General features: G+C 43.7%; 1 protein-coding gene across 1 annotated transcript; it reads left to right on the top strand.

Moving 5' to 3' along the window:
* Positions 1-24470: 24470 nt before the first annotated feature.
* On the top strand, positions 24471-92803 carry Eif2ak3 (eukaryotic translation initiation factor 2 alpha kinase 3). Its single transcript, XM_059257928.1, has 17 exons — positions 24471-24787; positions 38215-38344; positions 58997-59191; positions 61326-61459; positions 63794-64028; positions 64780-64945; positions 66241-66381; positions 67361-67483; positions 69991-70211; positions 73203-73315; positions 74983-75105; positions 76698-76847; positions 78219-78999; positions 83531-83698; positions 88545-88646; positions 89649-89711; positions 91647-92803. The coding sequence occupies exons 1-17, from the start codon at positions 24471-24473 to the stop codon at positions 91845-91847; spliced, it is 3363 nt and encodes a 1120-aa protein (XP_059113911.1). The 3' UTR covers positions 91848-92803.
* The last annotated feature ends 23114 nt before the right edge of the window (positions 92804-115917 follow it).

Genomic DNA, 115917 nt, shown 5'->3' on the forward strand with positions numbered 1-115917 from the left:
CTTCTCCCTCCATGTCTGAAGTTTTAACTGGGTTGATCTTGTGCAGGTCTAGTGCAGATAGATCCGGCAGCTGTAAGTAAGCTCATACGTGTAATGGTCATGCCATGGAACATTCGAGGTACTTCCTAGCGCTGCTCACACATGCTGGTTAGATTCACCTGCTCTTAAACAAATTGGCCGACACACTGCCACAGAAAACCGAGCTACCTACAAGTTTATCTCAAAGCTGTCAGTATTGTTGAAGAAGAGGAGTTATTTCATTGTGAGGTTGGCTAGAAGTCTAGAATTAAATTCTCTCTCTGTCTCTCTCTGTGTCTGTCTGTGTGTGTGTCTGTCTGTCTGTCTGTCTCTCTCTCTCTCTCTCTCTCTCTCTCTCTCTCTCTCTCTCTCTGGAAAACTAACATTTTTTTTTCTTGTGACTTCTCAGAGACTTGAAAACAAATGTGTTTTGTGGATCACCAGGAGACTCCAAGACTGAAATAGACAGGGTTTCTCAAGCCTGTTTGTCCTTGGGAGGTGTGTAAGGAAGTGGTTTTGTGGACTCACACTTTATGTAACACATGAACTAATGGGCAAAATAACCTTTTTTCAAATATGATTTTCCTGGGCTGGCAAGATGGCTCCGTTGGTGAAGGTGCTAGCCACTGAGCTTTATGGCCTGAGTTTATGGCCTGGGCCATGGTCCCTGAGACTCACCTGGTAGGAGGACTGACCCCTGAAAGATGTCCTCTGACTTCCACACGCATGCTGTGGCATGCACTCCAACATGAAGTGTGCATGCAAACAAGCATATAAATGTGTTTTTAAAAAGAGATTCTTTTTCTGTTATTCTCCTGCTCCACTTCTTCCTGCTCCTTTTGCTTCAAGAACAAGTCCCTTAGTCTGAGAGTCCCTTTTGTGACCTGTCCTCTCTCTCCAGCTGGATCTCCCACAATGTCTGTTCAGCTGCTCTGCTTCTGCGGCAGATTTGCCGTGTCTGGAACTCAGGTCTGCCTTTCACTAACAGGAAGCTTTAGTGGCTTGGCTGTGGCACTGAACACCTTCTGTTCAGGTATCCTGTTTTGGTGTGTATGACAAAGGGCTGTCTGGGTATCTGAAAGAAATAAGTGGAGCTATTTGGTTCTGTGAGAGCCTTACAGTGCTACAAGCTTATTCTACACTAAAATGCAGCCATAAGGCTGGGGTTTTGCATCTAAAGGGCTTTTCCTCTTCTGGTTTCAGTTAATTGTATGCTTGGTTATACAGAAGACCAGTTGCAGATTCCTCCTTTAGCCACTGAAGAGGTATAAAACAAATGGCAACAACCAAAATCTGGGGCTAAGGATGTAGCTCAGTTGGCAGTGCCTAGCAGGCCTGAAACCTTGCGGTCAAGCCCCAGCACGGCTTGAGCAGACACGGTGGCACACACCTGTAATTCTGTAATTCTAGCACTACAGATGTGGAGGTAGGAGAGAACCAAAGCAGAAAAACAGACGCCCCACCCCCCACCCCCAACCCCCACTGAGAAACACCCAAGTGTTGGTGCAGAGAGGTGTGAAGTGGCCCGGGGCTGATGAGGAGTTTCAGTTGGCTGTGAATCCCATCAGACATTCATCCCTTTGCCACAAGTTACTGTGCTTCACAGTTTCCTCCCAGAGAGGTTTTTCTCTCCCACCAAAGAACACTTAGCAGTCTTTGACATCTACCTTCCTGGCCCAGCACCTCCTGTGTACCAGAAGAGCTTCCACAGTTCTCAGGAATGTGGGAGGCCGGCATTGTGTATGAAAATTCCCTTCCTTTGCCTTCTTTTCAGTTCTAAAGGGAGCGTGGTCCTATTAAACAGCAGTTTCCAACCTCCAAACTGGCAAAGAGAGGTGACCATCAGGGAAGTGGCCAAGGGATATACCACCTTCAACCTCCCTCTGGTTTCACTTTCCTGGCTCTGCCCATCCTCCCAGGATAAACTTGAAAATAATGCAGCGTTCTCTAACCCCACCCAGGAGCAGCGGCCACAGCCCCACCCTCAGACATTCCAGAAAAACACATTCTAGGCTCTGTCATAGGAAAGGAGCAGAAGCGGCCCTGCAGAGTCAGGTGACTGTCACCATACTGAAAACACAACTCCTAAGCCAATCAGCGGGGTGGATGGGCAGCGCACATTTCCTGCTTCTGAGCTGAAGGAAAGCTGCCTTCCAGACCCAAGGGGAATCCAGGAGCTGCAGACTGCTAAGGACAGCAGAGTGTGAGGCTATGTGTGCAAGATCAGTGCAAAGTACAGTCTGTGTTTCTCTCCACAAACCAGAGGTCACTTGTGTCCGCTCAGCCTTCCATTGGCCACTTCCCTCTGAATGTGGCTGGTACTGAGGTGCTGAGCTTGGGGACACGACCGGTCTTTACTGAACTCTTTCTTTTCCTGGAGACTCTCTATACTCAGTGTTAGAAAAGGGTGGAGGCCCTGGATTCTCATTCCAGAACAAGTCCAGCCAATGCCCTTCATACTAGTCATGCCATTTATATCATCAAATATTTAATCAGTGTCTACTAAGTGACAGATGGCGGATGAGAACCTGGAACCCCCATGTCATCTACTCCTTCATCTTGCTGCAACAGGATGTGGGCCATACCACAAGAGGACTCTGACGCAAAGGGAAGTTTGATCCCCAGTAACACATCAACCAGGTGGTGCAGGGTGCAATCCTAGTAGAAAGATCAGAAGTTCAAGGTAACCAACAGCTGTATAGTGAATTCAAGGTCAGCCTGAGTATATGAATAAGGCTCTAATAACGTGTGTGTGTGTGTGTGTGTGTGTGTGTGTGTGTGTGTGTGTGTGTGTGTGATGCACATACATACACACACACACTATTCAGGGAGTTGGAAATTTCCTTTGGGCAGGAAAGAGAGGACAATCATATGTCACAAATTTCTCTAGCATAGCCCTTGTTTCTCAAGCTATACCAACCAGGAGAAAAATCAGTGGTACAGGTTATCCTGACCAGTCTTCCTGGAAGCTCTCTGTGATGGAAATCTATCACTGTTATTTTATTTTATACACAGGGGCGTGGAAATCTATCATTTGCCTTAAAAAATTATTTTATTTTATATACATGGGAGTTTTGCCTGCTTGTATGTCTGCGCACCACATGCCTGCCTGGTACCCCCCAGAGGCCAGAAGAGTGCATCTGCTCCCCTGGAACTGGAGTTGTGAGCTGAAAATTGAGTCCCAGACCTCTAGAAGAGCAGTCCAGTGCTCTTAACAGCTGAGCCTTCTCTCCAGCCTTGATATCTGCCATAGTCATCACCCCACGATTTCCCTATAGGAACATGCCCCTCCTCTACCCTCTGTATGTGGACACGAGAGGACTGTGATCAAGGAGCCCTCCCTTTTCCTCATTCAGACTACACCCATAACCCAAGCTAGATCCATTCCCCACTCTGGGGAATCTCTGAAGAGATTGTCCACTAGTTCCTGCTTCCTACAGTTCCTCTAACCTGACCTGGTTCCCAGACTTACTGTTTAGCATTGATATCTTTTTTCTGTTACTATAATAATTGCCTGCAACTAAATAATTTACAAAGAAAAACGATATGCTAAGCTCACAGTTCTGTAGATTCAAGGGTATGGTACCCATGTCTGCTCAGTTCCCTTGAGACCATTGTGCTGGTAGGAGAGCATGCAAGAGGGTGATATCATGATGCCAGACAAAAAGCTAGACAGTACCTCAGGGGTCAGGCTGAGACTTTTATAACAATTCACTCTTGTGGGAAATAACTCCCTTACTCTTGTCTCAGAATGCAGTGCCAATGACAACATAAAATTCTCTTGCTACTTGGGGCTGGAGAGATGGCTCAGCAGTTAAGAGCCCTGGCTGCTCTTCCAGAGTAGAGGACCTGGGTTCCATTCCCACCACCCACATGCAAGCCCACAACCATCTGTAACTCCATTTCTAGGGGATCTGATGTCTTCTACTGGCCTCCTTGGGCACTTCATGCAGATAGCACGTAGACCTACACGCAGGCACACACATGTATACATAAAACAAAAGTAAATAAATAAAAATTTTTTAGAGGACCTTTAAAAGTCCCACCATTTTGATAGCACTATGCTGGGAGTTGGGCTTCCAACCCAGGAATCCTTGAGAAAGCATGTTACATCCAAACCATGGTGTTTTCCCTTTAATTCCATGAGGTTTCCATATCCTTGCAAGAGCCTTTTAAAATTCTTTCTCTAAAAATGGTAGGAGTTGGTTTATGTGGCTCACCACAGTAGCATCTTAGCTAACATTCCCTGAAGCCTTACAGAAAGTCATCCCAGAATACCATAACTATCACCAGCCACAAAACTAGGACCCCTCTGAAAGAAAGCCCTACTGTCCCCTGCAATCACCTTCTCCAGCTTGCCAAAAGACATGGGGGATGCTGACAGGATAGTGCATTGTCAGCTTGAAAGGATTAGGAAACATCTAGATTAGTAAGTGCACTCCCTGGTGTGTCTGGGAAGATATTTCCAGAAAAAAAAATCACAAGAGGAGAAATCTCTCTGTGAATGTGCATGGGACTATCCTATAAACTGGGGTCCTAAACTGAAAAACAAGGAGGAAAATGGAAAAGCCAGTGTGTAGGCATCATCTGGATGCTTTCTGGCACCGGGAATGGATCAGCTCTGCTCGCCCTGCCATGATGCACGACATCTTTCCTCTCTTAGACTTCTCTTGGGCATTTGGAGAGATGGCTCAGTGGGTAAGAACACTCACTGGGCAAGTGCAAAAACAGAGTTTGGGTCCCAGAACCCACATAAGAAAGCTCACATAGTTGCATGCACACCTGTAGTCCCAGCACTGTGGAGGTCAGAAACAGGAGAACCACTGGGGCTTCCTGATTGCCATCCTAGCTTCAGGTTCAGTAAAAGATTGTGTCTCAAGGGAATAAGATGGAGTGTGACAGCAGGACACCAGATGTTCTCTGGCCTCTGCACACCCACATACATATATACAAAGTTTAAAAAAAAAAAGATAAAGGTGTGACTTGGTTACTGTTCTGTGCTGTGATTAAAAAGAAAACACCAAGGCAACTTATAGAAGAAAGTTTATTTGGGGCTTATAGCTTCTGGGAGTAGAGTATCTTACCATCATGGTGGGGAGCAAGGCATCAGGCAAGCAGGGATGGCACTGGAGCAGTAGCTGAGAGCTTACATCTTGACCTATAAGCTAGGGGCAGAGAAAGACACTAGGAAATGACATGGGCTTTTGAAAACTCAATGCCTGCCTCCAGTAACATACATCTTCCAACAAGGCCACACCTCCCAGTCCTTTCCAAACAGTTCCACTGAGCATTCAACTATATGAGCCTGTGGGTTCAATCTCATGCAAAACACCACAAGGTGGAAAAAAAAAAAAAAAAAAAAAAAGAAAAGTCAGCAAAAAGAGATAAGTACATGGGAGTCATGGCCAGAGTAAGCCAAGCACAAGCTTCAAGAGCCCTCTCCCAATAAAGCCACACAGGACGCACTAATTACTCTAGCATCAGACTATGACAAAGTATGGAATGTTGTCATGCAGGGAAGCGCATCAAAAACTCAGTGTCCGGAGTATTTAAGGGAGGTTGGTCCTATAGGTAGGTACCCATTGTCTGCACATACTGTAATTTAAGGTTTCCAGAATGAAAGCAGGTGTCACCATAAACCACACTGCACGGCAGCTTCAGTACCAAGGCCATTCTCATCAGTTAGGAGTTTTGGAGGGAACTGTCCTGAAATCAACCAAGGACCAACTTTGAAAAAAGCCTTTGCAAGGGAACAGCATCAGGCCTGGTATGTCAACACTCTTTTCACAGATGAATGCACTGTCTCCCCGTTACCCTTACAATTATTTGTTTCCTATAGGCTGGATTTCGCTTAAGCATCCCTTAAGAATGGTATATTGGTTAGTTTTTGTTAATTTAAAACAAACTAGAGTAACTAGGTATTGGTGGTGAATACCTTTAATCCCAGCACTTGGGAGGTAGAGGCAGACAGATCTCTATGAGTCTGAGGCTAGCCTGGTCTATAAGGGTAAGTTCCAGGCCAACCAAGGCTTCAAAGAGAAACCCTGTCTCAAAAAAAAGAAAAAAAAAAAAACCGAAACAAACAATCTAGAGTCACCTGGGAAAATCCCCGATTGAAGACTTGCCTACATTAGATTTACCTGTGGGCATGTCTATGGGGAATTGTCTTGGTTAATGATTGATGTAGGAGCGCTATGTCCACAATGGGCAGTGCCACCTCTGGAAGATGGTCCTGGGTTTGTTTGTTTTTGTTTTTGTTTTGGGGTTTGTTTTTTTTTGTTTGGTTTTTTTGTTTTTGTTTTTTTTTTTTTTTTGGTTTTTCGAGACAGGGTTTCTCTGTGTAGCTTTGAGCTTTTCCTGGAACTCACTTGGTAGCCCAGGCTGGCCTCGAACTCACAGAGATCCGCCTGGCTCTGCCTCCCGGGTGGTGGGATTAAAGGCGTGCGCCACCACCTCCCAGCCATCCTGGGTTTTATAAGAAGACACGCTGAGCAAATCACAGAAAGCAAGCTAGTAAGTAGTGTTCCTCCTTCCTCTGTGGCCCCTGCTTCACTTCCTGTCTCCAGGTTTCTGCCCTGAGTTCCTGCCTTGGCTTCCCTCAATGATGGACTGTAAAGCATAAAAATGAAACAAATCCTTTCCTCCCTGTGGTGGTTTGAATGGGAATGACCCCCATAGCATCATGTGTTTGATTGCTTGATCCATAGGAAATGACACTATTAGGAGGCGTGGTCTTATTAGAGTAGGTGTGGCCTTGTTGGAGGAAGTGTGTCACTGTGGAGGTGGGCTTTGAGGTATCATGTACACTCAAGCTATACCCAGTACACAGTCTCTCCTTCTGCCTGTGGATCATGATGTAGAACTCTCAGCTCCTTCTCTAGCACCATGTCTGCCTGCATGCCGCAATGTACTGCCATGATAATAATGGACTGAACCTCTGAAACTGTAAGCAAGCCCCAATGAAATGTTTTCCTTTATTAAAGTTGCTGTGGTCATGGTATCTCTTTACAGCAATAGAAATCTAAACTAAGACATTCCCCAAGTTCTTTTTTGTCAGTATTTGATCTCAGCAACAGACAGCAAACTAGAATAGATGATACAATGTACTTCTGTTCCCTGTATTTCCCGTAAGCTGGTAGTTCCATCTATAGGCAGCTTGAGTGGTGGCTATTTTTGCCGTCATTGTTTTTCCTGGTAAAAAGATGACTTCATAAGTAATGCTGTGTACCTTGAGATTTGTCACACTGGGCCCTTTCTCTACTATGATTCCACTGCCTCCAAGCTAACCTCCCATTCTCTCATGCATGAGGGGTACTGAGTGACAATATCCTTTCATTCCTTATCTATTTGACAGTATAGTCTATAAAGAGACACTTCTATCATTACACTTGATTGCTCAGTGATAGTTTGTGCTTGATTAGCACTACCCCCTCCCAGTTTTAAAACTAATGAGGTCCTCTAGATGCCTCTAAATGTTCATATTTTTGGAATATCATTATACAATTACAGGTTTCACTAACCTATTCCCATTGTTGCCCACAGTAAGTCTCCACAGTTTAGACCCAAATATTTTTTTAAATTATTATTATTTTATTTTTAGGAGTGTGTGTGTGTCTGTGTGTTAGTGCAGTGCCCATGGATGCCAGAAGAGGGCATCAGATATCAGATCCCCTGGAACTGGAGTTACAAAGCAGCTGTAAGCTGCCCGAAGTGGGTGTTGGGAGTCAAACATGGGCCTTTGCGAGAGTAGAAAACACTTTTACCTGCTGTCTTAGTTAGGGTTTCCATTGCTGTGAGGAGACACCATGACCACAGCAACTCTTATAAAGGAAAACATTTCATTGGGTGGCTTACAGTTCAGAGGTCCAGTGCAGGCAGACATGGTGCTGATGAGGTAGCTGAGAGTTCTACATCTTACATGGGCAACAGGAACTGAACTGTCTCGCTGGGTGTGACAAGCATATATGAGACCTCAAAGCCTGCCTCCACAGTGACACACTTTCTCCAACAAGACCACACCTACTCCAAGGCCACGCCTCCTAATAATGTCATTCCCTTTAGGGGCCATTTTCTTTCAAACCACCACAAATGCTGAACCTTCTGTACGGTTCCAAAACCTGAGTTCTTTATGCATGATTCTTCTAGTCTTTGCAAAACAACTCACTTTCTTTCTTTTTTAAAAAAAAATATTTGTTTTTATTTTATGTGCATTGGTGTTTTGCCTACATGTATGTCTGTGTGAGGTGCCAGATCCCTTGAAAATGGAGTTATAGACAATTGTGAGCTGCCATATGGGTGCTGGGAATTGAACCCTGGTCCTCTGGAAGAGCAGCTAGTGCTCTTAACCTCTGAGGCATCTCTCCAGCTCTGATCAACTCACTTTGTTTTTCTGTCTTTTTCTTTTAAGGCAAGTTTTCCCAAGACCCCCTTGTGTATTTCTTGTTCAAATCTAGAACACATAGTTTCTCCAAGAAATCTTTCTTACTTTAAGAGAAAATTGATATTCATCATTTATAACATAGGTTTTAAAGCACTTAATCTTAGCCAGACGATGGTGGCACATGCCTTTCATCCCAGCACTTGAAAGGCAGAGGCAGGCAGATCTCAGTGAGTTTGAGGCCAGCCTCCTCTACAGAGCGAGTTCTGGGACAACTAGGGCTACACAAAGAAACTCTGTCTTGAAAAAACAAAAATAAATTAATTAATTAATTAATTTAAAAAAAAGCACTCAATCTTAATTTTTGAAAGGGGACGACACTAACAAAAGTGATATTTGAACATTGTACAAATTTGTGGAAAAATTATAAATATTTGCTTTAGCTGAATTTTTGTAAGGAGGCTCAGGAAGGATTCACAAGAAATTAACTTCATCAGACTCCCTAGAAGTGGGGTCCAGGCACTGGCATTTTTGTTTTGTTTTGTTTTGTTTTGTTTTGTTTTGTTTTTTCAAGTCAAGGTTTCTCTGTGTAGCTTTGTGCCTTTCCTGGATCTCGCTCGTTAGACCAGGCTGGCCTTGAACTCACAAAGATTGGCCTGGCTCTGCCTCCTGAGTGCTGGGATTAAAGGTATGTGCCACCACCGCCCGGCAAGCACTGGCATTTTATAAAGCCCCCTTGAAAATCCAAGTATAGCCAAGACTGAATTTCACCCCATTAAAGATTAAAGAGGATTCATTTCTGCCTCCTCAAGTTCATTAGGGCTGACACGGAGTGGGACATTGGGTAGACTCACCAGTACATTAATAAAATTCTAAAAGTTTGAATTATTTTCTGAAATATACTCTCTTCATTCCAATTTCATATCCTCCCTTTCCTTCCTTTCTGCACATACATCCAGTTGCATTTTAAGTTCTCCACTGTGTAATGCTCTGTCTCCACTCCACTGTCACCCACAGCTTAGATTCCTGCCTTCCTTGACTCCCAGCTTATGCTCTGCTCTCAAGCCCTCCGTCCAGTTCTCATCCCTCCCCGCTTTCCTTGCTATTCCAGAAGACCCCAGCTCTCACCTGAATAAAACACTTCAACCACCACCTTGACCATCAGCCTTCCTGAGTCGGATGTGCCAGTCATGTCTTGTGGGAGCCCTTATTTTCTCATATTGTTACACAGTGTTGTACCTGGCTTAGTAAGTCATGCCAGGTGATGGCAGGGAAGAAACCTTCTTTGGTTCTCTGAGAATAGACATGATGTTATGGGGTTAGCTGCTGACTGAGTGGAAGAGTATTAATGGCAGGAAACTCAGAGGGGAGAGGAACAGATCAAAGCTCTTTGGCTTCCTGCAAGGCAGGCCCTGGGGACCCAGTTAGGAAGGCACAGCACCGGCCTTAAGGAAATCACAGCCTTAGAGGAAGCAGGTAATTAAACAGGTGAGTAAATGCCTTATGAAAAGTGCTTGCTAAAGAGGAGCAGGGCTATATGGCAGCCTTCTAGAAAGATGCCAGGAGGGTTCTGCTTTACTCTTAACTTAAAAATATATGGGTAGTGTGGGTTCAGTGTAGAAAGTCAGAATGAGATAAGAAAGGATGCTGAAGGTAAATGAAAACACCCACAGAAAATATTCTGCTTTTTGCCAAGTTGGAGGGAGTTAAGAAAGAGATCAAACATGTAATGACTCACTTGTATCCGGTGCTGCCCTGGCCTTGCCTGGAGATACTGAAAGAGTGTTATGCTGAAGTCAGCACTCTGCAAGGAACGCAGAAACAGGTGGATCCAAGGCCTGGTCTTTACCGGAGCTGGCTTCCACCCCCACCCCCAGGTTACTGACAAGTTACTTGAACATTGGAAACCTTGAAAGATCCTCCTGTTGGGATGTGCCTTTACATCCTATTTTTTCTTCATCATATCTTTTTACAGACATATGAGGAGTACAGAATACTAAAGGAAATACAGGTGAGGTGTTCTTTCAAGTACCAATGTCTCTATTATATGTCCCCAAGCGTGAGAATATTTTCTGAGTTGAAATCCCAGTTCTTAAACAGTCTGCTGCACTGTGAGCATATAAATATTGTTAAAGAATGAATGTATGAAACAAGGGCTAGCATTGCAGTTCAGTGCCAGAGAACCTATCTGCCCAACAAGCTCAAAGTTCTGACTTGGATCTCCAGCAACACACACACACACACACACACACACACACACACACACACACACACTGGCGTGCACATGCAGGAAAGGGAGACCTGAGATTGGCAGATGACACCCAAGCACTGCCTGCTAGAATCTCTGAGGAGCAAACTGGGAGAAGCTGAGCTATGAGCTCGGGGACTGTGGGAGCACAGTAGTGTTTGTAGCAAAGAAAGAAAGGGAACTTTAAAAAGTAGACAAAAATAGCCCAGAGTCCTTCGGAGAGGCCTCAGCTCCTCGTGCAAAGTGAGCACAAGCTTAAGATAGAAAGCCTGAGCGTTTGCACTCTACTTTCAGTACCAGATTTACAGAGCAGAGCAAAGGGGGGTGGGGCAGGGAAAAGGGGGAGGGAGAGAAGAAGACAAGGAGGGAAGGAGGGAGGGAGAGAGAGAGAGAGACCCAGAGAGCCCAAGGCAGCTGCATATGCTGGCAGAGACCAAAAGTAAAACAAAAAACAAAATAGAGATTCAAAATATACCCCTGCACTGGACATGTCACTGACTAGATTTGCAGTTCATCCAGACAGTGGTCTTTGGGTCCACACAGAGCACACCTATCAGGAAGTCATCTCCTCCCAGTCTCTGACCAGAGCAACCTCCAGAAGCTGATTTTAAAAGACCATTGCTGAGTAATCGGCTAGGTGGCTGTAGAGGCAAAGGTGCCTCCTTTGACTACGTTGTGACCGACGGGGCACGTGTCAAGGGACTATTCACTGAGTGCTGGCACACAGACTATCTGGCTGAACTGAGACCCATCTAGACCTAACTAGTTTCCTGGAAGAGGACAGGGCAGTACCAAGTGTTTAAAGATGCTGGTGTCCAGGGTAGGTCAGTGAAGAGCTTCCTGGCAGTCCCTCCTAGCACCCAGAGACTTGAAGACATCTCCAGTTACAGTTCCTAAGGCCCAGCACACAAACAATACCCTATGGTTGCTGAGCAAACAAGCAAAGGTCAACACAGGAAATGAAATACCACAAAGGTTTTGTTCTGGTCAGAGGCCACCAACACAAATAGAAAGAGAAGAAAAAGAAGAAGACACAGAAACAGGATCTGCATCTGTGCTCAGGTGAGTGCCAGCACAGAGGCAGACACTATTCAATAGTTAATTTAATGTTGGGGACCATTTTGTCCTAAGCCTGCCCCCCCCCCTTCTCTTTATGATGCCTCTCCCAAGGGCTGGAGCTGGGCCTGGGAAGCTCTCTGGTGGCCTCTTGAGTGTTGTCTTAGTTTGTGCGATTACAGTTCTTTACTTCTTTCTCTCTGGCTGGAGCTGCCTTGTCTTCTCTTGCTTTTACTGTTCCTTCTTTTCTACTTACATTTCCCTTTTCTATTTTTTTTCCTCCGATGATATGGCTAGCCTTCTCAGATTTTTTTCTGATTTCTACACTTAGCAACAAATATATATTTTTGTTTTGTTTTGAGACGGGTTCTTTCTACAGAGTCTTGGAACTCACTATGTAGACCAGGCTGACTTTGAACCCACAGAGATCTGCCTTCCTCTGCCTCTTGAGTGCTGCGATTAAAGGCATGCGCCACCATGCCAGGCATTTTTTTTTTTTTTAACTGTATTTTCATAGTAGGCCTATCCATTCGCTATGGTTGCTTTTGAAGTTAGTTTTTCTGTTCTTGGAGTGGTGCAGGAGAGTGTGCCTGATGCCTGAGCACATGGTCTGTGGGCTTAGCTACTGAGCTACATCTTCAGTCCAATAAGGAAGATTTATACCTCAATCCTACCTCAACCTGATCGCACTTGAACAGTGCAAATACTTCAACCGAGAGAATGCAGATGATCAAAGAATTCCAACCCAAACCACCCAGGCAGATGTGCATGTCTCACTGCAAAAATGCAAGAAAACTGAGACTTAAGGCAACACGATTCCTCCGAAAATCAGCAGCTCCATAGCAGTGAGACTGAATCAGATAAAATCCCAAACACTGAAAAAGAATGATTATAAGGATTTTCCACACAATAAGGAAACAAATTAGACAGGCCATGGTGGCACATGTCTTTAATTCCTTCCAGCACTTGGGAGGCAGAGGCAGGTGGAACCCTACGAGTTCAAGGCCAGCCTGGTCTACAAAGCAAGTTCCAGGACAGCCAGAGCTACACAGAGAAACCCTTTCTTAAAAAATCAACCCCCTGCCCCGCCCCCAAAGAAGAAAAGAACAAAAGGGAAATGAATTAACTCCTGAATGAATTCAAAGGGATTATAAATAAAAATCTAAATGAAAAAAGGAAACCAGCATAGGATATGAAAGAGAATTTCAATAAAGAGATGAGAAATAATGAAAAAAATCAAACAGACTTTAAAACAAAAACCTCAGTAAATCACAAAAAAAGTTGAAATAAACATAAACTAAACTCAATGGAAAACATTACCAACAGAACGGCTCAAGAGAAGTACAGGCGGACAGCAACAAATATAAAGTAATAAGAATGTATGAACAGTGACTGGAAAGTGGGTGACTGGTTAAGAGAGCTTGCGGCCGGGCGGTGGTGGCGTACGCCTTTAATCCCAGCACTCGGGAGGCAGAGCCAGGCAGATCTCTGTGAGTTTGAGGCCAGCCTGGGCTACCAAGTGAGTTCCAGGAAAGGCGCAAAGCTACACAAAGAAACCCTGTCTTGAAAAACCAAAAAAGAAAAAGAGAGAGCTTGCTGTTTTTCCAGAGGACACTGCTATGGTGCCCAACACCCATGATAGGCAGCTCACAACCAATTGTAACTCCTATTCCGGGAGTTTTATGTGCGTTCTTTGGATTTTGTTTTGCTTTTGTTTTTCTAGACAGGGTTTCTCATTTTAACAATCCTGGCTGTCCTGGAACTCCCAGAGATCCACCTCCCTCTGCCTCCCAAGCGCTGGGATTAAAGGCGTGTGCCACCACTGCTCAGCTCTATGGGACTCGTTTTATGAACCATTGTCATAGAAGAATGAGAAATATAAGCTAAAGGCACAGAAAATAATTTCAATAAAATTTTCTGAGTCTAGGGGAAGATGGCTCTCCAAATATAGGAGGAATGTAGAACACCAAAATAGATAAAACCAAACAAGAATATGCCCATGTCATACTATAATTAAAATAGTAAACATATAAAATAAAGAATGTTGAAAATTTCAAGAGAGAGCATCAAGTCACATATAAAGGCAAACCCAGAAGAAAAGTAGCAGATTTCTAACCAAAAAACAAAACACTGTAAAATCCAGGAGAGCAAGGAATGGTAGGAATAGTATATTTCAGTCTTTAAAAGACAAGCACCAACCCACATTACTATATCCAGAAGAATTACCCTTTATAATTGAAGGAGAAATAAAAACTTCCTGTGATAAATGAAACTAATGGACTTTGTGACCCCTAAGCCAGCACTACAGAAGGTACTTGAAGGAATCCTACACACTAAGGAAAAAGATAAGCACATCCACAAGGCCAAAAGAAGGAATGGACTCACCAGAACAGTAAACGAGCAAATGGGAACAGGAGAGAGACAAACACTACAGAAACAGCAGACTGCTGGAGCTAACAGACACCTTCCCGTAACAACTCTGAACATTAATAGTCTCAGTTCTCCAATAAAAATTCATAGCGGGTTGGATTTTAAAATGAGCCTTTTGTTTTGTTTTTCTTCAAGACAGGATTTCTCTGTGTAATCCTTGGCTATCCTAGAACTAGCTCTGTAGACCTGGCTGGCCTCGAACTCACTGAGACCTGCCTGCCTCTGCCTCTCAAGCGCTGGAATTAAAGGCATGCGCCATCACTGTCTAGCTATAAAGGACCTTTCTTTCTTTCTTTCTTTCTTTCTTTCTTTCTTTCTCTCTCTCTCTTTCTTTCTTTTTCTTTTTTTATTGCCTGTAAGAAACATATCAATAGCAGAGATGAGCGTAGTCTTCTAGGCGAAAGGACAGAAGCAGACAATCCAAGCAGATGGAAATGAGGGGTGAGCGGATGCAGCTGCACTCACGGCTGTCAAGATGGGCATCAAGCCAAAATTGTCAACCCAGAGGAGGAACGCTGATAAACATTGATTAAGGGGCCAATCCATCAAGAATGTATTATACCAGTAAACACGTGAGCCAAGCATCTACACTACCAGTTTCACAGAGTAAATACACTGGAAATAAATACACATACTGACCTCAACACAATAATAGTAAGTAACTTCAATATCCCATTGCATCAATAGATGGGTCATTTAGACAAAAATCCACAAAGAAATATCAAGGTTACATGACATTATGGCTCAACAGAACATACATTCTTCTCAGTAGCCCATAGGTTTCTCTAAAACAGATGACATTTTAGGACACAAAACAACTCCTAATGAATATAAGAAAATTTAAATAACTTAATGTCTTTCCTTTATTATGGAATGAAAACTATAAATCAACAAGAAGAGATACCAGAGAAAATCAAAATAATATTGTTGTATTTGTATAGATAAATATTTTTATCTCTAGAGTATGTACATAGTAAAAGAATTACTGGATTATATGATAACTCAATATTTAACATTTTTGAGAAATAACCGAAGTGTTTTCCAAAGTATCCACACAATTTCACATCTTTAGCTGTGTATAAGGAAGCTGAGTTTAGTCTATTTCTGTCATTTCTTGTTGTTGTTTTCTTTTGATTTTTCTGTTACTGGTTCTGTTATCACTATGATCAATATGACAGTTTTGGTTCACATTTTAGCAACAGTTTATGAAAATTGTGAACATTCTGTGTGATGCTTCTTTTCCTAGGAGATGTTCGTTTGTTTGTTTCCCTGATCCAGTTAGGGAATTTGGTTCTCTGAGGCCAACCTATTACTCCCTTGCCCTTACTGCTGTCTGAAGTCCACCAGGGGTCTCGGCAAAGCCTGGTGGTAGGCGTCAGAGCTGTGATCCTGGACCTGACCTGCACTTTCAACTCCTCGGTACATGAGATTTAGTGCCCATTAGTGTTTTTCTTGCCTCCATCTGCTTAGAGTTTTGATCTCTTACTTGCTGGCTTAGGAATCAGCAGACACTTTGATAGACTAAGAAGGCACACCCTCAGCCTCGATTCTCAGTGTTTATCATTTTGCTGCTCTCTTAGCCCTCCAATCCCGGCTCCCAGGCTAGCCCTCAGCTGCATTCTGTTTCTGTTGCCACTTGAGACTCTAAATACTTCTCTGAACTACAAGTTTCCAGTGGCCCTGAGATTCTCCCTTATAATTCAGCAGGTGTCCGGAGGAGGAACACAGTGGAGATGGTTACCTTGTTGTAATAACAGCTTTCTCTTTCTTCATATTTAGTCCGTCAAGTCCTGGATGCCTTGGTTCTTGCCTGATGCCTTCAAAGAGTTGTTGCTGCTGCTGTTTCAATATAATCGATGGAGAAAGTCAGTAAGAGATTTGCTCTAGAGCCCGCTACTGTGTCGGAGCTGGGAGCAGATGCCCAATGGGTGATCATTTAATGAAACTCCAGAGCTTTGCTGAGAGCACACACAATGCTGGCAGCGGAGATGTGGGCTGTTTTCTGCCTGGCTCGCTTACAGAGCCACATGCTGTGTGAGGATTTGATTCTCTAAGCATTTTTGCCTTGTTTTGAACCACTGTGGAGTGCTTGCTCTTGGAGGTTGCCAGCATTTTGGTACTTATTTAGAAGGAATAAATCTGTTTAGTGCAAGAACATAGCTCTCTTTTTCCTAAATTGTCTCTGACAATTCAAATACCATTACTTCATTGTCAGTCCTGTAGACATAAAACGCAAGTTTGGACCCTCGGATGCAAAAAAAAAAGTCAACTAGATGATCCTATGATATATTAAAAGGTTATCATATAAATGAAAACAGCAAAGCCCCAATCATCTTATTCCATTCTTATAGAACATTAACACTGGCTGTACTGATGATCCTTGTATGAGATCCCTGTATAGATCCTTGTATCTATATAGTATTTGGTATATAAAGTGACACTTGGCATTTATGTTACTTAACTTTTTTTAGAATTAAAAAAAATGTGTGTGTCTGTGTCTGTGTGCCCCATATGTCCTGGTGCTCATGAGACAGAAGAGGGCATTGGATTTCCTGCAGCTGGAGTTATAAGTTACCTGTATGCTGCCCAATATAGGTGCTAAGAACTAAACCCAGGTTCTCTGCAAGAGCAGCAAGCACTCTTAACGACCGAGCTCCTGTGTTGTTTATTACTACCTAGTTGCTTTGATTTTTCTGATAATAAAACTGTGTAAACCTTCCCTATAAAGAAAAGAGGAGTAACATTGTAGAAATATGGAAGAGAAGAACATCACTGATACAAGTGACCCCTGGGACAGCTTGGAAGAAGTGACCTCAGCATATACCTGATGAAAGTGGACTCTCAGAATCCTAGTATAAGAGATGAGAAAGGATGTCTAGGAAGACACCAGCAATACACTGTGAGGGCCAAAGGGGAGAGGCAGATGGTCCCTGAGCACACAGCAAGTCACTCGGCAACTCCTGGAATGTTACTCTCCTCCACATTACCTCCATTTCTTCCTGAAGGAATGAATTAACCCTTCCCCTCTTCACATGAAAAATGGAAGCTATGAAGATGTGGGCAGTTTTCTAGGAACATCCTCAGAGCTGTGCACATTTCAGTATTTGTGATGTTTCAAGGTCCAGAGACCAGCACATGATGGTATTTTCATTGTTGCTGTGTGTGTTTTTATTATTATTATTATTATTATTTCAGAATCTTAAGAATCTGAACTTTGATTCTTGCAGCAGGGCATGTACACATGAGTACATGTGGGTACATATGCAGGCATTTGCTGCTGGGTTTATATATATATACAGACCTACATACACATATACAATGTATTTTGATTATATTAACCTCCCTGTCTCCTCTCTCACTTCATAGCCTCCATTTTTTTTTTTAAACCACTAAGTCTAATTAGTGTTGTCTAGGCTGCAGTTTTAGTCATCTTAGAATCACTCAGGTTTGATTACAAGGGAAGTTGAACAAAAGAAACTCTATCGGCACAATGTGAAGCTCTGGCAGCACGAGATAGGATGCTATGCCATAAATCAGGTAGGGAAATCATCCTCTTTCTGTGGAAGAATTTAGACTATGAAAACCTCAGAGACTAGGGTCTAGAGAGATGGCTCTGTGATTAAGAGCACTCCTTGCTCTTATAGAGGACCTGGGTTCGGTTCCCGGCACCCACATGGCTTTTCATAACTGTCTCTAACTCCTGTTCCAGGGAATCTGACACCCTCTACTAACTTCTATGGACACCATATACACATGCATACCTGTAGGCAAAACACTCATACATATAAACAAAAACAAATGAATCATTAAAAAAAATCTTAAGAGTCTGAACTTTGATTCTTGCAGCAGAGCCTGTACAAGTAGGCATGTACACATGAGTACATGTGGGTACATATGTTGGCATTTGCTATATGTACAGACCTACAAATCTCCCATCTAAAGAGCATTTTAAGAGGAATATAGTGGATAGTCCTTTTGGGCCCGGCACTTAACTGGACTGTGTAAATTCAGGAGTGGACAGTTGAGTTATTCTTCTACTGTCAGTGGTGAGAGACAGAGGCAGAGTTATACACTGTCACCCTCAGTGAGTGGCTCCCTTATCTGTTCCAGACCTCCACTCAGGCAAACACAGGATTCATGACTTTAACACAGGAAGGAACTTTGGAAGTAGCCAGCGTGAAGCAGAGTTGGGGTTTTATGAGAAAAAGCAAAAGAGGTGCTCCAGAAAATAATTAGAGCATCCCAAAGAACGTGAGTGGGGCTTCTGATGAAGAGTTGTGCTTTAAGTGTCCTCTTGGTGACTGCACATAGGATTCTTCGAGTTCTCTGGGATGTCATAGCTCGATCGGTCTCTGAGGGACATGTCCCTCTACCATTGTTCCCCTCTTCCATAAGTGAGATTATAGGGTGGTACCAGAGGTGCCTGGATGAGATAACAGTCTGATAACATGGAACCACTAGTGTTGGACAAAAGGTTTATGACATGCCTTTCTCTAGTTAATGGGTTTTCTGGTGAGATGCCTAGAAAATTGTAGATTTATAGCTGAGAAGAGAGAGAGGTCTCAAATGATTGCTAACTGTGTTGGAATTCTTGCGTTCTTGACTGACTAGAGGTTACAGCCTGCACTCTGGAGCAAGGAGCATAACTACTCATGGATTGGATTTAAAAATATTCGTTGTGAAAGTGTGCATCATGCACCAGGGAGGCATCATGGTGTGTGGAAGGTGCTCTCTTCCTTACAGCTAGGACTTGTGTGAGATGCTTAATTGGCTGCTATAGTGTAATCAAAAAGAGCCATGCATGTGGAGGTCAGAAGAAAACTTGCAGGTGTCTGCTCTGTTTCTGCCATGTGGGTCCCATGGATCAAATTCAGGTAGACAGGGTAGGCAACAACGGCCCTTACCTGCTGAGCCATCTTATCAGCCCCAAATTCTCTGTATTTTGACTGTAGTGTATGCTACTGAAATTCACCCAAGTGTTTGCTTCCAACAGTTATGATATAATGTACTGCATTACCTTTATTAACACCAACTACAGTTCTCCCCTCCACTCTCAGTAGAAGAACCCTGTGTTTATTTGAAGTGGCAGTATGCTTCCCTTGCAGCTTGGGGTGATTGTTGGAAATGGTCTGATCTGTGATGTGCAAATATGAATTCCCTCATTGGGCTTCTATTCTTGGAAAAGGGTAAATTCAGGTAGCCATGTGCTCCTGGTCTTTCTCCTTTCCTTACCAGAAGTATAGAATTGGCCCTGGAGTTGCCATCCCAAGATTGTGAGGTGACAAGCAGTAGGGAATTCAGGAAGGAGGGAAGAGAAAGATCACAAGTCCACATCATTGTGGGACTGTTGTGCTGTGGAGAACAATAAACTCCTTACTTAGTCACTGCTTGAAAGGCTTTTGTTATTTGTATCCAGACATGATGTCAAAGACGCAGACTCTTCTCTCTTTTAAAGGATTGAGTTTGCAGTTTCTAAATCTCAGATCCATCTCACAGACATAGATCAAGCTTGTTTCAGATCTTAATTACTCAGAGCAGCCCTGGCTCAGGACACTTCAGTGCCAGGCATCTTTTCCTGGCCTGGACTCCCTGACCAGCTGTTCTGCCTAGTCCCCACTTCCTCTCACTTGCCCAAGAGGCTCAGACCCAGGTTCTGAGCCTCTATCTTTCACTATGATGTGCTGTGCTGACCAAAAGCTGACGTGCTTCCTTCTCTGCCCTTCAAGTCATTATCCCAGTCAGCTGCTTCTGAGTCATGACTGTTTTCTTCTTCCAAAATGGAAAGATTTGCTTGTCATTTTCCTGAGTAAAGGAAATGATCCTTATTAGCCTTTCCATCGCTGTTCTTTTATGGGTACTTTATCCATCAGAGCACTTATCTTTGTTTTGATAAATAAATCAAGCATATGCATCGTCATGAATGTCTGTCTCCCTACCTGGATAGTTGATACGTTTCAGAAGAATAAGCACTACAACTGTTTTGGTCACATTCTTATGAATTACTGCATGCAGGTGCCATGAGATACTCCCTAACTTCTAAAGAGACAAATTTATGAACAAAACGCACAATTCACAGATAGCAAGCAGACTCCCATCTCATTAGCTTACATTAATAGCCTTCTTCATGCCATGAACACTTTGTGAAAAATTTACAAAATCATCAAGACAGTCTCTGATAATACATGCACCAGCTAATTTAAAATGGGTTATTACAAGCTGTTAAGAATCATTTTTTTTTTCTGCCAAGGCTACACAGAGAAACCCTATCTTGAAAAAAAAATCATTTTTATTCTGATGTCAACTTGTTTGAGCTTTTTTATCTACTTTCTCTATGTTTCAAAGTAATTTATTCTCCAGGGATGCCTCCTCATCTCTGCATTCAAAGTGGAAAGTGGAACTGTTCCTGTGTCCTCAGACAGTCTAGGATACTGACTGCTTCCACAGTTCCCTCTATCCATAGCAACAGAACTGTCTTTCTGTCCACTTGTTTCTTTCCTTTCCAACCTTGAGGATTTATTTATCCATCTAGTAAATATTTATTAAATGCTTACTAAACATCTAAACTTTGTTAGGCACTTCAAAATGCACCGATGAGCAAATGATCAAAGACCTTACATATAAGCAGAGGTACACAGGCAATAAAGATAAAAATAGTATGTGTAGCATTTAAAGTCTGAGAGAAATAAAGAATGTGGTGATATATTGTGCACCCCAATAAAACTTATCTGGGGATCAGAGGATAGAGTCAGCCACTAGATTAGACATAGAGACCAGACAGTGATGGCACATCCCTGTAATCCTAGCAGTCAGGATGCAGAGATCCATCCAATCTCTGTGAGTTCAAGGCCACACTGGGAACAGAGCCAGGCATGGTGGCACAAGCCTTTAATCTCAGCACTAGGAAGGAAGGAAGATGTCAGGGCACAGAAAGATATACAAGGCGTGAGTAAACAGGAAGTATCTCTCTTGAGGCCGAGAATTTCGTAGAGGTAAGAACGTGGCTGGCTTGTTCTGTTTCTCTGATCTTTCAGCTTTCACCCCAATGTCTGGCTCCTGTTTTTTTTTTTATTATTAATAAGACTGTTTAGAAATTTATGTTACAAAAGAAGGAAAAAAATAGGAAGTAAGGTCATAAGGGTTTCCATTTTAAATAATGTGGATAAAAGACTTTCATTGGGAAGGTAATAAAACTTTGAATAGAGTGAAAGACCACATCTATGGGTGTCCAGATGTTATATACTGAACTATGTCCCACCCCCAAATCTGTATGTTGAAATCCTAATCCCTAGTATCCCAGAATATAATTTGGAGATAAAAATCTTTCAAGAGGTGATTAGTTAAAATGAAGCCCTAGTGTGGAGCTCTAATCCAGTATGGCTGATGTCTTTCCAAAAACAAAAAGAAGGTCTGGAGAAATCACTAAGTATTTAAAAGCATGTATTGCTTTTGCATAGGACAAAAATTTGGTACACAGCACTCACACCATGCAGCTCAAAACCCCCTGTAACTCCAGCTCCAAGGGATCCTCTGCCTTTTTCTGGCCTCCACAAATACTGCACTCAAATACACAAACCTATACTCAGAGATCCACATATACACATGATTAAAAATAACGTAAAAAAACCTTTACATTAAAAATCATTAATGTTTTCATACAATATCTAATCAATATGTATTTCATACATATATACAATATATGTGGTATTCTTCCCCCTCCCTCTACTTCTCCTCACCTCTCTACCCACCCAACTTCATGTTCTTTCTCTCTAACACAAAACAAAAATGGGTGGGGGAGGCAACCAAAAATCAAAGCAGACAAGGAAACAGGAAAAAAAGTAATAAGAGGAAAACACCAAAACAAAACAAAAGTAGACAAAACAGCACATGTTTTGCCTAACCAACTAACTACTCTTAGGCATAGGGCCTGCCCTCGAGCGTGGTTGATATACCCAGTGAGACTCCATTGGAGAAAACTGACTTTCCTTTCCCAGCAGGTATCAATTGCAAATAGCTCTTGTCAGGGGTGGGACTGTGTCCACTTCCCCTTGTTAGTGCTGGGGTTTTTTCTGGGTTGAGCCTGTGTAGGTCTTCTGTACGCCGTCACCGTCTCTGTGAGTCCCCATATGTAATAGTGGCACAAATGTCATGGGAGTAGCCAACAACTTTTTGATTGGATTTAAGACCCGCTCTCTGAGATAACACCCAAAGCTGACACTGCAGAAGTGACCAAGAACCTGAGACTAGATAGGTCATAGGCTTAGGGGTAAACAGTACTATTACTCTGCTATAGAAACAGCAATACAATGATTCCGATGACATATTGCTATACCCATAGACCAGAGCATCGCTCAACCCTCATCAGGAAAGCTTCTTTTGCAGTAGATAGTAATTAACAAAGACCCACAACTGGACAACGTGCACAGAGTTAGAGACTTTGGAACACTCAGCCCTACATAGGATGTCTGTATCAAATCCCTCCCCTCAAGTCTCAGACTTCCTTGCAGAAGAAGCAGAAAGACTCTAAGGGCCAGAAGTGGCAGATGACTCCAAGGAAATAGTTTCCTTCATACACAACAAGACTGGTACACATACAAACTTAAGATGTTTAAAAATAAATAAAAAGAGAAAAGGAATTCTTGAGTAGTGGAAAGTTCCCATGAAGAGGCAATAGAGTGGCCACCTACAAGTCAAAGAGGGGGCCTCAGAAGAACCCCATCCTGATGGCTTCCGATGATGGAATTCTAACCTCTAGAACAGAGAGAAAATATATGCTTTGTGGGATTTGCTATGACAACCCTAGAGAGCTAATATACAGGGTAAGAACTTCAAGCCTTTGGTTTCCATCCGAAGCAACACAGGAGGTCATTTGAAGGTCCTATTCTGCCCTATGGGGAATCAGGGAAACGAGTGACAAAGTATTTCACAGAGGTAAGACTGAGTTCCAAAGTCGAAGCCAGCTGGGATGAAAGAAAACAAGACTCTCCTTCAAATTCATCAGAAACAACTCGAGTCTGAGCAATTTGGGTGGAGTTGAGGATTACTAACACGCAGTGCAGTGTGTGTGAAATGGGAGAAGAAAGACAAGGCGTTTAGAGATTTGTTGTACAGAAGAGCAAAGGAATGTGGTAAGAACTAAAGGGAGAAATGCGTTTATATGGACTGGACTGGGAGGAAAGTGAGTGTGCTGTGTGCAGATGGAAGCAACTTCTTACTGTTCCACACACCGGCTCAGAAATCATCAGGCTGTTCTCAACTGCCTTAAGAGAATTTTAGATGCTTTAGTTAAACATTCAGACCGTTTCCACTTTGGCTGTTGGTAGTTTTATTTCTCCTGAGGGCAGTGTAAAGCATGCCAGACCAATCAGTAGACTTGAAATAAAGTCACGTTTCTGTGACTATGTGACCTTGGGCAGATGACTTAAGCGCGCCAGGCCTGGGTTCCTGGGTTATAACGAGGTAGGAGGCGTTTACGGTGCACTGGGTTATCTGTTCTACAGGTCACTGTCATCTCTATTAAAGCTGTAATTGTAATTCTTAGTACCGTGCTGGCCACTAACTGGACAACTTCTGAACTCGTCTTTTCTCTTCTATCCACCTAAGGGCACATGACCTGTGCAGTCACTTCCCCCCCACCCCTCTTCTTTCAAAATAGATCCGGCTTGGGAGGAGCCAAAGCATCTGTCCCTTTAAGGTCGGCCGCCTCCCGGCCACCTGGGACTCACTCCCACTCTCCCTTTCACTGGGGACCGTCCTCTTCACAGTCAGAATCGGCCACGTACTAAGTGCCGCTTCCAACCAATCAGGAAGCAGTTAGCTCAGGCCTTTGAGGGGCATGCCCTTGCACCAATGATCTCCAAGCCTTCTCCAGCGCCACACTTTGAGAGGCGAGGCCAACAGCAGCGCAGGCCAATCTGTTCCAGAGAAGGCATTCGGGAACTGAAAGGGTTCGCCAATCGGTTAAGAGGACTCTGGGGAGGGCCATTTCTCATTGGTCATCGCTTCCGGAAAAGGGCCGGGCTTCCACATGCAAAACTATAATTTAATTGGTAGGCATGATGTTGACAACCGGGAGCGCGTCCGCCTGGTTCGGAGTGGCAGGGCGCGCAGCCAATCGCAGAGCAGGAGCGCGGACCGCTCACTCAATGGGCGATGTCCGCACAAGGCTGTCACTCAGGTGGCGGTGGCTGAGACGTGGCCCGGCAGCCCTGCTGCTGCGGCGCGAAGTTGGGAGGTGGCGGTGGGGTCCGTGGCGCGCGCTCGCGGTGCTCCGAGGCTCCGAGCGGCGGGACGGGCGGGCGCCGACGGCCGGGTCTCCATGCCCGCGCGTGGGGCGGGCCGCTGATGGAGCGCGCCACCCGGCCTGGGCCGCGCGCGTTGCTGCTGCTGCTGCTGCTGCTGCTGCTGCTGCTGCTGCTGCTGCTGGGCTGCGCGGCGGGGATCGCGGCGGCCGCGCGCTCCCGCAGCCTGCCCGCGCCCACGGCGGACGCGGCGTTCGGCTTAGGGGCAGCGGCCGCCCCGACTTCGGCCGCGCGGGTGCCTGCGGTGACTACGGCCGAAGTGACCGTGGAGGACGCCGAGGCGCTGCCGGCCGCCGCTGGCGAACATGAGTCACGCGCGACGGAGCCGGACGACGACGTGGAGCTGCGGCCGCGCGGCAGGTGAGAGGATGCGGACCGGGATCCGGGTGCCTCTCGCAGGGATACGAGTGGCTGTGGACAAGCAGAAAGCCGTGACACCTTCTTCCCTCGATCAGAGTGCCTCCCCTGGTCCTGGCTGTGGGAGGACAACAGCATCCTCAAAGGAGGATGAGGGCTGCTTGGAGAACCCTGCACCTGGCTAAGAGAGGAAAGTCCACTTCCCCGCTTTCATTGTTTTCGGGCTTAGCCATCCTCCTGGTCCCTTTTACACTCTCCTTCCCAAGTGTGTGACTCGTTTTATACTGGCACCGTTGCGACAGCTGTTTTGAGAAAGGACTTTCGAAAGAGATGTCTACTTGTATCCTTCATATACCAGTACGTTGTGGCTCCTAGTCGAGGGCTTTTGATTTTCTGTTTCTCTAATTGAGATCTGCTGGAACACCTGCATCAGAATTGCCTGGGGGATGCTGGTTTAATGGACAGTTTTCTAGGCTCCGCCCCGGTTCCACTGAACCAGACCTTTTCTGGGTAAGAACCTGGAATCTGTTGTGTAGAACAAGCACTCCCGACAACTCTTGAACACCCTGAAGTTTTAGCGCTCTGGTTAGGTTCTTGTATAGGTTCTGGCAGTTCTTTGATATTTAAAGGGTGTTACCATAGTTTATTTCAGTTGTGTTTCTTAGCCTTATAAGCATACACATTCAAGAGACAAGTTTTGAAGCAATTTTCAAAGTCTGCAAGAAATGTAAAACACTTTAATGATAAAGTATTTTTCAGACCGCACGTGTGGAGAAAGTGGTACTGTTTAACAAAAGGAATGATAAAGGAGCATTAGGTAAAGTAAGACAGGGAGAGCCAGATCTAAATTAGAAAGTATTTTAAGTTTGTAACATAGTAGCTACTATGTTATAATAAGTATCAGAACCTTACAGCGACTACTAGAAATAAGCCAAGTCCTAGAATTCACCATACACCGTTTGAATGCTTATATTTAAAAGGTTTTTAAGTAGTAAATAACACAATTTTCATACATTTGCAATGTATGGACTCTCCTGGATGAGTGGAGCAGCTGTGCAGAGTAAATTACACGAAGTAGAGTGAAATACTTTGTTTTCCTTAGAACACACACCTACCGCAGCAGGTACTTACTAAAGCTGATCAGAGCCCACGACTCACTGGTGATCCCAAGGTTGAGCAGGTAGCCCCTGCCCTTGGGAGGAGTATGTAGTCCAGAGGTCAAGATGAAGCCGTGCAAATGAAGTGTCATGGGTGATGCAAGGCTTTTGTGGTTTTCATAAGAAATTCCTGTGACAGAATGATTTGGTTCTTAAAAATGGGTAGAATTCTGATAGATAGTGGACATAAAACAGCAAGAGGCAGGGGGGTTGGAAATTATGCTGAGACCATTTTGTCGTGTGTGTGTGGTGTGTTTGCGCCCCTACCCTAACAACATCATCACTTGGAAACATGTTAGACCTCCAGAGTCAGGTGCCACGCAACTTTCTGACCAAGCATCTGCATTGTAATAGATCACCATATGATTTATATGCTCATTAGTTTGAGAAATGTTATCTTGAATGGCAGTCCTGAGCAAAAGTTATGCTAAAATATTTCTCTAGCAACAGGGTTTACTGAAGCTCGAGGTGAGGATACTAAAAGAACATTATAGCAGTTCAGTATCATATGCCATTACATGGGACTAACATGAGAGATAGTTGAGACAAAATCTTAGTTGCGGCAAGTAAATTGGTCCTTCTTCTCTTGATGGAGAGCTGGTGGCCAGAAGATGACAGCAAACATAGGAATATCAAGAGGTTTAGGGAATCTGGGAAGAAAAGGTAAGGGGTGTTGGTATTGGTCCTGATGCCTCGGAGATGCAGGACATCCAGACTGATGCTTGGCAAGAAGGTGGAAATGAATGACTTGAGCTAGAGGGAAGGCCGGACAGATAGCTACAGTTATAAGAAGAAGGAAGTGCTCACGGAAAAAGCCCCAGGAGATGCCTTTATCTTCTAGAGAGGACAAGCATAGCTCACTAGGGTAGAGTGTAGGCCTGAGTCTGGAAAGACTTGGTGATGAGCACAGTAACAGTTTAAGTGCAGTAGGAAATAAATTGCAAACGGTGAGGACTACTCTCTTCCTGCCCCACTCCCTCCTTTCCTTACTGTAGTCTCTGAGGAAGGAGCCTGTGTAGACAGGTTGAAAAGGAAAAGAATAAGGCGGCTCTGATTTGAAGTGGCTCTTGCTTATCATCCCAGCACCTGGGAGGCCAAGGTAGGAGGATTGCTGTGAGTTCTGGGTTATGGAATTCAGGAAGGGGTCTGCGTGTCGGTCCGGAGCGGTCGGGAGGACCACTTTCTTCCTACTCAGAAACAAGAGTGAAAATAGAGGAAATGGGCTGGGAGAAGAGTATGTGATCCCCGGCCAACAGGGCTGCACGGTGGTGTGAAGTCAACATGGTGTGAATGAGTGAGAAGCCATGGGTGAGTTGGGTCAGCAGGAGATAAATATTCAAAGTTTAATAAAAGTTTATTCTAAGTGCTCTTTACAAGTGAAAACAAAATCTGTAAATATCAGTTCCATAATTATAGAACGATATCCTGTTTGTTTCAAGGGAGGGCTGTAGTGACAGAGCTGAGTTAACCAAGCGTTGATCGCAAACAGCTGTGAAGAACTATGGCACTTGCCGGACAGGGGGAGGTGGGGAATGAAGGTCTGTCTGTCTTTTGCCTTTTGATGCATAGCCGGATGGGACCTACTGAGATTCACTCTCCCCTTTGATAGCCTCTCTTTACCCATGGCATTCCACGTGATCATTCTGCATCTCAGGCATGTGACTGACTGGATAAACATTCTTTTTTTTTTTTTTTTTTTTTTTTTTCCCCAAAAATGTAAGCTTGTTTTTCTGGTAGCAGTTTTCTTCTAAGCTTTAGACTAATAAATGGTATGCCCTCCCCCACCCCACCCCACACACACAGAAAATTGGGAAGAACACCTCAATCACACACTTAACTGTTGGATTTTATGGATACTGGCAGAGTTTATATTACCTGCTCTAATTTTAACATGTAACGAATTGCCAAGTGTTACTTGGTTCCTGCAGAGGATTGGTTCCTGCAGAGAGTTACTTGGTTCCTGCAGAGGATTGGTTCCGGCAGGGTGTTACTTGGTTCCTGCAGAGGGTTACTTGGTTCCTGTAGGGGGTTGGGCCTGCAGAGTGTTACTTGGTTCCTGCAGAGGGTTACTTGGTTCCTGTAGGGGGTTGGGCCTGCAGAGTGTTACTTGGTTCCTAAAAAGGATTGGGTCTGCAGAGTGTTACTTGGTTCCTGCAGAGGATTGGGCCTACAGAGTGTTACTTGGTTCCTGCAGGGGGTTGGGCCTGCAGAATGTTAGTGTTCCTGCAGAGTATTACTTGGTTCCTGCAGGGGTTTGGGCCTGCAGAGTGTTACTTGGTTCCTGTAAGGGGTTGGTCATTTCACACCAAAGACGTTCTGAAGTTATAAAGAACTAATTTGATCTTGCTTGTCACACTCATTGCAAAATGTATTTCCTTTTGCCTTGCTTGTTCTCTCTACTTCCTAACACAAATATTACTGAACTTGACGTTTCTTCCTGGTGTCTCTATACACCGTTCACCCGCTAACAGAAGTTTTTGGGTTAAATGAGATAACGTCAAATACTTTGCAAATGTAAGATGACTTAATTCCTCTTTATTTCTCTTTCCACTCTGCCTTTTCCCTGACTGAGCGGATAGGAAGTAAAGGTGTAGAAATCTGGTCTTCCTCGGATTTTCAAATTCATACGCATAATATTTTGTTTGTTGTTTTAAACACCCTTTAGGCCATTAATAAATAGCATGTCTGAATACTGTGTTGAAAGAGAGCACTGTCAATCATGTAGGCCTGTCAGTGTTCACTTTTCCCACTCCAGACTGGAGGGTAACCAAAAGTTAAAGAAGAATTTACACGTAACTTCCCAAACAGGTTGTAAGCCAAACTACACATACTTTGGGCCAGTAAATGGACTGTCTTTCCTCTCTACAATTGCCTTCAACTTAATTGATGCCTAGACCCTGAATATCTGTGACAGGGACCAGACCGTTCCTTATTTGAACTCAGCTCTGTGTGTTCATTTTACAAAGGGGCCTGTCTGTCAGTTGCCGTGAACAGTAGTTAGAACTTGGTTCTTCAGTACCAAGCACCTGGGATCTCCACCTGCTTTTTTCTTTTCCTTTTTAATGAAAGCAGCAGTTTATACATGTTATTTATACACGTTGTTTTAAAACACTTTGAGGGACCCTGGGTGTAGATCTGTGACAGACAAATGCTTAGCATGAGTGAGGCCTAGGGCTTAATGGGGAACATCAAAAGCAGGCAAGCAGACACACACATAAAACCTACCAAATAGGACAACAGTACCTAGTGGTAGAGGAGAATTTGTAAGGTACGGGATAAATGTAAAGGGAGGAAATTAAATATGTAGTTTTTTAAAACTCTGTTCTATTTGTGAGTAACCATTTTGAGTAAAACTGTTTCATTGTATAAATTAGAAATGCTTTTTTATTTTCCTCATGTAGCCCAGGCTGGCCTTGAACTCATAATCGTCTGGCCTCCACCACTTAAATGCTGGGGCTTTTTGTTTTGTTTTGTTTTGGGTTGTTTTTTAGAGTGTTACAATGAAGCCCAGAAACCTCAAGGACCCTCCAGATTCCCTAGTGCTAGGATTATAGGCATGCCCCACCATATCTTATCTAGAAAAAATGTTTTCTGTCTTAAAAAGGACTCTCTGTTACTCTTGTGTTACCTGTAAATTTGCTTAAGCTTCCTCAAGGTCTAGCTGATATATCAGAACAAAGCTCAGCTGACAGCTTTAGGTATTATTTGTTCTCATTTGAAGCCTGGCTGTTCTTAGGATCTGTTTAAACATAGGAGGCTTGTTGGAGGATTTACCTAGATGAGGACTAGGGCATCAAGTCCAATCAGTATTAGTGGTTTTTTTTGGGTTTTTTTTGTGTTTTGTTTTGTTTTGTTTTGCTTTGTTTTGTTTTTTTTTTTGTATGAAAACACATGCTTTGTATATGTTTTGGTGGAAGATCCTTAGGCCTATCAGAGATATATATATATATATATATATATATATATATATATATATATATATGTGTGTGTGTGTGTGTGTGTGTGTGTGTGTGTGTGTGTGTGTATGTATAGTTTGTAAAGTATATTCACTAGAAGAAAATATTAAAGTAAGCAGGGTTTTTGTTTGTTTTGTGTCAGAGTTTCTCTGGGTAGCCCTGGCTGTCCCAGAACTCACTCTGTAGACCATGCTGATCATGAACTCACAGAGATATGCCTGCCTCTGCCTTCCAAGTGCTGAGATTAAAGGCATGTGCTACACCACTGGGCAGAAAGTAAACAGTTGCTAATCTGTAAACTATTCAATCCAGATAATGCTTTCTGTCACCTGCTGGGAAGTCCACAGGAAGTCCAGGATTCCTTTGAAATGACTTTATGAAGGAGTTTAGCATCTACCAGAATCCAGCAAACTTAACTGTCAGTAGATAGATTAAGTCAGAGCCCAGGGTTCTTTAAAATCAAGGCAGAGCCAGTGAAGCCTGTGTGTTCATTTGGCCTAAAGTCATTTCTGCTAAATTGAGGACGTAATCAGAGTGGTTACAAGATAAATGACACCTTGATGACATTTCTGGAAGCAAAAAAGAAAGAAAAAATTGCATATTACAGTAGTATACTAATCATTTGGGCGGATTTGGAGTTGATAGACTAACAGAGCTAGGAAGACTGTATTCTATTTCCCAGGCCTGTCCTAGACTTATTTGTGAGTGATTCTAGGCAAGTTCCATTTCTTGGCATCTTTCTTAGCCTCTCTGTTTGATGTGGATAATGCCTTTACATCATGTAATCAATTTGTGTAATAATCATTTCCTTATTTTACTAGGTTAGGCACTGCCAGGCACTGAGTAGAGAGAAGCTCAGAGTCTGGCAGAAATAACTTTGTTTACAGAATTAACTAGATTGTAGTAGATAGTCAGGCATCCTTATAATGGCATGAAGCTGGAGAAAATGGGAGCATCACTGTCATATTATCGAATCCTTGAATATAGGAAGAGTCAGGTGGAGCTGGAGAGGTGTCTCAGTGGTTGAGAACACTTGCTGCTCTTGCAGAGGACCCAGGTTTGGTTCTCAGCACCTATATGGTGGCTCACAGTCATCCACAACTCCAGGTGATCTGATAACCTCTTCTGACCTCCACTGGCACCTGACATACATATGGTATACATACATACATGCAGGTAAAACACTCGTGCACATAAAATAAAATATGTCTTTCAAAGAAATGTCAAGGGCCAAAGAAATGGTTCAGGGGATGAAATGGCTTCCATGAAGCCCGATGGCTACGTTTGATCTCTGGAGTCCAGATGAGGTGGCACATCTGTAATCCCAGCACTCCTGCATCAAGATGGAGGCAGAGACAGGAGAGGCACCGGGTGCTTACTTGTAGGTCAGCTAGCTCCAAAAGAAAGAGAGGAAGGAAAGACGACTCCCAAAGTTGTCTTGTGATATCCATGTGCACAGGCATGCGCGCACACACACACACACACACACACACACACACACACACACGTGCGTGTGTGCACATGCAAATTATAATAAATTAAAAATTTTTAATTTGAAAAAGAAACTCTCTTGGTCAGAATAGGCCACAGAATCACACAAGCAAGGGCACAGTGGGAGTTTTACAGTGAACTTAGCAGGGTTTCCAAGCCTGAGTTCCCAGGTCACCGTGGATCTATATAAGGGATCTTTGAGATCCAGTGGGAATCCATGGACTATAGGTTATTTAAATAATGTAATGGAATGAGACATTTAATAAGGAAAACCCTAATTAAAAAGCCAGATGTGGCCGGGCGGTGGTGGCTCACGCCTTTAATCCCAGCACTCGGGAGGCAGAGCCAGGCGGATCTCTGTGAGTTCGAGGCCAGCCTGGGCTACCAAGTGAGTTCCAGGAAAGGCGCAAAGCTACACAGAGAAACCCTGTCTCGAAAAACGAAAAAAAAAAAAAAAAAAAAAAAAAAAAAAAAAAAAAAAAAAAAAAGCCAGATGTGGTGAACACATACCTGTAATCCCCGCAGCACTCAGAGGCAGAAGGACTAGATATCCAGGGCCATCCTCTGCTATATACACAGTGTATCTGAGGCTATAAAATATCCTGTCTCAACAGACAAACACAAAAGAGTGAACTTCTTTGCTTTGAGCTCCAATTATGTCAAACCTTCAATAATAATAATTATATTTCTTTCTTCCCAGAAACGCTGAATATTTAGGCTAGTTTTAAATATTTTCTTTAAAGCTGGGGCAATGTAGGTGACCAAAATGGGTCAGCAGGTGAAGGAGCTTGCCGCCAACCCTGATGCATGATCTCCATCCCTAGAACCCACTTGGTGAAAGGAGAGAACCAACTCCTGTACATTGTCCTTTGACATCCGCAATTCAGATTATGGCACATGAATCCCCCCCCCCCCCGCAACAAACAAAATAAATATAAAGAAAATTAATGGAGTATTAAGCACTTGGCAAATGAAATATTTGAAGACAGGGTGAAAATTGAATGAACAAAGGAAGCTTGTTGAAAGGGCTGGAAACCCCTGGGGGTGTGTGTGTTGTCATGGGTTGAGAGAGGTGTGAGGAGAGGGGATTAGCTTGGCAGCAGAGACAGAATGAGGTTAGGAAAGTACACAGGAGCTAAATTGTGAAAGCATTCTGTCCCTTGCAAAGCAGTGGGCACAGCAGAAGTTAATCAGAGCTCGTCTATGGACTCAAACTCATCAGAAATGGGAAGAAATGGTCCTGAGGCCAGAAAATATGTCAGACAGGCTTTTACGATGTTTTGATGAAAATGAAAGTCTAGGGCCAGGGCAGGGGTAATGAAGAGACAAACTTAAGGGCAACTTTGGAAACAGAATCAGGAATACGTGGCTATGATCGTAATGTCTCGAGAGGGTGAGAGAGCAGGTGGGGGTGAGGTCCATGATACCCGTTAGGTGGCAAAGTGAATGGGTGTAATGTGAAGAGAGGAAGAAGTAGGAGGAAGAAGTTGGGTGAGAGGTTTAATTCTGAATGTGCCATCCTGATAAGGGGTGGCACCTACCTGCCGAGCTGTCCTGAAAGGGATGGCGAACAGCAAATGCCATGTAGGTTTGTCATTTTCACAAGAGAGAAAAGTGGGTCCTGGCTTTCCAGGAAGAGCATGCAGTACAAACAGAAAGTGCCTGCTAGGAAGAGATGGAGAGCTATGGGAATGACGGGTGAGAGTCTGTCGGAGGCAGAGACCTCTGTGGGAGGAAAGGTTTGGAATGTGCTTGCTGGCAATCCCAGACAGATGCGCTGCTGCGCTAAGGAGCTAGGGCTACCAGAAGCAGTTAGAGATCATGTTCTAGCGAGTCGTGAATTCTTTGCCTCCTCAGTTACAAATCGGTTGGCACAGCTGATCTTAGCTTGAAATTCATCCTGGATGTCACGATACATTGTCTTGTGAGCCTTTAATAGTTTGTGATTGTTTTTATGACCGGGCAGTTTGTGTTATATTGAGCTAAGAGAAACAGCTCTATTTTACCTATTAAAAAACAAGGCGAGGGGCTGGGAGATGGCCCAGTGGATAAGACACCAGCTGCTCGGCAGGTGTGAAGACTAGAACCATGCTCCTCCCCTTTCCCACCCTCTGCAAGCTGGCAAACAGACTAGAGGGAATTGGCAAGCTCTGGGTTCCAAAAGAGATTCTGTCTCTATCAGCGAAGTAAAGGGGCAGAAAAAATGGCTCAGCATTCAAGAGTATTTGCTGCTCTTCCAGAGAACCCAAATTGGGTTCCCAGCACCTACATCAGGCAGCTCACAATTGCCTATAACTCCAGCTCCAGGGGCTTCAACGCCTTCTGGCTCCACAAGCACCCACAAACATGACCTACACATGCAAAACATATGGATGCACATACTACCCACACAAAAAAAAATATTTTTGTTTTGGGCAGGGGAGGTATGGGTTTCTCTATGTAGCCTTGGCTGGCCTGGAACTCACTATGTAGACCAGTCTGGCCTGGAACTCAACAGAAATCTCCCTGCCTCCCGAGTGCTGGGATTAAAGGCATGCACCACCAAGCCCAGCTAAAAATAAATCTTGTTCAAAAAAAAAAAAAAAACCAGAACTTTAAATAAAATGGAGCACAACTGAGGAAGACACCAGCTTTAGGCATGAAACAGATATACTTTGCAAAATAAATGTATAAATAAAAATTATAAAAAAAAGTCCAACTGAGTGAAACTTTGAGAAGAATAAAGGCAGAGCCGTGGAGGTGTGTCCAGTGACTTCCAGGCCCTACCTGTGAATTCTTCAGTTCTTGAATAAGTTAGAGGGTTTTCATCTTGTTTGAAATAGTGCGTTCATGGGGAGATAAATGCCTTTCTGTTCCCCCTCTTTTCATCTCTCTGTTCTGATGCCTGTGTCACCTCTGTGCTTTATTGTCCCTGCATTCAGCTGGAGCTCTTTCGCAAGAGTCTGGCTACTTGCTGCTTTCCCGGTCGATGGCAGTGAGCATCCCTCTTGACTGTAAATTAGGTGATCTCCGGAACCTCAGGTCTGCATTGTCCCGGTGCTGCTGCTCCATTCCAGCTGTGGCATAAGGGATCCCTCCCTTTAGAACACATGCTATAGGAAGGAGTCAAAGTGCACCCCCCTAGTATGTTACTGCCAACTTGTCACACACCCTAGCCTGTAACACGAGAGATAGAGGATTTTATAGGGTTTGTTTTGTTTTATTTTTTTTTAACACTCGGCAGAGCGCTCAGGAGCTGGGGGATGAGAATCTTTTGACCTCCAGAGTTCCAGACCAGCTCCAGGAACAGGTAGAAAGCTTAAAAGGAATTGGGCTGGTCTTTTCCTTTGATTTGTAAACTAAAATTATGTGGTGAAGTTTTTATTTTCACAAATAAGATAAAGGGTTACCACTTTAAAATCCAAAATAAGAAAATTAATGTATAATCTGGTAATTACATTTATGTGTTGTTTGCTTTTTTAGACAGGGTTTTACTGGGTAGTCCGGGCTGGCATTAAACTTGGTATGTTGCCCAGACTGGCTGGCTGGAGATTCTTCTGTCTCCTGAGTGCTGAGATCACAGGGTATACCACAACACCTCACAAATGGTGCTTGGAGAGATTTCAAATGAGTTTATATTAGCTTATTTCCCTGATTAACTTATGGTTTTACTTTGTGCATATTGTACATCAAATGCAATGCAAGGAGTGAAATTGTACCTTATATTCCTAGCCAGGAATGTACTGATTTATGCATAGTTGGAATTTGTGTGGTCTTCTAAGAAGATGTAAAATTTTATTGTTTGTTTGTTTTGTGTGTGTGTGCTCCTGCAGTGTGTGCTTGAGCACACACATTTGAAGATTAGTGGACAACCTTCAGGAGTTAACTCTCCCTGGCTACCATACAGGCCCAAGGACTCAAACTCAGGATGCTGGGCTCGGCATCAAGCACCTTTACCAGCTGAGCCCTCACCCTCACCCTCACGCCTGACTCTTGCACGGTCTTTAAAGCAGGCAAATAACCCCTGTGAATTCCTAGAGTTTACCTAGGAATTGAAGCCAGCTCAGCTGAAACCAGTGTTCAGCTCTTTCATCCAGTGTGAACTTTACAGTCTGCTGTGTACCAGGGGTGTATATCCAATGCAAAAAAATAATAACAGTAAGAAAAATCATTTGAGGGGGTCTCAGGATAGTCTTGACTTTGGATATGTCAACTTTGATATACCAAGGAGCCTGTTAGGGAACTTCATTATAGTATTCAGACATGTGTGTCCAGACCTCAGGGGAGAGGCCTAGAGCCAGAGATAAAAATTTTGGAGTTGCCAGCACAGAGGAGTGTTTAAAATTTTGAGACTGGCCGAGATCACCAAACTAGTTAAACATAGGGAAGACTATTTTAAGAGGCAAGAAAGATGAAGAAAAACCAGAAAATGGAACTGAGAAAGATCAGAGAATTGAGTGAAAAAATAATTTTTTATATTTTTTATTTTTCAAAATTATAATATAATTACATAATCTCCCATAGTCCCTTTCCTCTCTCCAGGCATTCCCACTTAACCTTCTCCCCTTCTTCTCTCAAATTCATGGCCTGTTTTTTTTTCTTTAATTGTATCCTCTTTCTCCTAAATACATAAATACAACCTGTCCACTCCATATATAGTCACTTCTGTGTTTCAGGGCTGACCACTTGGTATTAGATAATCAAGTGTGAGGGGTTGGTGGAGCTCATTTCCCTGGGAAGACTTTCTCCCACTCCCAGCATTCCCCAGTTGCTGGTCGTTTTTTTATTTAGGGTTGAGGCCCTCCGAGCTTCTGCCTTCCAAGTTACCATGTCTGTTGGTGTTGTTATTGTCCAGGTCTTGTTTAGACAGCCATGTTGATGGGAATTCAGGGATGTGGCTTCTCTGACATTTCTAGGAGACACAATCTCACAGCAAACTTCCTGTTCCTCTGATTCTTACAATCTTTCCACTTCCTCTTCTGAAATGATCCCTGAGCCTTAGGAGTTATATTGAGATGTAGTGATTGGGGCTGGTTACCACATGATCTCTTGGTCTCTTGTCCTCTGCATTTTAATTGGCTGTGGTTTTCTGCAATAGTTGCTGTCTGCTGTGGGGGGGGGGGGGGCGGGATTAGGAAAATATCCAAGAATGGTGGCACATGCTTTTAGTGCCAGTACTCAGGAAGCAGAAGTAGTAGACCTCTGTGTTCGAGACCAATCTAGTCTACATTAATGACTTCCATGACAGCTAGGGATATAAGGGTTTCCAGGGCTTAGAGAGACCCTGCCTCTGGAAAAATAAATGAATGAATACATAAATCAGGAAAATGTGGTGTCTCAGAAGCCACATAAAGAGTATGTTTCACAAAGTGCAGGAGTGATAGTTGACCCTGACTATTTGTCATTGTGAAGGTCAACAGTGACTCCAGCGAGAACTGCTTTGATACTGTGGGAGTTTTGTTGTAGAAAGACGCAAGAAAGAGATTAGAGGCTAGAAATAAGAGTGGTTTGTTTGGCTTGATTTAGTAGTTGGACTTTTGGGATTTTTTTTTTAAGAGTGGGCTATGATACAGGGTCTTTCATTGTAGCCCAAGTTGGCCTTAAGCTCTGAATTTTCCTACCTCAGCCTCCCAGATGCTGGGAACATAGGCATATCCACTAGGCCTAGCTGGTTCTGATTTTAAGTTGGGAATTACAGGAGATTTGAATCCTCATCTTGTGTAGTCAGGCTGCCATAATAAATAAAGTACTGTAGACTGGGAGGCTAGAAACAACAGAATTGTTTTTCTCACAGTTGTAGATAAGAGAGAAGGAGGGTTGTAGGATCAGAGACTTATACCTTCTCATGGAGTCAGAGGTTTGTTGGAGTCAAAGAAGAGGAAGCAAGCAGGAAAGAAAGCCTTGGTGGCTGAAGTGTGATGCTTGAAATGTGGTTGTGACAGAGTCAAGGGCCTGATAGGAGAGGCCAATACAAGGTAGACACAGTAAAAACCCAGAGAACTGAGGAAAAGTCATGTGAGTTAGTGACAGTCACCAGCAGCTAGACTCTTGCAGGAATAAGCTGGTGACCTTTGAAAGTGTCAGCACAGGACCATTAGGAGGGTTGATCAAGAAATTTGAGGGAGAAGAGGAAGGAAATGGGCCAGAAGTAGCAAGGGGATGAAAGATCTGGTAGTCAAGAGTCACGGTAGGAGAATGTCCTCCCTTCCTTGGGGAAGTAGTGTTCTTAGGGACTGTTCTAGGAAAGCAAGCAGCAGAGTGAGAATTTGGGGAGGGGGCTGAGAGTGAAGGTTAGGGAGAGGGCCGGGTCGGGGCTTATTCAGGTAAGCGCTTGCTGCAGAAGCATGAGGGCCCAGGTAGAAGCTGGGTGTGGTGGTACTCTACTGTAATTCCAGCCCTGGGGAAGCAGAGACAGGAAGACCCTGGGGCTCCAGCCTACACACGTGTGCACACATACACGTGCACACATACACATGCACGCACACAAGAAAGTTTGGTGGGGGGGAATGTGTTGCAAAGGAGTGGATCTCAGGAGGTGAGCAAAGAGCAGGAGAGGACACAGCCAGGATGCTGAGGATGATGAGGTGATAGAAGGCGATGAGGATGTGGAAGGAGGGGAGACCTAGGAATCGAGGGCTTTTCATCAGAGGCTTGAGCAGATAAAGGGTGTGATGAAGTTAGTTGTCTTGCTCTAGAGACAGATAGGTGACAAGACCTTAAAGGTTGAGGGGCAATGGTCTCCCCTCTTTTCTTACTGATGGGACGAACTTTCTTTCAAGTGATTGAATAAGTGCACACTGTCTTAGATTGCTTTCCAAATTTTGTTCTATTTATTTTTCATTTGCAGATCCTTAGTAATTATCAGCACTTTAGATGGAAGAATTGCTGCATTGGACGCTGAGAATCATGGGAAAAAGCAGTGGGATTTGGATGTGGGATCTGGTTCCTTGGTTTCATCTAGCCTCAGCAAGCCGGAGGTAAGAAAAGTCAAGTTGTGGTGAGAATCGCTGCTGTGTCTTCTTGTGAAGCTTGAGCTCGGAGCCTTTGCCTGGGTTAGAGATGTCAAGTGTCACTTCACGTTTCTGTAAAATGGGGTGGATGGTAGCACCCACTTCTTAGGATTGCTGCAGGCATTGCATGTGTTAATCACATAAGTAACCAAGAAGCCATGTCTGCTGTATCCAGATAGCACATTACCTGGTTGATGACGTGGTCATCTTTTCGTATTGTCATCATAGGATCCCCAAGAAGGAGCAATAATTAAGATTTTCTGGTTAGAAATCCATGCTGCAGAACCCTATACTTTGTTATTCTCTACATTTTTTCTTAAGTATTGTAAATCCTAATTGTTTTTTGTATGGTCCAAACCAGGTCACTTAAAATATATATATATACACACACATATTATGGTAATTACATATAAAAATAATATATATTATTAGAGTGGAGGAGGTGGAGGAGAGAGGGCCCAGGCACACAGGCACGTACATCCAATATTGCACATACAGAGGTTGTAGGTCAACTTTATGTACTCAGTTCTCTCCTTCCACTGTGGATTCCAGGGACTGAACTCCAGTCATCAGGCCTGTGTGGCAAGAACCATCTCACCAGCCCTAAGTGCACTACATTTCATCTAATTTTATTTATCGCAGAAAATTTGTACTTCCTGGTTCTGAGCTCTGGGATATAGAGAGCAACAAACATTCAGACCCGTGCTGCAGCTCCACCCCTTGGCAGGTTAGTTCCCCATCGGTGAGGAACTGCCCATCTTGGGGAGGTGCCGTGGGGAGCAGTAGAGGAGAGAAGCTCACTTTCCAGTATTTAATCTTGACTCAGGGTTGTCTCCTGAGCTTTAGTCTGTTGTCTAAGCCATTTTAAGTAAGTCCACCTTTAGAGCCGCGGTAGCTGACATGCAGTCAGTCTGTTCAATGCCCTCAGTCTCCTCCCACATCTAGTCACTGCTAACTGTGGACACCCCCACAGTCGTCTTTTCTTTAAAAAGCTTCCTAGCCGGTATCACGTTGGGAGGAGACAAGAGCTGGCATGAGGGGCTTAAGAATGACCGTATTGTCATTGGTGGAGCTCCGGGATGGGAACACTGCTGCCAACCTCCTTTCTGTACCCGCACTCCCCGTGTGTTCCAGTAAACCCAGCCCGGATCATTTCTGCGGCTCTGAGGAGGGGACTTAAGGAAACAGTCTTGCAGAGTTTCTACATCTCCTGTGTGCTAAGCCCTGCCTAGACTTTGGGCAAGCAGTGTGTATTATGCTTTTGTATTTGTCAGACTGTACGCTGACGCATGTTTTGGGATCCGTGAGCTTCTGTTAAGAATTACTGACGTGAATAACGAATTGACTGTCTTTAACCTGAAGTCAGATTTTAAGAATGGTATTCAGATGTTTATTTGTGCTCTTGTGGCATTTTCCTTATTTTTAAACTAGACGTGAAGATGATCAGCAAAATGAGATTATAAACCATTTCTATCTGAGATCATTTCAGTGTGTTGTAGTGATTCAGAGCATGTGTGTATTTGCAAACTGAAAATCCGCACACAGCAATGGGTGAGCTGCATGGCATGACCAAGTAGAATGTGAACAGCTGTACTAACCAAAGTCCTGACAGCTGTGAACAAGAGTTTAGGGTCATCCTCAGCTGCATAGCAAGTTTAAGGTTTGCCTGGGTTGTCCTGGCCTTCCACCCCACCACACGCAAAGACAAAAAAAAAAAGCTCAATAGATACTTTTCATGCAAGAAGAAAAAAAAAAAAAAAATCCATGGCTCAGTGGGTAAAGTTGCTAATCTTCCAAGCCTGAATACCTGAGTTCGAAACCTGGGCCCACATGATGGAAGAGAAGAATTGATTCCCAAAGGTTGTCCTCTGACTTCCACATTGCACCCGGTGGCTGTGCCTCGCCCATGCACAAATAAATCAATTAATTAATAAATATAATTCATTTTTAAGCGTCCAGAGGATGTTAGATCCCTTGGAGCTTGGGTAGCAAGAGGTTGTGAGCTACTCTGTGTGGGTTCTGGGATCTGAACTCAGGATCTGAACTCAATAACAGAAAGTTCTCTTATTGCTGAGCCATCTCTCCAGCTCCCCCAAAAATTAAAGTGTGTGTGGGGAGCTGAGACCTCTTTACATTATCTCGTTTTTAATTTTCTACTGTATAAGAAGAAAATCTAAAGGCATCGATCATTTGTGACAACATGATAGTTTAATATATAGATATGTTAATGATGTTATTCTCAGCATCGTAATGCATACTTGCTGTTCCTTAGAGTAACCCTCCTGATGTTGCTAAGTCAATCCCACTTTATAAAATGTTGAAAACCGAGTCTTAGAGCTGTGATTTTCTTGAAGTTGCAGTCCTACTGTGTGATAAAGACTTCCTGGCTGTACTTTGTGTGCCTGCTCTGAGTCTTTTCCACGTTTGTATGTACACTTCCTGTATAGACACAGGCTATTCATAAAATATGGCAAGTCTCAAACTCTTGGTCTGATGAGCCTTCTATATTTATTTTGAAATTCTTTATTACATTTTTTTTATTTATTATGTGTATTGTGAAGGGCATACATACCACAGTGCAAGTGTGGAGATCGGGGGACAGCTTTCAGGACTTGGTTCTCTCCTTCTACCATATAGGTCCCAGGCACCAAATCAGGTTGGCACACTTGTAGTCAAGTGCCATCACTCTCTGAGCCCCGAGTTCTTAAATTTTATTAAGGGAGCCAAGGAGCATTTTTCTTTTATATTTATCTGCCTTAGTCAGTATTCTACTGCTGTGAAGAGACACCATGACCATGGCAACTCTTTTAAAGGACGACAGTTAATTGGGGCTGGCTTACAGTCTCGGAGATCTAGTCCATTGTCATCATGGCAGGAAGCATGGTAACACACAGGCAGACATGGTGGAGAGGTAGCTGAGAATTCTACATCCAGATTGGCAGACTGCAGGAAGAGAGAGAGAGAGAGAGACAGAGAGAGAGAGAGAGAGAGAGAGAGAGAGAGAGAGAGAGAGAGAGAGACACTGGGACTGGCTCGAGCATTTAAAACCCCAAAGCCCACCCCCACAGTGACACACTTCCTCCAACAAGGCCATAAGCCACACCTCCTAATCTTTATCAAGTAGCTCTACTTCCTAATGACCAAGTGTTCAAATCTATGAGCCCATAAGGGCCATTGCTATTCAAATCACCTGCCTGTCTGTCTACCTATCTATCTGTCTGTCTGTCTGTCTGTCTACCTACCTACCTATCTGAAACAGAGTCTTACTATATAGCCCAGGATAGCCTTGTATTTCTTATCCTTCTGCTTCAGCCTTCTGAGTGCTGGAATTACAGGCATGTACCATCACACTCAGCTACATATCTATATTTATAACATTAAAAATTAAAATAAATTGTTCAGGCACCTGGATCTCTGAGTTTGAGGCCAGCTTGGGCTACAAATTGAGTTTCCGGAAAGCCAGAGCTATACAGTGAGACCCTGTATTAAAGCAAAACAAGGAGAGAGGGGGAGAGGGAGAGGGAGAAAGGGAGAGAGAAAGAGAATTTCCAAAAGACTTACTAATTAATAATAAACCCAATACATGATAGCATGACATGTTATCAAGATAAAAAGACACCCTTTTTACACATTTGCAGATCTCTTTAATTTTCAGTTTAGTAGAAGACAACTAGATTTTTATATCTGCTTCTTTATTAAATACATTGCATTGTTGTCAAGCATGGTAGCTAACGACTATAGTCCCAGCACAGGGAGATGGAGGCCAGCCTTGGCTACATTGTGACTTCAGGGCCAGCCTGAAATACATGAGACCCATCTCAGAAAAACAAAACAAACAAACAAAAATTATATTGCATTTTTTGGTTCAGTTATATGAAGAAAAGTCAACCCCATACATAGGTTGTTGGAGAAGGGAGGAATATTTTAGTGGCCTTTTGCTTTGTTTTGACACTGCCCCCAAACAAATGTAAGTTTCTGAAAGGGTCTGAAACCAAAGCAATTAACATTTTTTAAATGTTTTTATTTATTGTTGGGTTTTTATTTTGTTTTCTTTGTGTGAAGGGCTCACTACTTGGCCCTGGCTGGTCTGGAACTTGCTGTGTAGACCAGCTGGCCTCAGACTCACAGAGATCTGCCTACTTTTACCTCTCGAGTGCTAGGATTAAAGGCGTGCATCACTCTGACCTTATTTTTATTTATGTGTATATGTGTGTGCCTGCTTGTGTTCCTCATTTGTGCAGCACTCACAGAGACCAGAAGAGAGTGTTGGATCCCTTGGAACTGGGTTGTGAGCCATTGAGTGTGGATGCTGGGAACTGACCCCAGTCCTCTGCAAGAACAGCAAGAGCTCTTAATGGCTGAGCCATCTCACCAGCTCCAGCAATGAACATTTTATACTCTATTGCATTAGCCATCTTGCCTTTTACTCTAACATCATGCTTTTCTGACTTCACTAGGAAATATTGACTCATTGAGTTATTATTAATACATAGTACGTGGGAAAAAATTCAATTTGTCACTAACATCACTGATTTAATCAGAAGCTGTTGGGTTGGTTTGGCTTAGGTTTTTGGTGTTGAGAATTGAGGGCTTCCTGCACACTAAGCTAGCCTGCCACTGTGCTACCCACACAGCCCTTAAACATCCCCCTAAGTACCAGAGACCTGCAGGTTTTCTCCTGTAGACACAGCCTATCTAGTTTTCTGATTTTCATTTGCAAACTTGAATTTCGTCACAAATACTGTCAGTTGTTTTTTTTTTGAAGAGAAAAGCCTACTTTGTTCTTTTGGAGGAAATGTCTAGAATATACTCTCATTGCTCTTGTTGGTTTCAGTTGATGAACAAAATGAAGCCGTTTAAACAGAACAAACAATTCAGTACACACAAGTGCTGCTCCCGAGACAGGCTTCAGACACACTTAAGATGTGCACAAGTGCTTGACACACTTCCTAGTTAGTGACACGACCAGGAGGAAGAAGATAGTCCTGAGGGTCAAGATTTAATAAAATTCGTCCTGTTTGTTGTTTCAAATGTTTTTTCCTCTCTGTCTTCCTCTCTCTCTCTGTCTCTCTCTCTCTCTGTCTATCTCTGTATCTTGTAACACCCCCCCCCACATTCTTTTTCCTTCCTCCACCCCCCCCCCCCGCCTTCTTTCAACAAAGTCTTGGAGAGCCCAGGCTTTCCTAGAAATCACAATCCTCCTGCTTCAGTCTCCTGAATGTTGGGTTTACAGGCATTCACCACAATCTCTGGCTAGCATCTTAGTGCTAAGGATTAAATGTGAGGTCTTGCACATGCTAGGCATGTGCTCTACCACTGGGCTTTATCTCCATCAAGAACGTTTTGTTTGGTTGTTTGGTTGGTTGGTTTTGGTTTTTTGAAACAGGGTCTCACTATGTAGACCAGTCTGGCCCTGAACTCTCAGAGATCTACCTGCCTCTACCAAGAACACTCTTAAGCTGGACATTGTGTCACCCTCCTGTAATCCTGTAATTTAAGAGACACAGGCAGGAGGATCACTACAAGTTCAAGGCTAGCATAGTCTTGAAGCCAGCCAGGGCTATATAGGGAGACCCTGCCTTAAAAATCCCGAGGAAAAACAAAAATAAAGTTTCCATTGCTCAGAGTGTGCAGCCGAGAGGAACACAAGATCTGTTAGGCACTCGGAGTGTCAGCATGTGTTGCTCTTACACATTCAGAACATGTGGCAGCAGTACAGCAGCAGTCAAACCCGATTTTGAAGACTATTTGACCTTCTGCAAAAAAATCACAGACCATCCTTTAAGGGTTGCTAACTTAGTCTATGGTAGAAATATTATAAGGACATTTGAGATTATAAACGTTCTCCAAGAGACAGGAGTGCACTATGAGTTGGATCCATCTGTCACTAATACTAGCAGTTATGTTCAGAAGTTGGACAAGGGCTGGGTGTGGTGGTAGGCACCTTTAATCCTAGAACTGGGGAAGCAGAGGCACTTGGATCTCCTTGAGTTTAAGGTCAGCATGGTCTACGTAGTGAGTTTCAGGCCAGCCAAGGCTACATGTATAATAAGATTCTGTCTTAAAAAAAAAAAAAAAAAAAAAAAAAAAAAAAAAGGTTAGGCAAAATACTACTACAAAAATACCCGGAACTGCAGGTCACAAACTTTCCAAGAACATCTGGATCAATGGTTTATGAAGACCCTAGTCTTCCTAGTGGCTATTATTTCCTACTTTAAATACAGTGTTCAATGGGCAGCCATCATGTAAGAGGAGGGCCATTGCAATGGGCAGGAAGAATACAGCAGGTGTCTCCCCAGTGACAATAAATAGATGTGTGGCTCCAGCTGGGTCCTCCTGTGCTGGATGCTTGGTTCCTCTCAGCTTTCATATGTAGATGCAACAAGTTTAACTCCCAAGACCTGAGTTGCTCTCCATGCTGCAGCTATTAAATATTAAAGATCCTCTTGGTTTGCTAAGGTGAACGGTAAAGGACCAGGTAGACTGGTCACTCCAGCTCCTATGGATTGAAGAATTGATTGTGGATCACATGTACATGGACTAGAAATTGAAGCTTTTTTAGACTCTGTGGTATTGTGGGCGAGGGACCAGAATATGGGACTTTCTGTATTAGTCGGGGAAACTCCTTCAGTTTGCTGTATGCAACCAGACACAGTGGTACACACCTGTAATCTCTGAGTTCCAAAGACTAAGGCAGGAGAATAGTGATTTCTACACCAGCCTGGGTCATACAGTGAGAATCTGTCTCAAAAGACACGGACAAAGCCGGGCACATGGTTGTGCTTTCAACCCCAGCACTTGGGGCAGAGATGGGGTGTAAAAGAATTCAAGGTTATTCTTGGCTATGTAGTGACTTCAAGGCCAGCTTGGATTACATGAAACCTTGTCTCAAAAATAAACAGAGACAAAAAAAGAAGTTTATATAAGCTGGCAAGGTAAAGTGTTGCTGCATACAGATGAGGACTTAAGTTGGGATCACCCAACACCCAGGTGATAGCTGGGTGTAATGATAAAATCTTATAATCCCAGGGCTGGGAAGTGAAGACTGGAAGATCCTGAGACTTTCTGGTTAGCTACTCTCGCCGAATCAGTGAACTGTCTCAAACAGGAGGTACACAGTGATTGAAGAAGATACTCAAGGTTGACCTCTGGCCTCCATTTATATGTGCACACAGACGCATACTCCCCCCTGAACACCCCAAGTACATACATGCACATAACCCATATGTACACACACTATTTTTTTTTTAAAAGTACACATTCATTACACATTATCACACTAGGTTCAGATCTCGTTGCATCCTGGCTTGTTCTGATGTCATGAACTCTTTCTGTTCCAAAAGGGTCTATAAACTAGTGTGTTGTTTGCTCGTTCGGTGTGTTTATTGTGTAGCGTGTTGCTTTGTGTTTTGACCATGTCCGTGAAATCCCGTGTGTACAGGGAGAGTGATAGCTCCATTAGGAGCAGATATTTTGTATGATATTTAAAGATCGCACGTGGCAGGAAGGCTGAGGTGTCTTGGGACACATGTCTCCTTTACCACTCCTTCCTGTTTACAAGGCACCTACAAAACTTCCTCAAAAGAACCTTGATACGAAACCAAGCTGCAACTGCACCTCCGAGTGTGTGTTAAGATGACTAGGGAACCCGGGTCCACTCTGAGCTTTAGCCGATCACATTCCCTAGGTAATGAACCCGCTGTCATTGGGACAGCCAGTAGCTAAGACTCGCGTTTTAAATTTTCAGAAGGACCTCCTGATGTGAAATCTGATTTGCTTTTCCTCTGGTAATCTAAATACAGACTCAACCTTGAGAAAGTGTGGATGTTTGGCTATGGTTCCTCACTGATCGCCTTAAAATTTTACTTAATAAATAACAATTTGTTCTGTAGCGGGGTTTTTTTTTTGTGGTTTTTGTGTGTGTGTGTGTGTGTGTGTGTGTGTGTGTGTGTGTGTGTGTTTAGTTTTTTTTTTTTGTTGTTTGTTTGTTTGTTTGTTTTGAGGTCTCTGGGCACCTTTGGGCCACACTTAAATCTGAATAGACTAGAGCTGCCAAGGTGGCTCAGTCCTTTACCAACTGCTCAGCCCGGGGACCTGACTTTGATCCAAACTCATGTAGTGAAAAGAGAGAACCTCAAGTTGTCCTCTGACCTCCACCCCCATTATGCCATGGCATGTGCGTGCACACACGAACACACACACACATTAAATGAATGTAAATAAAAAAACAAAATCTCAGTTGATGGGCTAGGCATGGTGGCACACACTTTCCTTCAATCCCAACACTCAGGGAAGAGAAGCAAGTAAGGAATCTGTGAGTTCAAAGCTAGCCTGGTCTACATAGTGAATTCCAAGCCACTAGCTAGGGCTACAAAGTGAGACCCTGTCTTAATCAACCAACCAACCAAATAAATAAATTTCAATAGACTAAATGTTTTTGAGCTCTTATTTGTCTGTGTCTTGGGGCACTTTTATAAATATGCAGGCAATCTTTATTTTTATTTAGGATGCCTTTATGAAGAGCATTCCAAGTGTGCCTATTATGCAGCTAACTTGTACTCAGATGACTACTTTTATCTTTCTATTACTTAGACTTTAGACATATCATATTATTTTCTGTTTTTGCACTGTGCCCCCTTTTCCTCCTAAAAAGAGCAAACAACTCTATTGTTAGTCTATACTTAGTTAGAATTGAGAGTTTTATTTTATTTTATTTTATTTTAAGCATGGTTTTCCCAGGAGATGAGCCTTTCTGTTTCCAACAGGTGCCTAAGCAGACAGGGGCATAAGCAGACAGGTGCCTAAGCAGACAGGTGCCTAAGCAGACAGGTGCCTAAGCAGACAGGGGCCTAAGCAGACAGGGGCCTAAGCAGACAGGGGCATAAGCAGACAGGGGCCTAAGCAGACAGGGGACTAAGCAGACAGGTGCCTAAGCAGACAGGTGCCTAAGCAGACAGGGGCATAAGCAGACAGGGGCATAAGCAGACAGGGGCATAAGCAGACAGGGGCATAAGCAGACAGCAATGACATGGTGCTCTTGGGGAAAAGAGGTTATTTCACCAACTTGCCTTCACTCTGACTAGCACAGGCGCTTCCTGCCTCTGCCATCACAGTACCAGGATTACAGGCGTGCACCACCACACTGGTTTGGTGGAATACCTTTGAAAAGATGCATGTGGAGCTGGGCATGGTGGCAGACTTCTATATTCCATGCACTTGATAATCCCAGCACTTAGGAAGCTGAGGCAGGATTATGAGTTTGAAGCCGGCATGGGCTACATGATTGAGATCCAATCACAAACATAGGAAAGCAAGTGTATATGCACACCCACACAAACAGTGCACCTTTCATAGTTACTAATTATGATTTGTTCACAAATCATTCAGAGAAACTAAATATTACTTTATTAGAACTCATGCGTGGGGCATGTCTGTTATCTCAGAATTTGGTTTAAGATCAACCTGGACTGAAAAGTGAGACACTGTCTTAACCCCTGCCCCATTTCCCCTCAAAAAAAGAAGACAAGGTGAAATCTCTCTCTTCTCTATGTAATAATGGAGGAGTAGGCCTTTTGCTAGCTAGCTTTCTGTCAACCAGATACAAACCTAGATGCATCTGAGAAGTGGGGACCACAATTGCGAAAATGCCTCCTTAAGATTGGTCTGTAGGCAAACCTGTGGGCATTTTCTTAGTCAGTGACTGATATGGGAGGGCTCGGCCCATTGTGGGTGGGGCCACCTCTAAGCAAGTGGTCCTGGGTATATAAGAAAGCAGGCTGAGCGAGTCAGTAAACAACATTCCTCCTGTCCTCTGCTGCAGCCCTGCCTCCACGGTCCATCAGTGATGGAGTCTGACCTGAGAGTTGGAAGCTGAAATAAACTTCTCCAAGTTGCTTTTGATAATGGTGATTCATCGCAGCATTGGAAAAGTAACTAGGACAAGCCTTATGAACTCTACTTCTGCTCACAGTAGGCAAGAGCTCTCCTACCGAGTCCTCTGCAGTCTCTGAAAGGTTGCCTGACTTAGGGCTAGGGAGAGAGCTCAACAGTTAAGAGCACTGGCTGCTCTTGCAGAGGGACCCAGGTTTGGTTCCTAGCACCCACATAGCAGCTCAGTCATTTGTAACTCTAGCTCCAGGATGTCTGTCATCCTCTTCTGGTTTCCATGGGTATCAGGCACACATAACATACGTGCAAATATTTATAAAATAAAAATAAACGAATGTTGAAGATTGTCAAATTCATTCTAAAAGTTGTTCAAGTTCTTTAAAAAGAATGATTGATTTTGTGTGTGTGTGTGTGTGTGTGTGTGTGTGACAGAGAGAGAGAGAGAGAGAGAGAGAGAGAGAGAGAGAGAGAGAGAGAGAGGCGGACAGAAAGATACACACACACACACACACACACACACACACACACACACACACACACACACCACAGACACAGGATCTCACTATGCTGGCCTGGAACATAGTATTCCAGGCCAGCCACCATCTCTTCACTCTTCCTTTCTCAGGCTTCTGAATGCTGGGCTTACAAGCGTGCACCAGTGTGCCTGACCCACATTTCTTTTGATTTGAACATTAAAAGGTGCTTTTTGAATGACTTACATCATCAGCTATGAAATCCATTTTGAAGAGTGACTGTCAATTATGCAGCGAGCCAATATCTAAATGCTTAATTGCTTTTAATTATAGAAATGAAACTGTTTTGATGTAATTTTTATTAAGCCCTCAGTGTGGCTGAAAGCAATTCTGTGAACTAAACTAATTTATTCTAGCATGCATGCTGCCAAATGAGAAATTGAGATTGCCCCACAGCTATCGTTTAGGAAATGGGCTCTTCCTGTGTGTTGTTTTTCTATCCTATAAGTGTTGATTAGTTAGGGAGAAGACAGAGATGGTTATTAAAATCACTGTTCTTTCATCAAGCATGAGACAGGTATGCTGAAATAGATATTGTAGTCATTTTCCTTGTGACATTTTACAGGTCTGTTCTTGAGATTAATTCACAGTTTTGAAGATAATAAATACCAAATCATTTCTAGAGGGTTTTATCTTCTACATTTTAATTTTTTAGGTAGTGTGTGTGTGTGTGTGTGTGTGTGTGTGTGTGTGATGTGGGGGAGGTCACACATGCCACAGCAGTAGTGTGGAGGTGGAGTCAGTTCCCGCCTTTTACTTTTACACGAGTTCCAGTCTTGGATTCTGGACGTGCAGGACAGTCGTTTTCCCCACGAGCCATCCCCCAGGCTCCTTCTCTACATTTTCTTCTGAGCAGGTAACTTTGGGCTGTGCTAGTAACTGGATGTGCCCCCAGAAGCTCTCAGCCCCTTCTGCTGGAACTTTAGCTCTTGTTAGCCATGAAGCACCACACACACATCTATGAGGCACAATCCCAAGGGATTCCTTAGCAATCTTGTTTTTATTTCACCATCATAGTGATTTTGGCATTTAAAGGGACATAAAGACGGTATTTTTATAATACAATAACGGTGGAACTTCTACTTACTTGTTTATTTGTGTGTTTGTTTTGGTTTTTCAAGACAGGGTTTCTCGGTGTAACAGCCCTAGTTGTCCTGGAACTCACTCTGTAGACCAGGCTGGCCTCGAACTGAGAGATCTGCCTGCCTCTGCTTCCCAAGTGCTGGGATTAAAGGCATGCACCATCACCGCAGGCTTGGGGCTTCTTTTTAATTAAGTCACAAGTAATAAAGTAGTACAGTCAGTTGTTCATCTGGTAGTGTAATCAGTGGTTCATTTCAGTTAAGTAAGAGTTGCCATTTTTGGTTGAGGATATAACTCAGTTGGTAGAGTGCACAAATCCCTGGGTTCAGCCACCACCTCTGCATAAACACGTGTGGTGGGACAGGCCTGTGATCCCAGCAGCCTAAGATGGAGGCAGGAGGATCAAAGTTCAGTATCATCTTTGACCACATAGAGGGTTCAAGGCCAGCCTGGGCTACATGAGACCCTGTCTCAAATTTTTAAAAGTTACCATTTTGTGTCCTATGCATAGCACATCATCTTTAAAGAATTGAAATATTAAAAATATAACTTCTTGGTTCTGGAGAGATGGCTCAGCGGGCTGTACTTCTGGAGGACCGAGGTTTGAGTCCCAGAACCGACATCTCAACCATCTGTAACTCCAGGAAGCTGAGAACTTTGTCTGCTGCAGTGGGCCAGTGCACCCCAAAGCCTTCCTGCAGCTCCTTTCTTTTCAGCATTCATACAATTTCCAGTACAGTCTCGCCAGGCATCACACCTGTAAACCCAGCGTGGGGGTGGGGCGTGGGGGTGGGGCGTGGGGGTGGCGCTCAGGCAAGAGGACTGCTGTGAGTTCAAGGCAAACCAGGACTACATAGCAAAAACATGTCCCTAAATAAATAAATATTTCAGTCTTCTTGCTTATTCTTTTCCCTCTTTGCAAAATCTTGTAGTTTTTTTTTTAAATACCCCAATGGTTATGAATATATTTGTATTTTCTCTACTGATAATTATAATTCCTCATGTATTTTCTCTAGGTTAATTACTCATCAGCCTCATGCTGATCTGCATGTTATGAGCCCTTAACTGCATCTGTCAGATGACCCCAGTGGGGATAGCCACAGGCGCCAAACATAACACAGGCCAATCCAAGTCATCGCTGTGGTGGGGTGTGCTGGTCACTCAGGACCGTGTGCTGAGTATAGGAGTGGCCGGGACAGCTGGGATCCTTCTGTCACGGAACTCTCCTGGTCCTGTACAGAGCTAGGGAGGGAGGCAGATAGGAAACAGCTCTGGTGTGGATAACAGAATTGAGTGCGGTAAGTGCCCCAAGACAGGATGGAGCAGTAAGAGGACATGGAGGAAGGAGGGCTGGTCACCAGGTCTGGTGGTCGGAGAAGGCATCCCAGAATTAGATGATGAAGAGAAACTGCTCAGACGGAAGGGAGGGAGAGGACTACCCTGGGAGAGGAGTGAGGATTATGTGGTGAGGGAGGGCTGTAGCATGCTTAGCAGACTGACAGGATTGAAATGGCATAAGAGAGAACAGCAGAGATGAGTCTATGAGTGGGCGGCAAAGAGAATGTCCAAAAAATCCTTTCCATTTTGATTGTAGAGGATTTGGGGAAGCTTGAAGAGGAGGCGGAGGAGACGTGAGCAAGCGTATTTATTAGCGAGCCAAAGTGAAAACATCCATCAGTAAGTGAGGGACCGGAAGAGGTGTGTCTTTTACAAATAGTTGTGGAAAGGCTGGCAGGATGACTCAGCTGGTGAAGAGACCCGCCCCCAAGCCTGACGCCCTGGGCTCGGTCCCTCGACTCCACCTGGTGGAAGAAGAGAACTGGGTCCTGCGGGTTGTCTTTTGACTTCGCCCATGGTGGCATGTATGCAGCCTCCCGCTACACTAACCACTGACTTTTAGATAAACAAATAAACTAGTTGTGGAGTAATTACTGAAATAAGTCAGTGTAAGGAATGTAAAACATCTAAGTGTTAGTTTTTATCCATGGTCTCCCAGCAAGTGTGGAGTGGTGTGAGGGACCTAAGGAGTGGGGCTGGGTGAGGTGCAGAGCAGTCTGTCATGAGGCTTGGCTTAAAGCCGTTGTTCTGAGGAAGCAGGGTGCACAGCTTAGTGCTTTTGATGAGTACCGGCCACCTAGTTTGCCCCTTCCTAGTGTTAATGAGTTCTCCGGCTTGGTTCCTTGCATCTCTGTTGTACTGTCTTGTGCCATAGAGGCCCCGTAGTAACGGAGGTGGGCAGGGCTGTGTTCCCCTGTGGTGAGTGCTCCGGGGTAATGGTCTTCTCCAGCTGTTTTCACAGTTCTCTCTGGTGGTTCCTCCTTGTTGAAACGTGATAGTTTTCATCCTTGCCACCTTCTCTTCACCTTTTCCTTCTTCATCTTTCTTTCCCATGCTGCATCTAGAACTTGACTTCCTGTCCCGGTCACTGTACTTCCTTGTGGGTTACAGAGCAGACTAGCATCGCTAAGTCACAGGAGCCGTTTTCAACTTTTAGTCACACTGTGCGTGAATACAACTTTGGGATTTGGTGATGGTTAATGTCTCAGTCGCTCACTGACAAAACAGCTGTGTATACACATCTGACTTCCAAAGCAGAATGAGTGGAAATTCTTTATTTAAAAAAAAAAATTTTGGCTAATTACAGAAAAAGCAATTAAATTAGAAATCACTATTTTGTTTTGTTTAGATGAATAATAGGCTCATCAACCAACACTACAATGAAAAATTGATGGGACGTTTTTAAGTGGGAAAATTGAGCTGACTCCCTAGAACTCACTGTTGGGTAGCAACATCACTGAAAGTAGAGCAGACAAACACTGTACACCTTGTACTATGACGTAACACAGGAGCCACCAGGCTTTTTATGTGAAGGTCCCGATGGTGAGTGCCTTAGACATGGAGGGACACATGGTCTCTGTTGCTATTATAAGGATTGTTGTAATTATAGTGAACCCTGCAGTTGGAGCTCAGGAGTGATCATGGATAATAGGCAAATAAAAGAATGTATGACTGGGTTATAATAAGACTTTTATTTTTTTTATTTTTTATTTTTTTTTGGTTTTTCGAGACAGGGTTTCTCTGTGTAGTTTTGCACCTTTCCTGGAACTGACTTGGTAGTCCAGGCTGGCCTCGAACTCACAGAGATCCACCTGGCTCTGCCTCCCGAGTGCTGGGATTAAAGGCGTGCACCACCACCGCCCGATAAGACTTTTCTTAATGAAACTGATTGGGCAAGACTTAGCCTATGCAGTTCACAGACTCCTAACATAAAAGGAAATAGCACCAGTATGAAGTACCCATTCCAGGAAATGCATGGGATAAAAGAAGAAGTTAAAGCCGGGCGGTGGTGGCGCATGCCTTTAATCCCAGCACTCAGGAGGCAGAGGCAGAGCCAGGCGGATCTCTGTGAGTTCGAGGCCAGCCTGGACTACCAAGTGAGTCCCAGGAAAGGCGCAAAGCTACACAGAGAAACCCTGTCTCGAAAAACCAAAAAAAAAAAAAAAAAAAAGAAGAAGTTAAACAATGTGTGAGGTCGTGACTGTGGGACCTTCTATAGGACATAGAATCCTTTCTTGAAAAGGGGAGTGATGGGACTAGAAAGAGGTGGACCCAGGTTCAGTTTGCAGCACCCACATAGTGGATCACAACTGTCCGTCACTCCAGTTCCAGGGGTTCCAGTGCCCTCTTCTGACCTCCGCAGTCACCAGGCACGCGTGTGGTGCACAGACATATGCTCAGGTAAAATGCCCATAGAGTAAAATGAAAAATATTTTTTTTAAAAATTGAAGAAAAGAGGAATGAGCCAGGCAGTGGTGGTGCACACCTTAAATTCAGCACTCAAGAGGCAGAGACAGGTGGATCTCTGTGAGTTTAAGGCCAGCCTGGTCTACAGAGTGAGTTCCAGGAGAGCCAAGACTGCACAAAGAAACCCTGTCTCGAAAAATTAAAAAAAAAAAAAAAGAAAAGAAAAGAAAGAAAAAGAGGCTCTTACTGGGGTGTGAGGAATCAGTAGAAGTATTCATGTGGAATTCCTCATTGTGAAGTTGATCTTTGGGACAATCTGGGAAATGTCCTGATGCTTTTATGAACCGCCTGGCAAAGTATCGGTAGTTATTGGAAATCATTACGTGAGGGTTGCCACACTGGCCTTGTTACATTTCATGTTTGAAATATTTCATAGTAAGTTAAAATTGAATATTTGGCCACATAGAACGTGACGAAGAACTAAGCAAGAAACAGTCCCGTGCGGCTGGAGGATTTTTTTTTCCCTGATATTCACTGTAAAGTTTCTTTTTCTCTTCTTCAACGGAGATTCCTTTTTCCAGAGAAGATCAGAGTTCTTATTTCTACCGTAGTCTTGCAGACAGCAGTTCCAATTACACGTGCACAGGGTGCCGCTTAGCTTTCTGTTCAGTCGCAGAAGTCAATGACTTTGCTCAGCTGCTAATTCTTGGTAATTGCACAGAAAAGGCTCTAGATCTTTGGTATTGAGCTTGCTAGCCAGTGTGACAGATCTTTTGTCTTAAAACTATGAACAGGGGAAAACAAATAGAGGGAATAAGTAGACAGCAAGAATGTATGTTTTTTTAAATGACCAAAGGGAAACCGGAGTCCCATAATTAGCTTGAGCTGCAAAGCAGCGGATCGGAACAAATAGCCGCTCACAGAGACAGATGGGAGGAATGTGGTTGTGCATCACATGGCATGCAACCTACATTTTTTTCTGTCTAGAGATTCAGAGCTGACTATCAGAATGACTCATTCCTTTGCTTAGAGGATGAGGTAATGCTATTGTGAGGGGTGATGTCATCTCTACCTGAACTGCATACATATAGATCACTGCTCAGGCTCTCCAGGAAAAGCACCATCTGCTTTCATATCCAGAGCCTGAAAGGCTTTGCAAAGATTGGTGCAAAGGTCACCGGCCTCAAGTATGACTCATAGGCAGCCAATCAGCAAAGAGCAGCTATTGAAAAATAAACTTCTAAAATCATCATCCAGAAGGGTGACAGAATGATTCAATACTGAATCACAATTATTCTATCTTATGTTTTGTGTTTACTGAGTTACCACCATTGAGGGTTTAACTGCTCAGTGTGGTCAGTCATCTCAAACCTTCTTGGTTGTTTAAAACCTTTGTTTTAATTGACGATGGGGATGCAGAGGTCCTCCTTGAATTTCAGTCCACATCAGTTTGCTCTCTGCAGTTAGGAGCCTGTGCATTCCCTGCAAAGTAGCTGCTCCTTTAGGGGAAGAGGAAACATGTCAAAGGAAATGCTCCCTGCTTGCGGCAGACCCACTGATTCTTCTTTGGTGACAGTGCCCCCCCCCAACCCTTTGAATTTACTGTAATTCAAATCTGCCATTCTATTGTGTAGAATGTCAAATCCCTAACATATGCTGGAAGACAACAGTAAGTACTTGAATTTTTTATTGGTTTCTTAAAATGGCATACATATCGTCTACATATTGTTATTGTATAGTATCTATATCACAACACGAATTTGTTGTAATGGCAACTTTAAGTCAGACATTCTACAAATACAAAGCTAATTGTTTTAAATATAATATGCTGTTATCAAGAAATAAAGGAAGGAGGCTGGAGAGATGGCTCAGTGGTTAAGAGTACTAAGTGCTCTTCCAGAGGACCTGGGCTCAATTCTCAGCACTCACATGGCAGCTCACAGCTGCCCATAGCTCACACATGTAATGCAGAGATATATATGCAGGCAAGACACCAATACACATAAAATAACATTTAAAAGAAAGAGAAAGAGATATAAGGAAGCTAAGAATAAATGGTAATTTTAAACTCAGTAATATCAGGTGGCATACATTCCAATGTCTTTGGAAAACTTATAAAAAAGATCAGATATTAGCTAGCTATGATGGCACATGCCTGGTAATCACAGCACTTGGGAGACATGTGGAAGGGTTGCTCTAAGTTTGAGGCCAGCCTGAGCTACATAGTGAGTTCTAGGGCAGCCTGGGCTACAATATGAACACTCTCTCAAAACTACAATAGAAAGACCATGTAGATATCCTTGTCAAAATTTCTGCCTAGAATTAACATTGATAATTCTTGTCTGATCTAAACTTTACTCCCATGGTTATAAAATGCTAATTTTTCCAAACTCCAATCTTCTCATTTTTCATTGATACTTATTTTTTTATTGGTCTAAACTCAGGAATTCTTTTTTTTTTTATTTTTATCTTCTTAATAGCACTTACTTTTGCTTTTGTTGTAATAAGATTGTAATGGCTCATCTTGTACTAGACTCTACCTCAGCCCTAGACTCAGACGTTTCCTTTTTGGTAGAAAATGAAAATCTGGGCTTTAGGGTTGAGCATATTAACAGTCACTGGATACAAAGTGTAAACATTGCTCTGCCTGGTAAATATTTCTGTAATAAACAATTTTGAGAACATAATAGAGTCTCAGCTCTAGTTACCACAGGAAGTGAAGTAGAGGGCTAAGAATGACGTAGTTCAGTGGCAGAGCACTCACTTAATATGCCTGTGGCCCTGGGTTTCACCCCCATCGCAGAAAAATTTGATACAGAGTGAGCTGGAGAGATGGCTCAGTGGTTAAGAGCACTGGCTGCATCGGGCAATGGTGGTGCACCCAGGAGGCAGAGCCAGGTGATCTCTGTGAGTTCAAGGCCAGCCTGGTCTACAGAGTAAGTTCCAGGCCAGCCAGGGCTACACTGAAATCCTGTCTCAGAGATAGAGACAGAGAGAGAGACAGAGAGACAGAGAGAGAAGGCCTGGGTTCAGGTCCCAGTGCCCACATGGCAACTCACAACCATCTGTAACCCCAGCTCCAAGAGGTCCAACATCCTCTTCTGACCTCCATGGGCACTGCATACATGTGGTACACACCACAGACAGGCACCTAAACACATCAAATGGATAAATCTGAAGGAAACAGAGATGTGGAAGTAAAGCAGAGGGGCTGGAGAGTAGAACACTAGCCCACTGCCTGGGTGCCCGAGACCTTTGGTTCAGTCCCTAGCACCTCAAAAATAATAGTGCTGTGCTATGGGGTAGGGTACACTTCTGTCAGCAAGTGTACACTACCAGTATTTTCTTCGACTTTGAAACAGATAAGTGATCAGGTAGAAGGCCGGGTAGTTTCAGTGGGCAGTTGTATAAGGTGTTCCGGGGAGAAGAAACACATTGCCAGTGAATTAATGAGTGGTAACAGGAATGGTAATTGTTTGGTTAAGTAACCATTGCCGGATTTCTGCCCACACAGGGAAAAGGGAAAGACAAGTGACAGAAAGGTTGTTGGAGGTCACACAGACTTTGAATGTCCTCTACGGGACTTCAGGTCCTTAGGATTGGGGTTTTTAGTAAGAAGATAATAAAGAGCCATTGAAGATTTTTCAGTGGTGTCATAACAAGCTTATTGGGCCCAGAGTGATTAATCTAAAAGATAGATCAGCTTAGACTGAAAGAATTTCCAGCCGAGATCTATAAAGAGGTTATATTATATAGCTCAGGTCACACCTACTAAGGATTTGAACTAGAGTATGAAAGAAGTGAATTAGGACAGTGGTCTTCACGTGTCTTCCAGACCCCCAAAGTTTAAGGCAGAGATACAGGAAGTATAGAGAGTGAGTTGAATGCCAACTTAGAACTACTTAAAGAAAGGCCGCTGCTTCAGAACCAAGGCATCCAGGGAGTCTTGTGTTAAAGCCTACGGCTGGCATTTGTTTGAGGGGTTCGTTTGTAGTCTTTAACACTTTCATATTCTCTCTTCCCAGAGTTTTAAGCCTGATTGATCAAGACAGAAATGTGTCATTAATTGGAGTTAGTGACATTTTATTTTTAATGCCAACAGTAGGGAGATGCCGTGAAGATCTGAACTAGAATTCCTAAGACATCCTTGGCCAGAGACCTTGGGTCATGCCCCGATTTCCTTTCTTTTGCCCGTGCTGCCCAGAGAACCCACCATTGAGACCCTCCTGCTACAACACCACCCTGGCAACTTCCTCACTTCTTCAGTTAACCAATCTTCATCTTCTGCCTGTTGTCCATGCCTCCACTGTTGTCCCCAGCCTGTTCTCTCTCTTCCTGTTGCCTCAGTTATGACCAGGTCATTTCTACCCAGAGACCTCTGCAAGCTTGCTTGCCAAATGTCAACATGATCTACTGTCTCATGTTGAGAGCTTTGCCCCGGTATTATTAACTTTCTCAGCAGGATCTGCCATGAGTTCTTTTTTGACAGTTCCTTGTCACTCAACCCACATTTTCCTCTGCCCCTTAATCTTTAATTCCACTTTCCTCTTAGTGATCTCTATCACTAACATATTATCAATCATCTACTTTTGACGTTTGTCCCTAGACACCAGAATTCAAGCTCCATGTGGCGGGGATTTTTGTTTGTCTACTTGCCTCTCCTGAGCCATCTATCAAGAGTTTGTGTAGCTGGGCATGGTGGCACACACCTTTAATCCCAGCACTTTTGGGGGACAGAGGCAGGTGGACCTCTGAGTTTGAGGTCTACAAAGAGATCTACAAAGAGAGTTCCAAGACAGCTAGGGCTACGAGGATAAACCCTGTCTCAAAAAACCAAACAAACAAGAGATAGATGTTGTTTAAAGAAGGAAGGATGACCGCCCACATAAAACACGTAGGAGGCCTAGTTATTAGCCGTCCTACTCACAGCAGCTTTGAGAAATGAAGAAAAGGGGCACTGGTTGATTAGCATCCATCCCTCACCCTGTGTTCCGTTGATCTGACAGTAACTGGCTGGAATAACGAAGGCCTAGAAAATAATGCATGTCACCCATTTACTAGAAAACCATACTGCTCCTTAGCGTATTAATGGCTATAAAGACTACAGTAACCTTTTCTGACTTCACTGGATCCCCAGGCTCTCTTTTGGCTACTTACTCATCAGTATGAAACTTTCTTGACCCATAGCGGAGTTTGAGAAAAAACCGTACTGGACTGTCAGGCCAGGGGACTGTAGGCCCGTGAAGTGATGGCGGTTCTTGCCAGTCACTTCTGGTTGACAGACTGTGTTGTTTTATGTGTTGCTCAAACCCTAGACCTCGGTTACTGCTCTTCAAGGTACGAGGCTTTTAAAAGCCAGCTTTTGTTTCAGGTGTTTGGGAATAAGATGATAATTCCTTCGCTGGACGGGGACCTCTTCCAGTGGGACCGAGACCGAGAGAGCATGGAGACCGTTCCTTTCACTGTGGAGTCCCTTCTCGAATCTTCATATAAATTTGGAGATGATGTTGTTTTGGTTGGAGGAAAATCTCTTACTACGTATGGACTCAGTGCATATAGTGGAAAGGTGAGTGACAGTGTATATGTGAGGGGTGTTGGAAAACAATGGGATAGAAGAAACAGGGTTTTTAGTCAGTCTCACTGTGTAGCTGGCTAGCCTAGAGCTTGCTGTGTAAACTTGAGCTCGCCAGGATTTTGAGTTGGCAGTTGAGCTTTTTTGTAATTTTCCCCTGGGGATTGTTGTGGAATGTCCCTTTACACTGTGAAGATATGCCACTGTGATTGGTTTAATAAAAAGCTAAATGGCTAATAGCTAGGCAGGATTTGGGGGGCAGAGAGGATGCTGGGAAGGAGAAGGCGGAATCACCAGCCAGACACAGAGGAAGCAGCATGAGCTATACAGAGATGAGGTAATGAGCCACGTGGCAGCATGTAAACTAATAGAAATGGGTTCATTTAAGTTATAAGAGCTAGTTAGAAACAAGCCTAAGCTATCGGCTAAGCTTTCATAATTTATAATAAGTCTCCATGTGATTATTTGGGAGCTGGCTGGCGGGATAGAAAAATCTGCCCACAGAAGGTAGAATTTGTTTTAATAAGACATCAGAGGGCTGGAGAGATGGCCCAGCTGTTAAAGGCTCATAACAAAAAATACGGGAGTCAACTTCAGAGCCAGGAGAACAGGAGGAGAGGAGAATTAATAAATGTGATCTGCTATGCTAGGCACTTTTGTAGTGCATTTTTTTTAGATCTTCATAATATTCCTAAGGATTATGCATTTTATTCACATCTTTACAGGAGAAGAAACCTTCAAAGATTAATGATAATCATGATGATAAGAGTATTTGCTGTTTGTTTGTATGGTTTAGTCCTATAAAATTGCCCGAGGAGAAAGCCTATGCTCACTAAACAGATAAGGAATTGAGACTTTAGCAGATTCAGAAACTCCAAGGTCAGATTTGCCTTAGATCAGGCTGATAGCAAAGTCATTAATGACATAGATTCTCTCTAACAAGAGCTTGGGGATAAATCCAGAATCAGCCTTCTTGAGATCGGGTCTGTAATGTAAATCCATTGTTAGGAGTAAGTAATTTAAACCATCATTTTGAAACCCCTGGATATATAAACATTTTCTGTATAGGTTTACACTCTGAAAAGGAAGAGTGGGAATGTGACTTCTTAGGTTGCCACAGTTCAGCGGTTCCTCACCCAGGTGCTGGGCCCTTCACACCCCTCTTGGGCCTGTTTTTGTCTTCTCCTTTCACCCGCATCTGGGTCCAGAGGATCCCATGCTATCCAGGCTGGCCATTGTTGCTTTTTCTAAAAGACAAGGGCGTCAGTCTTCAGTCTCCTTTATGTTAGTATTCTCCTCTGCAAAACAGCAAGATTGGACCCAGTCACCTGGTTCTCTGGCTGGATGTACTACTGCAAAAAGTCTGGGATTCCAGTATGTCATCAACCTTCTGTGGGGATTTTAGTTTGGATCAAACTGAGGATCCTCCTTTTTTCTTAAGCCAAAAGGTATTAGAAAAGGTATTTTTCAAAACTGTATCCATAATGCTAGATGGAAATTGGGGGCTCATCTGGAATTTCAGTAATGACATTTTTGCAAAGATGTCATTGGTTATTTATTTCTTCTTATATATTCCATGGTGTTCTCCCAAATAGGGCTCAAATTACGTAAATCCTTAAAATCACTCACTGTGATTTTCAAATATTGCTGGAACTTTCATGGTTCTAAAAAACTCATTTTAGGATTTAGTAATCAAACTGATGCTCATTACTTGGGTACTTCTTATGCGTTTTTTAAAATTTTATTTTACTTTTTAAAAATAATAAGTGTGGTGGTGCTTGGCTTTAGTCCTAGCACTAGGGAGGCAGAAACAGGCAGATCTCTGAATTCCAGGCCAGCCTGGTCTACAAAGTAAGTCCCAGGACAGCCAGGGCTATTACACAGAGAAACACTGTCTCAAGAGAGAGAGAGAGAGAGAGAGAGAGAGAGAGAGAGAGAGAGATCTTGTGCTGGGCATGGTGACACACACTTTAATCCCAACATTTATAAGGAGAGGCAGATAGATCTCTGTGAGTTCAAAATCAGCTTTGTCTACACGAGCAAGTTCCAGGCTGGCCAAGGCTATATAGAGGTGTGCGTGCATGCATGTATGTTGCTTCCTTGACTCATTTTATATCTGTCTTTTCAGCTGAGGTATATCTGTTCTGCCTTGGGGTGTCGCAGATGGGATAGCGATGAAATGGAAGAAGAGGAAGACATCTTGCTTCTGCAGCGCACACAGAAGACCGTGCGAGCTGTTGGGCCTCGCAGTGGCAGTGAGAAGTGGGTATCAGAATACTGCTGATGGCATTGTTTAGAAGTTTCTTCAGTAGCTGAGCATGGTGGCACACACCTTTAATCCCAGCAGAGGCAGGTGGATCTCTGAGTCCCGGCCATGCAGGGAAACCCTGGGGGATATCTGGGGGAGACTCCTTTAAAGTCAAGATTTCTCACAGACTTTCCTTCATAGAGTTTCTGTGAACTATTTATTAATCTAAAAGCACAATGTACTTTTAAGAGAAGCAAATGCCTTCCTGTGTTAATCCCAAAGATTTGAGGAGAAAGACCACCAACCCAAATCATCATGGCCAAATTAATCAAAACAAGCAGTTAATTAAAGCAAGCTTTTTTATTCATGTACATGGGCTGCCTCCCCCTAAGGCAGGGTTTGAGAGGTCAGCATTGGACCTGAGGAAGACAAGGTTTTTATAGCTCAGGAGTAGGGAGTTTCCAATGGGGGACTTGGCGTACAAAATAGGCGGAGTTAGAGGAGCAGAACATAAACATAGCAAGTTAGTCATAACAACGTCCTGAAACAAAGACATGATTGCAGGGTGGTAGTAACAAGGTAGTCATAATAACAGATTGTCATAACAAGGTAGTCATAATAACTTTGAAACAAAGGTAGGGTTGCAAGATGGCTATAACAACTTTGGAAACAAAGACATGATTGCCATTACCTGGAACAGGCAATTTGTGTTAAGGTTACAGGTGGGGCACAGCCCAATCCTTGAGAAACAGATTTAGTCATAAACGGAATGAACCTAGTTTGTCTTTACTACAAGATAGCTTTTAAGCCTAAGATGGAGGCAGGCTGGTTCATCACCTGCTTATATTGATAGACATCAAACAGCTTCACGTTATGTGCTTCAAGGTGTGGTAGCCAGGAGTCTTAGGTCAGTGACACTTGGCATAGTAAAATGACTGAGAGAAGTTATTTGATGGCAGGAAACTCTCAAGACAAACTTAATGTGTACTCTTTGAGTGTCTTGTGGGTAGTCTCATAGTTTGTCTTGTTAGCCCTATTTTATTTATCTTTTCATTTTTGTAATGCTGGAGATCAAACCCAGCTCTTTGCACGTGCTAAGCAGTGTTCCATCCCTGAGCTGCAGTCCCAGCTCCCAGTTTTAGAAGAATCATTTACTGTTTTCTTTAAAAGTACTAGCCGTTCATTTGATCCAGTACTTCTTGTTTCTTCAAATAATGTGATTTATCTAATTTCTCCACTTAAATATATGATTCAAATACTAGATATGCTGATCTTCTGTCATGCCCAGACTTTTTCAGCCTGAAACACTAAGCTCTGAGTTGTCTGTGTAGTTTAAAAAAAAAAATCATTTTAGATCCCATCTTGATCTTTTGAAACCGAAGCAGACTTGCAGATTTTGTCATCTGATGAAATAGAATTCAGGTGTCTCTCCTGAAATTTGTTTTTTTTCTACCTTTTCTGGCCTGTGAATAGAGCTTTGCATTTACCTGCCACTCTTTATCCTGCTGAGGCTGTTAACTCTGAGAGCTCAGTGGGAGCTCGGCCACCTGGGAGCGGAAGTGCAGCTTAGCAGATTTGTGAGTTACCAGAACCTGAAGAGTGTGTGTGTGTTCTAAGCTCCATAACATATATGTATATGTACTTATACATACATATATATGTGTATATGTGTGTGTGTACATATATTACTAGATTTCAGAATTCTTAGCTAGACCATTTTATATCCAAGCAACATAACATTATAGTTAAGTCAGTAGTTAGTGGCTTTCCTGTTTCATAACTCTAGAGGAAACATTGCCACTTTATGGATAGGAACACAGACCCCTAGGACAGAGTGAATGACCCACATTATCTTGGTTAGTAGAGAGCTGACAGTAGAGTTTAGGTGACTGAAAAAAGTTGAAGTTGTTCTGCAAGGCCATCTTTTCATTAGAATCTAAAATTGATGCATAGACCTTGCCTTATATATTGGTTTGTTGGGCAGTATTTTATTGCACTTGAATGGAATGTGCTTCAGTAACTAAGAAATTAAGGCAGGCTGCATGTCAGTTCATTTTAAGGTGATTTTGTTGTGCTTTATGAAACGTGTTAATTTTTGAGAGACCATCTGGCCCTAGGTGTTTCCAGTCTACCGCCTCAGAATGAGTGTTTGCAAAGGATCAGCCACAGTTCTCTCAGGCCCTCTTGTGGTGGAAATCAGCATTGCATGCCTTTCCAGAAAGTTGTGGTGACTTTTTCTCATCATCACAAAATTGTTCTATTTTCTTCTTCAGTCTAAAAACAGTGCTGTGTTATTCGGTCCCTTCATTTCACTATAAGATTCTAAAATACACCTTTGTAAATTTAAGGTGGAATTTCAGTGTTGGCCACTTTGAACTTCGGTATATTCCAGACATGGAAACTAGAGCCGGATTTATTGAGAGCACCTTTAAGCCCAGTGGAAACAAAGAAGACTCTAAAATTATTTCAGATGTGGAAGAACAGGAAGGTTCCATGCTGGACACGGTGATAAAGGTTTCCGTTGCCGATTGGAAGGTCATCGCTTTTAATAAGAAGGGAGGCCACCTGGAATGGGAGTATCAGGTATTTGAGACCACTGACTCGGTGGCTGTGTCCCCCGGTCCCTGTTTGACCACACACATTGCTAGAGGGAGGTAACTCCATTTTGGGTTCTCAACTCATCTCTGCTTTAAAACTGACCTTAAGAGACATTTTGTGGAGCTGGCAAAATGTAATCCGTCAGTAATCACGTGCTGCACACACATGCGGACCTGAGTTCAGATCCCCAGCACCCCCGTGGAAAGCCAGGCCTGGAGATCCAGGTCTATAGCCAGCCCTGGAAAGGCAGAAAAGGTCAGATCCCTGAAGCTCCTTGGCTGGCCATCCTAGCCTAAACAGTGAGTTCCTGTAGTTGGTGAGAGACCCTGTATCAAAAATAAGATGGGGGAGCTGAAGAGGTAGAGGGCTCCGTGGTTAGAAGCAGTTGCTGCTCTTGCAGAGGACCCAGGTTAGATTTCTAGCACCCACATGGCTACTCACAGCTGCCCGTAACTCCGTTTGCAGTAGACCCAACACTTCTGACCTCCACAGGTACCAGGCATGCAAGTGGTGCACCAAACGTACGTGCAAGCAAAACACTCACATTCGTAAAATAAGAATAAATAAGTAAAAGCAGCTAAGGAAGACAGCCAGCATCAACATCTAGCTTCCATGTGCGCGCGCATGCTCACACCACACATCCACACCCAGGAAGAAGTTATAAGTAAATGTCGTTTACAAGTTGAAACCTCTTAAGTACCGCTCAAGTTCCTAAATGTTTTCCCTTCTTGTCTAGTTTTGTACACCGATTGCATCCGCCTGGTTGGTGAGGGACGGCAAAGTCATCCCCATCAGTCTGTTTGACGATACAAGTTACACGGCCAATGATGTGGACGTTTTGGAGGATGAAGAAGACATTGTGGAGGCCGCTCGAGGAGCCACAGAGAACAGCGTGTACTTAGGTGGGTCGATGTAGCCAGTGAACGGTCTCAGAGTCCTTCGCTGATGAGCCAGCCCTTGACATCTCTGCCTCGATTTGCATTCCTACAGTTTCTCCGTTTGTCCGGTTCTGCAGTCTAATTAGTATAGTCTATTCTCTCGTCTGAGACTGATGTTAGAAAGGCTTGGAAATGCTCTCACTGCGTAGAGATAAAATCCTTCCCTCACATCTGTATAGGTTTGCTCTCCCCTTACAGGCTGTAGTTTGTTTATTTTGTGGCATCTTTACAGCTTTTCTGAAAAACAGAAACAAAGTTCTCCTGCACTTCTGGACTACTAGCATATCATATAAGTTTTTTGTATATGTTTGGATTAGTTTGGGTTACTAAATTGTCATAAAATTATATAAACTATATGCTACCCATACCTCAACCTGGTCTCCATGAAAAACTGTTATATGAATGTCTTTGGCAATATGAACAAATCACATATAAATTTAAATAATATATTCATGGAAATAAAGAATGCCTTCCTCTTTGTAAAATAAATGAAAATATCATGTATGTGTTGCAATAGCATTTGGCCAAACTCTTACTCATGGCCCTGGAATTATAGTTGTGTAGATAAACTTCCCTTATGGAGACAGTCATTTCATCTCTTCAAAGTTCAGGGAGTCTTATTTAATGTTTTGGTTGGAGTGGTTTTCTGATATTGTAAAGGCGCTATTTATTCAGTGAGGAACATTGTAGAGGCCATATATAAACAATGTAGTTGGACTTTTTTTGTACTGCCAGCTCCTGAATAATGACACGGAGACTTCTTATTAAGTATGAAAGCTTGGTCTTAGCTTAGGCTTGTTCCCAGCTATCTTTTAAAACTTAAATTAACCTGTTTATATTAATATGTGTTTTGCCACGTGGATCATTAACTCTCCTCTGTATCATGCATTCCATTTCCTCCGTGTCAGGCTGGCAAGTTTCTGGTGCCTCAGATTCCTCCCTGAGTTCCCCTCTCTCCCCAGAAGTCCCACCTATTCTCTCCCTCATAACTATAGGCCTTTCAGCTCTTTATTAAATCAATCAGAAGGTGTCTTGGCAAAGACACATCTTTACAGTGTACAAAAAGATTATCCCACAACCTAACAATGTAGAGGCCTTATACATCTTCGGTTTTGTTGAGTCAGCTGTAAATGCCTTGAGCATCTTTCTTCTGTGGAAAGAACTGTGTAGCAGACGAAGAATTCATCTTTGTGCATTAAATCAAAGCAAACTTTTAAGAACTCCATTGTGTGGCTGACATGTTTTTGTGGTTGACCCAGGGATGTACAGAGGCCAACTGTACCTGCAGTCATCTGTCAGAGTCTCAGAAAAGTTCCCTACAAGCCCAAAGGCCTTGGAGTCTGTCAATAGCGAAAATGCAATTATTCCTCTGCCGACGATCAAATGGAAACCCTTAATCCGTAAGTCACTTAAAAACTTTACAAATACCACCAAAGTGTCTAAGTAAGCCAGGTGTGGTAGCACAGGCCTGCAACTTCCCAGCGTCTGGAAGGTGGGAGCAGGAGGTTCAGAGGCGTTGAGGGTCTTATTCAGTTACATAGTGAGTCTGAGGTCAGTCTGAACTTACAAGAGACCCTATCTCAAGAAAAGAACAAGCACACCTTTAATCCAAGCACTTGGGAGGCAGAAGCAGTCCGATCTCTGTTAGTTCAAGGCCAGCCTGGTCTGCACAGTGAGTTCTGGCCAATCAGGACTACACTGTAAGACCTTGTCTTCAAAACAAACAAACATTAATAGCATTTAAAAAGAGAGAGAGAGAGAGAGAGAGAGAGAGAGAGAGAGAGAAAATAAGTAAAAAGTTATCTGGTTATCACATCATATTTTTCAGAAAAATAAATGAATTGAAGTACTGGGCCAAATCCTTTAGTTGTCTTTCCACACCTTTTGTTTATTTATTATAAACATTGTATTTGAATTACTTTTTAAAAATTTTTTTTTAGTTTAATTTTATTATGGACATGCATGCCCTGTATACATGTGTCAGTCTGAGGACAGCTGTAGAGGAATTCTGTCCTTCCACCGTTATGTAGTTTCCAAGATCAGATTGAGACTTGATTGGCAAATGCCTTTACCCAATTAACCACCTTGCTGAACTTAAGTGATTCTTTGAACAGACTTTCTGTGTCTGTTGTCTTGAGACATGATCTGTGTTGCCCTGGCTCATTTCCAGCTCCTGAGCTCCAGTATTTCCTTCCCCCCAATAGCTAGGACTGCAGCTGGGCCATCTTCTGAGTCTCGTGTTCTGTGTAGGACTTTGCTTCTCAACAGCGAGGATGCTGGGCTCTTTGACCTGTGTTCTTGAACTAAGCTGTGGGTGAATATCGGCTAAGTGATGCCTTTCATTAAAGTCACATGGTTAATAGTTTACATTCTTTTTAGATTCTCCTTCTAGGACTCCTGTCTTGGTTGGGTCTGATGAATTTGACAAATGTCTAAGTAATGATAAGTTTTCCCATGACGAATACAGTAATGGTGCACTTTCAATTCTACAGTATCCATATGGTAAGTGTCATTACTCATAAATGGAAATTACTTGTTTCATTTGTCTCATTCAATTGTTTGAAATTAACCAATAGAATTTAGATGAAGGTAAGTTGATTGACATATAGAAAAGTGAAAAATAAATTTGGGAGGCCATAAGCAGTACAAGCTTCACAGCTAGACTGTAAGGGTCCAATCTCAGTGGCCACTACACTAGCTTGGGCACCCCATCTTCCCTGTGTCTGGGTTTTCATATCTGTAAAACCACTAGTAACTAGTACATATTCACTGGACACACCTGGGAGATCGTGGGTAACAATATGAACTGGCATTCTTCCGGCCACATCCTAAGTGTCCATAAATGTGTATTATGTTTTATTATTAGCTCTAATTTAATAATCTGCTTGATGCTTCCCCTTGCTCTAATGGTTAAGATTCATTCCTCTCTGATTATATAATTTATCTAACTATAAAATATAGACTATATATAATAAACTCTATAATGAAAACAGCTGAGCGTGATGGCACAAGCCTATATTCTCAGCACTCAGGAGGCAGAGGCAAGAGGATCATGCGTTCAAAGCCAGCCTGGGTTACTTAGTGAGGCCCTGTCTCAAATAGGCCAGTACATAAAGAGATTTGCTGCCAAGCCTGATAACATGAGTTGCTCTAGACCCATGTGATAGGAGGAGAGAACCCCCTCCTGCAAGTTGTCCTGTGACCTCCACATGGACACATAGCACACATGTACACATACTTAAACAATAAGTGCATAATTTTTTTAAAAGATCAGAAAAAGAAAATGGGTATTTCTCACAGAGCTACATGAAAATGATCTAAGACGATATCATTTACTTTTATCCTCAGAAAAATTCATACACAAGTCAAAAATAATAACATGTGTAGTATCAGCAGCAGCAATTAAAATTTATTTATTTTCTTTTTTGAAACAGGGTCTCACTATATAGCCTTGGCTGGCCTGGACCTTGCTGTGTAGACCAGACTGGCCTAAGAATCATAGAGATCCATCTGCCTCTGCCTTCCAAGTGCTGGAATTAAAGACCTGTGCCAAAGGTGTGTGCCACCATGTCCAGCAGAAGCAAATTTTTTTAAAGTTAGGATATAGGGGCTGGAAACGTGGCTCAGTAGTTAGGAGAGCATATTGCTTTTGCAGAAGACCTGAGTTTGGTTCCTAGCACCTACATGGGGTGACTCACAATGTGATGCCCTTTTCTGGCCTCTGTAATTCCAGCATTCATGTACATACAAATACCAAAACACAAACACACACACATCTACACATAATTTAAAATCAGTAAATAAAATAAAATTGGGGTATAGTCACACATGGAAGTCTTTTGACAGTTTTAAAATTCTCCGCTTGGTATCAGATAAAAACATTAGTCACTTTAGATGTTAGAACTGAAAATTTATTATGTAACTCAAATCAGTAAGAAAACAGAAGGCTGTGAACTAGAAATAGTAGACATCACCTAAAATGGATCAAAAAAACAGTAAAAGAGAATTTTTTAGTCTGTCCCTGTGTAGTGCAAAGTGGAAGGTTAAGAATAGACGTACCGGCACTAGAGAGGTGGCTCAGTGGTTAGAAACATTTATTGTTCTACAGATGACCCGGGTCCTGTTCCCAGCACCCACACAGTGCCTTATAGCTGTCCATAATTCCAGTTCCAGGGGATCTGCAACACTCCTCTGACCTCCACGGGCACCAGGCATGCACATGCTACACATAAATACGTGCAGTTAAAATGTTCATACACATAAGAATTAAAGTAATAAATAAAATAAGACATGCTGGTTGCCAGCACAGATTCACTTTGACATCCCAGAGTGAACCAGAGAGCATGATGGAGGTTGTCCTACCGCTGTAAGGGAAGACTGTGGTAGCATCTGGTGTTTAACTGATCCCAAGTGAAAGGAAGCGGAAGACCCCTTGAAGGAAGCTTGAGTACTGACTTCATTATCAGTAAGGTGATGAGTGGGGCGGCCCTTGGAAGGGCTTTCCCTAATCACTATTTACCATAAGTTTAAAATGCTCTGTTTGAGGTAGAGAAACGACTGAGCTGTTAAGAAGAGTGTGTGTTATTCAGAAGACCTGGGTCCAAGAGAGTCAAGGAATTGGTGCCAGGCATGGTAGTGCACACCTTTAATCCCAGCACTTGAGAAGCAGAGGCAGGCATGTCTGAGTGTGGGCTGCACAGGAAAACCCTGTCTGGAAAGAAAGAAAAGAAAAGGAATTGGTGTCATAACCATAAAATGGCCTGATTTTTGGCCATTAAAGATAAGACTATTGCCGAGCAATGGTGGCTCACGCCTCTAACCCCAGCACTTGGGAGGCAGAGGCAGGCAGATCTCTGAGTTTGAGGCCAGCCTGGTCTACAGAGTGAGTTCCAGGAAGTCAGGGCTACAAAGGGAAATCCTGTCTTGAAAAAAAGTGTGTGTGTGTGTGTGGGGGGTGAACTATTATAGTTGTCTTAACAGGAAAACCCTCTGGGTGTTTGTTGTCTCAGATAATGGTTACTATCTGCCGTACTACAAGAGAGAAAGGAATAAACGGAGCACACAGATCACAGTCAGATTCCTGGAGAGCCCACATTACAGCAAGAACATCCGCAAGAAGGACCCCGTCCTCCTCCTGCACTGGTGGAAGGAAATATTTGGAACCATCTTGCTTTGCATCATAGCCACGACCTTTATCGTGCGCAGGCTTTTCCACCCTCAGCCCCACAGGGTAAGACGCTCTTTCAACCTAAGGCGTTTCCAAATGTCTGCTGTGTAGAAAGCTTACGGGAGGGGGAGGTTAATGTATTCTGATTTTACCACAGGATCACTTGTGCTTATACAGTCGTCCATCATTTAGCCAAGAAGGAATGCTGTGGGATGGTCTGTATGTTAAATTGCTCTGATTGGTCAATAAATAAAACACTGATTGGCCAGTGGCCAGGCAGGAAGTATAGGCGGGACAAGGAGAGAAGAGAATTCTGGGAAGTGGAAGGCTGAGTGAGGGAGACACTGCCAGCCGCCGCCATGACAAGCAGCATGTGAAGACGCCAGTAAGCCATGAGCCATGTGGCAAGGTATAGATTTATAGAAATGGATTAATTGAAGCTGTAAGAACACTTAGCAAGAAGCCTGCCACGGCCATACAGTTTGTAAGCAGTATAAGTCTCTGTGTTTACTTGGTTGGGTCTGAGCAGCTGTGGGACTGGTGGGTGAGAGAGATTTGTCCTGACTGTGGGCCAGGCAGGAAAACTCTAGCTACAAAGGAACATTCTGGGAAATGTGTCACTAGGCAATTTTATCACCGTGCAAAGGTCCTAGAGTGTACTTCCACTCTAGACGGTCAAGGCTGCTGCATACTAGACAGTATGACACAGCCTGCTGCTGCTAGGCTGCAGTCTTGTACAGTGTGTGCTTACAACACAGTGTTCAGTGTCTCTGTATCTAAAGGAGACAAAGCACAGTCAGAAAGAAGACTAGCCACAGTTGGTTTGCAAGTCTTTGATAATGTCTCGGGAGGGCTGGAGAGATGGCTCAGTGGTTAGGAACACTTACTGCTCTTGTGTACCCACATCAGACAGCTCTTAACTGCCTGTGACCCCAGCTACAGGGAACCTGACAGCCTCTTCTGGCCTCCATGGGTGTCCACATGTATTTCGGCATAGGGTCACACATACATAAAAATAAAATATCTTTAAATTATAATAATAATACATTTATGAGCACGCTGTTGTGTACGTGTGCTGTAGAGGCCTGAATGGCTGTGATGCCAGGCATGGCTGCACCCATTTCTGCTTCCTTCTCTTTACTCAGTCCTCTGTACTTTGCATTCTGGCTTTTATTCCTACAACTCTCAAAACCGACCTTGACAAGACCTCTAGATGACCTTTTGTTAAACGTAGTGGACAGTTTCCTGTCCCCTAGCTGAGCCTCTGTGATGACACTGTTGTATGCTTCTCTCTGACTTTTCCATTCTGACTTCCCGACCCCGGCCCTCCCAGTCTCCTTCTTGGAAGTTGAGTGGGTCCTTCAGGACTTCACCTTCCTCAGCTCCTTCTGGCCACCACAGTACACCTCAGGGCTCTGCAGTCTCCTCACAGGTTCTCCTGTTCTTTTCAGCATCAAGCATCTTGTAGAGTCCCAAATCCCACATCTCTCCTTTTTTCTTTTTTTTAGAAAGGGCCTTACCCCGTAACCATGTTGACCAGAACTGATGTTAGTCTGCCTGCCTCCACTTCCTGGGTGCTGGGATCAAGGTTTCCTCCCAGATCCAAATCCTTTCTCTAGAGCAACTGTCCAGTTAGAACTATACAAATAGCTCCAATGAGCCTTATCTCAGACTGTGCTCATCCATCCCATCCCGTCCCCAGCCTGTCCCACTGGCATTTTCTGTCTCAGACTGCAGTGCTCTGCTCTCTTACCACAGCCAAAGCTGTTCTCTCCCTCACCAGTCCCTAGTCATGTCAAGGTCTTCTTCCTAAATATCTTCAGTTTTCATTTCCTTATCTCTATTTCCATTCCCTTGGTACAAATACCATCGCTTGTCTTCTGATTGCTGAAATATCCTCGGACTGGGCTCATACCCTTAGTCCACTCCCTGTCTGAAAGCCATTCTCCAGCTCCATTTTAACACATTTCCTGGCATCAGTTATTAGAACCTCTAATAACTGACTTCACATTTTTGTTAGAATAAACTTCGTCCTTCTTCAAATATGCAAGGGTTCTGAGTGAGTTATGCCTTGCCTGCTCTGTACTTATCTTTACCCACACCTTAGATTCCTTAGGTTAGGCTCTCTGCTTACGTCAAAATCACCCTCGGCTGGAGAGATAGCTCATAGGTTAAGAGCACTGACTGCTCTTCCAGAGGACCTATGTTCAATTCCCAGCAACCACATGGCGCCTCACAGCCATCTATTATGAGATTTAATGCCCTCTTCTGGCCTGCAGGCATACATGCAGACAGAATACTATATATACAATAAACAACCAAGTAAATAAATGAATAACATCCTCTGCCCCTTGCCAAAGCATTTAATAGGGACTGTCTCATTTCTCTCTGCTTGTCGACGACATTCTGGAACCAGTTAGTTACTTGTCCAGCTCTTCAGTCCCTTACACAGCACCCAGCAGGACAAGAATCAGTTAGGGAATAGATGAGCCATTATTACCTCTGCCCTTTACCGTGATAATAGTTAATATCCTCTAGAAAGTCTTTTTGAGGTTGGTAAAGAGACATTGCCAAGTTCAATTTCCTGTAGTCAGAATATTTTTTTAAAGCATCTACCAGGGCTGGGAAGATGGCTCAGAGGTTAAGAGCACTTACTTCTCTTCAAGAAGGCCCAGGTTCAGTTCCCAGTAGCCACAGCGCATCTCCCAGCCATCTGTAATTATTTCTATGGGATCTGACATGCTCTTCTGGCCTGGGTGGGCACCTGCACACACGTATGCACATGGTGCATCCACATTCATGAAGGCAAACATTCATACACACAGAATAAAGTCTTTTTAAAAGGAGAAAAGAATCCATTTACTGACAAGGGGGCTGGCAATGGGAACGTAAGCCTACTGAAGTGCAGGAAAGGGAATTGCTGTTTCTTGTATAGATGCTTTTCATTGTTTTCCCAATGCTGTTTGTTTTTCAATGTTCTCTCATAATCTAAGATGATCGGCTGACTTCCGATCAGCCTCGTACTAACAGTAACTCTGCTTTCTGCCTTCTCAGCAAAGGAAGGAGTCTGAAACTCAGTGTCAGACTGAAAATAAATACGACTCTGTGAGTGCCGATGCCAGTGACAGTAGCTGGAGCGACGTTAAACACTCAGGCTACGTGTCCCGGTAAGAGTCTCAGGAAATGTGGATTCATACAAACGGCCTCTGGAGTGTTCAGTTGTGAATTCACACCCCAGCTTTGTCGTCCACCAGCTGAGACGTTAGCAAAATGAGACTGATTTATGTCTCTAATCATGGATGAGATGTCACTCCTTTAGAAGATAGGAAGGTGGTACAATTGGCCCTTGAACTGTGCTTGTGCATTTGGGGAGGTGGATTTGTACTGAGGTCCTTGACTCTATTTTGGGGGATTCAGATGATGGCTCTTCCCTCTCTGTGAAGGTAATTGGCCCAGGGAGGGTTGGCGTCGATTATGTCTCCTCCTTAGCTGTCCTCTGAACAGCTGAGGCAACTACTAAATTAACATGTGTGTACAAGTCCTAAGAGCCACTCCATAGAGCAGCTGAGTCTCCATCCGGGGGGCTGGAGGAGTCTCCATCCGGGGAGCTAGAGGAGTCTCCATCTTGGGGGCTGGAGGACTCTCCAGCGTGCATGCATGAATTCTCAGAGTAACTCAACAGACATTTGTTGGACCTTTGATTTGCTAGCTAGTGTCCAGATTCTAGAAAGATAGAGAGAAAGAAAAATGTTTTGTCCACATTTATGGTCCCTGTGATGCAGCGGTGCTGAGACACACGAGTGTCATTGCAACCGTCAAAGAAAGCACTGTGTGGACGGTGCACTGGGGAACAGTTAAACGGGTGAGATCAGCAGGGTGGAGGAGGGATGGGATTTCATTTAGTGTATAAGAAGCAGCTATCCAGGAGAGCACAGGGCAGGAACAAGAACCCTGAACCTGAGAGAGAGCGTGATGCACAGCATAGGTCAGACCCCTGACTTCTGTGATCTCATACCCAGTATACACAGCCTAAAATTAGTTAAATTAGTTCCGCCGTGGGGAACACAACTCCAACCTGAGCTGGTTTTGGAGTGAGGAAATACAATGAGACACGCTTTCCCCTCTGAACCTGATGGGAAACTTAGAGAGCCAATCATGGTGGCCCATGGCGGTAATATCCAGACAGTAGGGAGGTGGAGCAGGAGGCCCACCATGAGGCATCAGAGGGAGCCGGGCTGCGGGTGACAGTGACGGGCTGCGGGAGATGACAGTGGTGAAATGAGCTTCTCTGAACACCTTCCACGGTGGGTGTACTGGCTGGTGACGTAACGCTCCAATGTCAGCTTTACTTCCTGCTGAGAGTTTCAGCTAACGGTGTCCTGAAATATAGTAAGGTTGATTCACTCTCTTCAGAGAACACTTCCAAGCAATGGAAGACCGTGCAAGGACATTTTAACAGAGGCAGAATGCTAAAGAAAACAAAAGCTTAGAGAATGGACAAGATGATACTATGGAGCTGACAGAAAGTTTTGGGTAGGATGGATGTTTGTACAATTACTATAAGAACAAGTGGTTACCAACTAAGCAAAGCCATTTATTACTTATGTGTATGGAATATATGTGTGTTTGCTTATTTATGCACACAGGTGAACTTAGAATACTGCTAGTAATATTCACGCTGTGCTTTTTATGAAACACATTCTGAGAGGTTACGGACTTTATGCATTTGTGTGTGATGATGTAATATTGAACTGTTTTTGTTCAATATTGAAACGTTATTATAACATTTAAAACTATTTCAAGCTTTAAAAAATTGTATTTTTTTTTTTTTAAGATATCTAACAGATTTTGAGCCAATTCAGTGCATGGGTCGTGGTGGCTTTGGAGTCGTCTTTGAAGCTAAAAACAAAGTAGATGATTGCAATTATGCTATCAAGAGGATCCGTCTCCCCAATAGGTAATGGATGATGCTTTCAGTAAATCGGATCTCGTCTCACAGGCCAAATGCCTTTCCTTGTGCTCCATCATCACAATGTAGTTTCTTCTTCCAGCTCCGTGCTTCCGAGTGCTGCCAAGTAGCACATGGTCTCAAAGTTGTGAGCTCTAGATTGCTTTAAAGTGTGGTCTTTCAGCTAGAGAGATGGATGGCTTGGTGGTTAAACACACTTGCTTCACAAGCCTGAAAGACCAGAGTTCTGATCCCATCACCCAAACAAAAAGCTGGGCATCCTGCACATACCTGTAACACCAGTGCCAGATTGGCTGGAGATGGGAGGATCGCTGAGGCTCCCTGGTTTCTAGCCTAGATTTAAGAAAAAAGAAGAAAAGAAAAAAAAAAAAAAAAAGCAAGCTCCAGGTTCAGAAACACCCTGCCTTAAAAGGAATATGATGGAGAGCAAGAGTGATAAAGGAGGGTGCCCAACGCCTTCCTTAGACCTTTATGTGTCCACATACACATATGAGCATTTACCAGGATCACACAGCATATATACACAGAAATATATGTGAATTCTTAATATTTCCCCAGAGACAAGTATAGGAACTATAGTTACAGCATTTCAGAATCATTTCTGTTATAATGCATTAGTTGGTGTTCCACTAATGTAAGGAAAGAGCAGATAATTCACTTTAGAGTTGTCGTTTTGGCTCGTTGGTCCCCAGGTTTCAGTTGATGATGAGTTGGCCTTGTTACTTTTTAGCCTGTGACAAGGGAGAGAATGTGTGGTGTAGAAAACACCTTAACAGTTCATCATGGCTAGGGAGAGAGGAGAAGACTCAGAACTCAGCAGCTCCCCTTCAAGGGCACACCCCCGGTGGGCCACTGCATAAAGAGCCATCACCTCCCTGTGGCTCCAGGGATGTTCCATATCCAAAGTGCAGTTTGTGGCTCACCGCTAGGAAAACAAGAACTGGCCTGGCCCTGGCGGTGCATGCCTCTCATCCCAGTTGTCAGGAGGTTGAGGTGGGAGGGTCCTGTGTCTCACTGCTGTAACAAATGCCTGGCAAAATCAGCTTCAGACGGGAGGGTTTGTTTAGCCTCACAGTTTGAAGACACAGTCCACCATGCCAGGAAAGGCGTTGGGACAGGAGTGTGAGGCACCAGGTCACATTGTGTCTGCAGTCAGGGAGCACAGGGAGAAGGATGCTGCTGCTCAGCTTCCGTCCTTCCTTTTGTCTGACAGTTGACAAGTCTTTCTACCTCGTTTAACCTAATCTACATAGATCATCCCTCACTGTGTGCCAGACACTTATCTCCTGGGTGACTCTTCCTCACATGGACCAACAGACATTTAAGAGTCAGTAGTGACTTTCATTCAGCTAAGAAACTATTTAGATGAGGAAGCAGGTATGTCAGTAGCCATTATTTCCAGAAAGGTTAAAACAAAAACAAAAAAACACTACACATTTTGTTTTGTTTGTAATTTAGTAGTTAATATGTGCCGAAGGCTAACTGTGTTCTTGATTTTACATCCAAAGAGACTTGTATTGCATTCTTTGGTTTTCACCGTTGGACATAGACTATTTCAGCTACTGTGTTCTGTGTTTTAGGGAGCTGGCGCGGGAGAAGGTGATGCGGGAAGTCAAAGCCCTGGCTAAGTTGGAACACCCAGGCATCGTGAGGTACTTCAATGCCTGGCTGGAGACACCGCCGGAGAAGTGGCAAGAGGAGATGGATGAGATCTGGCTGAAGGACGAAAGGTAGCTTGGTTAGACCGACTTACAAATGAGCGTCTCCTCCTAGGCGGCGCTTCGCTGTGAACATGGTGTCTTTCAGTGGCCTGAAGAAGAAAGTATGGTAGCGTTCCATCCTGTATCATCATGTCATTCTCTCAGCCCTTGTTAAGTACCTGAGATTTAGGCTTTTTCAATATGCTTTTGCTTAGTATGAATAATATTCAAGGGACCCACAGTGGCTTTTTTTTTTTTTTTTTTTTTTTTTTGGTTTTTCGGGACAGGGTTTCTCTGTGTAGCTTTGGAGCTTGTCCTGGAACTCACTCTGTAGCCCAGGCTGGCCTCGAACTCACAGAGATCTGCCTCCCTCTGCCTCCTGAGTGCTGGGGGCTTTTCTCAATATGAAATGCTTCTGCATTTTTTCTTTTTTTTAATGAAGTTTTTATCTTGGCAGTTAACAATTTATAACTTCATTTTAAATAGTTTTAGGCTATTTCAGGGGTTTTCGTTTTGGTTTTGCTTTGTTTTTCGAGATACAGTTTGTCTCTGTAACTCTGACTGTCCTGGAAGTCTCTGTAGACCAGGCTGGCCTCCAGCTCAGAGATCCGCCTGCCTCTGCCTCCCAAGTGCTGAGATTAAAGGCGAGCACCACCATTGCCTGGGTGGCTATTTCAGTTTTCAAAAGTACATGTGCTTAGGTAGTCTGCAGACACTCCCCGTGTATGATGTGTTGTGGGAAGCCCCTCAAAAGCACAATGAAGAATGATGAAACAACCTGCCTGCAGAGCGTTCAGTCCCTGGAGGTATCTTGTTAAGTAACACCTGTTATAGACTCCAGGATGAAGGGAAGTGGCCTCTTGTATCAAAGCCTGTGAGCTACTATAGTTTGCACGGGGGCTTCAGAATTGTGGCCACCAAAAAACCCTGTCATTGATGTTGCTTTACTCTTTTACATTTTGTACAGAAAGCTGATACACAGAATAACTATTTCAAGTATATAATTAAGCTCTCAGGGCTGGAGAGATGTCTCAGCAGTGAAGATCACTTGCTGCTCTTGCAGAGGACTTGGGTTCAGTTCCTAGCTCACAACTGCCTGTAACTCCTGTTCCAGGGAATCTAGTGCCCTCTTCTGGCCTCTGCAGGCACTGCACACATGAGGTGCACACACAGACAAGAAGGTACACACACAAATTTAAAACAAAATTAGCTTTCCAATTAAGTTTTTGAAAAGGAATAGATGGGATGAGATGTTCTTTGTCCCACGTGGCATATTTTATTTCCCCTATGTGTTTTTGGTAAGTGTATTTATAATAATGGAAACATTTTAAGCCAAGGTACAGATCAGATAACCTAATTGACATATATTCATTCAAATCTTTGTATTTCTCCCACTTTTAGCACAGACTGGCCACTCAGCTCTCCTAGCCCAATGGATGCCCCATCCGTTAAGATCCGCAGAATGGATCCTTTCTCTACAAAAGAACATATTGAAGTCATAGCTCCTTCACCTCAAAGAAGTCGGTCTTTCTCAGTGGGCATTTCCTGTGGCCAGACAAGTTCATCTGAGAGCCAGTTCTCGCCACTGGAGTTCTCAGGAACAGACTGTGGAGACAACAGCGAGTCAGTGGATGCAGCCTGCAACCTCCAGGACAGCTGCCTGACGGAGTGCGACGTGGAAGACGGTACCGTGGACGGCAATGATGAGGGGCACTCCTTTGAACTCTGTCCTTCTGAAGCTTCTCCCCACACAAGGTCACGGGAGGGGACGTCCTCTTCCATAGTGTTCGAAGACTCTGGCTGCGACAATGCCTCCAGTAAGGAAGACCCCAGAACGACCCGGCTGCACAATGGCAACCATTATGTGAATAAGCTAACTGACTTCAAGTACTCTAGCAGCAGATCCTCTTCAGAAGCCACCCTGTCTACCTCTCCCACCAGGCCAACCACTCTGAGTTTAGACTTCACCAAGAACACTGTGGACCAGCTGCAGCCCAGCTCCCCAAAGGTGTACCTGTACATTCAGATGCAGCTGTGCAGAAAAGAGAACCTTAAGGACTGGATGAACCGACGCTGCAGCATGGAGGAGAGGGAGCACAGCGTGTGTCTGCACATCTTTCTGCAGATCGCAGAGGCCGTGGAGTTTCTGCACAGCAAGGGACTCATGCACAGGGACCTCAAGGTCTGTAGTCGGAGAACGTCACACCAGGCTTTGGGTGTGATGTCCGCGGTTCAGAGCGGGACTTACAGTTGTCAGTCTTTAACCAGAGTGGAGTGATGTAAAGGCATCAGAGAGCAGCAGTCCAGGAAGGAAACGGGAAAGGAGGAAGTCTCATGTTGGAAGGGTTCAGGCAAACGCATTTTCCTCTATAGCCTGTTCTTTTTTGTTTTACTGTGAAAAGTGTTTCCAGTAGTCCTAAAAGAGTCTCTAACTCAAGTCCACCACGAACAGTTATACTACATAATTCCTGTGCTTTAAAAATATTTTTACAGGGCTGGAGAGATGGCCCAGAGGTTAAGACCACTGGCTGCTGCTCTTCCAGAGGTCCTGAGTTCAATTCCCAGCAACCGCATGGTGGCTCACAACCATCTATAGTGAGATCTGCTGCCCTCTTTTGGCATACAGGCATACATGCAGGCAGAGCACTGTATACATAATAAATAAATCTTTTAAAAAACCACCAGGCATTGGTGACACACACCTTTAATCCCAGCACTAAGGAGACAGAGGCAGGTGGGTCTCTGAGTTCGAGGCCAGTCTAGTCTACAGAGTGAGTTTCAGGACAGCCAGGGCTACAGAGAAACCCCGCCTTAAAACCAAATTATATATAGCTTGGTATATGTGTGAAAGTCGAAGGACAATTTGTGAGAGTCAATTCTGTTCTTTTACTGTGTGGATACTTCTTATGGCTTTGAATAACCCTGACACGGGTACCCTGGGTCTCTACAGCAGCACATGGTGAGAGGAACCTGGGGGAAAGGGAGATGAGTCTTCACCGGCCAGCTCTGATTTGGGGCAGTAGATGTCCATATTTTCACCCCATTGCTGACTGGGTGGGCTTTGAGGGAGAAGCCAACTAGAGAATGGTGGCAAACGCTTAGCCCTGTGGCTGTAGCTGTGAGACTTAAACCCTGGTCTCAGAGTATACAGTATTGAACAGTGCAGTAATACCCTGTGCTGAATTGCATAAAATTCCAAATCCAAGGGGTAGAGAATCCTGTAATCCCAGCACTTAGGAGGCTGAGACAGGAGGACTGATGTGAGTTCAAGGACAGTCTGGGTCACAAAGTGAGAGCCTGTCTCTGTCATGAATACATACATACACACAGTGTTTCCATAGCATACATTTCTAAAAACAAGTGTACAGGACTGTAACCAGTTTGCTGATTCTGTTTTTCTGCTTTTATTTGAGTGTTTCTTGCCATGATCCACATGCTCCTAGTAGACCCCAGTAGATGTATAGGGAACCTATAAACATTTTTTGAGGGAAATGACTTAAATGTGTGGCAGATTTGGTTTCATTTTTAAGTATGTTAAGTTTTATTTTGTGTAACTACAAACTTTTGCTGCAGATACTAAAGCAGCTACAGCAGGCGTTGGTTTCTGGGGCTGGAAGTGTATCTCCATTGGTAGAGTGCTTGCCTAGCATGGAGGGAGGCCCCGAGTTCAATCCCCACTGTCGGTCACTGGTGTTTCAGGCCAACCTGGACTACATGAGACCATCATTATCTTTGGAATACAAAGTTACTTTCTTCTAAAATCATCAAAAAATTTAAAAAATTCTTAATGCGTTTTAAGAGTTTGAGGAGAAACTAGGAATAAGAACTGGACAGAACCCCTGTGCTCCGACGTAACTGCCACTTGGTATAAGTACTCACTGTGCTTCGGAAGTTTGGTACGGGTCCAGACTGGGTGCCGTGGATTGTTCTGCACGAAGTGAAAAGTTTAGAGGTGATTCCTTTGGTTGGAATGGAGAGGATGTCTTACTCAGAGAGACCCTGAGCTTGAGATGGGTGATAGCAGCTGTTGAGGTGTGAGTACGGTCAACCTTCCTCACAAGTGTGCACGGTCCCCGTGGGCTTTACTGCCATCGTACAGAAGCAGCAAGATGAAAGCCACAGCCAGGGCCTTTGCTAACAGTAATAGTCTGCTGGTTTTATAATGCGAGCAAGGTGTAGGTGAGAGGTTTGCTCGACACTCGATGTTGTGTAAAGATTCCTCCCTATTTGTATATGTGCCAGAAAAATTCCCAAACGAAAGTTAATTTTCCCTCTAGTTTTTTAAAAATATAAAATGATGTATTCCTTTGAAAAGGCAGCCATTTCAAAGATGTCTAGAATGCTGAAAAAAACACCACCAGGAATTTTTCCCTGGCTGAAAAGCCTGTACCTTTTGCTGTGTTCCGACCCAAGGCGTCGATGTTAAATCTCCTAGGCTTTCCCTCCACACACAGTTTGGTCACATGTCTGTCGTCGGCAGATGACACTGCCCCTCCAGCCTTCTGTTTTCTTTGAGCTTGTCTCATTGTTTCCTCAGAGAACCTGTTTCTCCTTGTCAGCCTCATCACACCCAGGTCATTTGTCCTCTGGTTGCCCAAATCATGCCCACCTAGATCCCTCGTCCCAGCCTCAGAGCAGTGCCTGGCATGCTCTGGACTCTTGCTTCATTTTATTTTAGATTTCCTTTATTTGCCCCCGAAAGCATTAGTACTGACTAAGCCCACAGGACTGTTGGCCATTCGACAAAACTGTTGGGGATTTGGGTACAGTGTCAGCCGGCATCAGACAATCTGGTGAGCACACATTCTCTTCTCCCTGTTTCTTCTTTCCACTTCTAGCCAGGCTCTCCTGTCCCAGACTCAGGATGGCAGCCAGTGGCTCTCAGGCATGTTTGCCTTTTAAGCTTTCTGGAGGGCTTTTGGTAGGAGGTGGCAAGACAAGTTTTTCTTTCCCCCAAGTTGGCCAGAAATCCTAAGGCTTGTTCTCAGTAAACCAGGGACCATAGCCCATCCCTCCACTGGACTCCTTGGCAGAAAAGGAATTAGGCAAGCATGGGGTTGCTACATACTTGGGAAGAAGGGAGTTCACAAAGCCAGATGGTTCTAGGAGAAGCACAGGAGGGAATGCTAGAGAGACAAGCACGGTCTCTTAAGAGTTCAGTCAGTAATTGCTCTCGGCAAATGGGAGCAGGGTGCTGGGGATGTAGCTCAGTTGATAGAGTGCTTGTCTAGCATGCACAAAGCCGTGTTTGATCCCCAGCACCACATGAAAGGAATTGGGAGGAGAAACCAGAATTTTAAGGTCCTCCTCAGCTACAGAGTGAGGTTGAGACCAGCCTGGGCTACTTGAGACTCAAGAGAAACAGAGGCAGAGAGTGTTAGTTCCAACACAAGTCCCACTTTTAGTAGCTCTCACATGATAGTCCTGGGGCCTTGGGTTGGATCTGTAGCCCGGCAGGGGGAAGGAGGAGAAAGGGAGGGAGAGAGGCAGGGTCCTTTATTGCTTCTGCTCTGGGGCTGTTGGTGAGAAGTTCTGGGTTATTATTCCAGATTCCAGTTACAGGAACCTCATTGCCTCACGGTCCGAGTTTTATAATGGCGTCTTAGGAACCAAGGGAAGCGTTATTTCCTGGCAGTGTCGGAAGTATTATTTTAGTAAAAGGTTCGGTTTTAGGGGTTAGGTGGCCCCTCTTTCAGGCTTTAACACCTCTCTCACTTGTATCCCTGTTGCCTGGGGGAAAGTGACAGATTCCATGTAGGGGACCTGGAGTTGGAGGAGCTCATGTGACAGTTGGTTAGCTGCATCTAATATGCAAATTCAAGTGGGAGTTTGGAACTCAGGCCTCAGGACAGAGGCCCGAGTGTGACTGATGGCATAGGAGCATGGGGGATTCGGAAACGGGGTATAACAGCAGTCGCGAGTTGTGATTCCCCTTGATGGGCTGTTTCCCCCTCGGACACAGACCAGATGAGAGGTGTATGACATTTATAAGATGGTCAGATCATGATCCTCTACCACAGAGTAAGGCATGAGGATACGGCAGCAGAGACAGAGCCAGGCTGCCTGAGTTCAATTCCTGGCCTTACCACTTGCTGGCTGGAGCCTTGGTTTCCACATCTAGAGAGTGGAGGACAATAGTGGTTTTCAGAGGGTTGTATGGCATGAGTTAATAGTGAACTGATTAGAGAGCACTTGGTTTCTTCCTTTAACATACGTCGTAGTCTTCCCCCTCCCCCAGCTCCTCCCAGAGCCTTCTCCACCTCCCTACCCACCCACCCACCCTCCTGTTCTCTCTCTCTCTCTCTCTCTCTCTCTCTCTCTCTCTCTCTCTCTCTCTCTCTCTCTCTCTCTCTCTGTTTTGTTTTAGAGACAAAGTTTCTCTGTGTAGCCCTGGCTGTCCTGGGACTCTCTCTCTGTAGACCAGGCTGGCCTTGAACTCACAGAGATCCACCTGCCTCTGTGAGTGTTGGGATTAAAGGAGTGCACCACCACTGCCCGGCATTACTCTCTCTTAATAGCAGAACGAAAGATGGAATCTAATTTGTGTTGGTCGGCTGCTCCTCCTCTTGGGGACAGTGGCTCATTTTAAAGAATCATCTACTTTAGAATATCTGCTGATGCTTCTGTTTCTTTTCTGAAATCATAAAATTCTTTTGACTTTTTTCCCTTCTCTGTGTATACTCACTGTGCTTCCCCACCCCTTATTTCCCCAGCCTTCCAACATATTCTTCACCATGGATGATGTGGTCAAAGTTGGGGACTTTGGACTAGTGACTGCCATGGACCAAGATGAAGAAGAGCAGACTGTTCTGACTCCAATGCCAGCCTATGCCACACACACAGGACAAGTGGGAACCAAGCTCTACATGAGCCCAGAGCAGGTGAGTCTCCAGACTTGTAGTTAGCCAGGCAGTGAGATAGTTGTGGCTGATGAGTCTTCTCCGTGTCCTCCGTACAGTACCCAGGAATACACAGCCTAAAAATTATGAACGTAATTCTGCCCCAGGGAGCACAACTCCATCCACCCTGGGGTTGGAGTGAGAAAATACCATCATGAGACACACTTTCACCTCTGAACAAGAGCCTGGAGAGAGACTTAGAGAGCCAGGCATGGTAGCTTATGGCAGTAATCCAAGCAGTCAGGAGGCTGGAGCAGGAGGATTGCCATGAGTTCAAATCCAGCCTAGGTTACAGAATGAAACCTGTTTCAAAAACCCAAAGAGAAAGAGATGGAGTGGGAGGAAGAGGACATCAGCAGTGTGTTAAACAAATAATGAAAGAAATGAAAAAATACTGAAATGTAGGGAAGTTTTCAAAGTTCTGTTTGGACTTAAATTTGCTGACTTTGTATTTGTTTTGGTTCTGAGACAGGGTCTCGTATAGCTCAGGCCTCGAACCCCCTACTTCCTGCCTCTGCCTCGTACATTTGTCCTATTGCGTGAGCCGTCATTGCTGAAGCACAGTAGGGGTTTGTGCTCAGCACGGGAGAGGAGCCCCAGGAGAGCAAACCAACCTAAGATAATAAAACAGCATTACCAGATTGTTTTAATTGTTTTGAATCAAAACAGTAGGTTTCTCTAGCAGATCTACTTAAGAGAAGAAAAAGTAAACTAAAAAGGATACAGCAGAGATTTTATGAGCCAGAGAGAGAGAAAAATCAGTTGGCTAAGTAAATGGACTGTCTTCATCAAATGATGTAGCTAAGACTTAGTGAAAGAAAAATAAAAACAGTGTAGAATATCAAAATCTTCTAAGTATACATCTGTGTCCCAAGGAGGAAGGACCAGGAGAACCATGAACTGTCCACAGCCGTTACTTCTGACCTGAGTGAGGGAACTTGGAATTTTTTTTTTTTTTTTTTTTTAAAGATTTATTTATTTATTATGTATACAGCATGTGTGCCTGCAGGCCAGAAGAGGGCACCAGATCTCGTTACAGATGGTTGTGAGCCACCATGTGGTTGCTGGGAATTGAACTCAGGACCTCTGGAAGAGCAATCAGTGCTCTTAACCTCTGAGCCATCTCTCCAGCCCGGGAACTTGGAATTTTAACCTATTGTGTATTTTCCTTCACTTCTCTATGCTTATACATCAGCATATTACCAGAATTGATATAAGAAGCATTTTAATTGCCTTTTAAACATTCATCATCAACTGACAAGATGGCTCCATGGGTAAAGGCACTTGCCACCAACCCAGTTTCTGTCCTTGAGACCCACATGGTAGAATGAAGGACCAGTCCCACTAGTTGTCACCTGACCTGCACAGGAAGACGTGTGTGTACATGCACCCACAAAAATAAATAAACTTCAAAAATGAACAAATAATTTAAAATTAGCCCTTGTTTACAGGGTCAGAAATAACGTTTACCTTTAAATATTGCAGAAGCAAAGTAGGAGTTACTGACTCTGGGTGCTTCTTAGTGGAGAGCTCACTACAAAAGGGTACCCTGACAGCCGGAGCACCCACCCACCCATCCACCCATCCACCCATCCACCCCACCCCCTGCCGGCATGTACGTGTATTCTTTTCATAGCATTTTCAACTCTCTGAAATGATCTTTTCTCCCTGCCTAAAACATAAGCTATTAAAGTTAGTATGTTGCTACGCTACATGAAGGTAGGGTAGGATCTATGTGGAAGAACTAGTGAGACCAGCAAGAAAAGACATTGGGGGGGGGAGGGTGTCAACAAATGAAGCAGGATACTTTGATAATTAAAAAAAAAATTTAAAGTTAATTTCAAATCATTATTTTCCTTGAAGAACATGGGGGAAAAAGCCAAACACAAGGAATTTAATCATGGTAATATGCAAAAAAAAATCTACCAGATAATTCTACATAACAGTATTTATATTAATAAGAATATATACACACATGTAGGTAGGTATAGATTTACAGAGATGAATAAATAATTAGGTCCCATGCAGGAAAATAACAGAACAACAAAACATTGTTGCCTGCCTTCTCTTTTTTTAAATTCTGCTGCCTAAAACAATGCCTGGATTGGAACAGGTGAGAGTTTACATCTGTGGATGAGCGGATAGGAAAAGGTGCCACAAAGCCTAAGGACCTGGGTTTGATCCCTGGGATCCACTGAGGGTGGATGCCTCTGACCTCCTCATGTGTACATGTATGCTTTTCTCACACAAAAAGATAAATAACTATAATGTGACCAGGGGCGAGGGAGTTAAAGCAGGGGTAAGAAAGGGACAGGAAAGATAATCCAGAGGTTAGAAACACTCTGCTTTTTCCGAGAACCAGAGTTCAGTTCCCAGGACCAGAGTTTAGTTCCCAGTGCCCATGTAGGGTGGCTCACAACTGCCCCTAAATTTTAGGGATCTGATGCTCTCTTTTGGCCTCAGCAGACACCACCAACCACCCCCAGACATATGCACATAAATTAAAATAAATAAATCTTCTAATAAATAAAAACAGGTGGGCACTACTCTATGATTAAGCTTTGTCTCTAGGTACAGGTGTGGGGGAGGAGTGAGTGTAGGATGGACAGAGGTTGCCCCCCAGAAAACGAGATTGAGGACAAATGATGCTTTATTTGCTCTTACTGAAAATGCTGAAAAACACCAGGTGTAGTAGTGTACGCCTGTAATCCCAAAATGCAGGACACTGAAGCAGGGTTGCAAGTTCAAGTCTTGCTTAGGCTACCTAGCAAGTTCCAGGCCAGCCCAAGTGACATAACAAAACATGTCACAAAGACAGAAGAAGGGTCTGAGAGAGGGAAAGAAGACAAAACTATAATTTTAGGTTAGCAAGAGAAACTATGTTATACAGTAAGTGCATAGCAGTTAAAATGCAGCTGGGATTCCCGGTCTCCCAGTCCCGATCGTAAACCAGGTGTCGGGGTTCTCGCTTACATTTGCTTTAAAAACAAAACAAGTTCAGCTTTGCAAGTCTTCAAAAGAAATTTGGTGATTGGGAATTGTCCTGATTCTTTCTTTCAAATGCCATGTCAGGCAATACTCTAGTTGTTGCCCAACCTGCTGCCCGCTTCTGGGCAATAAACTGTTCTTCAAAGGTCTTCAAACAATAGTTCAGTCTCCACAAATTCGTAGAATTAAAGTATATACAACAAACTGTAAGTCTCAAATATTTTACGATCCAGTAATGGGTTAATAATGTTTTTTTCTCTTTATATATTAATCTGTCTTCTATGTAGGGAATGTGGAAAATATAGGAATTTATAATAAAGAAAAGGGCATTTACCAAAAATACATATAAAACATTGTCATTTCCAGCTACATGCACATACATTTATCTCATATAAAGCAAAAATAAATAAATAAATAAATAACAATTGTTTTGTTGGAAACCAGAACTGGGATTCTAGTCCATGAACTGGGACCGTTCACGTATTCCTGGACATCCTTAGACCGCTCTGAAGCATTCACTCCCTTCAGATTGCTCGGTGTTTGTTTCAGACGTTAAAGTTAGTGTCAGTTTTGCTGTTAGGCTTCTCACTTGGACAACTGCCCCAGCCTCTGTCACATCTCCATCCACCCTGCCAGGGACAGAATTGGATGGGATTAATCATCAGCTGTCCAGGTGCCTCCAGTGAACGGTCAATTTACACCATCCAAATAGTCTGAGGTATCGTTCTTCCCTGTGCCCCTGTGGGCAATGTCCTTGAACACATTTTCTTTGAACCTTTCCTAAGCCACAGAGATGGGGGGGTGGGGCAGGCAAGGGACTGTGCAGATGGATTGCTATAGTCACTTTAGAAGTAGGGTGACAGAGCTGATACAGTCCCTGGAACTTTCCACCTGCTGTTTTGTGAGCAGAAGCACGCATCTGCCATCTGCATAGAAGGAACCAGAGAGGCAGATACCTAGAGTGGTGGAGAGGAGAAGAGGTGATGGCCTCACCCCTGACAGCTGCTCCACCACCCAGCACGTTTCCCCTGGTTTCCCCTCTCCCTCCCCTGGTGAGCAGTTCTGAGGTGAGCCAGGTCCAGAGCTGTTTACCTGCAGTCGAGTAACTGGCCTAAGGAAGTGTTCATAAATGAAAGGGCTCCCGTGAGGCACCAGGAGTTCACTTTGCATTTGAACAGGGCTTTCCCTAATAGAGCAGAGCAGTTGTGATTCATTGCTTCGTGGTATCAGGAATTTATTGAGGGCCTTCTCTGTACTTAGCCCAGCGCTGAAAGATGAGAAAGGGACACAAAGGCAGCGGGTCTCTTCCCTGCCACGACTGGGAAAGAAAAAGAAATATGCACATGAAAAATAGAGCTATGCATACAAAGCAATCTGCAATTAAGTGCGTAATGAAGGCTCCCAGGTTGATTAGTGGCTTCGAGTAATGACCATCTTCAGGAGTCTTCAGGACTACGGTGATTAGAAATGAGATTGGCTTCAGATAGTGTCGCTTTGAAAAGCTTCACCTCAGGGGGGCCGAGCAGCCCCTAGAGGCTCCAGCACACAAGGCTCCAGGTTTCTGCCGATTTTGCTGATGCATATCTCAAGCCTTACCTGGGCTTTCCCTCTGTAATGCTGAGTGGTGTAATTACACCTGCCCACAGTGGAAGAGGGTGGGGAGAGGGGCTTAGCAGTTAACTCTTTGCTAGCACTTTGACACATACACTTCTACCCAGAGGCACTAAGTCAACTCTGGGCCTCAGTGATGCTGTCATAGCAACTGTGTTCATCTCTGTGTTAATGCTGTGGTGATGGGCCCCCCTGGGGTGATTTCTCACGTATTTTTATGCTATTTCAGATTCATGGAAACAACTACTCCCATAAAGTGGACATCTTCTCTTTGGGCTTGATTCTGTTTGAATTACTTTACCCATTCAGCACTCAGATGGAGCGAGTCAGGGTAAGTACATCTGACTCCCAAAAGGATGGAAAGAGAAAATCACTGAACATATACAAGAGTTTTTAAAGATGGTTATGTTTCTTTTTAAATTTGTAAACTATGTGTATGCGTGTGCGTCTGAGTGTGACAGTGCAGGGACCCCAGTGTCAGAAGCTTTCGATCCTCCTGGAGCTGGAGTTACACGCAGTTGTAAGCAGCTCAGCTGAACTCTCCAGCACCATTAAGTTTATCTTGATGCCATTAGATAGTTAACTGGGAGCAAAAGGGATCATGTGGACAACAGGGTTATTCTTAGCTGTTCCTTGGCATAAATTCGTCATAATCTTAACAGTGTTTTGCATTTGGTACCTTTGTGATCAGTGCAAAGCCAGAGGGAGCTGCAGGGGTGACATGAGAAGGAGAAGGAAACAGTGACAGTTGGCTGGAGGACACTCGTCCAGAGGACAAGTAGCTGTGTCCTTTGTAGACTTCAATGCTGGCGAATGACACATGGCTGGGTTTTTCCTTCTCAGAACAAATCATGAGCATAGGTTTTCAGGCTCACAGTACTAGCTGGGCGTGGTGATGCACACCTTTAATCCCAGCACTTGGGAAGCAGAGCCAGGCAGATCTCCTTGTGTTTGAGGCTGGCCTGATCTGCGTAGCTTTCCAGGACAGTCAGGGCTACTAGCTACCTAGTGAGCTCTGTTTAAACAAAACAAAACAAAAAAAAAAAGAGATCCAACCAAATCAAGAATCAAATCTGTAGAGTTATCAGTTCATCAAAGACACTCTTGAGAAAGTGGAGAGTTTGGGCTGGAGGGAAGGTTCAATGGTTGAAAGCCTTTGCACAAACACACAGACATGTGCACACACGTAATGCACATAGACACATACATTAATAGAAAGTGAAAAGACAGGCTGGGGTGCTATCCGTGGAGAATATTTGCCTGCATGTGTGAGAAATGGATCCATAGGAAAAACAAAGTTAAAAGACTGAACACTGTTTTTCTTTCTTTTCAGACCTTAACTGATGTAAGGAATCTGAAGTTTCCACCACTGTTTACTCAGAAATATCCCCGAGAGGTATGTATAGTTCTCAGCTTCTTTCTCCAAAATTGTATTCAGTGCTTCAATTGTTCTTAAAGACACCCGTAAACATGAAGGGTCCTTAGCAGTCATCTGGTCAGCTTCCCCTTTTCAGATGAAACACTTGATGTTCTAGAGCAGTGGTTTTCAACCTGTGGTGGGTTGTGACCTCTTTGGGTCAAAGGACCCTTTCCCAGTGGTCACCTAAGGCCATCAGAAAACACAGATGTTTACATTACAATTCATAACAACAGCAAAATTACAGTTACGACGTGGCAGCAAAGATAATCTTAGGGCTGGGTTCACCACAACATGAGGAGCTGTGTTAAAGGGTTGAAGCCTTGGGAAGTCTGAGCACCACTGCTCTAGAGGACCAGTTTGTTAGGACTGCCCTCAGCCCAAGGGTCTGCAGAGGACAGACTGCCTTCATCATCCCTGAGGCTGACTTCATAAAGCGCCTTCACAGGAGCAGCCATGTTATATTAACTCTTTCCGTTGGTGACTTGCTTATCTTGGGAGCTGGACACATGGCTCAGCAGTTAAGAGCAATGACTGCTCTTGCAGAGGACCCAGGTTCAATTCCCAGCACCTACATGGCGGCTCACAACTGTCTGTAACTACAGTTCCAGGGGACCCAACACCCTTCCACAGGCAAAACAAACACCAGTGCACATAAAAATTAAACATTTTAAATTTAAAAATGGCTTACCTTAGACAAAAGGCCCCAGTGGCTGTTGATTCCAGATGTGGGAGTAGGCCACACAGAAGTGGTTTAGAAGATTAGGGGAAGATTAAGCTGGTCTTTGTGTTAAAAATAAACTCTAAAGTTGTCATTTCTTTTTGTAACTTTTTTCCCATAGTGTGTTTAAGTCCACAAGCTTATTGCTTTAATATTTACACATTGATAAACCCTGACTTGTAAAATGCTTTATCAAGATTATTGTAGATCATGTGTATTCGTAAGATGAATTTATTTTTAAAATCAGGTGACATCTGCACCTCAAGGATGTGATTCTAAAACCTTTCCTTTCATTATAAAAACACCGTTTACATTCAGATAGCCTCTGTGCATTTGCAGCCCAGCTGATAGGCTAAATCCATCCGGCTGCCTATTTGTAAATTTTATGTGTGTGTGTGTGTGTGTGTGTGTGTGTGTGTGTGTACATATCAAAGTTAGAGGACAACTTTGGGGTTTAGTTCTCTCCACCATGTAGGTTTTAAGGAGACAGCTCAGGTCATCAGGCTTGGCAGCAAGGGCCGTGGAAATGGCTCCGTGGGTAAGAGTGCTTACTGAGGACCCAACTTTGAACCCCCAGCAACCACACAGAAAGTTGGACATGCCTACACACACGTTTTTAACTTAGCATTGTAGAGGGCAGAGACAGGAGGACCTCTGGGGCTTGCTGGCTGCCAGCCTGGCTCCAGGTTCAGTGAGAGACCCTGTTTCAAGGGAATACAATGGAGTGTGACAGAGCAGGATCCTGGCATCCTCCCCTGGTCTCTGCAGGTGCTCAAGTGCATACACACACACACACACACACACACACACACACACACACACACAGATGTAACACAGCCGTGCTCTTTACATATTCTCTATGGCTGTGCTGCTTTGGGGCTTGAGTGTCAGCTGACTAATCAGATGTGGTTCACATACTTCAAATGGTTACAGAGAAGTTTTGCTGGAGCTGAGGCTATAGCCAAATAAAGACCATTTCCCTCCCACCTTCAGAGCCCTGCGTCCCAGCTCCCCTACTGCAGATTGAGTGTGTGTGTGTGTGTGGTGAGGGGTGCATATATGCACCCAAATGTGAGTATGTGAGTGTATGCATATATATATATATCTATGTGTTTGTTTTTTTCCATGACTTAAGGGACTGCTTGATAATCTAAAGCTAGAACTTTTAACACAAAACCATTTTTATGTTTCAGCATATGATGGTTCAAGACATGCTGTCTCCATCCCCCACGGAGCGGCCTGAAGCCACAAACATCATTGAAAATGCTGTTTTTGCGGACTTGGAGTTTCCCGGGAAAACGGTTCTAAGACAGCGGTCCCGCTCCATGAGCTCATCCGGAACAAAGCATTCCAGACAGCCCAGCTGCTCGCACAGCCCACTGCCTGGTAACTAGCCTTCAGCTGTGCCAGCAGCCCCCGAAGGTGGCAAGGAGCAGACACCTGGAGGAATGTGGCTCTCCACAGCGGTGGACTCAGACTTTGTGCTTTGATCAATTTGATTTGGGACCAGTTTTCTAAGTCAGACTGGATTATGGGCCTAATCCAGTTTTCTCTCAACTGCACTTCCAGGAAAGGGCTATGTAAATGACACGTGGACTTGCTCCTCGTCAGTGTCCCAAAACTAGGTCAAGCTTTAGAAACCTCACCTTTTGCCAGCAGGTAGAAGCGACCCCTGAAATGATCTGAGTTAGAAATGTCTTTATAGCACAGAAGAGTCGAGACTTCCCACATGGTGACTTCGCTCTAGAAATGTGCTCTCTAGAGATGCAAGGGGACTTTGGGAAGGGACTGTTAGAAAGCAGACTCCTCCATTTTGTCCCAGGTGGGGACCTGACGTGTCTGCACCAGTGGAAGGCACAGAGCACAAGCTGGGTCGAGGGTCATGTCGGTACTGTCATAGTCTGGCGGCGGCGGCATTGAGTAGCTTCGTTCTTTAGGTGGTTATAGGAGTGTCATGAGCTTTTTGTACTTTTTACCTCCAGTAATGAGAAAATGAAGCTTTTTAGGTATTGCTCTAAGGTTCTGATTTGAGGGTTTAAAAAAAAAGAAACTGTAGTAAGAAATGGATCTTCTATTACAACTAACTTCTTCAATTACGTAATTTTTATCCTCATAGAATCCTATCTTATATGTAATACAAGTGGGCACATCCCCAAACTGATTATAGATAAGTTTAATCATCTCAACTTGCTAACATGTTTTCATTTTTCCTGTAAATATGTTTATTTTTTATTTATAAAAATTCTGAAATCAATCCATTTGGGTTGGTGGTGTACAGAACACACATAAGTGTGTTAACTATTATGACTTCTTTCAAGTCTAAATGATTTAATAAAACTTTTTTAAATTATATTTACAGTTGTCTCTTATTTTAGAGAGTTCTCAAATGATTTTCTAACTTTACAAAAATGGGATCATAAGGCTCTAAAAGCTTATACCCCTTACTTTCAAGACAACGTATTCTTTTAATTTTTTTTAAGTTTTTTTTATTAATGTATATGTATGCATATCTGCCCCATGTGCATGGGTGCCAGCAGAGGCTAAAAGAAGATGTTAGAGCCCCTGGAGCTGGTTGTGAGCCACCTGATGTGGGTGCTGGGAACCGAACTCAGGTCCTCTGGAAGAGCAGCAAATGCTCTGAACTGCTGAGTCCTCTCTCCAGCTCCATGAAAACTTATTCTTAAGCTAGTCAAGACAAGTGTCTTTTCTGTTACTTCCCAAGTTCACAGGATTCATAATCAAAGATAGGTTCTGTGCCCCAGTCCATGCCAAGGACTGGGAATATAGAGGACCATACCCCAAAGTGAGAGCTCAAAGAGAAAAGGAAGGTGGCATTGCTAATTAGGTCAATGGGCCTAATTCCCAACTGTGCCTGTCTGTCTTTGCCTGTTGCTGAGATAAAACACTCAAGGAGAAACTGGCTCACAGTCCCAAGGCACAGTCCCTCACAGTGGGGAAGTCAGGCGTGTGGGATAGCTGGTCACATCACATCTAGTTCAGGAAGCAGAGAGGAATTCATGAATGCTGATGCCCAGCTTACTTTCTCTATTTTATTACAGTCCAGGATCCCCTACTGAGGGAATGCTCCTGTCCCAAATTAAGATGAGTCTTCTCACATCAATAAACCCAAGCAAGACAACCCTCCACAGATGCTCAGGGGCCCATCTCCCAAGTGATTCTAGATTCTGTCAAGGTGGCAGCATCATCTCAGTGCCCATGAAACCTTGTGGCACTCTGAGCTGATAAATGCAAACCAAGTAGTCACAGCCCCGTGATGTATTTGCACCCAAGGGCTTGTTGAAGGCTCAGTCTCTGACATTCAGAGGCAGAACTTTGGAGGTTTGGAAAAGTGATTGGCTCCTGAGGGCATGAGTCTGATCAATGGGCTAATTCATAATTAGATGGACTGGGGCCTGAAGAAACAAGTCACTGGTTAAGAACGATTAACCTACGTTTGGTTTCCAAAACCACAAAGCAGCTCACAGACTCCTGTAACTGCAATTCCAAGGGATTCGGTGTTCTCTTCTGACCTAGGGCTCCTGCACATATGTGGTACACATACATAACCACACACACACACACACACACACACACACACACACACACACACACACATTTTTATTTTTTTAATTAAAGGGTTTTTTTTATTTTATGTGTATGAGTGCTCTATTGACTTTATGCCAGAAGAGGCATCAGATCTCACTATACATGAGTCACCATGTGGGTGCTGGGAATTGAACTCAGGACCTCTGGAAGAGCAGCCAGTGCTCTTAACCTCTGAGCCATCTCTCCAGCCCCATCTGCAGATTATTTTTAATGGACTGTTGGGAAGTGAGACCTGATCAAAGGAAGTGGGCTTACGGGTGTACGTTTGAATTGTACATTGCATCTCTGGCATCTTTGTTTCTGGGCTTCCAGCCACCATGAAGTGAGCAGTTCTGCTTGACCACACTCTACCATGGTATTCTGTCCACACATCTTTGTCTCTGGGCTTCCAGCCACCATGAAGTGAGCAGTTCTGCTTGACCACACTCTACCATGGTATTCTGTCCACACATCTTTGTCTCTGGGCTTCCAGCCACCATGAAGTGAGCAGTTCTGCCTGACCACACTCTACCATGGTGTTCTGTCCGCAGCAATGGGCCCAAGTAACTATGGATCAAAATCATGAGGCAAAATAAATCTTGCCTCTTTTAAGCTGTTTCTCAGATACTTGGTCACAATGAAGAAAGGTGAACGTGTCTCCATCGTACAAATAGTTCCATCTACTACACAGGAGCAGCTTGTGACATGGGAAAATGCTTCCAAGCTGCCTGGATTGTATTAGACTCACACCCAATGGCTGGCCAAGGTTCTGCTTGGCTCCCAGCCAGCCCTGTTTTCCCATCTCCTGGGCAGATGGGTCTAATTGCTGCTTCCTACTCCATTTTTATGCCAGTCAGGGAACTAGTTGGTTTCTTCCTGACATACCCCACTCATATCCTTGATCCCCACAACAGTTGGGAACTAACCATAAAAAGCACAATGACCACCATTGTATTTCTGGCCAAACTTCCATGCAAAAAGATGACGTGATTTACCCAAGATCACCCAGCCGTAGTGACTGACACAGACCTGCTGAGAAGAACCGTACGTAGGGAACAAACACCACAACAGGGAAGGCTGTGCAGGGTGGCATCCTCAAGAATTGGATCAGGGAGACTGTCCTTCAAGACTAGGGGTGTGCTGGAACATGCAGGCTCACACTGGCCCCCATGGTTTCCCACATCTGTCTCCCAGCACTGCGCCCAGGCACCTGTCACTAGCAATTTTTTATATAAGGAGCTGTAATTCCACCGTTGCCCCAGTCCCACACAGGCCCCTCACGTGGTACCTGGGAAGAGAGTATCAGAGACACTTTCATGTAGTAAAGCCAAAGCCAACAATGACTGAAAATATCCCCATCAGCCAATAGGGGCCACTGCTCTCATGGTAGGAGCAGCCCCACAAGTAAGTGTACCTCATGCATTCTGCTCTGTAAACCACACCAGCTTGAATACTCAGTCACTCTTAACATGGCTCAGACACAATGCATCTCTGACAGATGTAATATGTATTCACTGTGTCCAAACTCACTGGTCACAGCTAAAGAAACTACAGGAAGGTTAGACTATAGTGTCCAGCTCAGAATAAGTTTAATGCTACATAACCAACCAATGCCCAAGATGCCTGTTTAGGAGAAGCCATCCCAGAAGGGTAGAGAAACTGGGCATGCAGCTGTACCTATAGTCCCCACACTCAGGAGGCTGAGGAAAGGGGTTATAAGTTTGAGACTAGCTTAAGCTGTATAACAAAACCCTGTCTCAAATATATAAAGGTGAGAAAGCTGGGTGTGGCAGCACATGCCTGGCCACTGAGGGGGTGGGGTGGGTATTAAGATCCCTAATGTTAAAGACAGACAAAAAGTCTCAAATCCTGGAGTTTATCTGATGTACTTTCATTTAGATGAGAAGAAATGCCCAGGTACACTTGTTCACCCACCTGACATCACATACCAGAGCCACACATACCTGCTGACCCCATACCACAAGAGCATCATCTCTGCGTACCAGGCTTTTTCTTTGGGGCCACCAACCAGCTCTCAAATCATGACACAGAGACTTATTAGTTTTGAATGCTAGGCCTAGCTTAGGCACTTTTCTGGCTAGCTCTTTTAACTTAACTTAACCTGTTTATCTACCTTTTGCCTCGGGGCTTATTACCTTTCTTCTGTATATCTTACTTTCACTGCTTCTCTATGTCTGGCTGGTGTCTGCCTGGCTTCTTGCCCCAGGCATGTCCCTCTTTCTCTCCTCCTCCTCCTCCCCTCCCCTTGTTCTTCCCTTTCTCTCTCTTTCCTAGATTTCTCCTATTTCTTCTCTCTGCCTGCCAGCCCCGCCTATCCTTTCTCTGCCTGGCTATTGGCCATCCGACTCTTTATTAGACCAATCAGGTGCCTTAGGCAGGCAGGGTGAAACAGATGCAACACATCGTTACATAATTAATCACACATCCTTACATGTTAAACAAGTGCAGCATAAACAAATGTAACACACCTTTACACAGTTAAAGTAATATTCTGCAGCATAAACAAATGTAACACATCTTTGCCTAGTTAAAATATTCTACAACATCCCTGCACCTTCCGGTTCACCTCCCAGAAGTGAGTGGTCCAGAACTGAGTGCTGGTGAGGTCAAGGAGCCTAGCACAAAGTTTTAAATTAACTACATGTTTTCCCTCTTTCTGTGTTAGAATGGGATTGCCCTCACCCCCACCTCCCCTCCTCTCCCCTCCCCTCCCTTCTCCTCCCCTCCCCTCCCCTCCTCTCCCTTCTGTCTACTTTTTCTGGGGATATACTTACCACAAAAACTGTTTTATTGTTTTGCTTTTTTCTCTGAGGGAATGAAACAAATTCCCAGTTCAGCTAGCAGTCACAGTCACTCAGTCTTACTCCTGGAAAAGGTCTCAGTGGGACTCTGCATGTCCTCTGGCCCACGCTAAGAACATCTGCTGTCCCTCAAGCATAGTTTTATGGAGCCTTTCCTAGGACATTCCATTCCTGAAAACACGGTAAATGCCACCAGGTGGCTCATTTCCACCCAGGACACCTCACACCCGAAGGCCCAAACTTCACCAACAGGCAACCAAACTCTACAGGTCACACTTTGCAAAATTCACCCACACCAAGTCCAAGAGCATGTTTGCCGTGAACCTTTAAATTCTTCACGCGGGAACCAAGCACATGGCTGTCACCACAGCACTCTGGAGATAGAGGCGTGAAAACCAGGACTTCAAAGTCACTCTCTGTTACAAAGCAAGTTTGAGACTAACCTGGGCCACATGAGAGCCAGTTTCAAAAGAGTCAACCAATCAATTGATTAATTCCTCGTGTGTGGTGACTTAAAACCACAGAGATAGGAACACAGGAGGTAGCCCGCCACTTCCATCAACTCAAGTCCCCAGGCCCTTTAGGGACGGCAAAATAGCTAGCTCTCTTCCCTGGTTCTTCTATCTGCTCTGGAGAGATTAAGAAAAATTGTGGATAACTAGGACGGTGGCCCACACCTGTACCCCAGCACTTGGGAGGCAGAAGAGGGAGGAGCTTGGAGTTCAAATCCAGTTCCAGGACAGCCAAGGCTATACAGAGACACTCTGTCTCAAACACAATAAAAGATAAGAAAAAGAAAAGAAAAAAAGGAAAGACTGGAGAGAGGGCTCAGGGTTTAAGAATGCTTGCTGCTCTTCCGAGGACCCAAGTTCATTGCCAACACCCACACTGGTTGGTTCAAGCTCCAAGAGACCAGATGCCTTTTCTGGCCTCTGTGGGCACACATATGTACAGAAAGAAAGAAAGAAAGAAAGAAAGAAAGAAAGAAAGAAAGAAAGAAAGAAAGAAAGAAAGAAAGAAAGAAAGAAAGAGAAAGGAAATCTAAAAAGAAAGAAAAAAAATAAAAGTTAGGGAAGACAATGGCGTAAGAAGGGGTGGGGTATAAAATGCACTGTAGCTGGAGTTTTCCTGCCTGGCCCATGGTCAGGACAAATCTCTCACCTGAAGGTCCCACAGCTGCTCAGACCCAACCAAGTAAACACACAGAAACTTATATTTCTTATAAACTGTATGGCCGTGGCAGGCTTCTTGCTAACTGTTCTTATATCTTAAATTAACCCATTTCTATTAGTCTATACTTTGCCACATGGCTTGTGGCTTACCGGTACCTTACATCTTGCTTGTCATGGCAGCGGCTGGCAGTGTCTCTCTGCCTCAGCCTTCCACTTCCCAGAATTCTCTTCTCTGCTTGTCCCGCCTATACTTCCTGCCTAGCTACTGGCCAATCAGCATTTTATTTATACAGAACGATATCCACAGCACTTCCCCTTTTCTTTTCTTTTTTTAAAAGGAAGGTTTTAACTTTCACATAGTAAAATTACATATAACAAAACAGTTACCTAGCAGAAATTACAGTTACAATCTTTAGTCTATTTATAATATCTAGTCTATTTGTATTTGGCAAAATTAAAGAAGATATCCTATCTATCCTATATTTGTGAGTCTAAGGTTTCATATCTAACTTATCTTTTATCATAACTGAGGAAATAACAATCTAGTCTTCAAGTACATCAAAGGCCCCAGAAGGATATATTACCTGAGAACCAGAAGAAGGACACAAGCAACTTTCGGAAGTCTTGCAGGGTAGACAGAGACAGCTGGCAGCCTGGACAGTCACCTAATGTTCCTTTGTAAAGTTGGGGCATCTGTCTTTAGCCCACAGGCCTAGAGTCTCTCAGTCATTTCTCTCTGTCCTGTAGAATGTCTGGCAGTTTCCTCTGCAAAGCAGGAACCTGAAGGACCATTTTGCCAAGCGAAGTTCAGTGGTCACTTTCCTATGGGTCCTGCATGTCCAGTCAATCAAGCAGTCCAGGCAAGAACAGTTTCTTGCCCAAAGGGCTATTTTTACCAAGAAGAAGATAAACTCCATATAGAGTGTCTTCAATGCCCATCGTCCTCTCTGAAGTAAATTGGTGCTGCCAGGAGCAGACATGTCTCATTGTCCAGAAAGCCTAATTTTTTATTTTTATTTATTTTTTTTTTTGGTTTTTCGAGACAGGGTTGCTTTGCGCCTTTCCTGGAACTCACTTGGTAGCCCAGACTGGCCTCGAACTCACAGAGATCCGCCTGGCTCTGCCTCCCGAGTGCTGGGATTAAAGGCGTGCGCCACCATTGCCCGGCAGAAAGTCTAAATTTTTTAAAAATATTTTAAATGCCATATTCTGTAGGTCTTTGAAGTGTTTGAAGATTACCTGTCTATCTGAAATATATCTATGTATACCTAGAAAACTTAACATGACTATGAGTTTAACTATCATAGAAGACTAATTGATCTGTATTTCTTAATTATCCATTACAATCTAAATGAGTTACATAAACATAATACCTCAAACGAGAATAGAAATATATATACAGTATAACAAAATTAAGTTTAAACTTGTATCAATAAACTAAAATCTATACCAATGTAAAACATTTTAAACAAGTTGTTGCTCTTTAAAAGTAGGTTCGTTAATCTATCCTTTCATCCTATCATCTCTATATCCTATATATCTATATCAATGCACCTCTCAAGAAAGGCTAAAGGGAAGTAGAATGACCACTGGTTAATGACTTGAGAATGACCCCTGAGGTCTGAACACTAGATATGACCATAGGTGAGGAGAGCATGGTACCGGGTTTTTAGTATAAGATTTTCCTTAGGAGAATGTCATTTTGAAATAGACCCCCCCGAAGCTGCTTTTGTTAAAACCACGGACTCCTCATATGTGCCCACAAGGTCACTAAAAGCAGAATGAAAACCAGGCACCTCTGCCTTCATTCTGAGTACTTTGGCTGAAGACACAGACGTAAATCATCATCCTTAGCCTTGCCGTTGGGTCCCCTTGAATTCTAGAAAGAAAACACCTGCAAGGACAGATCCTCCACTGTACCCCACACCTGAGGAAAATAGTGAGACATTGTCTAAAACTTAAACCTCACAGATTTGGGGGTCACTGGACATTGGTCTCTTCCCAATGTGACTACAGTGAATAAATCTCCTTTCTCTACTTCCCACTATCACTCATCTCCTTTTTAACTTGTTGTTGTTGTTGTTGTTATTGTTGTTTTAGTGTTGGGACAGGGATGCACACATGCCACGGTGCACATTTGGAGACCAGAGGACAACCTACAGGGATCGATTTTCTCATTCTACCATGTGGGTCCCAAGAATCAAATTCGGGCTTGGTGAAAGGACCTTTACCTACTATAGACCTAGTTCACCTGCCCATTACGATCTCTTTAATTGACATATTGGGACTGTGGTCTGAGTTCCGACCTCTTGGAACTGCCCAAGTCCAGGCTTCTATACTCAAAGCACCAGCGACTGTTTGTGAGCAGAAAGAATGGTAAGGGTCCTTTTTCAGTGTTTTGAGGTGGAGTCTTGCCTATAGCCCAGGCTAGCCTCTAACTTTCAGTCTTCTCTCGGCTTCCCGAATACCAGGATTACAGGCACGCACATTATGCCTGACCAAGCATCCCTTTAGTGAAAGACAGGATCACAATTCTCTGGGGGAAAGTTGGGATCTTATTAGCACATGAGAAGCGGTCAAAAGTTTCTGAGCTGGAGACAGCATGAGGAGGAATTTTAAGGTCATTGTGGTTAATAACGAAGGGGGTTGACTCAAGGGAGAAAGAGCTCTGGACTCTGGACAGGAAGGCTATAACTTTAAACTACTCAGCGAAAAGCCAGAAAGCCTAAACCAGGGAGCAGGGGCTGAAAGACTTCGCTGTCCAGCAGCTACGGGAGAGATGGTCCCAGCAACCCAACGCTGGGCCCGGTCACTGCTCTCCACTCTTCAGTTGTGAGAGAGGGACTTCGTGGGATGTTGGGGCCAGTGGCTTGCCATTTTGGAAGTACTCGTTGACTTCTTAAGTGATATTAACTTTGAATTTTTTATTTATTGGACTGGCAAGATGACTCAGTAGGAAAAGGCATCTGCTGTCTAGACTGATGAGTTTGATCCCTGGGCCCCAAGAAAGGAGAAATCCACCTCCGTGAAGTTATTCTTACCTCCATTCACACACTGTGGCATGTGCCCACCCCTTACCTGCCACAAAATAAGTAGAATTAAAAAAAAAAATTTTTGCATGTGCATATCTGTATGTGTGGGGGTGAACGGAGGCTTGGCATGTACGTGACGGTTCTCTCCTTCCGCCATCGTCAAGCTTGGCAGCAAGCACTTTAGGTGCTGAGCCATCTCATCAAGGGCTCAAACATCTGCCCAAAGTTAGCGTTTAAATTGTGTCAAGAGACACTGTCATGAGCGATGACAGCAACTTTGGTCAAAGTATCTTTCTTGTCAGTCTCAGGAGCATGGATGGAACTGGAGCCGTGTGATGGAGGCAGACACGGTACTCTGGGGCCTCCCAGCAGGAACCCTAGATGACGCTCATTCCTCAGAACTGTAAGCTGAGGGGGAGACACTCACTGAGATGTAATGAGGGGAAGAGGGGGTCATCTCTTAAGACTCTTCTACAGAATTACTCAGCTAGATGGATAAAGGGAGGTTCAGTCACACTGTGGACAGTATGTTAAATGAGTCAGCAGCAGAAGGGGAAATTTTAAATGGGGTTTTAGGAAGACAAATGGCAAATACAAGTTGCAGAGAGATGGAGCATCATGATAGCAACCAACCAAAATAGTTTCCTGTGGATTGAAGGGTCCAGGAATATAGAAATATAAACTATAAGAGATGAAAACTGACCGTCGTCAGCTCTACAGGTTAACTGCTAACAACGGCTCTCTGCTTTACTGCAGCTCCTCTGTCCACAGCCAGGGGTTAACTTTCTTTCTTTTGATGTTTCGAGACAGGGTTTCTCTGTGTAACAGTCCTGGCTAACTGGAACTCGCTTTGTAGACCAGGCTGGCCTCAAACTCACAGAGATTCACCTGCCTTTGCCTCCGAAGTGCTGGGATTAAAGGCATGCACCACCACCACCCAGCCAGGAGTTAACTTTTAACCTCCTTGCCTCTTATAGCCAACAACTGCCTGGACCAAAGTTAACTTTTTTTTTTTTTTTTGGTTTTTCGAGACAGGGTTTCTTTGTGTAGCTTTGCGCCTTTCCTGGGACTCACTTGGTAGTCCAGGCTGGCCTCGAACTCACAGACAAAGTTAACTTTTAATAGATGCTTCTATGTGACTTCTAGCATGCACTCTGTGCCTAACGCCTTCCCCCTAACTATAAAAAAGGGCTCATAACTGCCACAGCCTTCAAATCCAACTCTGGCTGTAGTCTCAGCTCGCTGATAAGCTTTTGTACCCCTTGGTTATGTTTATTTTTTTTCTTTGTTTTTTTTTTTTTTTGGTTTTTTTTTTTTTTAAATAAAGCTTGCTTCTTAACAGACTTTTGTGGTCTGTCCCCCATTATTGTGAGACCCTGGACCCAACAGGATGAAATTGTTTTCATGGGTATAGAATGTTTATAGGAGCCATTCCTAAACGTCTGCTTGGGATGAACTTCCTCAAGGATGTAACAGTGACTTCTTTGTGTTCTACCAATGCCAACCACGCCAAATAAACGAAATGACGAAAACCGGGACCAGGAGTTTCACACCTGAAATCCGAGCACTTGGGAAGTGGAGGCAGGATTTTTCCGAGTTTTATTTTCTTTTGGAATCTCACTAAGTCTGCTTGGCTGACCTGGAACTCAGCCTCCACTCAGATCCAGCCTCTTCCGCATGTATCTCTGGCAGGAGGTTCAGAAATGCAAAGCCAGTTTTGGTTCCATAGAAAATCTTGAGGCCAGCCGGGGCTACCTGAGACTGTCTCAAAAAACACAAAACAGAAAAGAAAGAAGGAAGGAGGGAAAGGAGGAACATTTGTAAATATGTTGAGTAATCTTGGATTTGTAGTTTCGTAGAATTTGGCATGGCCTCTAATTTTCCTAGGTCTTGGTAAAAACGGTCTCGGTTGCTGTTTTACACGCCGGGGAAATCACACAGCTAACATAACTACAGTGGCCTAACAGGAGCTTGTACTAACCCTCTGGCCACAGCGCCATCCGGATTTGCATAACAAGTCCCCTTCTTGCGTCTCCAAAACCCTGAGGGCATTTTTGTCAGGAGGACAGGTGACAGGACAGTGTCTTTTGGAATCACAGCCTCTGGCTTCTTGTTTACTATTGTCCCTCAGCTCTCTAATCTCCTTCCACTCCTGCAACCAACACAGTGTGAAGATTAAATAGGAGAGGCGACCTTTGTGGTAGGAGCTGATACCTACCTGGAGTTCAATAGACTCAGAAGGAAGTCAGCGTTCACATCCCTCAGTTCAAAAGGGAGTGCGTTCTCCAAGTAAGGCTAGTGTGGAGATTGGTCAGTCATTCCCCCTCCCCCATCTGACTATGCCTGTATGAACTGTACATTCACACACACACACACACACACACACACACACACACACACACACGGGCAGAACTGAGTATCCTTTTCTGTCTGGTTGTCTAGAAAGGTAGAAAATGAGCTCCGGGCTTTTCCCTTTGATTATTCTCAGGTGGAAAGGACAAAAAAGGAAACTGAGGGGAGGAAAGGGGAAGAACACAGACCTGTAAAGGCCAGATGACTGCTGTGGGCACGGCTTTAATCCCAGCACTCAGGAAGCAGGGTTCAGCCCATCTCTGTAAATTCCAGCCCAGTCTGGTCTATATAGTGAGTTCCTAGCCAGCAAGAGCTACATAGTGAGATCCTGTCTCAACAAACTAACAAAACCAAGCCTACTTAAACCTGCCACAGAGAAAAGCAGGTAGCAGAGCGGGAATGCATGCACTTGACACGCAGACCGGCATCAGGGTTAGGGGAAGCCAACCTGTTATGCCCGTGGTTGTTATTGAAGTAGTAGAGAACTAACCTTGAAGAAAGGTGGTAGTGGGGAGGGGTGGGGGAACAGAGACTTCCCTTCAGTTCCTATTAGATAGATGAGGGGTGGGAGTTGGGATGGGGTTGGGGGGTTGGGGAAAAGGACTGGGAGTGCCTCCTTCCTTCCAGGATTTTGACCCTAGCCTGAGGAGCACCACCACCCAGGGGATACAGCTACTTAGCGAGTCAGTCATTCCCCCTCCCCCATCTGACTATGCCTGGAGTCGGGGGCACAGCGTGGCCTCCGAGTTTGCAAAGATCTAAAATACAGGGGGGATGCTCTATTGATTCTCCCCGTTGTGTCGGGAATCTGGCTCCAGCTCAGCCAGGAGTGGCGCCAGGAATTGTTGGTATAAAGACTAGGTGCAGGGAAAAGGACTCAGACTGGCTACCTAGGGACGACAGACTTGGGAAAGGCCGAGACAACGCGAATTGCGGCGCCCTCGGGTTGAGGAAACTCAGTCATGCAAACAGTGACACAACCCGACCACTGGTGAAACAGAAGCCAGAGGGTGGCCTTGGGACAGAGATATGGTGTGAGGAGAGTCTGGGAGGGGGACCTGGCGAGCAGGTAGGTGGATGGAACAGCAAGCTCCTTCCATTAATTGCCACCCTGCCTTGGGTTGAATGACTCTATCCCAGGCGCACACCTGCTGAGCTGCCAGTGGGTGGGCTCCCGGGTGGATTTCTTTCTGGTATGAGTGCTGCATACCAAGTTCTATCCTAAGATCTTAGGATGGCTGGATGGACCGGTGGACAGACGGACCAGACATGCACAAACAGATAGCAGGTAACATTTGCCAAACCCACGTCTAGTCTTCTTGATAACCCTATAGCTTCCGTTATGGAGCAGCACACGGAGGTTTATCACGTCTAAGAATGTACCCACAATGGGTGTACTCCGACAAATAAGAACCAGACAGGATCCCAACGGGGAGGACCAGATACGGGGGTGGGGTGGGGGGGGTGGATAAAGGGATAACAAAAGGGAAGATTCAAACGCAGGGTCAGGAGGGCTGCCAGGGCTGATGACCCAAGCCAGTAAATCTGTTAATGGCACAGCTCTTTATTCTCCTCAGATGGGGAAGCAGAGAACAAGTCAGTGAAGGGCATCAGGCTGTGGAATGCAGGGAGCTTAGGATATCTCAGGTTTCCCCTTAGCAAGGTACATTCTGGGATGACAAAGAATTTCACATCCCAGTGTCTGGAACATTTATATATTGAGGCGGAGGAGGGGCGGGGGGGGGGGGGGGGGGGGGAGATGGAAAATGTAAGTTCCCGGAATACAACACCCCCAGGCCCTGGCTCCAGTCCATAGCCAGTCTTGCCAGGCATGATTCTGGCCAGGTGAGGGCAAAATGCCCACATCCCATCATCAGGGCCTCCAGGCAGTCCAATCTCCAATCCAGTCTATCCTCCAAATGTGCATGCGCACGTGTGTGTGTGTGTGAGTGTGTGTGTGTGTGTGTGTGTGTGTGTGTGTGTGTGTGAAATACAGGTGAAAAGAACAATGAGATACTCTTTTCCTACTATTACACAGCAGAAGTTTTAAAAAATTACTCACTGCTTTTGAGATCTTTTCCCTCTCATGTTGCTCTGTGTAGTTTCACACATACAAACAGACACCTGTAATTTGCAGTTTCTGTTCTGCGTATGAGAGAAAATGTGCTATTTGTCTGTCTAGTTTATTTCATTCAACATAGTGATTTCTAGCTGTATCTGTTTTCCTTCAAATGTCATTTTATTTTTCTTTAGAGGTGCCTAAAATTCCACTGTGTACCACCTTTTGTTGTTGTTTTCTTTCTTTCCTCCACCTCCCCCACCCCCTAAATCCCAGACTGGCTTGGAACTCATTTTGTAGCCAAGAACAACCTTGAAATACTGACCCTCCTGCCTCTGCCTCCTGAATGCTTGGATTGCAGCACATGTCACTATGTCTGGTTTCTGCAACGCTGAGGCTTGAACTCAGGATCTTCTGCATGCAAGGCAAGCAGTCAGCTAACTGAGCTGCAGCCTCAGCTGTCCCACACTTTCTTTGTCCATTCATTTACTAATAGGACCAAATGCTGGTTCCACTTCTTAACTATTACTTATAGCACAGCAATAAAAACAGATGAGCAAGTATATTGATGGTGAGTTGACTTAGAGTCCATGAGATCTGTACCCAGAGAAGGAATGGGGAAGGGGAAGGGGGGAAAACTGTGGTCAGGATGTAAAATAAATGAATAAATGTAATTAATAATAAATAAGTAAAGATATATACTCAAGAATAACTTAGCTGGATTATGTGGTAGCTCTACTCATAGTTAAGGACCTCCACACTGATTTCCATCGTTGAAATCCAGATTCCGACCAGCAATGAATAAGTTTCCTCTTTCTCCCACAACCTCACCAGAATTTTCCTTTTTTCTTTTTAGACAGGGTCTCACTATGTAGCTCTGGCTGGCCTGTGGCTTACTATGTAGACCAGGCTGGCCTCGAACACAGAGATCCGCCTGCCTCTGCCTCCAGCATCATTTGTTCTCTTGGTGACAGCCATCATGACTGGGGTGAGATGAATCTCCAAAGCAGCTTTCACTCACATTTCTCCAATGACCAGGATGCTGGAGTTTTTCAAGTATTTTCATCCTGTTTCCTATTTTAAGAATTGTGTATTCTGTTCATTAGTCCATCTACTGACTGGATGACTTGTTCTCTTGTTGTTTAATTTTTCTGGTTATCTTTTCTAGCCCTTGGCAGCACATTAAAAGGCTGGATCTTTAAGATCTCCAACACTCCACCCCCTCCTCCAACTCGTACATCCTTTCCACCCTCCTTCCTCAGTGTTCCCTAAGCCTTGGAGAGGGTGGGATATCTGTGTCTCATGTACGCATGAGCATTCAATGGTCACTTATTGTCAGTGAGTCTTGGCAGTTACACTGTCCACTGCAAAAAAAAAAAAAAAAAAAAAAAAAAAAAACTCTGTCCAAAACTTTCAGTAACACTAATTTATAGATATAAGCATAATTATTTGGGATTAAATTGACTGGCATGTCAAATTTGACAAAGAAACATCAGTAGCCTCCCTCCTGGAGCCTACTAGGACCTCCTCTGACAGTATCCAGTACCAGATCTGAATTCTATCCTGTGGATCATGCCTCAGATCTAATCTAAGTATGAGGTTATCCCCAAAGCAGACTCATGCACCAATATGTGCTTTGCCTAGCCTGTTGATAGTTCTGTACACGGGGCTCAAAGCTGTACAAGACTAGCTGGAGTCTTGTCAAAAGTGCCCTCTAGTCATGATTAGTGATAATTTGCCTCTAGCCTTCTGAGTAGCATGGTTCCCAAAACTATGAGGGATCGCCGTTAGTTATTAGAAGCTTGCTGGTTATTAGGTTGACTGCCAAAGGGTCCCAGTAGCTGTGCTCAACTAACATTAATTTCACTTAATAAGGAGTCTGAAGCGTGTGAGTCCCTGGTGCTGGCAACTGGCACAGGATGCCAAAGGGTTGGCTCACATCCCGGGTAGAACAGAAAGAGATTTCATCATGGTATTTAGAGTAATATGAAACAAAAATATTCGGATATATATGGATTTTTTTATTTGATATTTTGGGGCCACAGCTGACTATAGGCAATGAAAACAAAGAAAGCACAAGCTTGGAAAAGGGGGAGACTATTGAATACCCCCAAACTGTCATTTTCCATCCTACAAATACCAAACCATCCCCCCTTCTCGCCTGTACTGGTCTCTTCCTCTACCGCTTTCCACTTTATCCTTGGGGACAGGGCTCTTTAATGATCCTGGAGCTTACCATTTAAACTGGATTAGATGGCTAGTGAGCTTCCAGGATCTACCGAGGTCTGCCCCAGTGCAGAGGTTGCAGGTGCACACTGCCATGCTGGGCTTTACACAGGGGCTAGGAATTCGAACTCAGATCCTCATGCTTTGTGGTGGTTTGAAAGAAAATGGCCCCCAAAGGGAGTGGCACTATTAGGAGGTGTGGCCTTTTTGGAGTAGGTGTGGTCTTTCTTGTTGAAGGAAGTGTGTCAGTGTGGGGGCAGGCTTTGAGGTCTCTTTTCTCAAGCTTCACTTAGTGTGACCATCAGTCAACTTTTGGTACCTTCTGGTTAAGATGTAACCAGCACCACATCTGCCTGTACACAGCCTACTCCCCATCATGATGATAATGGACTGAACTTCTGAAACTGTAAGCCACCGCCTCAATTAAATGTTGTTGTTTTTCTAAGAGTTGCCATGGTCATAGTGTCTCTTCACAGCAATAAAAATCTAAGGCATGCCTGTTCAGGAAACACTTTGCCAGCTCACCCAGCTTGTCCTTATCACCCAACTCACCTCTAGCACATCTTAATTTTCCACACCTGAAAGACACCTGTCTTAGTTCCTGTTCCATTACTGTGAGAAGACACCATAACCAAGGCAACTCATAGAAGAAAGCATTGAATTGGTGGCTTGCTTACAGGTCATCATGATCATCATGGCGGGGGTGCTGGCAGGCAGGCGTGGTGCTGGAGAAGTAGCTGAGTGCTCACATCTGGTCTTTGGTATCCAACTGTGGTGCAGGAATTCATAAAAAAGCCAGAGCTGCCCTCGGCCAGAGCTGAAAGGGGCTGAAGCTACAAGCAGCCGTAGCTGCTCAAGGGGCCAGACTGCTTGTGGGTTTACAGAGCCCCTGGCTCAGGCAAGATACAGCTCAGGCCTGAGCATGTGGCCAGACTTTCTTTAGCTTTTGGCTTTTTTTCTTCTCCTGGTAGGTAGTAGGTACTTCTCCCCCCACCCCCCAATTCCCATCTCAGACTGCCACCACACTAGGTAGCTGCTTTGAAATTTCCTTGAACTTCTACTGTTCTATACAGACTTGGTAAGTCAATTAAGATATCTTAAAGGAAGAAACTACTTAAGAGATTTTTTTCCCCACATTAAAAAATGGGAAACATTTTTACAATGGCAGGAAATTGGTCTTTGTTTGACAACACATTAGGCAGTCTAAAAATGGAGAACAATTAAATGAGAGGATAATTAATGTTGATGGGATGTATGTAACATCAATTATGAAAATTACTTGTTTAATTATCCTTCTTTTAGTATTGAAAAGGTTGATCAATTTAAGTGCCAAGATAAAAGCTTTACAAAAACCTATTAAAATGAATTATAAGGAAATTCAGACCCAGACAGAAGAATTTAAAGGTAAAATTATTTCAGGATTGAATTATATGGTTACAGAGAGACAGCCTGTTTACAAACAATCAAACTTAATTTATCCAGTAGCCTACAGGAACTACCTGCTCAGGGGCATGTACAAGCTAATTAGACTCCAGTGGAAATGTTAAATTTAAGGAAGCTATAGTATCATATGGCATACATTATCCATTCATAAAGCAAATGTTAAACTCATGGTCAACTTGTAATAGATTATTCATCAGGACTGGAAAGAATTGGTAACAGCTGTCCTGGAATCCAGAGCACAATTACACTGGCAAACATGGTGTAAGGAGGCAGCTAAGACAATAGAAAACCAATGTAGAACTAGAGGTGTGGAAATTTGTAGGGCCCTGGTCTCCTCCCATATTGAGTAAAGCTGTTGCCTGCTTGCTGACCTTGACCAGATGTCCTCCCTATGCTAATTCCCTGCCGGTATCCACCCTCCTGAATGCTTTAGGGAAGTTCCTTGTTCCTGTATCCTGCATTTGGTGTAAACAGCTTAGATGCAAGAATGTAGAACATTCAGTAGCAAACTTCTGCTCTCCGGGGATCCGCCATTGTGCTGTAAGCCTGTATTTAAGGTTTCCTCCCTCTTTCAATAAACGGCATTTGGCATTTGGCATTCAGCTGAGGCAAATGACCCGCTGTCTCTTGTCCCTTATTTTTTAATCCACAGCCCCTCGCTCGGACATGGTGAACGGGTGACAGTAACGCGGGCGTTACCGTTACAGAAATTTCCCAGGATTGTAGCTAATTTTTTTGTGTGTGTGTCCTGGCCTGTCGGCAGTCGGGACAAATCTCTCCCACTCGCATCCCCCAAGTAAACACACAGAGACTTATATTACTTATAAACTGTATGACTGTGGCAGGTTTCTTGCTATCTGTTCTTATATCTTAAATTAACCCATTTCTATAAATCTATACCTTGCCACATGGCTCGTGGCTTACCGGTATCTTACATCATGCTTCTCCTTGTGGAGGCTGACAGCATCTCTCTGCCTCAGCCTTTCACTTCCCAGAATTCTCCTCTCTCTTTGTCCCGCCTATACTTACTACCTGGCCACTGGCCAATCACTGTTTTATTTAATAATCAACCATAGCAACATATATTCACAGCATACAGGACATCCCACAGCACAGGATCAGCTTCTTGGAGAAGGCAAATACGCTAATATACAAAGACAATGTTTATATGACTACCAAACCTTAATTCTATGCTGCATGGCAGCCATGAATGCATGGGAGAGAATTGAGAAGCAGGGAAAAAAATTGAATCATTCACAAAAGTTATATAGGGCCCCAGAGAATCCTTCATGGATTTCTTACAAAGGCTGCCATGAGCAGTAAATAGAATGATACCAAATTCAGAAGCTGGACAGATAATAATTGAAACTTTGGCTTTTGAGAATGCAAAAGAATAATCAGGCTATTAAAGGCAAAATCAGCACCCTTGGAGGATTGGATCAGGGACACAATTAATACTGAGTATCATGACCATGATGATATGTGGATAGGAGAGGTTATATCAAAAGCTTTGAGGAAAAATGTCAGATGTTTTGGTTGTGGTAAACAAGGTCATTTGAAAAGGGAGTTTTCAAACAAGGCATTCCTAGAAAAAATGTTTATTCAAAGAACAATGGCAACAGAATGCCCCTCCCTTCTGGATTAGGCAGGAGGTGTGGCAAGGGTAAATGTTGAACCAACAAATGTAGATCAACAAGGGACAGACAAGGTAATCCTTTGCCTCTGCTCCTGGGAAACTCCCAAAGAGGCCTCATGCAGGCCCCCACAGCAAACTCAGATCAGACGTTTCCTGACATCATAGAAGAAACCCCTTCTCAGAGCAATTAAATAACCAAATGCCTACGAGAATAAACCATGCTTCTTGGAATGATAGAACAGCTGTAGCAGAGAGAATAGGAAATTCAGGAGAAACCATAAAGTGAATTTTTTGGCAAACTTCTATGAATGAACAAAGACCAAAATTAAAAATATGAATAAATGGCGTTTTCTTGGGAGGTTTAGTAGACATAGGTGCAGATGTGACAATAATTGCACCAGAATTTTGGCATCCATATTGGCCTCTTCAGGAGGTAAACATTCAGCTTTTAGGAATTGGAACATTATCTCAAGTGAAACAGAGTGCAAGATGGCTCAAATGTATAGGTCCAGAAGGATAGAGTGGAAAATTAAAGCCATATGTGGCTAATATAGCTAATAAGGGCCATGATCTATTACAACAATGGAATACTCAGATTAACATTCCTCCCACCTCAGAAACAAATCATAAACTAGCACATATTTCTGAGAGAAATATTAGAAGGTACTATTCTAATGAGTGGTCACCAGCCATCCAGATTGTACAAGAACAGGGCACAACAACTGATAATCTTCCAAAGACACCAACAGCACTACCTTTAAAATGGTTAACAGACAAGCCTGTATGGGTTCAGCAATGGCCTTTAACAACAGAGAAACTGCAGGTTTAGAAGAGCTGGTAGAAGAACAGTTAAATGTTCAGCATACTGAAGAATCAACCAGCCCTTGGAAATCTGTATTTGTTATTAAAAAGAAATCTGGTAAATGGAGAATGGTAACAGACCTTAGAGCAATTAACAAAGTAATTCAGCCAATGGGCTCTCTACAATCTGGAATTCCTTTGCTTACTCTGTTACCTAAAGGAGGGCCTCTAATAGTTATCGACTGTTTTAAAAGACTGTTTCTTTTCAATACTCTCACAATAAAATGACAGAGAAAGATTTGCCGTCATGGTGCCTACTTATAATAATTCTCAACCAGTTAAGAGATATCAATGGAGGGTTCTCCCACAGGCAATGTTGAATAGCCCAACCCTGTGCCAGTATTTTTGTACAACAGCCATTTGAAGTAATATGTAAACAATTTCCTAAATCTATAATTTATCATTACATGGACGATATTTTACTAGCTGACTCAAATGCAAATACATTAGAAAGAATATTTGAAGAAGTAAAGAAAAATTTGTCTTGTTGGGGATTATAAATTGCTTCTGAAAAGATACAAAGAGGAGATTCTACTAATTATTTAGGATATAAAATATGTCTACAAAAAAATTAGACCACAAAAGGTGAAATTAGGAGAAATCGATTATGGACTCTTTTTTTTTTTTTTTTTTTTTTTTTTTGGTTTTTCGAGACAGGGTTTCTCTGTGTAGCTTTGCGCCTTTCCTGGGACTCACTTGGTAGCCCAGGCTGGCCTCGAACTCATAGAGATCCGCCTGGCTCTGCCTCCCGAGTGCTGGGATTAAAGGCGTGCGCCACCACCGCCCGGCCCGATTATGGACTCTTAATGACTTTCAAAGATTATTCAGAGACATTTCCCATCTACAAACTGTCGTTGGGGTGAAAAATAATGAACTGAATAATTTGTTCAAAACCTTAGAAGGTGACAAGGACTTAAATAGTCCAAGAGAATTATCACCTAAAGCTGAGAAAAAATTGGCCTTGGTGGAAAAGGAAGTACAGGAAGGACATGTGGATCATGTGGATCCAAAGCTGGATTGCATTTTGTTCATTTTACCATCTAGGCATTCTCCTACAGGAATTTTAATGCAGGGGGAAGATATTATATTAGAATGGAACAGAGTAAAAAATTTAAAACTTACGTGGAAAAGATCTCTGACTTGATTTTTAAAAGGAAAATTCAGACTTTGTCAATTAGCAGGAATAGACCCAGCAGAAATTGTCATACCTTTAACTAAGGAGGACATTGACAAATTATGGGCAGAAAGTGAACCTTCACAAAGAGTTTTCAGTAATTTTTTGGGAGAGAGTAATAGCAAATATCCCAAAAGTAACAGAATTAAACTTATAAAGAGAGCTGATTGGATTTTGCCTCGCATTGTACGGGAAACACCCATATCTGGAGCTTGAACATTTTATAGAGATGCAAAAAACAAAACAAAACAAAACAAAAAACAAGGAAAGGCAGGTTATAAATCAGAAAATTTAAGTAAAGTGGTTCAAAGGCCTCATAATTCGGTTCAAAAAAATCAGAATTGTATGCTATTCTGTTGGTATTAATGGATTTTTCAGAACCTCTCAACATAGTTACTAACTCTCAGTATGCTGAAAGAGTGGTGTTACATATTGAGACAGTAGAATTTATCCCTGATGAGTCAGAATTAACTTCACTATTTATTCAGTTACAAGATATAATCAGGAATAGGAAGCATCCTGTATATATAACTCACATCCAATCCCATAAGGGTCTGCCAGGCCCTCTAGCACAAGGTAATGACAAGATTGATAAATTACTGATAGGAAATGGCTGGAGGCCTCAGAATTTCATTTTTAAAAAATCATGTCAATAGTAAAGGTTTAAAAAAGATCAGCTTTGGACAACAAACTGCTCAGGACAATTTTGAGATGGCTAGCTGATATGATCCAGCTTCACAGACTACTCAAACAAGAACTTGAGATAAGCTCTGCACTTTGGCATTAAGCAGAGACTGAACAACAAATGATATAGCTATCTCTCCCAGAACTTGACAATTAACCCAAAAATTTTCTTTTCAGGATCCCCTAAAGATGCCTTCACCCACAAACAGCAGGAAGCAATTTTAAGAACACAATATCCGCATTCCCAAGAGGTGGGGTGGGGCAGGTGGTTATTGGTTTTTCAATGGGTTTCAGGTTTGGGATAGTTGTCATTGTTTAGGAGGGTTGGTTACAAGTTGTTGTTAATGGACAGGAAAAGGGCTAAACAAAGGAGATTAGATTTAAGGTTCTTGTTTGAAAAAAAGAAAAGAAAAAAAAGGATATAGATAAGAGATAGATTATTGAATCTACTCTGAAAAAAAGAGATATAAAAATGATAGAATAAAGGGTAGGTTATTGAATCTACTCTGAAAAGAGAGGATATAGATATTATATAGATAAAAAGGTAGTGCTGTGGATATTGCTCTGTATAAATAAAATGCTGATTGGCCAGTAGCCAGGCAGAAAGTATAGGTGGGACAAGCAGAGAAGAGAATTCTGAGAACAGGAAGGATGAATCAGGAGACACTGCCAGTCACTGCCATGAGTACCAACATGTAAGATACTGGTAAGCCATGTGGGGAGGTATAGATTTATAGAAATGGGTTAATTTAAGATAGAAGAACTAGATAACAAGAAGCCTGCCACAGCCATACAGTTTATAAGTAATATAAGTCTTTGTGTGTTTACTTGGTTGGGTCTGAGCAGCTGTGGGACTGGCGGGTGAGAGAGATTTGTCCTGACTGGGGGCCAGGCAGGACCAGGAAAACTCTAGCTACAAGGTAGATTATTGAATCTACTTTTAAGACAACTACTAGTTTTAAATACTTTACATTGGATTGGATTTTTATTTATTGAATACATATTATATATATATATTGATATTGATATTGTTAGAAAATGCTGTATGTATATTTCTAATCTTGTTCAGGATATTGTACTTATACAGTTCATTTAACAATGTAATGCAATTTGCTAATCCTTGACTGTTATTATTACCAACTATTAGGATCTAAAGAAATGAAAGTTAGTAGTTAGACATTACAATCGATCTTGTAGTCACATTTGGTGTTTTCAAGGTTAAACAGAGATATATTTTAGATAGACAGGTCATCTTCAAACCCTTCAGAGATCTACAGAATATGGCATTTGAAATGTTTTAATAACTTAGAATTTTTTTTTTAATGACTATGAGACATGTCAGCTCCTGGCAGCACCAATCTACTTCAGAGAAGATATGGGCATTGAAGAAACTACATATGGAGTTAACTTTCATTGTGGCAAAAGTTAGCCATTGGGCAACAAAGTGCCCTCGCATCAACTGCTGACAGTATGCTATCCAAAATGGACAAACAGGACACAAAACAAAGGACTACTGATCCTTGCCAAGACAAGTGTGGTTGCAGGGTTGGCAACAGGTGTCCTCTGAGGCCAAGACAATATGGCACCATCGCTGAAGTGGCTTTGCAATCTGGAAAAGGTACAGTGCCCCTTTCTTTGAAGGCAGCTGAACAGGCAATGGATCAATGGCTTCTGATGTGCAGTGGAGCAGTAGCTGAAACAGCTATTCTTGAAAGAGTAACAAGGCTGATGGAGTCTAACCTCTTAATGATAGACTGGCATTTAATAAATGAGATGAAGCCACCCACAAGCCAAGAAGAATGGGATGTGGAGAAAAATGGGATGCTGAGATGAAGCCATCCACAAGCCAAGAAGAATAGGGAGCCGAATTTAAAAAAAAAAAAAAAAAACACCAGCAAGTTCCAGAATTTAAAATCCTGAATCATGACATTTAATTGAGACTGGCTTACAGTTCAGAGGTTCAGTTCATTATCATCATAATGGGACATGGCAGCATGCAGCCAGACATGGTGCTGAAGGAGCCAAGAGTCTCACATCTTGCAGGCAACAGGAAGTGGTCTGAGGCACTGAGCAGTATCTTGAGGTTATGAGACCTCAAAGCCTACCTCCACAGTGACACACTTCCTCCAACAAGACCACACCTACTCCAATAAGGCCACACTTCCTAATGATTCTACTCCCTTTGGGGGCCACTTTCTTTCAAACTACCACACATACATACCGTGTGTGTGTGTGTGTGTGTGTGTGTGTGTGTGTGTGTGTGTCTGTGTGTGTCTGTGTGTGTGTGTGTGTACAGCCCCTCCACTCTTGCCTTCCACCAAAATAATGAAAAAAAGTGTGTATACATTATATATAATGTAATACACACACATTTGAAGGTTAACGGGCACATTCTGGAACGTGGCGCCACCTGGACGA

This window comes from Peromyscus eremicus, chromosome 3 (assembly GCF_949786415.1).
Source record: "Peromyscus eremicus chromosome 3, PerEre_H2_v1, whole genome shotgun sequence".
Classification (NCBI taxonomy): domain Eukaryota; kingdom Metazoa; phylum Chordata; class Mammalia; order Rodentia; family Cricetidae; genus Peromyscus; species Peromyscus eremicus.

Bases quoted from the DNA above. Each gene is read 5' to 3' on its own strand.
- Eif2ak3 (XM_059257928.1), top strand. From the start codon at position 24,471: ATGGAGCGCGCCACCCGGCCTGGGCCGCGCGCGTTGCTGCTGCTGCTG. The intron at 61,460-63,793 runs GTGGGTATCAGA...TGTAAATTTAAG, and splicing joins CCTCGCAGTGGCAGTGAGAA to GTGGAATTTCAGTGTTGGCC. The intron at 76,848-78,218 runs GTAGCTTGGTTA...TCCCACTTTTAG, and splicing joins ATCTGGCTGAAGGACGAAAG to CACAGACTGGCCACTCAGCT.